Raw genomic sequence first — 121,146 nt, 5'->3', positions numbered from 1 at the left:
CCCGAGTAGCTACCCGAGCTTACCCGAGTTACTACCAGAGCTTACCCGAGTAGCTACCCGAGCTTACCCGAGTAGCTACCCGAGCTTACCCCGAGTAGCTACCCGAGCTTACCCGAGTTACTAGCTATATACACTCAAATCAAACAGAATGCATCATCGTTCACTGAGAAATATCTTCATAAAGAACACATGTACAATCTCCGGCATACCATTTATAACAGAGACAGGATTCGTACAAACTACGGAACACAAAAGTTAACATATCAGATTCCTGACTTCTTGAATAAGCACGCCATGGTTATGAATATCATTACTGACAGTTCTTCAGCTCTAGCCTTTAAAAGAAACATTAACACATTTTTTTTAGCACACAATTTTGACTATTTCCTTTTTTTTCTGGGTTCCAAGTAGACACCAGATGGTTTTTGTTGTGAATGTTTTATTGTTCCCGCTTGTTTATTTTCTCTGCCTATTACTGCATGCGATTTATTTTGGCTGTTTGTTTCCTCGCAGTATGACTTAGCCCTGTATGCTATGCTGTATTAATGTGTTCCTTTTATGTTATTTGAAACTTTGTTTAACGATCTGATTGTACCTGCTGTTGAGTGATGTGTTTGGGAAGGGGGGAAGGGGGCCGACACTGAGTCAGGCATTAATTTGCCTTTATGTCTGCCTCCTAGGCACCTATTACTGCTGCCTGAATAAAATGACTTTGACTTTGACTTTGACTACCAGATCTTACCCGAGTAGCTACCCGGGTTGCTAGGCAACCCCGGGGACAGCAGGCGGTCCACGGACCACGCGACGAGCGGTTAGACCTGGCGTAGTATTGTTTTCGCAATAAAATTACGGAGTTCCACTTGCGGTTACTTATGCGCGTTGAAGGCGAAATCGTTAATATTTTAATTTATATTTTTCCCTTTCCAATGGCTCACCTACTCAATATCATATACAGCCGTTCCTCTACCCGCCGAGAAGCAACTCTGTATTGCGACCTGTGGGTGAAGTGCTCGGCTCGCAATCTGTGGGTCCTCGGTTCAGTACCGTGGGAGGAAACTTTGTTCCTCTCACGATGCCACCATTCAAGGTTTTCTGGACCACTTTTCCTGGACGCCGGATTTCGTTACTGTTGGGCGATAAAGACTGTCGCAACGCTAAACGCACACTATGCGAAAGCTTTTCGTTAAGGGGGTCGCCAGCACTTCAGACGACGCGGATATGTAATTAATTCTGCTCAAATCTGATAAGTACATCTCGCAAACATGATGTTGAAAAAGCAAGACCGTCGTGTGCCATCTCTGCGTCAAATTGCAGCCGCAGTAAGCGAGCGGTTTAACCGATTTTTTTTTTTTGATGGGTGGCGCTAACATTGACGACACGACTGAGGGCAGGGACAGAGAGACGACGAACAGAATGAGCGCTAATCTTTCAACTGTTTTATTACTGAGGAGCGGATGCATGGCTCTGACGTCATGCCACGTGACTCGTCCCGCCTCGCCACAGCTGCGCGCGTTGAGCCGACGGAGCTCGCTGCCTCGCCGCAGCTGCGTATTGTAGTGCCGGCGCCCACATTTCGCTGGTTGGCCTCTCTGGAAACAAGCGCTGCGCGCCCGCCGTCGCACAAAGCAGGCCCAGACTCTCTCGGACATGTCGCGGCTTGCAGCGTGAGTCATCCGCCTCGCTGGCGCCGACGCGGACCCTTCCTCCTCCCCTACTCTCCGTCGGTGCGAACTCCTCCGACGCTCGCCGGCTCTCGAACATTGGTCTAATTTGAACGGTGGCCAGTGCCGTGACCTGATTGGAGGATTTGAACTGCTGGCGGCCGCAACCGACACCGGTGGCTTTAAAAACGGAGCCGCGCTCAACCCGCGCAGCAGACGGGCAGCAGAAGAGCCATCACGCCGGGGCCGCACTTCTTTGTGCTCGCCCGTGGTGCTCTTGGCCCTTGTATCATGTAATAGCCCTTGTACATACTGTACATAAACGTCCTTTTACTCACCGTCGCCTCGACCGTTTCCTGGCTTGGATGCCCCAGACCCAACAGTGGTGGCAGCGGTGGGGTGCCAAAGTCGCAACAGTATCCAGAACCGGCGGCACTCTCGCAACTGCCAAACAATCACGTCACGTGCCGTTCGCTGTATGCATGTGGCGTATGCTTAGTTTCGCACAAAGCCATGAATGGGTCGCGTGCCAGGACTATTAGGGCGAAAGCCTTTAATGCCTCATCCTTGTCGACAGAAGGTCATCAACAGAGGTGTCGCGCTTTTTCAGGAAAAAAATCTTTGTGCACGATGGGATGCTAACCACCCTTTCCGCAGCCGAGCGTGCTAATGGCTACGCTACTTCGTGCCAACGCATATGTAGTTCTCCTTGTCCAGGACGCTGGAGAGTGTTTGCAGAAAGGCGTCGAATGAGAGGGATGCCTCCCAAACGCCCTCCAGTGTCTCCAGCATTTAAGATTCACAAACAGTTGTGCACTTAATTAACATCTTAACCACACATCAGTGACACAAGCAGCAACACTGCGCTTAAGGCTTTCACCTCACCGCACTTTAGGTCAACAAAGTGCCATGTCTAACCATGCTTAACAGAGCTTCCGCTTGTCCTACTAGGTTCAGCCGGGTTGCTTTCGCTCGCTCGGGGTAAGTCGAGGCAGGCACTGGTGAAGGAAGGCGTCATTGTACCCGCTGGACAACTGAAAGCAGGTTCCCTTTTTCTCAGGAAGGGCACTGGCGCATCTCTCCTGGGACCCGCCGCGGTGGCTGACTGGTTAGAGCGCTCGCCTACTGAGCCGGAGTTCCCGGATTCGAACCCGGCCTCCTGATTAATTTCGACCACGTGGGTATCTTTAACGTGCACTGACATCGCACAGCACACGGGCGCCTCTTGCGTTTCGGCTCCATCGAAACACGCCGGTCACGTTTGGCCGCGTTTCGATGGAGGCGAAACGCAAGAGGCGCCCGTGTGCTGTGCGATGTCAGTGCACGTTAAAGAACCCCAGGTGGTCGAAATTAATCCGGCAGAACCCTGCTACGGCACCTCTTTCTCTCTTTCTTCTTTCGCTCCTACCTTCCTCCCTTCCCTTACGGCGCAGTTCAGGTGTCCGCCGATATATGCGAGACAGATACTGCGCCATTTCCTCTACTCAAAAACCAACTTTAATTTCAGTATTTCGTGCATAGCAAAGCTAAACCGCCAGCCGTTTAATGGCTGAGTGGAACCGTCGTTTGGCGTCAGGTCCGCCAGTGTTAGCAGTCGGTATGTCACGAATTCTGTACAGGATAGGCAAAAGTGCCGTGTTGCAGCCGCGATGCCTTCTGCGCAGTGAAGCTCAACGAGAGTATATGCTTCAGCTGTACGCTTGAGCTTGCCGTCTTTTGTTTTCTTTATTTTTGCCATGGTGGTCCGGAAGGGAGCATGGGCCATCGCGTTGCCTCGCTGCTGTGTGAAATGGTTCCGAGCTGTGCAAAAAACGTGCTGCGTTCCGGTGTACAATGCGCGCGCACAGACGCAGCTCAGCGCGTGCTCAGCAAGGGACAACGGACGCAAAAGTGCTGCCGAAGAGACGGCCTGCATCAAAGGCGACTGTTGCAGGAAAGCGCGCCGCCCTCGAAAGCGAACTGGGGATGTCCGCGCCCTTGGGTTCGGCGGGGCACGCATCTGCGGGAGCGGCGAGGAGGATAGGGCCACGAAGAGACCGCCGGGCTGCACGATGGAGGAGGCTTCGCAGAGGAGATGCAAAGAGGATGGGTTCTGTGAAGGGAGGCCACCGCAGAGCGGGGACCGTGCTGTAGTGAATTGTGTAAAATATATTGTTGTGTTTTCTATAAACGGTCCTTCTTGATCGCGGAGAACTTGATTTGGCTGGCGTGAAAACTGGAATGGACATCATGAGATCGTGGCAAATCTTTCGGTCTCTAGGCGCGTGTGCGCAAAGAGTCAGTGTGGATTGTAGCTGTCTTATCCTTTCTCCGTTGTTGCGTGCCTCACAATATTGGCGTGTCCCGCTGGCGAACGCACCACGTTAGAGAACAAAGTGCGCGGCAGCCGGAGTGGGCAGCGATGGTGGCGCCGACTGCGTTTCTTAGCCGAGTCCCTACGCCGTGAGAGGCGCCCGAATCGGCAGCTGCGACGCCCTCTCTCTCTCGCCTGCAGCGATAACAGCGCCGAGCGTCTCTCATTTGGACGGTGCCGGGTGTCTCGCGTTGGCTGCCCAAACAGCGCTGCCCGACGTTGTCGCCGTGTCCACTGGTTGCAAAACGCACCGCGCCCGTTTCCCGCACTGCTCTCCGATGTGCGACGCCTCGAAGCGCGCCGGGGGCGCCCGCGGGGACGTTCCTCCGGCCGAGCGCAGCGCCGCCACGTGTAAGCGGCGATTGGCCGCCGCGGGAAGAGGCAACCTGTGGCCGATACTGGCCCTAATGGGTGCACCGCTGCACGGTAAGGAGGGGCTGTATCGGCGTGTTTTGTCTGAGCACCCCTGGCACCACGTGTCCTCCACGGCGCCGCAGAGACAATGCGTCGTCGATAGTGGCGCTTGGCCGATAGCTCCCTGTGGCCGATAGCCGCCGCCGGCGGCGGCGACTGTTGCCAACGGCTTCCGTATGCCCTCCTCCCGGCGCTCAGACCCCGCCGCGCGACGATGGGCGCCTGAAGGATTCGCAACTGGCTGCGCCCGGATTACCATGCACGTGTACTACAAGACCGGCGTCTGCGTGGATGCGTTTCTGGTCGTCGCCAATGGGGTGAGTGGAGCAGGGACGCCGCCTCGGTGACTCCTCGCCTACGGTGTGGCCGCCGCTGCCCGTAAGGTGGCGCCCGGCGCGGCTGTGGGACGCGGCGGTCCAGGCATGCACGGCTGTCAGTGCCGTGCACGGAATGATCTTGCGGAAAACCATTTCGTTGCATGAGTGCCGAAATCCCCCCAGCCTTGCCCGGCAACGCGGGGGTGCGGTGCAGATCTTGGTCCTTGCTAAGTCAGCAAACGGGTGCCACAATGCTGGTCGGCTCTGCTGCACCTTGCGCGCTATGCTGCGCCGTGGCGGCCCTTGGGCTGCAACATGAGAAGATGATGATGATTAAAAATTTATTCGGAACCAGGGATTTTTGGACACGTCGGTCCTTCCCCGCACGGCCCCACTGCACTCAAACGTTCATGTCCCGGAGGCTCATGACGCTGGCAGCCCGGCATGCGTCCGTTGGAGGACGTCAGCGAAACTAGTTTCGTTTGTTGTTTTGTGTGCGTGTGCGCCGTCCTTCGTTTATGCAGCGGTCTCCTTCTCAGTGTCGTTCGGTGCGCGATAGGTGGAAGACAAGTGTCCCGAACTGCAACGCAGGCAGAGAAAGCGCAAATCGGCCTAGAGTTGTCCTGCAGACGAAAGGGCGTGGCAGCGGGCATCCTCGCGGTGTTTCAGCGGCCACCTCCGTCGCGTCAGTCACTTGTACCGTGTCCTCGGTAGATGTTCCGCGCGTCCGTCCGAACTCGCTGCTTCCTCTCGGCAGTGGCGCCTGGGAAGGGCATGCTGAAAGGAAAGACACGGTTGTTTCTTTCTCGCATCCTGGCGACGTTTCCCCACCTGGGCAGTGCTCTCAGGGAGAAGTATGCTTTCGGTGATCTTCGCTTACAACTGGGCACATTCGAATTCGACGAGTAGCAGTGCGTTATTCTGGGTCCCACTGCAAATGAGTCGCACAGAGGAGAGCTTCGAAGCACTGCTGTGCCGTTAGCCGGCCAATCAGAATTCCGTGTGCATCACAGCAGCTTTTTAGCTTGCGCCGAGAGCGACATTTGCGTGCCGTCGCTGTAGTTCACGCGAGCCCTACGGGGTGGGGTGGGGGCTGGGGATGTATGCGCCAGCGAGCTCGACAGGTGTAGGAAACAGGTTTCTCTTTGATGGCCCGCACTACAAGTGTACCGGTAAAATGATCTAGAATATTTTAGTCCAGTTTAGTATCGACGCACGTTGAATGAAGGCGTGATGTAGTCTGTTTATTGCTCGCATGCGCACTAGGCTGCGACTGCTGTCCTTTCGGAGCTTATGCAGTGAGATTCTATATCTTGTGGGGACTGCGGTTGTCGTCGTAATCCTCAGCAGGAACGTAACCTGAGCTTTCATTTTTTGTTGCCATGCAAGGTGCCGTATAGATGGGCGGGTACCGCTGGCTCCTCAGCTTCATCTTCTTTGTACCTGGCGATGGCGTGATGCCCACGAATGGTTCGTTTTCTTACGAATCGGCCGTGGGCGAAAGCAAACTAGGTGATTCCTGTCTGGGTCTGTGACGCGAGTGACCTCTTGTCGGTGCGTGCCGCGGCAGGCATAATTCGGTTCTGTCCAGTGTGCAGTTCCCCAAAATGGTAGGACGGGAGGTAGGACGTCTCCTTCGGAACGTGCTTGGGACAGGCGCCACAGCTTGCTTGTGTTGCTACATGTGGAGCATGTATAGGAACACTACCGAACACTGCAGCTGGATGGATGCAAGTTTTCCTTTGAAACATGGTCGTGGAAGTTGCCACCATGATCGTTTTTTTTCCCTTTATTTTCTTTAAGCATTCCGTCAAACTCGGCGGTTGCAACTTCAGTCCAACCAGCGCCAACTAGCGGCACATAGGAGGAAATTTACGGAAACGAATAAGAACAGGGACTCCTTCCAAGCTCTTTTTTTGACGCACTTTCGTAAAATACCTGAATTTGAAAACAAAGAATTAATTCGGGGGATACGCAACAGCTTTCCTTGGTGGCGTACAGGTTGCATGCCCGGCTCGCTAGGCAAAGGACAGAGGTTCAGTTTTCTGCACAATTAACTAACCGGTTTTTCATTTAAGCGAAATTGTTTGGCTCTGACGTCATGACGCTCTCGACCAATCGGGATTTTGGTGTGGCATCCTTACTCCCCCTGCTGAAAAAGTTGTATGATGCAATAAATGCATACAGTTTACATACAAAATCATAGAATTATCAAACAAATCATAGAAAATTATCATTCAAATGTCATACATTTCTGCAAAATCATCAAGTCATCATAGAGATATCATAGAATATCATATAATCAGTATGATATTCTATTATGAAGTGTCTATGAGGTTATTGCATCATATGACTTTTTTCAGCAGGGCCTCTCTGTGTTTCCTGTCTTAATGATGTCCCATTGAAAGCAGCTTTGTGCCGCATTTGGTTACCGAGCCGTGTTTGGACGCGTGTGCGGGAGCAGTTCAGCTTACTTTGCTGGCTTACTCTTTAAAGCACCAAGAAGTCACAGGCACCGCATAATTTCACCATTTTCTCATCATGTGTGGCCGTGTCGGTCGAAGTGAGACGAGCCGCGGGGTGAAGAGGGCCCTCTCCGTATAAAAATGGTCTATAGACAATCTATACACTTCTTATTGACTCTATTAACTTCCTATAGAGATTACTTTTTGTCTATTCATAGTTTATAGACCGTTTGTAGACAAAAGTTACTAAAAGTGTATGGCCATAAATCTATAGATTGTCTATAGACTGTCTATGACATTTCTATTGCCCATAGACTTTTGTCTATAGACACTCTGTAGACTTTATAGACAGAAGTCTATAGACACTCTATAGACTTACTAAAACTTTTTTTGTAAGGGTCGAGGCATTGTATACGCGGAATTCCTGGCGGGAAGAGACGAGGGAGCGATACTTCCGCGCACTTTTCGGCGGGGCGAGCGATACGGTGCAGATAAGTCGATAAATCGCGAGCAAAAGACGCTGCAAGAACGTTTGCGCAATCGCAGTGCTAATGCGACGGCGTAGATAACGCCGCCGGGTTGTTCCCGGAGATCCTGCTTGGAAGCTGATTCATTGAATATATCACGAACAGAACACGTGGTTGTAGGTTTCACTCCACGATGTGGCCTCAATCTGCGCGCTTTTTCGGCCCGAGCTCTGTCGCTGATTATGAATGAAACAGCCGCAGTCGCCTCGGCGCATATCGTCGAGGTAGTCTCGGTGCTATATAAGAAGCGGAAAGGGAAAACTCGCAGCGCCACGCCCTTATAAAAATAGTCTATGGGCAGTCTATAGCCTTCTTATTGACTCTATTGACTTTCTATAGATATTACCCTGTGTCAATTCATAGTCCATAGACTGTCTATAGACAAAAGTCTGCTAAAAGTGTATGGCCATAAATCTATAGATTGTCTATAGACTGTCTATGGAATTTGTATTCCCTGTAGACTGTTCTCTAGGATTTGTCTATAGACATTATAGACAAAAGTCTATATACACTCTATAGACTGTCTAAAACTTTTTTGTAAGGGCGTGGCGATGTCCGAATGCGCGAATCCTCTTCGACTAATCAGGGCCGAAGATGACGGTGCTGTCTTCGTCCCCATACATCCGGCGGTGTTTGCCGATCGCGCCTGGGGCGCCAGCGAGCTGTACGCAGCGGGGTTCGACCTCCCGGAGCTATGCGTGTCCCAGTTTGGACCATGCGGGACCCGCACTCGCATCGCGCAGTACTTGGCCTCCATCGAACTGCAGCCGAGGTTCGATCCGACAGCACCCGGCTGCCGTGGCGGTTTCGGGAGACCGCGTTTCTCGCCATTTGATCCTCGCCCACACGCCTGCCGCTGACACCGCTTTGTGCAGTTGCGCGTATCCTCGCTTACGTGCTTTAAAGGTGCAGTGAACAGGAATCTGAACTCGCATTTTTACCGCTGGAACTCGATCTACACGTTCCAAGCGTTCTCGGAAACTTCGAATTATTGCCCCGTGCTGCCGATTTCTTAAATCTAAATCAGATTGACGTCGGCCTCCTGCCTTTTTTTTTTTTTAATTGCCCGCAGACGATGGCAGGAGTTGACCAACCTTTCACCCAGTCGCGTGGGGGCTTTCTGCTCTGCCATTGGCGGAGTGATACGTAGTGATCGGCGAAAGCAAAGAGTCCAGGCGTAATTTTATTTCCGTGGGCCTGATTTGCAGCTATGTAGTCTCTGACTAGACCTATTTATTCGCGGAAACCTCAAAGAAACAATATAAAAGCGAATTCAGCAAAGTCGCCACGCGACTGCCTGAAAGGGACCCTATGCGTTGGTCGACTCCTCCCACTGTATGCGGGGAATTAAACAAAAAGGCTGTAGCCGGACGTTAATCCGATTTACATTAGGGAAATCGGCCGCACAGAGCAATAAATCGAAGTTCCTAAGAATGCTCGGAACGTGCAGATCGAGTTCCCACGGCAAAAAGACGAGTTCAGATTCCTCTTCAGTGCACCTTTAAGGACATTCATTTTGCGCTCCGTGGCAAGCTCCATTATCATGAACCCGTGTCAAGAACAGACCTCAACCGTAATTGAACAAATTCGCCAGCAGTGCATAACTTATACCTGGAGCTCTTTAGCAACAAATGCCTTTGCACCATAAAGAGGCCCGTGTACTGTGTGATGTCCGTGCACGTTAAAGAACCCCAGGTGGTCGAAATTTCCGGAGACCTCCACTACGCCGTCCCTCATAGCCTGAGTCGCTTTGGGACGTTAAACCCCTATAAACCATAAAAAACCATAAGATGCACAACTTTCGCCGAATTCATTTTCTCCTTAAATTAAAAAAAAAGAAGAAAAAGGAAGAGGCAATTAAGCTCCGCCTTGAGGGTAAGACGCGATAGCGTAAGGTGTCAGGACGCATACATGCGGAAATGGTAATTCTCGACTTTACATTCGTAGATCGATGGAGGCCTCATGCCTCTCTTGGAGCTGTGATGCAGCGATGCGCCACTGCCCTGCAATGGCTGGTGCTGCCACCGGTGGTGCTTGCGCGACGCAGGTTGCGCACCGCGAGCAACCTCTCGCAGTCAGTCATTAAACTTCCGCCACCCGCGACGGTGGTAAGGTTGCTTAGAATCCAGTGGGCAGGTTGTGTTGACGGCACAAAGCCACATGACCTACGTGGGCCGCCTAGGTTTCCGGAGTTGTCGTTTGCTCCGGCCCCTCCGTCGTCGGGCTACAAGACGCAGAGAAGTTTGTTTCACCGCGAAGCACCAAGATTTTGCACTGTTAGTCACTCTGTGTGTCTCTCTCCAAGCCCACAGTGACTGGATTTGAAGGCGCAGGCTCCTTTCCCAAGCAATGCAACCCTAGGAACCCGAACATTAGGCCGGGGCATAGGTTGTAACCATTTTGAGAAAACCGGTGGGTGGCTGAGGCCGGCGGTGGGAATCAACCCACCACCTACCGAAGCTGAGGTGCCGGGTGCTCTACCACCAGGCCAGAGGTGCGGTTTGATCCAAGACCCTTTTCCCAAGCATTTCATCCCAGAAACGCTGAGCAGCTGGCCCGGGAGGAGTCTTGTACCCATTGAAGAAACCGCTGGGTGCCCGACGGGGCACCGGGGATCGAACCCAGCACCTCCCGAATGCGAGGCCGATGCTCTACCACAAGGCCACGCTTCTTCTTTTTCTTTATTGCATGGAAGTAGTCCGAAAAGAAAAATCTAAGCATGTTTACGCCTCAAAACACCAGGCCACCATACCCTTGCATGACCCCACCTTCGAAAACATCAAAAGTCTGGGAGGCACACACATGCATCCAGATAGGGGAGCCAGCTAGGCGGCTCTTCCAGGGAAGCACATACTCCCCGCACCAAAGCGCATTGTTCACGAAACAAAGATTTCGACGACCGTGGGGATTCGGCGTGGCGGTCCATCATGCGGCTCTTCCAAATAGTCCCAGCAACATAAATAGATCATACCGCACAAAGTTTTTCTCCACAAGCAAAAAACGGATACCGTAGGGCGTGATGTCAATGTCCTTCTTAGTTGTTCATTGTAATATGTCCCAGAATAACACAGCATCGTTGCACAGAATAAAACAATGGTCAATTGTCTCTGGTGTACTGCACAGGCGGCAATTCACCGTCCATGGCGCAAGCATCTCCTCAGCATGAAGTCATGCCTTCACAGAGAGCGTAGATGTGTGCAGTTTAAAGAAGATTGTTCTTGCAACAGAAGAAATGCACATTCGCCTAACACGATGTAAAAGACTGCCGTCAATGAACTCTGGAAAAGGCTGCGGATACGACGGTACAGGAAAGAAATACTCTTTAAGTGCCTGAGTCATCTGCCTTCTGGACAGGCTGTACACACACACACACGCACAAGCACGCAGTGCGGAAATTGAACGTGTCAGCAACTTCCTTAAGGAATCCCCAGAAAGGCCCCTCACGTGTGTGTCCAGTCGGCGCGAACAGGAGCAAATGAGCACTGAGTCGCCTAATAAGCATAGCTATACTAAACGATGGTAGTTTGCCGAGGGCCACGCTTCGGTCATTTCGGTGTACGCACAAAATCATCTGCGTTCCCTCCATCCTGTCAATTGCTGTCGGGGACTCCTATTGCCCTAGGCATACATGTGGCGGTGTTGACAAGGCAAGTTGTATGAGGGACTCGTTGCAACATAGTTTACTGGGGTTTAACGTCCCAAAGCGACTCGGGCTACGAAGGATGCCGTAGCGAAGGGCTCCGGAAATTTCAACAACCAGGGGTTCTTTAACGTGCACTGACATCGCACAGTACACGGGCTTCTAGAATTTCGCCTCCATCGAAATTCGACCGCCGCGGCCGGGATCGAACCCGCGTATTTCGGGCCAGCAGCCGAGCGCCGTAACCACTGAGCCACAGCGGCGGCCACTCGTTGCGACATACGAAGGACGCTAACAGCGAGTGAAATCAAGAAAAGCATTCGGGAATTTTTTTTTACCTTTAATCTGTGGTGTTCATGAGTGTATAGTTAGCAGTGTAATCATTTTCTGCCAGAAAGGTAATTGATTGGAAAGAAGGCAGCACAACCTCATGCAGCCGGTGGGATCCGAACCGGCGACCTCCCTAGGTCGCGTACAGTGCTTTACTAACTGAGCTACGACGGCGGCTGTCCAGCCTTCTACTTTCCAGTGTATTCGTGTTGCACTATTATTTTCCATTCCTTTTAATCGCCCACTCTAACTTTTGTATGTAACCTCACCTTGGGAGTGTTCACCAGCGCCACCCTCGTCCACAGCGGGGGACGTAGTACGTCCTGTACTATAGTACAGGACACTCTATAGACTGTCGAAAACTATAGACTCGTCCACAGCGGGAGACGTAGTACGTCCTGTACTATACTACGTCTCCCGCTGTGGACGTGTTTTGGACAGTCTATAGAGTGTCTATAGACTTCTGTCTATAAAGTCTATAGACTGTCTGTAGACAAACGTCTATAGGCAATACAAATGCCATAGACGTCTATAGACAATCTATAGATTTATGGCCATACACTTTTAGTAGACTTTTGTCTATAGACAGTCTGTAGAATATGAATAGACAAAAAGGAAGTCAACAGAGTCAATAATAAGTCTATAGACTGTCTATAGAATATTTTTATAAGGGTACCGCTAGTGTCATGTGGGATGTGATCGAGTGGTGAGGGCGCCGGTTGTGCGACAACCTTCTTGTGCCACCTGGGGCATCAAGACTGCCAGAACCGAGACCCTCGTGGGCTGTCGAGCGGACAAAGGGTCGTGGTGTGAGAGGCTGATTACGGCATGCAGATTAGGGAAGCCGACGATCTCTGAAAGCAAAAAAAAAAAAGAATAGCACGGGGCAGTGGCTTTTTTTTAGCTTCTTGGGTATAACGGGGCGAACCGATAAGCGGAGCCGGTCTGGAAGCAGTTGGTCCTAAGGGGAGGAAAACGCGTTCGCGGGCCGAGATTCGGTCAGAGCGGAAATTTGCTGGGGTAAAGAACTAGTGAGCCGTGAGGCAGCCCTCGGTGTGTTTGGCGACCCCCCTTCTGGCGCCAGGTGTCTGCGCTCGGCAGCAGCAGCCTCCCCTTATCTGGCATTGTTGGCCGCGGGGGCATCGTTGCTGCTGCGCTCCCAGGTGCGCCGTCTCTGGAGCCCTTTGTTTACCGGCGCCGTTTCCAAAGTCCAGGAAACACCCCTTCCGGCGCAGCTCTTCGCCCCGCTGGCGACAAAAGTCTGGTGCAAGGAAGGAAGCCTTTGCCCTGCAGTGGGTGTAGTCAGGCTGATGATGATGATGCGTGCCTAAGTAGAACCTGTTGCCAGGCTAGTTGGTTCAATACTTCAGACATGGTAGTAGCGCGAAACACGCACACACAAGACAGGGTACGGGACAAGTGCTCGTCCCGTACCCTGTCTTGTGTGTGGGTGTGTTTCGCGCAACTACCATGTCTGAAGTATTCGTGCAGCTTCCTTTCGACGCCGTAAGGGCGGCGATCCGAGGCCGACGAACCCTTACAGCGCTCCAGCAAGTCTTTTTCTCGCGTGAAAAGTGTTTCCACCGTGTTTAGCGCCTTTCATTCTTCAGTAGACCCTGCAATCTCTACACTGCGAAAAATGAGCCGCGCCAGGCCACTCTGTCCCAGCCTCTCGCTGCCTCGCTTTCCTGCCGCTCTGGGCTGCTTTCTCCTTCACACAGAATTCCCACCGCTGCTCGTGTGCGGTCGTTTCTAATGCGGTAGCATTATAGCCCCAGTCTCGGGGAAAAATCTGTCCGTCCCTCCTTGGAAGAAGTTTTAAACAGTCTATAGAGTGTCTATAGACTTCTGTCTATAAAGTCTATAGACTGTCTGTAGACAAAAGTCTATAGGCAATACAAATGCCATAGACAGTCTTAGACAACCTATAGATTTATGGCTATACACTTTTAGTAGACTTTTGTCTATAGACAGCCTATAGACTATGAATAGACATAAGCAATATCCATAGGAAGTCAGTAGGGTCAATAAGAAGTCTATAGACCATTTTTATAAGGGAGGAAGACAAAGGAAGGGTGTGAAGGGGAATTAAGCGTTGAGGAGCGTGTCTTACTGTGACTGCTGATTTGCTTCGGGAGAGGAACGGCGTGCCGCACGGTGACTGACGCACTGTCTCAACCATCAGTCGTATTGATCGTATATAATTCTTTTTTTTTTTTCCAGTTCCCGCAGCTCTGTTTTGTTCCGTTTGTTATTCTCCAGCTTCCCGTCAGCCTATATCTGGCGTGACGGAACTGTTGAAGGATACTGGGCTGTTCATGACTGACGAGAGAGGGCCCCGCCGAGTGCACTCCACGTAGTTCATACTGTTCCGGTTATTCCTTGTGGTCCGAACCATGTGATGCGGACAACGTTGCGCCTCTGTGGATGTACCTAGTAGCTCGCTACCTTTCGTAAACTGCGGCTCCCTGCCCAGAGCACAAGGGGCCATTGTCATTCTTGTTAACTTTGAAGCATCTGATTGCTATCTGTCTGTTTAGGCCTGCAACCGTACGTTGCAGTTCATTGTCATTTACTTTTAAAGGCTAAATTATCATAAAATAAGCAATTTATTTTATAATCATCATCATCAGCCTGACTATGCCCACTGCAGGGCAAAGGCCTCTCCCATGTCTCTCCAATTAACCCTGCCCTTCGCCAGCTGCGGCCACCGTATCCCCGCAAATTTCTTAATCTCCCCCGCCCACCTAACTTTCTGCCGCCCCCTGCTACGTTTGCATTCTCTTGGAATCCTCTCCGTTACCCTTAAGGACCAGCGGTTATCTTGCCTTCGCATTACATGCCCTGCCCAAGCCCACTTCTTTCCTTGATTTCGACTAGGATGTCATTAACCCGCGTTTGTTCCCTCACCCACTCCGCCCTCATCCGATCTCTTAATGTTACAGCTATCATTTTTTCTTTCCATAGCTCGCTGCGTTGTTCTTTACTTAAGCGGAACCCTCTTTGTTAGCCTCCACGTTTCTGCCCCCTAGGTGAGTACCGGTAGGATACAGGGGTTGTATACTTTTCTCTTGATGGATATTCTCTCGCAAACTCATAGGAAATACGGACGAAGAGGTTTGTGTCCCTTCGCCATTTCTGATAGGTATTCTCTCGTGGACGTAAATGGTCTGTACACCGTCCCTGCTCAGATAGGGCTAACTCAGGACCTCACCCTCCCGAAAGTCTCTGTTCCTGAGCCGCTAACATGGCGTCCCTCATAACGCATGGGTCGCTCTGAGACACGTGTCACGCCTTATGATTTTCACGAGTCCCGGTACGCGAACATTACGAAGTACTTACAGCTTGCACGTAATATTCCGCTGTCATTTACTTTGCAGGAGTGGAAGCACTTTCAGTAAAAACTGAAAGTATCGCAAACGAATCCACGTTTTGCATGTTCGTTAATAAATGAATCAGGAGGCCGTAGACTGATGTAATTTATATAAATTAGGGGCAGATTTGAGGGGTGGGGGGAGACGGAAAGAAGAGGCCGTCACCCGCCCTTCCGGAGATAAGTTTTGCGTTCGAAAACAGTGCAAACCTCATTGTCGATAGCCTTGACCTTAGAAAAACGGGCTCACACAGTTTCTTGAAACTCCCAACGTATTGTTTCGCAATAAATCGGCTTTATCCGCGGCACACGCACTCTTGATGGGATATGTGCTTATATAGATAGGGCTATTGAATAGCACGAATACTCATGCGCGTACCTCCAAGGCGTATTTGGATAAGTACTGCACCGCGCAAGGCGGTACCGTTTGGCGAGGTTCAGCGCGACGCAGTTCTAATTATATGTATATCCTCATCAGACCCCGCGTGCGTTATAATGCACATTTGTCTTTTAAGGCTTTTTTTTAAAAAAAAAAAAACGTGTGACTCCTGCAGCCTACGTGCCATTGAAAGTCAGAGAGCAGCAACTGTGCTCCCACGTAGTCAGCTTTTCAAAGGGTGTGACACGATAGGGGCGCTCTGAGCTACCTCCCAAGTTTGTGGATCTGTCCAAACAAGTGGAACGTGTTGCCGGGCTAGTTGGTTCAATACTTCAGACATGGCTGTTGCGCGAAACACACACACACACAAGACAGGTTACGGGACGAGCGCAAACTTACAACTGATTTTATTCGAAGGACACAGCACATTTTTGGAGGAAAAAAGAATGCGCTTTGAGCATGCGCAGCGAAAGGATACATCATGTGGCAATCAGTAGCACACCAAGGCCTGAACTCACATCGTCTTATCGAGAAAGGCTACCTCACTATTAAATAGTACAACCGAAGAATCACTGATACATGCATCTCCTCTTTTCTTTATGGAATAGGCTTCCATCTGTAGTTATGGAAGCCTGCGCAGAGATGTGCCCAGCATGCATTGGCATTGACCAGAAACGTGGCGCTGAAGCCATAGGCCATCGGCGTTCATTGTGTTCATTGGCGTTGGCTTTGACAAAGTTTTAGACTCGGATGACTTTAAGGAAAGAAGTGCACATAAACTGGCTCCATGGGTCAGCGAACGCCTGAATGGCGCGTTGGGTGATGAGAGAGAGAGTTGTGGGCTGCATGCGTTAGCGCTGACAACGGTGAGCGAACTCTTGCGATCAACCGTTCACTGCCACCTGCCACGTTGGCAGTGCGGGTGTGCTGCCTATCCAGTGTCCGGGACGCACTGAACGTAACAGACAAGCCGCTTATATTTGCCCGATACGCCATATCTTTCGCTCGCTAACTAGGTTTGGCAGAAGTTGAACCACGCCATTTTTTTTTTCTAGAATGTGGCGCGATAAAATTGATGCTCTATACTTAATACAATGCATGGTATGCATATCGATTGCGTGTTTTTTTTTCTCCCGTTGAAAGACGTGATTTTGTTCAGTTTAGAAGACCCGGTGTTGCAACGAAATATATTTGGACGCAAAACTTGTGCCCCTTGTACGAACCTACGCGCGATCTTTGTCCGCGTGTCCGTTCTGTGTTGCCTCGTGTCCGCGCCTATACCACGGAGGATGTGCGCGATGTTTTTACGCGACAGCGATACTCGGTGCAGACTCTAAGCATAGCGTAGACGTAAGCCGGTGTACGTCTCCGCGTGTGCCTATCCGCTATGCGTAGAAGATTTTAGCATATTGGAGACGTGCTTACCTGACACGCATACAGGTTTACCGTTCGCCGGCTGCGCAGTGAGGCCCCCTCGCCGCGCCCTCACTACTGCGCGTGTGCAGGAGGCGTCCGGTGTCCTAAAAGCCTGCAATATATGTATCAGGCACTCTTAGAACAGGGTGACCCTATGCTAAAAGTCTCTATGAAGGTGACAGCCTGTAATACCTCATACTGTCGTGACCAAGACCTGTTAGCAAATGTGTCCGCGTTTAGGATGCATGCCTTATGTGTGCATATGCCAATCAATAATAGCCAATCGATACTTAACCGGGTGCAATCGAAAGACATCCTAACATGGTATAAATGGATTTCACGATTATATCATTGTACTTAATGACTAATATGTAATTAGTAGTAGTTAAGAAGTGACATGTGGAACTGTGCACTGCGCCTGTACCTTAACTAACAGTAATTAATCAGTGTACTAGTTAAGGCCACGTTAACTATCGCTAACCATACATTGACTAGTATCACGAAACGTGCAAGTCATGCTTAACTATCATTAACCATCATTAATGGTTAGACATTTCTAGACATTTCATACACATTGGGTCGAACATTCTAGAGAGTTCCATCGCTTGACAGGTGAGTGACAGGACATGATGGATGGCATTAGAAAAATATTAAAGACCAATTAGCCTAAATAACCTTTCTAGTCAGACCACATAAATAAATAAAACCGAGTAGGAAATTGGTCGAGTTGGGGAATCGAACCAAGGTCTCCGGAGTCACGCCAACCACTCCGCCATGCCAGCTCGATTCTTTGGAATGTACAGAGGCGTGTCTAGCTAATGCGGCGTCTTCGTTCACTCCCATCTTGCTCCCTTCCCTTACGGCGAGGTTTAGGTGTCCACGGAGATATGCGAGACAGATACATTTCCTTTCCTCAAAAACCAGTTTACCGACGAGCAAAGATAGATGGCATTAGAACAATATTAAAGACCAATTAGCCTAAATAACCTTTCTAGTCAGACCACATAAATAAATAAAACCGAGTAGGAAATTGGTCGAGTTGGGGAATCGAACCAATGTCTCCGGAGTCACGCCAACCACTCCGCCATGCCAGCTCGATTCTTTGGAATGTACAGAGGCGTGTCTAGCTAATGCGGCGTCTTCGTTCACTCCCATCTTGCTCCCTTCCCTTACGGCGAGGTTTAGGTGTCCACGGAGATATGCGAGACAGATACATTTCCTTTCCTCAAAAACCAGTTTACCGACGAGCAAAGATAGATGGCATTAGAACAATATTAAAGACCAATTAGCCTAAATAACCTTTCTAGTCAGACCACATAAATAAATAAAACCGAGTAGGAAATTGGTCGAGTTGGGGAATCGAACCAATGTCTCCGGAGTCACGCCAACCACTCCGCCATGCCAGCTCGATTCTTTAGAATGTACAGAGGCGTGTCTAGCTAATGCGGCGTCTTCGTTCACTCCCATCTTGCTCCCTTCCCTTACGGCGAGGTTTAGGTGTCCACGGAGATATGCGAGACAGATACATTTCCTTTCCTCAAAAACCAGTTTACCGACGAGCAAAGATAGATGGCATTAGAACAATATTAAAGACCAATTAGCCTAAATAACCTTTCTAGTCAGACCACATAAATAAATAAAACCGAGTAGGAAATTGGTCGAGTTGGGGAATCGAACCAATGTCTCCGGAGTCACGCCAACCACTCCGCCATGCCAGCTCGATTCTTTAGAATGTACAGAGGCGTGTCTAGCTAATGCGGCGTCTTCGTTCACTCCCATCTTGCTCCCTTCCCTTACGGCGAGGTTTAGATGTCCACGGAGATATGCGAGACAGATACATTTGCTTTCCTCAAAAACCAGTTTACCGACGAGCAAGGCGTAGAGCCGAACGGGTGATGACGTTCTATGGACTCCCTGGCAGCGTTGCAAGACGCTGTGGCGTTCCACTCCTACAGGCGAAGCTTAACATCTTAACCACACAGCAGTGACACTAACAGCAACACCGAGCTTAAGTTTCTAACCCCAGGTGGTCGAAATTTCCGGAGCCCTCCATTAAGGCGTCTCTCATAGCCTCATAGTCGCTTTGGGACGTTAAACCCCATAAACCATAAACCAACCGTTTCCGACTCACCGCACTTTAGGTCAACAAAGCGCCTCCCTGAATTTTTTCTGTATGTTCTCAATAGTGAACTACTGTATGGATGGTGTAGAATTATCGTGCTCTCCTGTACCTGACTGATGGACGCTGCCAGTCAAGCCCTCGCTTGGCTTTGTTAGGCTTGCATGTGTACTGTGTTAGTTTTGTTTCTGCCGTCGGTTCTGCCGAGGAGATATTCACGGGTCTTTGGTGGCAACACGTGACTTATTCACAAAATACAACGTTGTTCCAGGCACACAAGGCACACTGCCGCCTTTCCAAGTTGTTCAAGGAAGAAACTAAAGGTACATATGCGTTAATTCAGAAAATAGCTAAAGCAGAAAATAATGTGGAATCGCATTACACGCGTCGTTTTGAAGCATGGAAGATTAGAACAAGCGAAACAACATGCAGTCTACAAATGCTGCAAAATAAAATGCCTAGGATACTGAACAGTGTACACGCTAGTAGTTATCGCGCGTACAAGCTAGCTTTCGTTTTCTGCGTTAGGTGTTATTCGGCGATCTCAAGCCAAAAAAAAATCGAAGCCAAAAAAAAATTGGAGGCTTATCAAGGAGGCTTATCAAGGATGCCCAGTGGATGCGAAGCATGTCCTTAGCGTTTGGAGGGATCTTGACCGCATACACGCCCGGCGCAAAGAGGCTGGCGCGGTTGCGGGCTCAGACTGACGCGACGGCAGGCGCGTGCCGCCTCATCCCTGGCGTGACGTCACATATCACGTGATGCAGCGATGGTGGCGCCGCCGCCGCGTCGCGCGCGACGGCGCGAACCGAAGCGTGGAGGCCTCCGCCGGGCGACGTCCGACGGCGCGATATGAGGCCCCATCTGCAGCCGGTGTGACGTCATCACGTGACGTCACATCATGTGATCTCACTTCAAGGTCAATGGTGGCCACCGCCGGGAGGCGACCGACGGCGAGATATGAGGCCCCATCTGCAGCCGGTGTGACGTCATCACGTGACGTCATGTCACGTGACCTATTTGAAGGTCACTTGAAGGTCAATGGTGGCCACCGCCGGGCGTCGCGCGAAGGCCCGAAACCTACGTTAATATGCTTCGCATAAAAATCGCGAGCTTTTTAAGAGACCGCTGTGTCAGCACCCCATCCGTGGCCCTTGTGGATAAGGAATTTCGTTTCCTTTCGACAGCTCGGCAGTCATGATTTCCTGCTCGTTTCCTGCTGCGATTGTGTATGATTCATGTCTTATCCTTCTTGTTGTTTTTGATACCTTGTGTATATTAACCGATGTGTCAGAGCAATAAAATTTCAGTTGTTAGTCAGCGCCTGCGTCTCGATCTCCCCTCTCTGCCTCCTTCGTGAAGTTTGCGCTGTTTTCGTTGTGATGGAAAACCAACTAGCTTGTGATGTGTTCTTCACGACCCCACACTCAGGTTCAGCCGTCTAACATTTGCCTTTGTGCAGCGCGGCTGTTAGAAAGTCATTCCTCTCCGTAGCCGTCCGAACGCACTTACCGGTCGCACATCGCCCGACGTTTTTGATGGGTTTAACTTGGAGTGCCCAACTAGTTGTCAGCGCTGACGAAAGAACAAGAGAGCAGAGCTGCCGATAAGAGGTTCGCGGTGCGCAATCGACGCCAGGATGACGCAACGCACAACAGCAGTTTCGCTGGGTCAAACGCATTGACGAGAAGCCATGGACGCGTAGCCCTTGTTTCGTACTGCCGACAAAGTTAAAAATTACTGGGCAGGAACCCTGTTATGTACAAACCCTGAACGCTCTCTTCGGTCGAGTTAGCTTTTAATGGCGGGAAGCTTTAATCGTTGGATAATAGATTGTACTACGCATTCAGCCCTTATAAAAATGGTGTATAGAGAGTCTATAGACTTCTTGTTGACTTCATTGACTTCTTATAGATATTGCTTTTATTCTATTCATAGTGTAAGACTGTCTATAGACAAAAGTCTACTAAAAGTGTATGGCCATAAATCTATAGATTGTCTATAGACTGCCTATGGCATTTGTAATGCCTATAGACTTTTCTCTAGGATTTGTCTATAGACAGTCTATAGACTTTATAGGCAGAATTCTATAGACATTCTATAGACTGTCTAAAAATTTTTTTTGTAAGGGAGCAGTAGCAGCGAACCCGACCTCGTATCGCTTGCTTCATGCGTGCCTTGATCCGCTTAATGCAGCCGCCCAGCGTACGCAGGCAGTTTTAATCACAGCACTGGCCGGGGAGCCTGGCTTCCTGGTCATGCTGCGGAAACCAGTCGTTGTTTGCGAGGAGAACGAGGGCAGTACTGCCGCGCGATGTTTCCTTCGGTTATAAGAAACACGACGAAAGTAATGGACGAGAAGGACGGAAAGCAGGAGGTCTCCGTACCGCACGCCCCGTCAGATGTTCGGCGCCAACCAGGAAATCGGTCGTCAGGAAATAACAAGCTGCCTCGCTCCTTGGTGGACACTTCAACCGCGCCGTAAGGCAAGGGAGGGAAGTGGATAGGATAGGATAACTTTATTTGGCTCTAGCACAAGTGCTTTTTTTTTATGTGGTCAGATGAGTCCATCCGCAACGGTCGGTTGCCCCTATTCCAGGGCTCCGCTGGATGCTGCCGTCAGCTGAGCTCGCCGTATCAAACCGATCTGGTCATCGCGGCAGTCGCTGGAGAGCAGACCCTCCCATTGCTCCACACTTGGGTTTTGTATAACTGGGACGATGTCGACTTTTTGACATGCCCATGTGATGTGATACAGTGTAGGTTTTTCATGGCACCACGGACAATTGTGTGCGTAAAGTGTGGGGTGAATTTTACTTAGTGTGTTTAGATTTGGATATGACCCCGTTTGAAGTTGTCTCCATGTGACATCCTCTTCTTTGTTTAAAGATTTGTGCGGTGGTGGGTACCGCATCCTGCTGCCTTTGTAGTTGTTGAGTATGGCCGAGTATTCCTGAGGTACTGGCAGGGATTCCTCGAGGTCGTTGACGTTGGATGCTCGGTAGTTAGTATATCCTCGAGCTATCCTGTCTGCCTCTTGGTTTCCTGCCACCCCCGTGTGCCCCGGTACCCAGATGATCTTATATTTGGTCGGCTTGTGTGGTTTTGCATGTGTTTGTTGCGTCTTGCAGTCTACAGAGCGGAGTATGCGGAGCGCTCTGTGACCGACTCTGCCGCAAAGACAGTTGCGGCAGGCTGCTTGTGAATCAGTAAGAATTGTCAGTGACCGCCCAGTCCGATAGCCCTCCGCTGCCGCTAGAGCGACGGCCGCTTCTTCAGCCTCAGCTATCGTGCAGTCTTCCAGGGAGGCGCTGGTAATCTCGTGTAATTCCGAGTTGACTACAGTTGCCACTGCGTTGTTGGTGCCTTGTCCCCTAGTCATGGCATATGTGGCAGCGTCGACATACACTGTTGTATCCTGGGATGCGTGTGTTTTCTGTAAGCGGTCGGCCCTTGCCTCTCTTCGGTCTTTGTGGAGGTTCGGGTCCATGTTTCTTGGTATTGGTGCCACCCTGAGCGTGCTGCGGTACTCATCGGGGATCGTTTTAGTTCTCAATATTTCTCGAATTTGTTCGGTGTAGCCCAGTTTCTTTAAAAGAACTCTGCCTGTGGGGGTCTGCTGTAGTCTGCGCATTTGGGCAACGGCGCGAAGTTTCTCTGGACTCCTGGTGTCAGGGGTCTGGGAACGCCGCAAGTGACTTTCCAAACTGAGTGCGCATCTGAGGCACAGCCATCCAAATTTTTAGTGTTATCACGCTCGTCTGTGACCTCGTCTGTGACTACTGCCGTCCTTCACGGGACGCTGGACGACCCACTGGTCGACGATGATGCTGCTAAAAAAAATTCGGGGGGAACTTTGGCTCCCTAAAGGGCTGCAAGGCGAAAGCGTTTCCTGGCGCACTGTTTGTTTGTTCACTTATTTTCCATATTTTATTTTTATGTTTGTTTCTTTTCTTATTTTTATTCTTTTATTCCTTTTATTTTATTTATTAAACCCATGCATTCGCTAGATGCGCCTTTATTCATACCCCCGTATCCCATTCATATACCCATTCATATCTCAGCCTCGACGCAGTTTCTTTTTAAGTACTGACGCCGAAACGCGGACAAATCTGCTGACACGGCTGCTAACGGCAGTATGAGGCATTAAATGCTTTCGTCTTAAAATCGGAGCGGTTCGCACACTTCTAGACGCTATTCAGAACGTGCTTATGAAAAACTTTCGTTGGACTTCACCGAGGCAGATGGGTGGATTCATACCAAGCCTGGCGGCTCACGTCCCGGAATTGAGTTGGAAGAATTCTACGGTCCTGGAGAAATACGCTTCGCCGTGCGTCTATAGGGCCGGGCTCCGTGCAACAGCGGGGCTCCATGTAGCGTATTGTGCTGGTGGCGCATGCTCTGCGTATGCTGCCGTTAGTGAATGCGCCCAGATGTTGTAAACACCGCGAGAGAACGGAGCGAAACGCGGGATGGGAGAAGATGGAAGTCGGGCGCGCGCTGCGCGCTATGCATCTTATTCATATCGTCGTGTTCCTCATTCATAACAGCACCACTGGGGCAATACAGCGGTGGCCACGAAACTTCACAAAACATCTCCACAGTGTTGCGGCGAAGCTCATCTTCTGGCAATACGTTCCAGTCGTTAATAGCAAGCGGCAAAAAAAAATTGTTGAAATAAACCTTTGCGGCATTAGTACGGACGAACCTTCACTTTGCGGTCATTTCAAGGAACGTAATATGGTTGTTGTAAGAAACTGGGGCACTAAGTGGCTGGCTTGTTGGTTACACATCTTGACAACAACAGCGCGGTCGGAACACGGACAAGACAGATTGACACAAACACAGGCGCCTGTGTTTGTGTCAGGCTTTCTCGTCCGTGTTCCGACCGCGCTGTTGTTGTCACTGATTCTTGTTCCTGACAAATGCTGACAGACAATTTAAGTCTTACATTTTTCCTGTGTTGATTTAAAGGTTACCGGCGAAGCTCTCTTTTCTGATTGGTGTTGCTGAGAAACCTGTCGAACTTCGTCGGGACGACTCGTGCAGCAACGGACTGTGTGCGCTCAAATGCGTCAAAGTGCGCATGGTGGAACGCGCCCCACGGAAAGCAGGCTTGCTCTGATATCTGCCGCACATACGCCTGATTTGCAGCCTGTTTTCCTTCCTCAGACGCATTCTTTAAATTCCTCTGCGGAAAGCTTACTCCTCTTCTCGCCTTAATAACTGTACTTTGTACATGCCGAAAATATTACGTCCGTACATATTGTCACGCGCTACGCATGGGCCCTGAGGAACAAAGAAGAAGTGCGCACTATTAGGATCGAGTGAGCGTGGTCGGGCCGGAGAAGGGACGAGGAAGGCGGGTGGCGGGGTTACGAAGAGAAAAACAAGGAAGGAGAACTTTATACAGGAATATTTACATTATTTACAACAAAGGGCTACTGAGAATGAATCTCAGTGGATGAGGACTTCTTCGTTAACGGGAGTGCACTCGAGTCTCAAAACAACTTCCCGTTAAATAGTCTTCGTATTCCCCAGATCCCTGACTGGGGAATAAACTTCGAACAATGACGTCCAATAAGATGGACAGTTGTGGACACTGCTGATACCGCCCACGGCAGGGGCGGCGCTGGGCTGTGGGGCTCTCTCGCAGCTCGGTCGATGGGAGAGGGTAGAGGCTCAGTAATTAAACACTGCTGTCTTTCACTCAGCACATCACCACTCTGTCCGTTGACCCGAGGGTCGACTCGGCCACAGGACGCCGCCATCGTCGCCCCATCTCCGGCCTTCGGCGGTCTTTGACCTTCGCCGCTGCCACCGTAGTCCTCCGGTCCTGGAAGTTCGCTGCCTTAATCCACTTAGGCAGGAGAGGGGGGGGGCATCCCAAACACAACAGCACGCAGGAAGAAAAGGAGGAAGTTCGGTATCTTGCCGCTGGCGCGCCGGGCTCGGGTCGACCTGCCTATGTAAGCAACCTTTGTAAATAGAACCTGTAACAATATTTGTAACTCCATCCATTTCTGGTAATTTCACTATCCAAGCTATACCTTTTAGGAAGTTTGTTGAGGTTGTAATAAGGACGTTACTTCCATCGAGAGTCCAATGTGTATCTGCTGTATTTATAAATCATACTTTACGCCAGCAGGTATACTGTCGCAATAAAAAAAAAAAGAAAAATTCGTCTTGTCCGGGGTTCGAAACCGGGACCACCGCTTCACCGGAGTGGTCTCTCTACCAACGGCGCTAACCGGAAAGGCTAGCAGGTTATTAGTAACGTGAACGCACTTGTTGCTGCTCAGAAACAAATTTCTCCCAATGCCGCTCTTCTAAACGGTAGCGGTGTACAACTTGTCTCATTTGTTACAACAGAGTGTAAAACACAATTGTCGGCATGAAATCGCTTTTTACAAGTATTGATAGTTGAAATGTTATGAATGCAAAAAAAAAAACTGCGACGTCTGAGACGTGTTATCATCCTTGTACTGAATACCAACTGGTTTTCGCCGAGCTATATGTGACATCACCTCGCGTGTACCAGGATACATCTTTCCGTTTAATTCCGAGTCGCCACCGCCGCAGTTATATTACTTTTTTCGCCCTGTGGTGTGGACATTAGGATATGTCTTGTTTTGGAAGTTTGTTTCATTCTTTTTTATTGGCGTTCTTCAGTATGCTCTTTAGTGGCCCCTCTTCTGCTGCAATGCTTCGGTGCTCGAGCGTATCCCATCGACACACAAAAATTGCCGCGCAAAATTGGCTTCGGCAGCCGCAGCTGCGTGAACACCCGAAGCCGGTATACCGACAGGTCTGCAGAGATGACTCTTGCAGGGGACAAATAGAAGCTTAGGGAAATCGTTTTCACGCGACGGCGTTGAAGGCCCCGTTACCCAGTAGATCGTGCGCCGGCGTGGCGAGCGAAAAATCGCGAGCTTGGATCTGGCAGGTGGTCCCCAGAGGCAGGTGGGACACCTAGGTCACGTCACGTTGTGGCGTGACCACCGCCTGCCCAGTGTATGGCGAGCGGACTGCCCACCGTGGAAGATAGCAGCCAAATTAATGATTGGTCGCTCGGCAAGGGCAACCTGGGCCGCACAAGGCCCATCGCTGGGAGCACCTGCCATCGCAGTGCAGTGGCGCATTCCTCAACTGCTACACTGCTGTGGATTTTCGTATGATTCCGCATATCGTATACGCTCGCATAATTCTTCACGCGGTTTCCATATGGAACTTTTTCAGTGGTGGCTGTCGCAGTGGCCGTCTTCTCAACCACCGTTTCGGGCTTTTCCGGCCAGACCCCGTTTGTGCACGCCATTCATGACTCCACATAGGTAGCAGCGTAGACTAGTCCTTCCAGCTCCACATTTCCTTATAAAAATGGTCTATAGACAGTCTATAGACTTCTTATTGACTCTATTGACATCCTATAGATATTGATTGTTGTCTATTCATTGTCTATAGACTATCTATAGACAAAAGTCTACTAAAAGTGTATGTCCATAAATCTATAGATTGTCTATAGACTGTCTATGGCATTTGTATTGCCTATAGACTGCTCTCTAGGATTTGTCTATAGACAGTTTATAGACTTTATAGACAGAAGTCTATAGACACTCTATACACAAACTTTTTCTGTAAGGGATTCGCGGCCATGAATATGCGTAAGATGACGCAACACGGTGCAAGCGGTCTCCCGGACCCGTACGAGGAGTTCTCTCGATTGGCAACCCTTATAAAAATGGTCTATAGACAGTCTATAGACTTATTGACTCTGTTGACTTCCTATAGATATTGCGTTTTGTCTATTCATGGTCGATTGACAGAAGTCTGCTAAAAGTGTATGGCCATAAATCTATAGATTATCTATAGACTGTGTATGGCATTTGTATTGCCTATAGACTTCTGTCTATAGATAGTCTATAGACTTTATAGACAGAAGTCTATAGACTGTCTAAAACTTTTTTTTTATAAGGGAAGCGGGCACCTCTGCCTTGCGACAGGCTCGCCACTCTGGGCTGTCCGAGTGCACAGCTGGAAACAAGCGAGGGCCCTGTTTGCGCAGATATAGGTGCAGGCACAAAAGACACGCGCGAGCCAGAAACGGCGACGGGCGTGCGCGCACACCTGAAGCCGCCCCAGCAGCGTAGACGATAAAGGACCGAAGCGGTAACAGGCGGCGGCGGCCGAGGAGATAGCGACACTGGGCTGGCACACGGGCAACGGCCGCCGGAGGCTGTTTTCGTCGCGCACTGGAGGAGAAACAAAGGAGAGACGTCGCCATCTGATGGCGCGGCCTGCGCTGCTGCTGTGCTTCGGTGCGAGACGACGAAAGATGTCTCAAGGCCGCTGTGAGGACCCCGAGATACTCGCTGCCACCCGCTGTGCGCTCTAAAAATGGTCTATTGACTTCTTATTGATATTGCTTTTTGTCTATTCATTGTCTATAGACTATCTATAGACAAAAGTCTACGAAGTGTTTGTCGGGGTTTAACGTCCCAAAGCAGCTCAGGCTATGAGGGACGCCGTAGTGAAGGGCTCCGGAGATTTCGACCACCTGGGGTTTCTTAACGTGCACTGACATCGCACAGCACACCGGCCTCCAGAATTTCGCCTTCATCGAAATTCAGCCGCCGCGGTCGAGATCGAACCCGCGTCTCTCGGGTCAGCAGCTGAGCGCCGTAACCACTGAGCCACCGCGGAGGGGGTCTACTAAAAGTGTATGGCCATAAATCTTTAGATTGTCTATAGACTATGTATGGTATTTGTATTGCCTATAGAATGTTCTCTAGGATTTCTCTATAGACACTCTATAGATGATGATGATGATGAAAACTTTATTTGTAACAAGGGAGTTTTGCACACGTCGGTCCTTGGGCCCCCGCACGGCCCCACTGCACTCAAACGTTCATGTCCCGGAGGCTCATGACGCTGGCAGCCCGGCCGGTGGCGATGGCTTGCTTGGCCGGGTCCTCGGAGCGCAGTATAGGTCTCCCAAGCCTCCCAAGTGGTAAGGTGCTCCAGGCCCCGCGGGGGAGGATCCACCCGGCAGAGGAAAAGAATATGGTCGAGAGTGGCTTTGGGGTGGTGGCAGAGGGTACAGGAAGGGTTCGTGTGGACTGGGTGATATCACTCTATAGACTGTCTAAAACTTTTTTACGCTCTTCAACAAGGAGGGACTGAAACGGCCGCAGGGTAGTTAGTCCTTTGGGAATAACTGCTTTGCCACAGCCGTTAGTCCGTATGGGGACGAACCTTTACTCCTACCGGGACCAGTTAGAATGGGACGGCAGCCACGATTTGTCTCCGCATGGTCTGACCATCCCTCCTGAGGGCTGGTTGGTTCAGTTACTCCCATTTTGCCCGGTTTCGGCTGAGAGTGCATCCTCTGACGCCCTTGGGCGTGTATCTCAGATTCGGCTGAAGTGCTGCCGCGATCAGTTTTTGCAGGCCTGCCATAAGGTGGCTTGCACCCAGGGGGCTCTTACTCCCAAGGTGCTTACAATACAAGGCCATGAAATACCCAGAGTGGCCGAATAGAAATATCTTGGTATACGGTTAGACGAAAGGCATATATGCACGGTAAGCCTGGAGGACCATGCACATGCACGCACAGTCACTCTTCCTGAGGGCCTAGGGTTTGGAGATAACAATGGTCATGTAAATAAATCTGTGGTGGAAGTTAGCAAAAAGCGATAGGAAGATGGGTGTCTCGAAAGCAGGGAGGGGACATCAGGTTAGAAGTGTAGGAAACCGTATGGAAAGAAAATGGCGAATTTTAATAACAGTTTACGACACAGTTAAACAAAACTAAAGAAACGCCGATCATGGTAACAACTGCCACCACCCCGTTTTAAAGGGGACGCTCCTATCTTCCATCCATTCATCCATCTAGTAACGGCAGGAGTGCGCGCCTTCGTAGTGCGCGGGAGGGCAGACGGATGCGTACCGGAAGAGGGCGCTGAGCATGGTGGCAATTGCCACCACCCCGTTTCAAAGGGGGCGCTCCTATTTATCTCTCTATCTAGCTATCTATCGAATGACCGCCTTCCGCGGTGGCAAGCAGGCTTTGCATGAGGCTGAGCCAAGGGAGTTGTGAAAGCGCACGAGTTTGGGACCTCGAATCTCGTTGGTGATAAAGGATCTCCGCGGCTTTCCTCTGCCCTCGACGAAGTCCATTTCGGACAGGCCGAGACCGGTCTCTAAAATTGTAACCCAAAGGAGGAACTGCTAAGCAACCGCGCGGTAAGCCGAAAGGAACGCTAACCTACACTGTCTGTCACGTAGGGACGAAAGGCCTGCGTGTTTCGAGCTAATAGAGGCCACGCTTGTGTTCGACCATAAACAGCGTCACGTAGTACCCTTTAGATGGTGTGTGAAGCCTGCGCTACGGAACAGGCCTGCTGAAGCGAGTGCTACTGGTGGCTGTACAAGGAGAATGGTGTGATGATGAATTCCGGCAACTTAATCGAAACGCTCGTACACTGGCTAAGGATAGTAACCACGACTGAAACCAGGTTGTACGTTGACATTCCTTGTTCTGAACGATGCTGGCTAGCTTTCAGCGCGGCCAGGAACGACCGATACGCACTACCTTGATGCGAACCTCACGACGAAGTGTTAGTGCTCGTGGAGACTAACTGTGGCTACCGTTCCATAGTATAATTAGTCTCTGAGGAGTCCTATTTTGTGGGGCTTATATAGAGTGGAAGCCAAGTTAACAGCAGCGGCGCAGATCTTGCTCTAATGTCGACTGCCGCAGCAGCACACGGGGGGGGATCAGTCGTCGGGTGTAGATTGCCTTCTGGGCAGTAGTGGGAGTGCGTGAAATTACAACCAAGGGCACCTGCGTATACGTGCAAGTTCTGTCAAGGGATGATTTTATACCGGGAGGTGTCTCTTGCCATCCGCGGAAGACATGCGAATCTGAGGAGGGAGTGCGGCGGCTAGCCTTCGCAAGCCAAGTGCTCGTGAAGCCTCTCCCTCCCCCGCTTTTCGCTCTCCCCAGTCATTCCGTAATGGTTTTGGTTCGGTATGTTTTAGTGTGCGCGTCTGCACGGCCCGTCCATGGCGCGGCCGTCTACAGCAAGGTGGTTTATCTACAGTCAGCTTACCGCGCTGGTCCGCGCATGCGCGGCTTGATATCACCGTACGCTATCACGTGGCGTGATCACCTTTTCCTTTCTCCGTGTCACCGGGGGAACCGACTCTCCCCTCTTTCATTTTTGTGGTTAGCCTTCAAGGCTATCGCCGGACGCTTCCTCCTGAGTTTTTTTTTTTTTTCACCATGTAATTAAGGTGTTGTAAAAATTCAGGGGGCACTTTGGCTCTCTAAAGTGCTGCAAGGCGAAAGCCTTTCCTGGCGCACTGTTTGGCAATGACTGCGAGACTGTGCTGTACTAGTGCATTATTTGACTACAGACTTTGACTACACATTACAACTATACACTTTGACTGCCGACTTTGACTGCTTCTTTAGCACGACTCTGTGTGTGCCTCGATGAGTTCGGTTGTATCCATGGTTCTGTTCGCAGTAATGAGGTATGTAATGTGGTCACCCACGGACGCCTTGCGCCCCCTGTCGGAGCGGAAGACAGCTATTTTATTAGTTGTCGTCTGCTCCAAAAGGCGGCGTCAGGCATCCGTGGGTGACCTCATTACTTCGAATCCGCGCACTCTTATGTCATAACCATTTCCACCAACCGAAAAGCGTGACACCTCTGCTGACAACCTTCTGTCGACAACGATGAGGCATTAAAGGCTTATCCTCGGCGGCCGTAGTTGGTGCGGTGCTTGCGACACGGGTTCGCGGCGCGCCTGAGGGATGGCGCTCGCGTCGGCGCATGGTTTACGTAATGACCTCCCGCGCTCGGAACCTGGCGCAGGTGAGCAGCTGGCGATGCAACTTCTACGCGAGAGAGAGGGTATGGCGTTGTGGAAGATAGGGCTTTTACCTCGCGGCGTCCCAGCGCTCTTTGACCTGGGAGGTCGTGCGAAAGGCTTGCGGCGCTGAGGTCTGCGGAGCGGAAGTATAATTGGTATTAACACGTGCACTATCGCTCTAAGTATTTATTTATTTATTTGAAATACCTTACAGGCCCATTGGGCATGGTGTAAGGGGGGCGTATAAATACTGTACAGTGCATTAATAACCAAAGGAAACCAAAGGGAAACACGATTACGATAAAAATAAGTCAATACAGTGCATTAATAACCAAAGGAAACAAAAGAGAAACATAAAGTCATGATAAACAATATATCAACAAACTAGTAGAGAAGAAATGATGCGAAAATAACAGGGAAAAAAAGAACACGCAACACAAATTAAAACACAACAATAAAGGACAATGTGCTCGCGGAACGTTGTAACAATGAGTAACATAGCGCGATGAAGGCAAACACGGAAACATAACAGGCAAACATGAGTAAGGAAACATCAAAAAGGCCAAAAAGGCACGCCAGTAGCCGCAAAGTAAAGAACAAAAAATAAGAAATAAAATATTTTAACGGAGGTGTGCTAAACGACGCTTTCAGTGAAATGTGTGATGAGTTGAGTATGGAAAGAATCTAGATTAGACGCGGAAGCGATGTTTCCTGGTAAATCATTCCATAATCTGATGGCTCGTGGTAGTGCAGTTGAATTGAAAGCGTATGTTTTCCGTGCGAAACTGAGCTGCGCAGCACACAAGCTGGGGTGGGATAGATCAGTTCTGAGAGCACTGGTGATGGAAACTGCGTTCAGCTGTCTTTACAAACAACAAAATATCTCTGCGTCGCTCTCCCCTCTGACGGCGCATTCATTTACTAATTTACTACAAGGCGTGAACCTCCGTTGGTTCACTCCGGATGCGTTGCGGGTCGTATTGAGCGCGATAGTAGTACGTGTACGTGTGCACTGCGCAGCAGCGAGAACGTCTCGAGTGAAAGCGTCAGGAAATAAATGGCTGCTGCTGCCGCCGAATTTCGTGATTTACGCAGGATGTAAGCATTGCGCAGTTACTGGTTTGGCGATCTTGCCGGACCGGGACGGGTGAAGGACCGTCGTCTTATTTTTGTGTATTTGTTTAACCTTGGGCATGCGAGTGTGCTACTATTCACTGTGCTATTCACTCTTCAATTGTGCTCACTATTTACGCGAACGCGTAACAAAGCTAATATCATCTGCGAATAAAAAACCAGGCTTTCTTAAACGTCATCTTCACGACGCCCCTCAAAATGTAAAGCTACTTGCTTATAAATCATTGATCAGACCGAAGCTTGAGTACGCATCCGCCATTTGGAATCCACAGCAAGCATACCTCATTGATTCATTATACTTCGCCTCACAAGATGTTTGCAGCACTATGGAAGGCAGAGCCCTCTCGTCCAATCAGGGCTGCAGGAAAACAGAAAATAGTCCCTGCAATATTTGAGCAGTTGAGGACTAACAATAAGCACAGCAATTGAAAACATAGTTTGGACTGGTATACTGAGATGGCAGAGAGTGCTTCAATCACTGGTGAAATTAACTGACAAAGCCCGTAGACAAAGCCCGTAGACAAAGCCCGTACGAACACAGCTCTGCGGAGGCTTGCTGCGAGGTAGTGATGCGTCGCCATTTTCCAACATGGCGCCGGCCGAGTCGGTTGTGTCGCCAGTGTGCCCTACACCGACAGTGCGCTGTTTTTCCAAGCAGGCCATCGCAGTTGGCTTCTTGAAATGCTTCGCGTCGAGAACGGGGGCAGTGCAAGTACGAATGCGCTCATCAAGAGGACGGCAAAACTCACCCAGGTGAGCGAGCGGCAGCTTTATCAGTGGACAACGCACGTTGAAGGCGGGCCGAATGTGGCCCCGAAGAAGCCGGCAGCGTTACAGTGATGGACAACGCACCATATCATTCTGTGAAGCAGGATAACGTGCGGCGGATGACTAGCCTCAAAAAAGGACATACAGACTTGGCTGCCCGGAAAACGTGTCGCGTGGAGTAGCGACATGGTGAAGGCTGAGCTCATGAAGCTTGTTAACAACGTGAACACAGGTGGGGACCGATACCGTGTGGACTGCATCGCCGAAGCTGCTGGTCGTCTCGTTGTGCGCCTGCCACCCTACCACTGCCAACGGAACCCGATAGATCTTGTTTGGCGCGATGTCAATGGCTTCGTCGCCAGTCAAAACAAGACGTGTAAGCTCTGAGACGTGGAGCCTCTGGTTTGGCAAGGCATCATGCAAGTGAATGCTGAGAAATGGAAGAATTACATGCAGCATGTTATTAGTGAGGAAGATGGGATGAGGAAACTGGACCATGTCATCGACGATGTTGTTGACCAGGGACCGGCCATTGTTGTCAACCTGGAGGACGACACAACCAGCAGAGCTGAATGGGGTTGTGATGAGGACGATGAGATGAGCGCCATTAACGTGCTAAGGTACGCGCGAAAGTCGGAGTACTGTCGCAGCGTCTCTCACGAGATAAGGCAGACGCCGTAGCCGATGGCTCCGGATTAATTTTGACCGCTTGTGCTTTTACTTTCACGCAGCGCAGGGGGTTGTTTTGCATTTCGCCAACATCGACATTCGGCTGCCCCGGCCTGCATTCGACCCAGCTTAATAGTGTAGTGACCATACTGGAATAAATAAATTCATATACACATGACAGGAACATTGAAAATAACTGTGACGTCACAACAGAGGAACTGATACAAACAGGTGGCGACAAAAAGAAAAGAAGAAGTGGGGCCAGTGCGTCTGGAATGGGCGTCTGCCTGTACAAAGGCAAAATGATGAAAGAATAAAAATACATCAAGCGCCGCCTGCTAGAGGTAGAAAGGAGCTAACTACTAGTACGCCTTCTTTCATATGGATCGAGCGACCCGGACATCAGGTGGATCGAGCCACAGGCGCTTAGGAACACACTAATGTAGTGCGCGCCATCCTGATTGGACGAGAGAGCTCTACCTTTCGTAGCGCTGCAAACATCTTGTGAGACGGAGTATAGAAGCCGTGCAAAACAGAGCCGCCCGTTTCATTCACCGCTCGTATTCATCCTATATGAGTGTTTCTTCTCTCAAACTACAGTCCCAATTGCACAGTCTTTCCCTCCGTCGCCGTATTTCTAGCCTGTGCCTATTTCACAAATTTTATTACTCCCAGCTCAAACAGCAGCCGTGCATCTGCGCATCGCCACCACGCACGTCTCACCGCATTCGTCATCCGCTGAAAATTTCACGCCAACGTGCTTTTCCAAGTCATTTTTCCTCCCAACAGCAAGCGACTGGAATGACCTTCCCCATGAAATTGCAGCCACCACGTGCCCATCAACCTTCCTAGAAAATGTTACATCCCACTTGTCATCATGGGAATAATGTTTTGCTCTGTCATGTTAACCCCACCCCTTATGTAAAACCCCCAACAAGGGGTCTTTAAGGAAATAAAAATGAAATGAAAAAGCACAATTAGTAATCACAAAGTGAACAAGGCAGGGGAAGACCTCGGGGTGCTTGCCGACGTTTCCACAAGAGGGTTTGTCTTCGTCTGTGGTCGAAGCGTGGACAAGCAACCCGAGGTTTTCCCCTCCCTTGTTCACTTTGTGATTGTCAAGAACCATCTGACCAGCCCCTCTCCCTACCATAAGCACATTTAGGGCATGCGACCCGCTCGGCAGCGAGACAGTTCCGACAGCTGGCAGATTTGTTCTTCGGCCCCAGTATACGCGAGGCTCTTAATTGCGCTGCGTACGAGTGGGCGCTGCACTTAGGCGGTGCCTCTCGGACTGCGGGCTGTGATTTGGGGCAGCTGCCGGGTTGTCGTCGCTGGAGTGCATTGACCTGCTGGCCAGAGGCTTCGCCCGCGTCACTTCCGGTTTCACAAGTGTTGTGAATCGGGCCTGTTAGTTACCTACCGGTCACGTTTGCAACAGCGCAAGGACGGGACACCACGAGCGCTTGTTCTTTTTTTTTAAGGCGAAAGCCTTTAATGTCTCATCGCTGTCGACAGAAGGTTGTCGACACAGGTGTCACGCTTTTTCTAGTCAGACCAGAAAAAAACAAAATCTTCGCGCACGATGGAATTCGAACCATCATCCTTCCGTTCCGCAGCCGAGCGTGCTAATGGCTGCGCTACTTCCTGCCAACGCAAACGTAGCTCTCCTTGTCTGGGACGCTGGAGAGTGTTTGCAGAAAGGCGTCGAATCAGACGGATGCCTCCCAAACGCCCTCCGGGGTCTCCAGCATGTAAGATTCACAAACAATTCTGTACTTAAATCTTAACCACCCATCAGTGACACAAGCAGCAACACCGCGCTAAAGGCTTCGCCTCACCGCACTTTAGGTCAACAAAGTGCCCCCCTGAATTTTTTTTTCCTGGTTCCAGCCGCCCCATCCACATTAAGCAAAATTCATGCGCACTCCGAGTCCCCTGTGTGTTTCCAATGCTCAGAGTGCAGCGATGCATATCGCTGCAGGAAGCATTCCAATGATATGCATGCATATGCATAGCACCCATTTTTGTTCCATGACGCATAGTAGCCTTGTACCTTTACCAATTTTTGTGAACTGCCATAGTTATCTAAACTCACTTTTTTGTGTTTTTTGCTGCACTTTTACTAGGCTTCTTAGTTTTAACCTATTTTACAAAAACCGCTGTATTTGGCCCACTTACACAATCTCTCTCGGAAGGCCTGTAATGAATGTGTAAATAAATAAATAAATAAATAAATGAATGAATTACATGGTGCTGCGGAATGGAACAGCCTGCTTCAACTGGGACCCTGCTTAGGCAAAGCTGTGTCCGCTTCGACACCTATAGAGATCTGATGATGATGATGACGACGACCGAAGGGCAATGACGCCGACTGGCGCCAGCTCCCCGCTGCTCTCTTATTCGTGGAGGCAGGCTGCTACGGACGCCGCCACGCTCCGAGAAGACGCGAAAACACGAATGCAGATATATCTGTTCGCTGTTTTCCAGATATGACGCCACCTCATCAGCGTGCCGCTGACACCAGACATTCCTTGCGCGATAGTAATATAACGGAAAGCTGGCAGAAACAATTCGCGCAATCCCAGCTCGGCCCCTGTTTTCCCGATGAACCCGTCACTGCGCCTGGGAAAAATGGCCGCCGGATTAAAATCTGACTCTCGCAGTTGTCGCGGTGCTTGCAAGGTCACCCGATTGTTCGCGCACGCTGTTGTTGCGTTCCCATCTCTGAGGCATCTGCGAGTTTGGCCCGAGTAATGCTTTGCGGAGGTACTTTGTGAACGACGCATCCACGGCAACTTATGTGGCCCATATCAGTTATATGTGACTTGACTCTTTTGTTCAACAAGATAGCAGGTTTGTTTTGAAACCACATGGACATCTTCCCAGTGGCTTGGAAAACTGTGCGCCGATCATCGTTGGATGATGTGAAGGTTTCCGTATGTGAGGTATTAAAGGTGCAGTGAAGAGGAATCTGAACTCGTCTTTCTGCCGTGGGAACTCAATCTACACGTTCCGAGCATTCTTAGAAACTTCGACTTCTTGCCCTGTGCGGCCGATTTCCCTAATTAAATCGGATTAACGTCCGGCTCCCGTCTTTTTTTTTTTAATTCTCCCCGTACAGTGGGCGGAGTCGACCAACTTGTGGAGTGCCTTTCTGCCAGCTCCGTGGAGGCTTGCCGCTCTGCCATCGGCGGAGTAATACGTAGTAATCCGTAGTAGCAAATAGCCCGTGCGTATTTTTATTTCTGCGGGCTTATTTTGCGGTTGTATTATCTGCGATGAAACTATTTATTCACGGAAACCTAAAAAACAAGACAAAGCGAAAGCAAAACCCGCACGGAGCTGAATGAGAGGCATTCCACGCGTTGGTCGACTCCGCCCACCATACGAGGAGAATTAAAAAAAAAAAACGGGAGCCGGACGTTAATCCGATTTAATTATGGAAATCGGCCACACAAGGCAATAAGTCGAAGTTTCTAAGAATGCTGGGAACGTGTAGATCGAGTTCCCGCCGCAAAAAGACGAGTTAGATTCCTCATCACTGCACCTTTAACTGACCTTCTCCCGTTTACGTAACACAGCTCTTAGCTTACCTTTGAACTACCCGCTAACCAGTCGATTCGTTTTTTAGAACTTCAACTAACTTTTCGTGACGATGGCCATGTATGCTGGTGTTTTTTACCTAGGAGTAAGAAGGCTTTATTACCGTACTCGTCTGCACACTCAAAAGTCGTCAAGAGAGGGATTGCCATGAGCTGTTTTCGCAATGCTCTGCAGAAGAGTTGCCACCATAGCATGAAGTCAAGTTTCGACAACCAGGTTAAGCGTTTGCAAGAGGCCGGTTTCCCAAAACCGCTTTTGAATGCTGTGGCAGAGTCGTTGCTGCAAAGAATTAAGAGCCGTGACGAAAAGGTGGCTGACCCTACTAGGGCTGAAAGAAGAAAATTTGAGGTGATGCCTTATGTGCATGGGGCTTCCCACAATATCAAAAAAGTTGCTGCAAGACAAGGTGTCAATGTTGTCTTTTCTGCTCCTTGCAAACTTTCAAGCCTTTGTTCACGTGTCGCGCGTGGCAGAACTAGACCACCTGTTTGTTCGACGCGGCATCAAAACTGCTATGTTCCTTGTGCGACACGGGTGGTTTATAAGATACCGCTGACATGCGAAAAAGTTTACATCGGTCAAACTGGCCGGTGTATAAATGAAAGGCTACGAGAGCACCATAACTCTCTGACTCCGGCTGACGGAGCAAACTTGCCTCGCCATTGCCGCGATTGCGGGTGCTACCCGTTGTTTTCCAATGTTACCTTTCTCGGTAGAGGCAAGGATAAGGTTGAGCGGGAAATCCTCGAAGCATTTCACATTAGCAATCATGGAGATAACTGTGTTAGCACGGCTTCTATCACGTTGATGCAGAAAGAATTAGGTTACTTGTCCCGTTGACACCGCAGTTTGACTATCTTAGAAGATCGCGTTTCTTGATTATTTGGGCTGGTTTTGCGGTGCCGTTGAGTTGCGCATGCTCTGTTGGGTTTTCTTGGAGACTGGCTGTTTTTTCAATAAAGCACAGTTGATAGTCCAGTCGTTGTGTGTGCCTCGTCTCTCCTTTGTCCCTGTCTTTTTGGCTGGTTTTTCTTAAGTATAATGTACCAACTAACCCAGATTTCAACTCTTCTTCAAAGCTCTTAGCTCTTTTCCTGTTTTCTGGCGTCCCTCGAACGCGCGTCACATTCATGTCTCCGATGGCAGCGTCTTCCCTCGGCCGCCGTGACTCGCTCGAGGAGGCTCTCACAGACAAAGTGTATACGCACGGCTTCCCAAGAGCGTTTTCAAAACATGACCCAGCTGTTTGGCGAATTTGGATTGTGCGCAGCTCTAGGGCGTCGCCTTACAGCGAGCCGTCCTGCCTTGGCTGCAATAGCCGACAGGCGCGTGTTCTCGCACGAAGCGGAGCCGCAAGTCTGTGGATCCAATACTGTTCTCTTCGCTAAGCTGACATGTATCAAGGAGACACGCATTAAAACTGCAATCGAAGCACTTGAGGCTTCATCACAATACTTCCTACAACTGCGTCAGGGTTTTATGCGGTTCCTCCCGAAAAGGAGTTAAAAAAGTCATGGCTGAAGCGAAAAATTCTTAAATGGTGGGCCGTCCCATAACAGGGCCTTGTCACATTAGGATAAGCCACATGAATTTATTGAATGAATTTATTGGAATTTGAATGTGTTTATTTTGAATTTCGTGCCTGTATAGGGTAGACGAAAAAATTAAGAGGACGCTTTAGCTTCGCCTTAAGAAGAGACGCGATAGCACCTTTTCCTCCTTTTTCTTCTTCTCATTCCTTTTCTTTATCACTCCTCACCTAAGCTCAAATTGCAGTCGTAGTTCGTCGGCACATCGCTCTCGACAAACGCGATGCCACGAACGGCAACATAGCTTCCGCGCCGAACGAAGGGGCAGCAAGCCGCAAGCTTCGTGGTGAACGCGCATTGGATGTGCGCTGCGTTGTTCGCCGCTCACCGCGTGAGATTCCTGCGTCCCCGCCCGGCCCCACTGTGCCCGAACGAGACGAGCGGGAGGCGCGGCCGTCGCGCGCTATCGGTTGGGGCAGTGGCGTACACTGGGAGGAGGAGGAGGGAGTGGTTTTAGTGGGCGCCGCCTGATGGCAGTACGTGCGCGCCAAGCGAAGAGGAAAAGTGGCGGAAACGTAATTTGCTACTCACTCAATTGCGACTTCTGTAATTTCCATGCTCGTAATTACTAATATGCACCACTGTACATGTCTCTAAAGCACTCTTCTAGGACAGCACCGTATTTACTAGACGCGCCTTTGTTCCTTCCAAACCATCGAGCTGGTGCTGCTGTGAGTGGTTAGCGTGCTCGTCTCGCACTCCGGAGGCCCTGGTTCGATTCCCCATCTCAACCAATTTCCTACTCGGTTTTATTTATCAATTCTTCTGGGATTTTTCGCTCAGGGCCAACGCCCCCGACGCCGACACCGGCTGTTCTGCGACACGGGGCCCGTAACGCTGTCGCGTTAAAACGGGCCAATGCTGAGGCAGCGATCGAATATCGAGCGTTAGCAAACCTAACTTAGGTCGCCAGTTCGAATTCCTGCCGTGAGCTAGGCTCTAACTTAACTAGTAATTTTATGTTGCTCGAAACGCTGAACCATATGACACCATCGAGAACATTCTGCGGCGAACGGTTGATCCACAAATTTTACAGGAATGCCGGGACTCAGTGGCCCGATCTTGACGCCTGCCAGACAGGGTTATATATATACCGGATCGACGTAGTTTAGATTAAATCTCGTTAAGAGTATCTGATCTCGCTTCGGCGAGCGCGGCTTCGGCCGCTTATCTGATTTTTTCAGCAGCGTCCGCTCCGGCGGACGCAGTTGTTGCTGCGACGCGCGTCTTTTCTTGCCTTTTTCTCTTTCCTCTGATCTCTTACCTCTTCTCTATCTGCACGTTGGCAGCGGTGGTGGCTTGGCTAGAGCCAGTAGCAGGCCCGTGCAATTTCCTTTTCATCCTTCTCTCAGTCACAACAACAACAACAACAGTTTAGATTCGTGTTGTGGTGCTCCGGCGTCACGCTGCCGCGTGCTATTATTTTATTCCTTTGTGTAACCGCCTTGGTTACCACGGCAACCACTGGGTTACGATTTGCCTTATAACGCTGAGAACCGAAATGCGAGAAGTAGAGCTTAACTCGGAGAAAAAGCAAATCGCAAACAGAAACAAGCGGCAGTAGCTAGTAAGTGTAAGGCAGGACATCGCCGACCAGGTTTGCTCCGAGCCCGCTGCCAGGGGCGTGCCCCGAGCGAACAGCCCAAACGATGACGATGAGTATACACAGGTGAGAAGGACGAAGTGGCATACAGATAGGTGAACAGGATGAAGCCGTGTAACGTGATGAACGTGAGTATAAGTAAGCAAAAATCTGCGCCGTCAGGATTTGCAACGGCGAGCTTCAGACCTCTAGCTTGTCAGTCTTGACACTAAAACACCACGCCACGCCTGACGACACCACGCCACGCCATACACCACGCCACGCCTGACGACATCACGCCACGCCTGACGACACCACGCCACGCCATACACCACGCCACGCCTGAAGACACCACGCCACGCCATACACCACGCCACGCCATACACCACGCCACGCCTGAAGACACCACGCCACGCCATACACCACGCCACGCCTGACGACACCACGCCTCAGTATTTCGCCAAAAGAGGACTTTCTTTGAGGTACAGTCGGGGACAAAAGTCTCCGGACCACGTGTTCCTCTAACGAAGCCGGTAGCTCTGCTATCGGACAGCGGCTGGAGACCGCACTTGTGGGGATGAAAGAACAAAAATTTAAGTTTTACCTACACAAGTGTGGTCTCCAGCCGCTGTCCGATAGCAGAGCTATAAGCTTCGTTTGAGGAGCACGTGGTCCGGAGACTTTTGTCCCCGACTGTACGCTATGAAATGCCTTAGAGTAAAACACCGTCCCAGGAATGTCTCAGCACATTTTCATCGGTGTCTGGCTTTCTGCACTGGAGACAGTTAACACCACATGGTACAAAGGTTTACTTCTCCGGTGTCGATGTCTCTACTGGCGGAAGCCCCACATGGAATTTAACGATGGTTTTCGCGGTAAGCTGCGCAGTCTTCATTTTTTTTTACGCTTCAACACTTTTCACGCTGATGCAAAAGGTTTGGTTTATGGGGTTTAACGTCCCAAAGCGACTCGGGCTATGAGGGACGCCGTGGTGAAGGGCTCCGGAAATTTCGACCTCCTGGGGTTCTTGTGGTGTACACTAACATGGTATATAATATACGGGCGTCTAGAATTTCGCCTTCATCGAAATTCGACCGCCGCGGCCGGGATCGAACACGCGTCTTTTGGGTCAGCAGCCGAGTACCATAAACACTGAGCCACCGCTTGACGCAGAAAGTATTATGAACTGTACACAGGAACAGGCAAGACTACGTCAATGAGTTCTCTGCGCAGTCGTTTTGTGGCCAAAATAGTTGAACATTTCCTGTGAGAACCGGGAGTGTAAATAGCGGTTTTTACGAACACTTTCTCGAAAACAGCCGAACATTCCACCAGCGACATGACACGCACTTCATACGACAAACATCGGCAGAGCTCTTCCCAAGTACAGGTGGCACGCAGAGAAGGATCCTCCTCATGTCGTAAGGTGATGAAAGGTTGACAGTTTGACGCAAGCATAAATGCTGCACGAAAGGGCCTTAAACAGGGTCTTTGCAGTTCGCGGGCGAAATCGTCTGCTGTCGCGTTGTCTGTTCGCCTAGCGTCCCGCGGCATTGCCCGCTCATCGTAGCAGAAATCCGTGCTTGCGCACTGATTCGAATGTACAGGTGCCGCCAAAAGTAAACGGAAGGCAATATTCACGAAAAAATTTAAAAAATTTAATCATTGGCCCTCCAATTGATGCATCCTTGAATACATATGTGCAGCCTAATTGTGATTTTGCGAATTGCACTGTGCACCAACAAGCATGGACCATTATGCTTCAGATTTAAAGAAATAGAATTTTTTTGACAAAGTCGCCTTCCATTTACTTTTGACGGCGAGTGTGCATACTCAACATTTTGTGTAGCTTTTGAGCACGGCTCGCATTGTCTGCTGCTGTGATCTGTCCAGTTTCCGGTGGCAGATATAGGCAGACTAAAAAAGAGAATTTTTTTTTCGCTGTTGTCAGCCTTCGCTCATCACGTCCGCAAGCGAGTGAAAGGGGGACAGTGGAGAGAAGGAGAACCTAGGGGAGAGGACGATAGCGCCGATGGCTGAGGCGAGCGTGATCACGGCTGGGGTGAGCCGTCGCTGAGCTGGCTACAAGACGAAAGGCGAAAAGTACCCGATGAAACGGTGGCACAGACGAAGCGCGATTCTCTGAATAGTGAACTAACCAACTCACTCCTATTGTGGGCTTTTGGTGATGTGGGGAGAATGCGGTGTGAGTGGCATCGCGTAACGGATCGAAGCGAGTTGGTTGGTTTTCAGTGCATCGTTCGATGTGGTGACGTTAACACCCCATAGAAATAAATACTTCACTAACCACTGTGTAACGCGAACTTGAACGACAGCTCAAGATCGGGAGTCAGCCGGCTGATTCATGGTGACACATAGCGCAAAAGACGAGGAACCAGAGTAAGAAATACACGGGACAATCGCTGTGTCTTTCTTATTATGTTTCCTCGTCGTTTGCGCTGTGTGTCACCATGAATCCTTACCAACTAGCCCCAGTTGAACGTCTTGCTCAGCCGGCTGACATCGTCATGATCTATAGAAGAACTTCAGATTGGGCTAGTTGGTGTAGATTCATAATGGTGGTTCAACAGCGCAAACACACACAGACCAAGAAGGTGTGTGTGTGTCTCTTGTCTCCTTGGTCTGTGTGTGTTCGCGCTGTTGAACCACCATTATGAATCGTCGTGATGTTGGCACCAGCACACAACAGTCGGGTTGGGGGGAGAGGGTGGCGACATTCGCCGCCGCGGTGACATCCAGTGGACTTCCGATTTCGAGCTAAGTTCGCGTAACGGAGGGGTAAGCGCTCTGCCAAGCTTCTATTTTTTTATTTTTTTTATACGCCTGCAGTGCGGGGTGGATGTCGGTCACGGACCAGCGTCAGTGCGGACAGCTGTCGTCATGCGGTAGGAATGTGTGCCGGCACGCATTCCTCTGTCGCAGTGAGGAGGACGGAAACCGTCCGCCGTGGCCCGGTTGTCGGGGGCAGATAAGGTTATAGCATTGTTTTAGGTGCGATAGCGACTCGTCGGGCGACTGCACGAGAAGTCGCGCGAGTCGCCGGGGCCACTGCGGTAGGAGAAGGTGGAGTGAAAATCAATCACCGTCCCCCCCCCCCCCCCCCCCCCCCCCTCCCTGGTTCCTCTACCGCTGGCGCTGAATGGTGGAGGAAGCCTGTAAACACACCGAGTAGTAGCGCCTTTGCCCGCACAGCCGAAAATGCTGTGTACCGGCGTTTGTGCACGGGAATAGTGCCCCCAGCCTCAACGGCGTTGGCGGTGACACGCTGCAAGGGTATATATGTATTGGTTTATTGAGGTTTAACGTCCCAAAGCGACTCAAGCTATGAGGGACGCCGTAGTGAAGGGCTCCGGAAATTTCGACCACCCGGGGTTCTTCAACGTGCACTGACATCGCACAGCACACGGGCCTCTAGAATTTCGCCTCCATCGAAATTCAGCTGCTGCGGCCGGAATCGAACCCGACTATATCGAATATATATATATATATATATATATATATATATATATATATATATATATATATATATATATATATATATATAAGAGCAAACAAGGGAACGGGAATGAGGGGCTCGTATGCCAACAGCCACGGAAACCAAGGGACACAGGGGATATTTAATTTATTTTTTTATATGGTGGTGTTGATCAATTTAGAATATTACGAATAGGTTATTGCTGTGGTTGTTTTTTCTTCTGCTTTTCTAATCAATTAGCTTTAAGCTATAACATATTCAGTAATATTCTAACTTGATCAACACCACGATATAAATAAATAAATTGGTTTATGAGGCTTAACGTCCCAAAGCGACTCAGACTATGAGAGACGCCGTAGTGGAGGGCTCCGGAAATTTCGACCACCTGGGGTTCTTTAACGTGCACTGACATCGCACAGTACACGGGCCTCTAGAATTTCTCCTCCAAAGAAATTCAACTGCCGCGGCCGGGATCGAACCCGCGACTTTCAGGTCAGCAGCCGAGGACCATAACCACTGAGCCACCGCGGCGGCTAAATAAATAAACAAATTAAAAAAATTAACTAATTTATTTATTTTTTAAAAAATAAATTAAATATCCCCTGTGTCCCTTGGTTTCTGTGGCTGTTGGCTTCTCTCATATATATAGCGGCCTTGCTGTCAACGAGAGCGCGTCCCATTATTCTCGTAGTTTGGGCGCCCCGAGGGCTGCTTTATTAACAGTGCTGGTCCGCGGGCATTTAAGCAGTGACCGCATAAGACAAAAGGGTCACGGCCCTTCACCGCGCAGGGCTATGTGTCGATGACGTAGGCTCTGAATTTATTGTGGAACCCAACTTTTTTCGGCGTGACGGAAACCCCTTCGCCGACCGCTGCAGCGTGTGGTGACGGCATCAACGCGACCGGGGACGGGCACCCATAGAGATTGTGCACGGGATCGCGCTAAGCTGGTTGCAAGACGAAAAACACGCGGAGAAGCGATTGTATACAGACGAAGCGTGCGTTCCCTCGTTTCGACTTGGCCGCCCCGCTTGTGAGCTGGCGGCCTTCTTGAAAAGAGAGCCATTTACTTTGATCAGCGCGCGGACTCAGTTCGGGCGCGTTGGGGACGGGGGAGGGAGGTCGTTTGCCGAAGGTTCAGTGAAAGCTAGGGATGTATTGCATCAGCCGGCCGTATCTGTGCACCTGCAGCGAGATAAACGCGGTGTATCGCCCGGCTGAGGTTCCCTGTACGCTTTTAATGTCGCCCATTCGAGTACCTGCGACTTCTTTGTGCGTTCCTTTCTGTGCTATGTGTAGTGGGTCAGGTTATCACCCCAGATCCGGGCCACGGCAGAAGAATTACGAGGTTATAAGAATGGGCTACTGAATGGAAGCCACCACCGGAAGGGAAAGAGTTGCCCGAGCACTCGTCTGTTGAAGCTGAGGCCTAGTTAAAAGGCCCCCTTTGGCGAAGCCGCGGCGAGCGAAACCAAACAAAAGATGACAGCAACACTAAGGGAAAACTGTAGGCTGGGACGAGCAAAACAATTGAAAAATGAACACTCCTGCCATCGTAAAGCGGGCTTAACTTTAAGGGACAGAAAGAGTGCAACGCTGACTGGCGAACACACCAGCGCTATTAGGTATTTCAGGTGAGCGAGAAAAAAAAATTTAGTTTAGTTTATTGTGGTTTAAACGTCCCAAAACAACTAAGGCTACGAGGGACGCCGTAGTGGAGGGCTCCGGAAATTTCTACCACCTGGGGTTCTTTAACGTGCACTGCATCGCACAGTACACGGGACTCTGGAATTTCGCCTCCATCGAAATTCGAACTGCAGACAATGTTTGCTACATTCGAATCTGTGCCACGTAGAAGACGACGATGAGCGGGCAGTGCCGCCAGACGGAGCTCTCCCGTCTGGCCGCCTGCGAACAACGGCATCTGGCGGCAGCGGGTCTCTCGCCGGACAACCCTGATTCATGTACCGCTTGTACGCTGGGACGACATTATCGTTCACTCACAGACTTCATTCCATCAGCGAACCTTTTTATTGCGAAAGCAATAAAAATAAAATAGCTCACAAGCAATAAAAGGGCTCACAGTTTGAGCCCTTCAGCGTAGCGCGGCGGTGGACACGGTTGACCTTTAGCGTGACCTTAGACCTGACGTCATACTAGCTGCGAAAAACCAGGGCCCCGGCTCGGCTCGTGAGTGTAGAGCGGCGGTAGACATGGCGGGCGGTGAGCTTCTCGCTTCTCCCACTAGAGGCGCTGCGGTAGGAGTGACAGAGAAGGGCCCCGGCTCGGCTCGTCAGCGTAGTGGCGGTAGACACGGCGGGCGGTGAGCCTCTCGCTTCTCTCGCTTCCCTCGCTAGGAGCGCTGCGGTCGGAGTGACGTCATACCAGTTGTATAAACAGAGCTCCAGCTCGTGCTGATCTTTTAAATCTCCTCTATCTGCACGTGGCAGCGGTGGTGGCTCGGCTTGAGCCAGTTGGCAGGCCCGTGCAATTTCCTTTTCATCCTTCTCCCAGTCACAACAACAACCGTCAGCGCGTAGCGGCGGTAGACACGGCGGATGCGGGCTGAAGAAACGGATGAAGTTGCTTTCGCAATTTCCGGGCTTAACCAAGCTGAGCCTCTGCCAATTTTTTCATTTATTTGAACTTCGTCGTCATCCATTATTACATACCCTTTTTTACTGCCCTGAGGCAATAAACACCGCTTAAAAAAACAACTAGAAAACGGAACATCAACGATCTTGGTCAGGGTTGGCACCCATCGGATTAGTGCTAGAAAGAGGAATGGGCCCGCAAGTGGTAGCCGGTGTTCTCACTTGCGGCACGGATGCTAAGGGACAGAAGCGTCCGGTTCAGGCGTGGTGAGGTGCGGACGCAGTTTGCTGCAATAGGGTGGATGCCGCAAAACTGAAGGTCGCCGGAGTGGACGCAGTCTTGTCAGCTCCTGCGCTATCTCGTCTGCTTTCTGCCGCGTCAGAGCTTTGAAAGGGGCTCTGGGCCCGTATTACGGAACTGTCAAATCAAAAACTTGTCAAAAAGCCCCGCCGTAGCCGCGCTCCTATTGGTTGGGCCGTGGCCGGCGGCCATGTTGCTTTCTTGCGTCATGGGTGGCTGTCGTTTACGTCACGGACATGACAGAAGTGGTGACGTAGCGCACCTAATTATATAGGCGCAATTTGACGTTTCTTTTTTGACCGCTTCAAGGCGGTCAAAATTCGACCGTTGCGTTTTTGACAGAAAATGGCTGCGGCGGCAGCGGTGTATGTGGCGATGGCGGCTGCGCCGGCGCGATCAAACGGCGAAGGAGGGCGCACGAAGACGCGTTTGACTTGCCGGACGAGCTGCTCCGACGCCTTTTTCGACTGGAGAAGCAGACTGCGAAGTGGCTGTGCGACGAACTCGGCGATGAACTGGGAGGTGTGCGCGGTGTGCGTGCGAGTGCGCTGTCGGTGCAGCGGCGGGTGCTGTGTGCACTGCGGTTATTTACGACCGGCGGCTTTCATGCAAGCTTCGGCAGCCGACATCACCTCTGTCTGTGCCACAGCTACATACAAATAAAACATGCTTATGCTGGCAAAGCACTTTATTTTCCTCTGCAAATCGCACTTCGTAGTCATCTTCTGTTTCCCAGTCGAGGAAAAAGAAAGAGACGACCACACATCACATACTGCAACGCTTCACGCTTTGACACTTTTCATCGATCGTAAGAGCCGAACAACACAGACCTTAACAAGTTGGCTTCGTCGATTTTTCCGCACTTAGATCAAGCGCACAGTACCTTGATTTTCGACGCCGCGTACGAAAACAGTATCAAGGCGTGGAACAGCTGCTTTCGTGCAAAATGGCTTGTTGACGTTTTAGTGCCGTCCGCGCATCCCCGCGGCAGCAAAAGTTACCCACTAGCAATATTAATAGCCTAACTTCTTGCGCTTCTTGTTTTTCTTGTTATTTTTCAGCTTTAAACATAATTTTTTGGCAAAATAAAATAATAATTATTTTTATCGCGGTGCATTTATTTCTTTACTCTTTCAGCAAAAATTTAGCAGACGCTCCCTCGTCGTGCAGACAAATGCTTCGGGGCGCCGCTCTGCTGTAATTGGCTGATTCCTCGTTGCGTCAATTTTGCGTCAAGCGTCGACGTCACATCGTTTCGTCATTTTGACGTCACTGTCAATACCTTTTGACAACGTTTTTGACAGTTCCGTAATACGGCCCCTGGTAACGTTCCTGGTGCGTCTGTAATGTTAAATGACGCCTCTTAGGAGTATCCTCCAGCAAGAATTTTTTTGACGCGCTTTGTACAAACTGAATTATCTGTAGTCACAATTTTAATTTCACCGTGTTCGCGCCTTTCCCTCTTTTTGCACGCTGGAAGGTCGGCGCGACACTCCGCTGGCCTCACCGCCGGGGGCGGAGCTTCCGACCCGCCGGAGCTACGCCGCGTATTGGCCGCGGCCCTGACGTCGCAAATAACCTAACGAATAGCCAGCTCTGAACTGGTATACGTAGGAGCGGTGCGACGGAGGAGGGTGCGAGCACGAACAAGTAGCTAGAAAGGATTCGCCTACCCGCGCGTGATTGTTGGTTGTGTATTTGGCTCAGGTCCCCTTGACAACACAATACAGTGATTGAGCGAGTTGATGTGCTCTCCTCAGAAGATGTTTCAGAGCCCCCTTAAGTGCCCCTTCCAAGTGATGATTGAACGCCTGCTGTCGCACATCTACTCGGTTTGACTACGTTAAACCGCTAGCAATTTTTCGTCAACAAATATTCCTCAAGAGAAAAGTGTACAACAGCTGTATCTTACCGGCACTCACCTACGAGGCAGAAACGTGGAGGCTAACAAAGAGGGTTCCGCTTAAGTTGAGGACAACGCAGTGAGCTATGGAAAGGAAAATCTAAAAGAGTGCGGTGAGGGGCTAGTTGGTACGACATTGGTACGAGATGGTGCAGTCCGGAACTGTATCGAACGTTCTGGTGCTGTGTCTTTCCAGAATGCGTGCGGTATTTCTGTTGAAGGTTTTTTAGAATTGCTTAAGGTTTATCTTACTTCAACGATTGTGAGTTTTCAGGAAAAATTTTACGTGCAGAAACGCGGAATTTGCATCGGGTCATGTGTAGCCCCAGTTTTATCGGAAATCCTTTTAGCTGAAATTGACCGCTCGCTATCGCGGGTACTATCTGACGACCGTATAGTTCGAGTGTTCCGATACGTGGACGACTTTTTAATCCTTTTAAATATTGACCACAACGACGACTTGGCCCAGGTGGCAATGGAGGTTTTAGCATCTTTTAAGTCAGCCTTTCCGAGTTTTAATTTTACCATTGAACTTCCTGAAAACTCTTGTTTGCAATTCTTAGATTTAAAATTATTTTTTAACGATCCTGACCACCTCTGCTGGGCGTACATGCCTAGGTCGAAAAAAGGCACTCCTACCCTTTAACTCGTGCCATTCGAAGCTGGTCAAGAGGGGTATTGTATCAACTTGCCTCAGGGCTTCATTAGCCAAGTCCTGTCCACATAAAGTTCAGGTTAGCTTTGAGGCTCAGGTTGATCGCCTTAGGTCTGCTGGTTTTCCGCTGGCCCCTCTTCAGGCTGTCGCTGAGTCCCTCTTGAAGTCCTTCCGCCCAAACTCAAAACCTCCGGGGGCGGATGCACAGGAGAGGCGGAAGTATGAAGTTATGCCCTATGTTCACAGGGTCTCGCACGGCCTCAAGAGGGTCGCCGGAAAATTCGGCGTTGACGTCATTTTTTCTGCACCTTGCAAGTTGTCTCGTTTGTGCCATTTGCCGAGAAAAGATAAGCAAAAGAAGGTTGAGTGTGGCATTAACCACAGGAATAAGTTCGTACAGTGTACATGCAATGTAATTTATCAGATTCCACTGAGTTGTGGTAGGTTCTACATACGGCAAACTGGCCGCTGCGTCAACATTAGATTATTAGAGCACGCAAATTCCTTAGAAGATTCAAGGGGGCAGCATCTGCCTAAGCATTGTCACACTTGCAAGCATGATGACAGAGATTGTAATCCGCTTTTCGATAGGACTAAGATTATCGGACGCTCGAGGGATAAAAAAGAACGAGAAATTATCGAGGCCTTGGAAATCGTGAGGTTAGGGCCTGATAAGTGTATTAGCGATGCTTCAGTACACCTGTACCGCAAGGAGTTCGAGTTCCTTGATTCCACGAGATGAGTGTCGCTTCTGTTTTTTGTTTTTGTGGTTGGTGCGCATGCGCTTTGCTGCTGAAGGAAAGAGGAGTTGGTGGAATAAATCAGTTGTTAGTCTGCGTTTGTCCCGTGTGGTTCTCTTTCTCTTGTCCCGTCCTTTTGCGCAGTTACTTTTGTTCTCATAATGAAAGGAAAATGGTAGGTGTAACGTTAAGAGATCGGAAGAGGGTGGAGTGGGTGAGAGAACAAACGCGGGTTAATGACATCCTAGTCGAAATCAAGAGGAAGAAGTGGGCTTGGGCAGGGCATGTAATGCGAAAGAAGGATAACCGCTGGTCCTCGAGGGTAACGGAGTGGTTCTTAAATGTAACGGAGTGGAAGAGAAGGCAAGCGTAGCTGTTGCGCAGAAAGTTAGATGGGCGGATGTAAGAAGTTTGCGAGGATACGGTGGCCGCAGCTGACAAAGGACAGGTTTAATGGAGAGACATGGCAGAGGCCTTTGCCATGCAGTGGGTGTAGTTAGGCTGATGATGATTGCGGGGATACGGTGGCCGCAGCTGGCAAAGGACAAGGTTAATGGAGAGACATGTGAGAGGCCTTTGCCATGCAGTGGGCGTAGTCAGGCTGATGATGATGATTGCGGGGATACGGGGCCGCAGCTGGCAAAGGACAGGGTTAATGGAGAGACATGGAAGAGGCCTTTGCCCTGCAGTGGGCGTAGTAAGGCCGGTGGTGATGATGGTTTTGTTAGCAGATGGGGTTATTTTAGAAAAACGCCTTAAAAAAAACTAGTAATGACAGTATGTTATGCTTTAAGAGAATGCTAATTACGTGAAACGGGGACTATAGAGGGTGCTCATAATTAAGCTTTACAGATTTATTTCAAATATACACTGGCTGTTGCTTGAAAACTACCTCTGTATTTAAGTTATGCGGCCAGAGGGACAACGCAAGATGGTAATTGTCACCGTTTGGCACCTAACTGTCTAAAATATTGCCGCTAATGTTTGTATTGTTTGTTCATTCTTCTAAGCTGCCGGCACGCCGCTTTATCGCTTTGTTTGTGATGCAAGACGCGCCAAGATTTATCTCGATTGATGGCATCCAGGCGGAGCCGACTTTACGTTGTTCCAGAGTGTTCTAGTAACTTTTAAAGCTTTATCTCGACCGTTCGCTATCACCTTTAAAAAGCTCGGCCGAGAGCGGCGGGGATTTTGTTCGACGACCGCCGAGCACGCTTGTTGCTACGCCGACGCCGAGTGATTCAGTTCGAAGGAATCATATTCTTAGCGGTAAAAACAGACACAACACCAAGACACACACACACACACACACACACACACACACACACACACACACACACACACACACACACACACACACACACACACACTCACACTCACACTCACACTCACACTCACACTCACACACACACACACACACACACACACACACACACAGAGGACAGCCGCTAGCGGGTGTCCTGTGTGTGTGTGTCTTGGTGTTGTGTCTGTTTTTACCGCTAAGAATAGGATTCCTTCAAGCCGTTACCAACTAGCCCAACTTAATGTTTTAACGATGATTCAGTTCGTTGCGGGCGCAATTCAGCCCAAATAAAGAGTTTCGTTTCGAAGACATCCTCTCTGTTTTTCCTGTTCGGCGGACTGCAGTCACAACTACGTGACAATATACTGCTGAACCTTTTAGCCAGTTCTGCTAACATACGTGTCAACATAGTAGTGCTCACATTTCTGGACTACTCCATTTGGTAGAATTCTTCTAGGGTACGCATGTTGGGAGATATTCACCTCCAAAGTTTCCGCTGATTTCACTTTTTACGCATGTGAAGCGGTGGCGAAACTCCTCCCCAATGTGACGCACTCTTGCTTCGGGCTCTTCTTCCGTTTCGAAAGTGAAAGGGAAGCAGTTGTCGGCTTTGCCGGTCGCTCTACGCCGTTGGGAAACGAAATGCCGCGTCACGTCGACTGGAGTCTCTCGCCGATGTTCATCACCTTGCGCATCTGAAAACGTTGAACATCTGAACGCGGATGTCTTGTGCAAAACACGCGCGCTATAGTTCTACAAAATGGAATTGTGTATGAATACGAGTGCCTTTTAGTCTGCAGTATAAAGATGACCGCTTACTGGAGGCACTAATAAGTTCATTACTCTGTTTTAGTTAATTAGATGTCTTATGGCGACAATTATTATCTCATTTTCTGTCCCCGTGGCCGCATACCTTATGTGCAGGGGTGGATTTCACGCACCACTCAATGAATGTCTTTAAAAAATTTATAAAGCCCAGTATTGCACACACTGGGTGTTCCGCTGCGTTAGAAGAGAGGGCTTGTAGCTTCCGCTGCGTTGCCAGAAAAAGTTGTCGCGGAGTGTGGTCACACTGCAGAAAGAAGTAACAGCTTGCCGCAAGGCTCCCACCCTTACAAAAAAGTTTTAGACACTCTATAGAGTGTCTATAGACTTCGGTCGATAAAGGCTATACATTGTCTATAGACAAATCCTAGAGAACAGCCTATAGACAAAACAAATGCCATAGACAGTCCATAGACAATCTATAGATTTATGGTCATACACTTTTAGTAGACTTTTGTCTATAGACAAAAAGCATTATCTATAGGAAGTCAGTAAGAAGTCTGTAGACACTCCATAGACCATTTTTATAAGGGCAGGACTGTTGGCGCTACCGGGCTTTGACCAGGCGGGCTCTTTCCCTCTCGCGTGGAATCCCGTCCCACGTAGTCATTTGGATCAGATGAGTGCCGAGGAGTGGAGCTTTTTTTATTTATTTATTTTTATTTGTAACATACTGCTAGTCTCTTTCGAGGCTGTTGCAGGAATGGGTACGTGTTGGTTTTCTTCTTTTAGTTACGTCACAAAAAAATTTACGAAGAAGGTTCACACGACTGAAATAACATTGTAAAAAGGATAATCATGGGAGACAGTTTCAAAATGCAAGGCGCAGTATTAAACAACACAAAATAAAACAGTGTGAAAAAATATTTATTCGAAAAAGTACGAGCAATGCCTTACTAAAAAGTTCAAATAAACAATTACGACAGGTGACAAAGAAAACTACCCAGAGAATCAGAGCTAACAACATTCGCAGGTAACATATTCCATTCCGTAATCACTTGCGGAAAAAATGAATAACGAAAGGTGTCAGTATTGAATCTATACTCTCGATAACTGTACACAGTCACACTCGTTGGTGTTGGTGCGGGTGGAGGCCTTTGCGTTCGACGCACATTTGGCAGCTGCGGCGCGTGGTCGTAACTCGTCCCTTGTGTCGTTCCAGAAGTGCGAGGGCAGCCACGGCCCCACGGAGCACCGCAAGTTCAGCCTGGACCCGCAGATCACATCGTTCGAAGTGCTCCAGAACCTGCTGGCCAGGGCGTTCGACATACGAGGGTGCGTAGCCCCCTTCTTCTTGTTCAGCTCATCTCGCTTGCTTTAGTCTGCCACTCCGCGCGGTCAGGTAATACGTGGACGCAGCCGCCATCCCTGTTCGAGACATTTTAGTGCCCGACGTACGGTTGTCCAAGTTTTTAAAGCGAAAGCCTTTAATGCCTCATAATGTCGTTAGCAGCCGTGTCGGCAGATGTGTCCGCGTTTCGGCGTCACTACTTAAAAAGAACCTGCGTCCAGGCTGGGAATCGAACCAGCGCCTGTGGCGCTTGAAGTGGAGACGCTACCACTCCGCGACGAACACTCAGGGTTTGGGCATGAATAGAGGCGCGTCTAGTGAGGGTTTCATAAATGAAATAAAAGAAATAAAAAATAACAATATGAAAATAAAAACAATAAAAATAAGTAAAGGAACAAAAATAAAAAGAAAAGAAAAATAACTACGTAGTATAAAAAATAAAAAGCAATAAAATAAAAAGGAAACAAAAATAAAGAAACGATGAAATGAAATATAGAAAATAAAACAATAAATAAAAAACAAACAGTGCGCCAGGAAACGCTTTCGCCTTGCAGCACTTTAGAGAGCCAAAGTGCCCCCTGAATTTTTTTTCCTCTCGCCAAAGATCGATCGGTCAAAGTGGCCATTTAGAAAGCGTCACCTAGCGCTGTTTCTAGCTTGGCGGCATTTCTTATTGGTTGTTATAATGTGGGTGCAGCGTGAATTAACTGCATGGGCACAAATCTCAAATCGGATAGTAAAAATCCCAGAGGCTAGGCTTGTGTATAGTTTATACGCGAGTTCGTTGCGCCGCCGGAGCTCAGAGGAGAGTGCTTTCGACGCTCCTGTCGGAACACTTGGGGACACGCTTCTGCCTATCCTGACAGACGCGAGCGCCAGTCCTTCGACCAACCTAGGAATAAGCCATAGACAGAAGCTCGGCTCAAATCAGTGGACAGGCAGGTTTCCCCCTGTTGGGATTTCGGCATCCCACCGCTGCCACCACTGTTGGGTCTGGGCCTCCGAGCCAAGAAACGGTCGAGGCGACGTTGAGTCAAAGGACTTTATGTACACTATGTACAAGGGCTTTTACATGATACAAGGGCCAAGAGCACCACGGGCTGGCACAAAGAAGAAGGGCGGCCCTGGCGAGCGTAGCTCCGGCTCCTCTGCTGCCCGTCTTACCCGCGGGTTCAGCGCGGCTCCGTTTTTATAGCCGCCCGTGTCCGTTGCGGCAGCCAGCCGTTCAAATCCTCCAATCAGGTCACGGCACTGGCCACCGTTCAAATTAGACGAATGGTTGAGAGGCGCCTGGCCGTTGAAGGCTCGACCCGCGACAGTGCACCGGTGTAGCGATGTGACGCGTCGACTGGACGTGGTGTAAACCTGCGAATTTATTAGGTAAACCAGGCAGATGCTTGAAGCACGCAGGAGACTGCTTTCATTGTATTGAACGCAATATTTGAGCAGAGACCCGTAATTAGTTCAGTGTATTTCTTCGTCTCCTGAAGGATCCTGTTCAGTAAAGTTTTTATTTATTCGTTCGTGTGAAGCGACGGTTTTTGACACGGTGTTTTTAATGATCTGCTGCCACGTGCACCGAATGCATGATGGGTTTCCAGCGAGAAACTGGTCGTTGTCGAAAGTGTGGCAACAGCACGATTATTTTATTCTCCTCGTCGGTGCTTCTTCGCACTCTCACCGGTGGAAACTGAGAAGCGCTGGACGCTAAAACTGTGCGCGGTGGGCAGTTAGGCTGCGCGGAAAAGACGCTGAGAGTGAATGCCAGCAGTTCTAGGTACAGTCATGAAATCTATGAGCGTGAACACGAGAGCGCGTGGCAGGTAGCCTCGAACCCGATACGCGGTGGCCACTTTCATAAACAAAGTGGAAAGGGAGGTGTGTTCTTCCGCTTGCCGAGAGCAGGCAAGGCGGCGTAACCCGTTTCACCGCGTTGCGGAAAACATCCGCCGCGTATCGCCACAAGTAGGGCTCGAGGCTGTGTGCCACGCGCGCTGCCGTGTTCACGCTCATAAATTTCATGACCGTACGTTCCTTTCGGCAGTGCAAGTTTCTCAGATTTGTGTAGCCTCGATCTGGGCAGACGACGAAAACGTGTCACGGTCCTGAGACTTCGAAGGCCAGGATTGACTCAAGTGGTCCTTAAAGGTGGACTGAAGAGGAATCTGAACTCGTCTTCTTACCGCGGGAACTCGATCTACGCGTTCCGAGCATTCTTAGAAACTTCGAATTATTGTCCTGTGCTGCCAATTTCCATAATTTAAATGAGATATTAGTAGTCCCGGCTCCCGCCTTTTTTTTGAACTCACTGCAGACGGTGGGAGGAGTCAACTAACCTCTCAACCAGTCCCGTGGGGGCCTGCTGCTCTGCCATCGGCGGAGTGATACGTAGTGATTGGCGAAAGCAAAGAGTCCACGCGTATTTTCATTTCCGTGGGCCTAATGTGCGGCTATGTAGTCTGCTACTGGGCCTATTTATTCACGGAAACTTGGTATATTTATTCACGGGAACCTAAAAAACAAAATGAAAGCGAAAGCGAAGCCGTTACGCGACTGCCTGAAAGGCACTCCACGCGTTAGTTGACTCCTCCTACCGTCTGCGGCGAAAGAAAGCGGGAGCCGGGACGTTTAATCCGATTTAAATTGTGTAAATCGGCCCCACGGGACAACAATTAGAGGTTTCTTAGAATGATCGGAACGTGTAGATCGAGTTCCAGCGGTAAAAAGACGAGTTCAGATTCCACTTCAGTTCACCTTTAATGCTTTGGGCACGAAAGCCGTTGTTGTGTTGAGCGTTGGCGAGTGTGGTGTGTGTGTGCGCAGGGAGTTCACGGTCAGCTACCTGGCTCGCGATGACGAAGGCGGCGATGCCTACATCGGTCTGCTCTCCGACTGGGACCTGGACGCGGCCTTCCTCAGCTCCTCGGAGCCCTGCCTCAAGCTGCGCGTCGAGCCCAAGCCGTACGACAAGAGTGCGTGAATCTCTGAGGCTGTGCGCATTCCCCAGTGTGTGTGACGACGCGTTTTCATGGCTGCTTCTGGGACGCGGTAAAGTCTCGAGAGGGGTCACTTGGCCCCTTCATAGAAGGCTCCTGAAGGAGCGCGACGCAAAAGGCGGCTACGGTGATGGCCGCCGCTCACGCACGCAGCGACAAAACTAAAACGAGTAGCGCGTGATTACGCATGCGGAGCGAACGAACAAAGCGTGGCGGCCCGCCGGCACGCCAGCTGTGCGTAGTGACGTCACTTGCTCCTCGCGCATGCGCAGTGTGGTCGTGCAAGAGCACGCGAAACGGCGAGACTGGCCCCGGCACGCTAGCTATGCGCCGCTACTGCGCAACTGGCGAGCGCGGCGGCGGCACCTCTGAGTCACCCGCGCAGCGACGGCGCCAGCTGTGCGCCGTGTGACGTCACTGCTCCTCGCGCATGCGCAGTATGCTCGGCGACTAGCGTAGTGTTGATTTCGCAACAAGAAAACAGTTTACGTGGTTTTATGAACATATCCTATTCCCCTGTGAGGGTCATGATTTGTTCGCGTGCTTTTGCAGCAAGCCGGTTTCTAAACAAGCTGTAGCGTTTTAAAAGTGTTTCAGCTCTTTAACTAGAGAGAGACAGACAGAGATAAAACTTTATTGGTTTTAAAATGTTGGACGAGTCAGGTGGACGGACTCGATCCTTACATTATGCGCAGCCGCGGTGGATCAGTTGTTACGGCGCTGTATTACTGAGGTGGGGAACCCGGGTTCGATCCCGCCGGCGGCGGCCGCGTTTCGATGGAGGCGAAACGCAAGGCGCCCGTGTAGTGTGCGATGTCAGTGTGCACGTTAAAGAACGCCATGTGGTCGGAATTATCTGGAGTTCCTTCACTACGGTGGCCCTCATAGCCTGAGTCGCTTTGGGACGTTAAACCCCCCATAAACCAAACGAGACACTTAACCCTGCGTTTGGCGCATGATGGTCTTAGTTGCGTATGCGTCGTCAAACCCAACACGTGCGCACACGCATTCTCAGGAACACACAACTTCAAGGAAGCCACCGCATTTTCGGCACGTTTCTCTGCTACCTTTCAAGTGTTGCTCTTTGCCGCCTTGTGCTCATTTGAGTTTTGTTGCAAAAGCCATTTCGCGGAGCTGAGGCAAGGCCATACTGCGCATACGCGAGGAGCAGTGACGTCACACGGCGCACAGCTGGCGTGCCGCCGCCGTCGCTGCGCGGGTGACTCAGAGGTGCCGCCGCCGCGCTCGCCAGTTGCGCATGCGCAGTAGCGGCGCATAGCTAGCGTGCCGGGGCCGCCACCGCTGCCGCGCGCTCTCCATCGCCTCTCTTTCTCCTCATTGCTTTCGCAATCCTCCAGGTTTAACCACAGTTAAACCACTGCCAATTTTTTAACTATCGAGCCGAGGGAGTAGCCGGCAATAACTTGGTAGCCGGTGACGCAACCGTCTCCTCGCGATCCACATCGGCGGAGGCAGGCACGGGAACACCTGACCGCTGAAAGGAGACCACTGCCATAACATACGAATGGTATGCTTTATAAAGTGCATGCGTTAATAACACAGCTTGAGCCTCTCGATTTCTGTTCCCGCTGCGAAAAATGCATTTATCCGCCGGGCTGCAGCGACCGAGGTCAGCGGTTTGGCGTGTAGCATCTTTGAAAGTGGTCTGCATCCGTTTACAGCAGCTGCCCGTGTCGCGTGCGATGTGCAGGCCTGGCAGAATGGGACGTGGTCACTCCGGGAGACATGGCCAAGGCGGAAGCCACGCCCAAGACGTCCCTCACGGGGAGCTTCTTCAGCCAGGTGCGTGTCCCCTTCCTCGCTGCTGCGGTCGATTGCGCGCGCACGTATATGCTCTAACCGCGGTCGTGGCACGCGTCTCCGCTACGCCTTTTGGCGTACTGCGCCTGCGTGTAGATCTGGAGAGAGTTCAGGTATGAATCTCCCGCCAGTTCCTATCTTCATCATCATCATCAGCCGGACTACGCCCACTGCAGGCCTTTCCCATGTCTCTCCAATTAACCCTGTCCTTCGCCAGCTGTGGTTACCGTATCCCCGCAAACCTCTTAATCGCATCTGCCCACGTAACTTTCTGCCGCCCCCTGCTACGCTTGTCTTCTCTTGGAATCCACTCCATTACCCTTAAAGGTGCAGTGAAGAGGAATCTGAAGTCGTCTTTTTGCCGCGGGAACTCGATCTACACGTTCCCAGCATTCTTAGAAACCTTGATTTATTGCCCTGCGTGGCCGATTTCCTTAATTAAATCGAATTAACGTCCGGCTCCCGCCTTTTTTTTTAATTCTCCGCAGACGATGGCAGGAGCTCGACCAAAGCGTGGAGTGCCTTTCACCCAGTCCCGTGGCGGCTTGCCGCTCTGCCATCAGCGGAGTAATGCGTAGTAATCCGTAGAAGCAAATAGTCCGCGCGTATTTTTATTCTGCGGGCTTATTTTGGGGCTATATTATCTGCGAATGAAAGTATTTATTCATGGAAGCCTAAAAAAACAAAATAAAGCAGAAGCAAAGCCTCCACGGAGTTGGCTGAAAGGCACTCTACGCGTTGGTCGACTCCGCCCACCGTACGGGGAGAATTCAAAAAATAAAGGCGGGAACCGGACGTTAATTCGATTTAATTAGGGAAATCAGCCACACAGGGCAATAAGTCGAAGCTTCTAAGAATGCTCGGAACGTGTAGATCGAGTTCCCGCGGCAAAAAGACGAGTTCAGATTCCTCTTCAGTGCACCCTTACGGACCAGCGGTTATCTTGCATTCGCATTACATGCCCTGCCAAAGCCAATTTCTTCCTCTTGATCTCGACTAGAATGTCAGTATGAAGCCGCATTTGCTTCCTCACCCATTCCGCCCTCTTCCGATCTCTTAAGGTTACACCTATCCTTTGTCTTTCCATAGCTCACTGTGTTGTCCTAAAGCTGAACCCTCTTTGTTAGCCTCTACGTTTCTGCCCCATAGGTGAGTGCCGGTAAGATACAGCTGTTGTACACCTTTCTCCTGAGGGATATTGGCAAAATGCCATTCATGATATGAGGGAACCTGCCATATGCGCCCCACCCCTTTCTTATTCTTCTAGTGATTTCCCTCTCATGATCCGGATCAGGGGTCACTCTCTACCTGTCCTAAGTAGACATATTCTCTTACTTCTTCCAGCACCTCGCTACCATTTGCCGCCGCTCTTATAGAAGCGGCTTCACAGTGCGTCAGCACTTTCCACAGCGGCGCGGCGGCCATTCACTTTGCTACGGTCAGCGGGCACGCTCCGTTTGCTCGAAGCGCCGTTGAGAGCGCTGCAATTTGGTAGCGCACGAACATAGTCACGTGGTATTTTTCATATTTCGCGGGCTTTCTTTAGATGCCGAAAAAAAGGACCCCGTAGGAGATACGGTGCTGCAATAAACGGGGTCGGTTGTTTATAAACCTGCTCTTCAACCTAACGGTCTTGGCACTAAAATGAATATTTGAAAATTTGCATAACTCATCTTTGTTAATTGACTAATAAATATATTCTGAGAAGCGCCACATGATAGCAAACAATGTAGCTGGCTGCGGTGTACCGCTTTTTTTAAATCCTTGGTTCAACTTACGTGAAACACCCTGTATGCATTTCATATGTTCACCATGGGGCAGTCAGGAGCGGTAAACACTGTTCAGATTTTTAAAGTTTAGTCGACGCGAGGCACCTTCTGCGACGAGTAGGCCAGCGGTGAGTTCGCGGGATTCGTGTGTGCAATGTCGGCGATTGTGCAAGGAACATTCGCAAGTTTTAGCCAATGAGTTTTGACCACGATGACCTGAAATCGACAGTTACTTACATCTCAGAGTGTACATACGTACAATGAGAGAAGGGCCCGGTCTCTGCGCCCGGCAGCTGTCGTCGCCGTACGTCTCGTGTACTGGGCAGCAAATTAGGCCCTTTTAATTATTCGAAATGGGCGCCGAACATGTTCCTGGATAATTAAAGCAATTTAAAATTAAGCATTGGTCACATCTGAGAAAGCACAACAACCCGCGGCTGATTCCCACTCTGGCGCTCGCATTCATCGATCGGCGTTTCTTGCGTAGTTGTCGCACTGCGTGAACAAGTAGACGTACAACCAGCACAAAGGAGAATGCATTATCTAGCATGAGTAGCACGCCCCTTGCATTTCATGCCGGGCGAATGCGCAGTTGCTGCCTGTATACACTTGCAACTGTAAACAAAATAGCTCTGCGGTCGTCGTCATCGGCACTTTACTGTGGGAATTTGTCGCTCGCGCGGTGACTGCTGGATCCTGTAGTATTATCACCAAGCATTCATTTACATGGACTTTTTACTAAACAAGCAGCAGATATCGAAATCAGTGGGGCGAAGTGAAGCCGGCGACGACTATTGGTCGGTACGGACAGTGAAGCGTCATGTCGTTCCAATGTGACCGGGGTATCTGCCGAGTGCCGCGCTGCCGGCTAAAGGCCGATTCACACGACGGTCCGTTCGCCCGCGGCCCGCGCACTACGTGTTCATGCGTCACCGCACTGAGAGGCGCGCTGTCGGCCCGCGGACTGGTCAAGCTAGGAAGCTCAGGTAGTCTTCGTCAAAAGTATCCAGGCTGCACGTTTTTCTTTTCAGTCGTATATTTGCTATTATGCCAGCTCTCGAGCTTTAAATCTCTGTATGGTGAGGAGAGCCCCTGTTCTCACCTCCATGGAACTTTTAGATCTTTAGGGAAGCCGTGAGGGTTCTGTTATATCAAACATAACTTCACCAGCGAAAGGACGAGACGCGAGGGGAAGAAGAACACAGGACAACGCTGGACTAACAACTGAAGTTTACTCGAGAAGCGGCCAACCTAGGTCACCAGAAGACGCATGCGTATCAGACACACCAAACAAAACAAACAGATACTTAAGTGGCAGATCACCGAGGAGTAGATACACGCTCCAACACTGGCAAACAACAAAATACAGATAATATGTTATACGAATGAGAAGCAAAGCATAGAGCCTAGTTACTTTCGACAAAAACTGTACCTCTCCCCTCACGGGTACTAGCGGCGGCCCGCGAAGGTGCGTGCACTAGTTCTGGCAACTGGGCTAGCAAGATAGCTCAGGCCATTGAGGAATTGGACAAAGAGCCACACCCACTCTGCAGGTCTCCCTCTGCAGTTAATAAGTTTTTGCTTCGTTCAATCGCACAGTCATGGGTCGGGAGGAAAAACCGGTTTGACCAGCCTTGCCAAACACTTTAAAGTAATCTGGCAACTGTGGTACACCCAGCGCGTCGTCTGCTCCTTTGGCCCGTCGCGTCCGCTTGACGTCTTGGGATCGCAAGCCAGTTTTTAGTAGCGTATGAACACGTGATGCGCGGGCCGCGGGTGAACGGACCGTCGTGTGAACCGGCCTGCCTTAAGGGCCACCGATACAGATGCCCGCCGAGCATCGGCGTTGCAGCTAAAGACAACGCAGCAACCGTGTTCTGCCGACTGCCCAAGCGAGCCGCTTGATTTGAGTCCCTCTTGGCTTTTCTCAGAATATAGGCGCAGCGGACATTTGAAAGGCGCTGGTGACCCGCCGCGGTGGCTCAGTGGTTACGGCGCTCGTCTACCGAGCCGGAGTACCCGGATTCGAACCCGACCGCGACGGCCGCGTTTCGATGGAGGCGAAACGCAAGAGGCGCCCGTGTGCTGTGCGATGTCAGCGCATGCTAAAAAATCCCCAGGTGGTCGAAATTATTCCGGAGGCCTCCATTACGGCACCTCTTTCTCTCTCTCTCCTTTCACTCCCACCTTGCTCCGTTCCCTTACGGCGCAGTTCAGGTGTCCGCCGAGATACGCGAGGCAGATATACTGCTCCGTTTCCTTTCCTCAAAAACCAATTTACCAAAGGCGCTGGTGTTTACGTACGAGAGCAGACAACGCTGCTCTCGTGGCCAGGATTGGGGTTCTGACGTCATAGCGCAGCGCGGCGCACAGAAACCGAATTAACCGCTCAGTGTCAGTGATAAATTAATTCCGGAGCGTGTATCATGCGTTCTGGAGCAATACGCGAAGCTTGAAACACGGAACGCGCGCTCGGGGGGGAAGACGAAAAGGGCGCGTGCCGGCGGCGGCGGCGGAGCAAGAAGGCGCCATTATGCTGAGCCTGTTCAAGAGCCGCGGCGGCAGGGGGGCCAGCGGGGGCTCGTTCCTGCGGCTGCCGCTGGTCCCCGAGCGGCGCGTGAGGCCCGCGGCGAAGCCCCCCCGCTACAAGGTGGCCGCGTGGCTGTTCTTCCTGCAGATGGAGAAGACGCTGACACGCTTCCAGAAGGTGCTCACCCTGGCCGGCCTGCAGGACTCGGCGGAGCAGAGCACGGCCATCATCAGCCTGCCCTGGTCGTCGTCCGCCACCGCGCCCTCCAGCCAGCAGCAGGAGGCCGCGCGAAGCCCGCTCGGGGACCGCGAGTTCCGGGCCTGCCTGGACGGCGAGGGACGCCTGCTCAAGCCCCGGGAGCTCCGGCTCGCCGTCTACCAGGGAGGGGTCGAGCCCTCGCTCAGGAAGGTGCGCCACATGGGATCGAGAAGGAAATTGCGCAATGCCCAAGCATGAATTCGCAGTTTTACCTCTGAATTTCTTAATTTTCTGCTCGATTCACCCGAATGCCCTCCTCCTGTTGAGGCTTGTGAAAAATCGCCTGCTTATCAAGTGAGGGTTAATTAAGAATAACTCGAAGGGATTTGAACATTTGTATGTCGTAAAGAAGTACCCCTAAAGAAGACATCTGATCATCCTAGGTGTCCATATGTATGTTACATGAAAACAAGGAATAAAATGACCCCACAGAGAGAGTATAATTGGGAATAGGTGCACTATGCATGATGTGAGCTAAGACCAAGAGCATGAAACAAGTTCTCGTTATCCTGCTTGAAAATGGCGTTGGCATGGTTGTCAAATGGCATTGGCATGATTTTCTTTGTTCACGGTCTCTTTCTTTTTGAAGCGAAATAGGTAAAAGAAGTTTCCCGTAGCCGCAAGTTTGACCTTCAAATGACCTTCATAACCAAAGCCCATGCCAGGTTGCCAACAGATAAAGCAAAGGAAAGAAAAGGCAATAACGCCCCCCCCCCCCCCCCCCCCCCCCCCCCGGGACAGTGGACACCTTTGTTGCCCTTTGCAAAGGAAAGGTGCATAACTGGCCCCATAGGATAGTGGACACCTTAGTCATGCTTTAAGCTAAGAAATGGATGAGGCTTCGAAAGCAAAGGAAAGGCATAACTGGCTCCCTGGGACACTGGCTGAGAGGTGCTTTAAGCTATGTGGTGTTGCAGTCCCAAGGTTGCAGCAGAAATGGGGCACGGAAGCCATAGGCCATTCACAGGGAAGCAAGTGTGCATAACTGTCTCTCTGGTGAATCGCACTTTGAGGTATGTGGATTGGTGCGAGAGAGATGTAGGCTGCATGCCTTAGTGCTGACAATGTTGTGGTAGGCACACAGCACTGCAGCAATAGGCCCCAGCATTCATTGGGTGAGCAAACTCTCGCGATCAACCATTATACCCGCCACCTGCCTGGGTGGCAGGGTGGGTGGGTGTCCGGAACCCACACAACGTTAGACGCCAAGCTATGTGTGTCGTATTTGCCAGTGTATAAGACGCGGCTTTTTTTCACAAATCTTGCTGGTGCGTCCTATACAAGGGTGCGTCTTATACGTGAATTTTTCGGTTTTTTTTTTGCGAGTTCAGAAATTACTCAGGTTCATGTTCAAGCTTTTTTAACTGAAAAAATATCACTACCAATAACGTGGTTGTAACACAGTTAATACTTCAATACGGGGACTGCTGTGCGCAACTTTTTTAGGTGAACTTTATTGTGAAACGGCAGGGATGACGACTTCCGGGACCACAAACACGCTACCGTTTCGGAGGCCCCAAGCAAAAGTAATATGAAATGCCAAAAGATGGTGACAATCGCGCTTCTCGTCATTGTCAAGACAAGCCGGCGTTTTCTTAGTCACCCTTTGCAACTTTGTTTGCTCCGTGTATGTAGTACATGCGTAGTGCGAAGAGAATGTTTCAGCCACGTTGCCTCCAGAAATGGGCAAACTTTTTGATAGCGCATCTGAAGGCTTTGAAGGTTTTAAGTTAAAATAAAATGTTGTTATGGACATAAGGAGAGTTCTTTAGTTTTTTTTTTGTTTGCTAAAGCATGGGCGGGTATGGTGTGATTGTTGCCTTTTTCGATCACCTAGCGTTGCTTAAGAACTTCTCACAGGTGCGGTGCATTTTGCGATGGTAACACAAGCATGTTTAATTAAGCCTTACTAGCCTAAGTGGGTAAATTGGGGTGCGTCTTATATACCAAGTTTTTCAATGACAGCCTGCATATATGGCGCGTGCGTCTTATACAAGGATGCGTCTTATACACCGGAAAATATAGTAGTTGCCCGATACGCTATAGCTTTCGCTCTCTAACCAGGTTCAGCAGTTGTTGAACCGCAGCTAATCTTTTTTCTCACTGTATCCCAGTGCGGCTGCTATTTGTGCGCATGCATGCACGTTTTGCTTTCCCTCGTGCTCCGAGCACTTCGAAGGTGCTGAGCGGGTTAGCCAGGCACTCTCTCTCTTATCTCGCTCCTACTGCAGCATAGTTGTTACCTACTGCACGAGCAGGCACATCACAAGTCTTTCCGTCTGCCACAGGCAGTGAACGTGGCGTTGATATCTGGCCACCTCTTTGCCATGACAACGTGTTGCAACGTCGCATCAGCTGTAAATGTGGTTCCAGAGTTTTTTATTCCAACTTTAATGAGTGGCCTCACTTTGTGCGTACACGCCTTTTTATCTTTTTTTTGGCAACGCGTGGCATGTGACGTGCGCAGTGCCGAGATCTGACCATGTCCGCTATCTGTGTCAGTGCCAGCATGAATGTTCCCTGTCTTTCTGCATCGGCAAGCAAGCTCCCCCCCTCCACCCAAGAATGCGGGCTTTTGCAAGACGGCTTGTGGGGGCATGTTGTTTTTGCATAGATGCATTATATATTTTTTTTTTGCTCCCCGTGAGTGCTGTTGCAGGGTCGCTACTAAGGTTCGTCTTAACCGACACGCGAAGCAGTTCGTCTTGAGTGGATATTTCTTTACATTGAGTCTGTAGAGTAAGCTCTTGGGCTAGTTGGTATTGTAGATTTAAGTTGATTGTTTTCCAGTGCATGGCACAAGGCCAAAGAAGGGAAGAAGAAGGACAAGAAAAAGAAGAACGAACCCAGTGCTGACTGACAACTGTTTATTTAGCGACACAGACACTGGTATAAGCTGTGTCTTTTTGGTCGATACTGATGGCCTTTTCTATTCTGTTGTACATCAAGAACTGTTTCCTGCTGTCAAAGAATGTATCGATGATAACGTTCTGGTATCCTTCCAGAATGCTTGAGGGATGAAGGGCAAGAATTTTTCAATGCTTTTAGAATTTTGTCTCTGCAGTACTTTTATTGCCTTTGATGAAGAGTTTTATCATCAAAAGAAGGGCTTTTGCATTAGCTGTTATATTGCCCTCGTTTTATGACATATCTTTTTAGCTAAAATTGATGCCATTCACACGGATGTTTTTAAGCAGTCTAAGATTGATGTATTTGAAAAGTGTTTTGTTACATGGATGTCCTTTTAATTGTTTGAAACAAAATAGTGCCATTCCCAATGAGGATACACTGAGCAGTGTATTGAATGACTTTTGAAAGCATGGTAAAGCGCCTCACCTTCGCCTACGAACTCCCGGTTGAAGACAGCATGCAGCCCTTGGATACAAGAATCAGGTTCATGAATATGCACATAAGCTTGGCTGTACTCACCCAGATTGCAAAAAGAACTTCTGCCGTATAATTCATAATATTCAAAAATAGTGAAGAGGGGGATCATTAAAGTCTGCTTGGAATCTGCACTCAGAAAATCGTGTGTACATGTGTGTACAAGATAGTTTCAAGAATCAATTGGCTAGGCTTGAGGCTGCCGGCTTCCCTGGGTCGGTTGTTGTGGCTGTTACAGAAACACTCCTGACAAGGAGATTGCAAGGAGGCAGTATGCTTTCCGCAGGATGAAGGCAGGCCTGAAATGATGCCATACATTCACAGGATCTTTCATGGCCTCAGAAAGGTGGCAAACTGGCAGAACATGCGGTTGGTTTTTTCAGCCCTTCGAAAGCTTGGCCAGTTAGGCCGATGCATCACCGCTGGGAACAAAAAATCGGGCTGTAAAAAGAGGCACAGGAACCGTTTTGTGGAATGTGCCACTGACGTGGTGTGCGAAACCTTCTTGATGTGTGGCAGGTTGTACATCAGGAAGAGCACGGAAGCGATTTGAAGAATGGGGAGGATGCCAGACTTGTCAAGCACTGCAACACTTACGAGGATTTTGCAGCGGGAAATAAGTGTGTGGATTCTTAGCAGGAGGAGATTTAAAACCGCACCTGAAACGATAGAGGCATATTATATAAAAAAGCTGGCCCACTGTGCACACACTGGGATACAGTGAGAAAAAAGATTAGCTGTGGTTCAACTACTGCTGAACCTGGTTAGAGAGCAAAAGCTATAGCGTATCGGGCAACTACCATATTTTCCGGTGTATAAGACGCATCCTTATATAGACGCACCCGCCATATATGCAGGCTGCCATTGAAAATCTTAATTGGTATATAAGACGCACCCACGTATAAGACACACCCCAATTTACCCGCTTAGCCTAGTAAGGCTTAATTAAACATGCTTGTGCAACCATCGCGAAACGCACCGCACCTGCGAGAAGTTCGTAAGTAATGCTAGGTGATCGAAAAAGGCAACAATCACACTATACCTGGCGGGAAATAAGTGTGTGGATTCTTAGCAGGAGGAGATTTAAAACCGCACCTGAAACGATAGAGGCATATTATATAAAAAAGCTGGCCCACTGTGCATTAGCGATACTTCGGTTGTGTTGTATAATGCAGAAAACACGTTTATTTCATGGTTTTTGTGATAAAGGTGTGATGTTTTCTTTTTCTCCGGCATGGTGTGCTCTGGTGCTGGTCTGAGAGTATTTGAGCTGTGTCTGTGTCGCTAAATAAACAGTTGTCAGTCAGCGCTGTGTTCGTCCTGCTTCTTACCTTCTTTGGCCTCATGGCGTTGTGCTGTAAAACTATGCACTTAAACCTATATTGACTCCTGTTGGAAACCAATCAAATGGCATCACACTGTTAACCATATCCAAGGATTCGTCTTAAGGGGAGCCCAGTGCATCTGTTTCACTCTGCCACCAGAGTGCATGGTCACGCTGTGAGCATGTCTAGCTTCATTTAAACGCGACAGCATTAAAGGCCCCATGTCACAGAAAAGCCGGTGTCGTGGTCGGTGTCATTGGCTTTGAGCGAGAAATCCCGGAAGCATTAATAAATAAAACCGAGAAGGAAATTGTTCGAGTTGGGGAATCGAACAAAGGCCTCCGGAGTGCAAGACAAGCCATGGTTAATAAAGAAAGGCGTGTCTAGTGAGTAGGGTGTCTTGTTCATTGGTTACAGCAAGGTTCAGGTGTCTACTGAGAGGTTCAGGTGCCTGTGGAGACAGATACATTACCTTTCCTCAAAAACCAATTTACCCATGTGCAAGGGCGTTCCACTCTTAAAAGCGAAGCTTAAGTGTTCTCCAAATTTTTAGTCTTGAGATCCCAGCCCTGTCCCCGTTTCCCCTTTGGGGATGTCACATGCAGGTGGTGTGGAAGCACATCCTCAACGTCTACCCGGAGGGGTTGACGGGCCGCCAGCGGCTGGCCTACATGCGCCGTAAGAGCGACCAGTATCTCCAGCTGCGTTCCGCCTGGAAGAACCTCCTGGACAAGCCAGGCTACAGCAGTGACATCCAGCTGGTCACCAACATGGTGCGCAAGGACGTGCTGCGCACTGACCGCACGCACCCCTTCTACGCTGGCGGCGACGACAATGCCAACGTGGTCGCACTCTTCAACCTGCTCACCACCTTTGCGCTCAACCACCCGGGGCTCTCTTACTGCCAGGTACTGCTGCCACTTTTGCAGAGCCGAAAGCTGGGCGAGTCGGATAACGTTCATGATGTAACAATAGCGCACAAGGAACACGAGGGACGGAAAGGAAACGATGCAGGAAATGACGCAGACGTGTTCCTTGTGCGCTATTGTTGCATCATGGACATCTGCTTCACACTGCAAGCAAGGACTGGCCGGAGTCCCATTCCTTCTAGCCTAGCGTTCTGTGTAGCACATAGAGCACCTGTCTTCGGTTAATCCCGTGTAGGAGTGTCGTCATTGCGTGTGTGTATCTTTTGCAGGGCATGAGTGATTTGGCCTCCCCGCTGTTGGTGGTGATGCGCGACGAGCCGCACGCGTACGTGTGCTTCTGCGCACTCATGCGTCGTCTGGCGCCTAACTTCAACCTGGATGGCGAAGCTATGACGCTCAAGTTCCAGCACTTGTCGGACCTGGTGGAGCACTTCGATCCGGTCTTCTTCCGCTACCTGGAGGAGCGCGGTGCCCAGGACCTGCTTTTCTGCTACCGTTGGCTGCTGCTGGAGCTCAAGCGCGAGTTTGCCTTCGACGACGCCCTGCGGATGCTCGAGGTGCTCTGGAGCTCGCTGCCGCCGGCACCACCCGAGGGCGAGCTCGAGCTTTGCGAGCGGCCCTACGCGGGGGAGCCCCGGCTGCCGGCAGGGGCGGCACGCGGCGGCAACCCCTACAGCAAGGTGCGCGCCATCCGGCGCCAGAGCTCGGGGTCGGCACACGCATCACCGGCCTCCTCTTCCGCGTCCACTGTGCGCGGGGAGGAACAACAGGGGAGCAGCGAGGACGAGGACACCTCGCAGGCCTACGAGCCCATCAGCACCACCATGACACGCGAGCTGAGTATGGAGCTGGACAGCCTGAACCGGAGGCTGCGCGGCGACTCCGCCACCACCTGGTGCAACGGAGCCGGGGGCGACGCGCAGCAGCAGCAGCTCAGCGGCGCCAAGTCGCGGCGCTCCTCCGATTCGGAGGACTCGGATGAGTCGCGTCGTGCGGCCTCCAACCACGCGAGCGAGGGCTACGTCTCTGAGGAGGGCGGAGCCTCATCGCGTGAGGCTTCTACTGAGGATTCGGGCGTTGTCAGCAACCCGCGGCCATGGGCGGATGATGCCGCTGCCGTGCCAGCGCCCAAGCAGCGGAGCGGCGTCCGGCCACGGCTGCCCCGGCCCCAGGAGCTGGGCGGTGGCAACCCGTTCATGATGTTCCTGTGCCTGACGCTCCTGCTGCAGCACCGTGACGTGATCATACGCAACGGGATGGACTACAACGAGCTGGCCATGCACTTCGACAAGATGGTGCGCCGCCACCACCTGCACCGGGTGCTGCACCAGACCCGGGCGCTGTTCGCTGAATACCTGAGGCTGGGCTGGGACACCGAACCGTGGGAAGAAGAGCACCCGCATGTGTGAATGCTGTGCAGTGTGCCGGCAAAAAAACCCGTGTGTGCAGCTCTGGCTGAGTGATGTGGTGGGAATGCGTGGGCTGCCATGCCACATCGCCAGATTCGTGACTAGTCGTCTGAACTGCTTTTCTAATTATGCAGGCGTGCGGTGCGTTCAGCGGGCCCACTTTCTTTTATATTAGCCCGTGACCCGGTGACCAACAGGCATGTGAAACCGTGCTGGTGATGGCTGCTCGCGTGACGGTCTGGCCAGGGCAGTTGCCACGCGTGCTCATGTTGGGTAGGGGAATGACGACCATTGAGGGTTGTGACATCTGTGATATGGGGCCTCAGTCTTTCTTGCTATTAACTTTCTCCGTGCATATATTGACAATGGCACTTAAGCTGGCCATTAAATGACGTAGCTGATTGCGAAGTCCCGTACCACTTCTCCTGTTTCAACGCCAACCGTATCTTATAGCTGAGTGTAGTTGGCAGCGAGGCTTAAGTTCTCGTCACATTCAAGCAATCATGCCTGGTATGAGGGTGCCAACTAATGAGGCATGCATACTGTGAAATAATGTGAACAGTCGGCGACAGAAATTTAAATTTTTCTATGCAGTGGCTTTTGGTTGTCTGTGTAGTGTTCTTCTCGAACACACCGTACATTACTGTGCTGATCTGGGAAGTATGGTACAGTTGAACGGGGGCAAAGGGGTTAAGGCAAGGCACCAGCCATATATGCTGCTATCCTATACATACCATTCATAGGATTGAGAGAAGATATTACGATAATTGGTTTGAAAAGAAGTTGTATACGGGAAATTGTTGGCAGCCGATAACAGGCAGTTGAGCGTGGACCAATTAACAGAGGTGTGCATCCGGTGACTCCTCAGTAGCTAGCCTTAGTGATATGCAGCAGCTGTGTTTGAAGCATGCCACCAAAGCTGAGAAGGCAGTGACTTTGGATTGTTGTCCAGACTTAATTAAAATTATGCCCGCTGTAGTGGCCAGCTATGATGCTGCAGTATTTAGTTTCGGACGGCCCAATGTAACGGTAGAAGTGTGCCTATAGCTGTCCTGCCCCCTGTTTGTTGATGGCCACAATTCACTGCTTTACGCTGTTGCTTCGTGAATCTCCAGCAGTGAGCAACATTTGGCAATGCCTTGCTTGCAGAGTATTTCGTGGCCATTGCGCAGGGGTAATGCTTGTTCAACCTGTTTGAAATGTAAGGCCCCATGTTTTCCAGCAGGCCAGTTTTCGTCTCGAGGAAAGGAAGAATAACTTTGGCTCTTGTTTTGAGTAGCTTGGCTGTGTCTATAAATGACTTAGTCTTCCAGGAAGGCCTGCGGGCAGGCCATTCTCGGAAGACATGATGCAGACATCTAAGACTACATTTAAGTGTTTTGTGTAATATAAAGCTAGCCATGTTAAGTCTGCGTGTTTTTGGCGGCTGTGTGGCACGAGTATTAGCATTTCCTGTTTTAAGTCCGTGCGTATCTGTCACTAAGAATGGAGATAGGGGTAAGTAACATTGAGAGAAAGCAGTGTAGGCTTTTGGGCCTAGGTTAGCTGAAAATCTGCACAGCCAGTAGAGTCTCCTGACAAAGTGGGTACCTAGAGGAAGGCGATCATAGGCACGTGTGACCGAGTCTGACAGAGAATGAGCATGGAAATTTCATGGGTGATATGGCCCAGCAGACTAGATCGAGGCACGGGTAACTGTTGAAGCTGGGAGAGGCTTTTGTGCTGCATTTGACTGAACTCTGGCAGGGTTACGGAAATATCCGTATATTCCTCGAAGTGAGTATCCTGAAAAGTGATTACACACCCGATCCATTTGTTTTTGGTGGTTCATCTGTGGTGAAGTGCTTATATATTAAAGCGGGTAGACGACAATATCAAAGCAGCATAAATGAATAATGAGCCTTACTATGACATAATGCCTGAAGAGACTAGGAAGAAACTAAGCAGTCTTGAAGATACTTCCATGCCAATGTTATGCAACTATCTTTGTATTGGAGCAACCTTGGCGCTTAAGGATGGGAACAGCTGCGTGACTATATTGGATGCTGTCGTGTGCAATGTCTGGGGACAAAGCTTGTGTCAGCTGCGCCTTTCATCCGTGCAGTTAGCGCATGGTTTTCGTTGAGCCCTCGTGGAAAGTTCTGTTAGCGTGGTTAACCAGCATGCTTTGTTGACAGCAAACCCCTCCGACTACTACTGGTCCTTCATTATTCAGTTCATATTCCACAGTTCACTGGGTCCTGCCAGTAACCCACGACAGCATGGCCGTCGTTCTGCTCTGGGCAAAGCTCGAGGAATTTTTGCCACAAGGCCCTAGCACTAAGCTTTACAGCAGTGTGAGACGACTGAATCAGCACCCGCCTCAGCCGCCGTGACAACTATGGGACCACATGCTCCCATAGATGTCTCGAGCAGTGTGCACGTGAGAGCCTTTAATAAAGGCCGTGTTTCTATCAGTTCACTCACGCGGCTAACGTGCAACGGACACTAGTGTTGAAGGAAGACATTTAGCTCTTATCTTCCATTCAGAGCATTGTGTTGGCTGCTGGCTCAACAATGTCCCATACTCTGTCCACTGCATCCTTCCTCTGCTATCACTGAGTGCTAGCTGCCAGGAGTTGAGTGGTAACCACATTTCAAAGCACATTTGCGGAGTGCTTTTAGCCAACACCCATGGCGAGGCATCCTTTAGAAGCATCACATAGTATCAGGATTGCATTGCTGTCTGGCATTTGGTGTGTTGTCGTGAGAGCCATCAGACATCCAGCATGTTGTCCTAAAGCCCCTACTGGCATTGGGAGCCCTGACAGTTGGCACGAGCTTGAAATGCCATGCCTCTGTGCAAAAGATGTATATGTCTGGCTTTTGATTGTCTTGCAAAGAGCCAGTAAGTTCCACTTCATGAGAACAGCTATATTGAGGTGGCCATTCGAGAGGTCTACCTGAGTAAAATTCTCATCCATAGCCATGGGAGGAAGTGGTTGTCAGATTCGGGTACTAGCACTCTAGTAGTTCATGCAGTATGGCAATGCGGGGCCAGTTTTGTATCTCGTGCAGTTAGCAATTGAAGATAAACTTCAAGTCAGCTTCAGGAATGGAGCTTTCTCTTTGTTCAAACTTTAGAAAAAGTCTCCTCCAAAAACTCAGCAACCGGCGCTGATATCTTCGAGGCTTTGAGACTCTGGGTGTGCTACATTTTGTGTCTTGATCACACTGAAGATGTGTGCAGCAGGCTGAATCACTGTGGGGCTGTGAGTCTGCAGATGAATGCACGTTTTTGGCTTAGCCAAATGCAAACTGGACACTTTCAGCATTCCTCCTTTACTGGAAAATAACTTAGGGAAACTTCTCATTAGCCAACAGGTTTTTGGCCAAAGTGGTTTCCCCGGAGGAAAGCTCTGCTGTCGCTGTAGAAAACAAGGAAGTGTTTTGCCTTCTCTTGGAATCCACTTCATTACTCCAAGGTATCATCGGTTAACTTGCCCATTCCTCCTTCTTGATCTGAACTTAGATATTAACTCGCTTTTGTTCCCTGACTTACTCTGCTTTCTTCCCATCTCTTAACAAAGACCATTCCTTTTGGTTCTGTCTTGTTGCAACAGATAAATTATCTGCTGCTGTATCAGTGAGCCAGCAAGTGGGGTCACGTGACCTATGTGGAGCTTGGCTGGATTTCATCAGTTAGTTGCTTGGTTCTGGGGTTGCCGTACTTTGTCAGTCCTTTGCCCTGAGGCACCTTCAGCATCTTCAAAGCAAGCAACAAATTCGGTTGCCGTGAGTTACAGTCAGGCCAGATGTTCTCCATAAAACGGGCCTGCATTTGCTTGCATGGTGATTGGGTTCCTTGTTCTCGTCCACATTCGAAGCTCATAGGCCACCACTGCGTCAACCAGTGTGAGCTGGCCAACCACAAAGTGTGTGAGCTCTCTTGTCATTGGCTGACCGCGCTTCATGTGCTTTTGGCATGCCCCTGTTCATAAATTTTTGGTGCAGGTCAGTGACAAATTTTTTGATGTCGTGGGAAGGGCGCGTTCGTTGGTTCGTTATTTGATCCCACATACTCCATGAGGGCAGCAGTGCTCCAGCCGTCGCTGTCGATCGGTTCATTGTTCACTCTTCCCGCATAGCCATGCGTGCTCTCGTGTGCTCTTTGCTCTTTTCCATCTTTCCCTCTACAGGGGGGGGATCTTAATAGCCGGAGAAGAAGTAATAAAAACAGCTGAGAAAATGAAAGTTCGAACTTTCAGCTAGAAAGTGAATAGGGCACTTCTGAACCGGCTGCACAATTCAAATGGCAGTTGTGGGACCGCTGAATAGTGTGCATTGGTCTCCAGTCATTAGCTAGCAAGGCACGGTCGGCTGTCCTCGCTCGCCCAGCGTGACGACGATGTGGTCTCCACAAATTATATTTTAGTGGACGGCCTCTGGGCTGCGGACGTAGTGACTTGACTACGGGGTGGGATTTTGCGTGGCTTCTCTGCAGCCGTGTGCTTTGCCGCTTATTTGTATTGTTTGACTCATGCGTGTTGTGTCGGGCAACCGTAGACGAAGGGATGGTTGGCGGGCCGAGAAGGGCATGTCTTCCCGAGAGGCAGACAATGCACTTGCGAAACTGCCCTGCGCATAAGGTGCTGCTTCAGTAATACTCGAACAGGCAAGTTTTTTTTCGAAGTGGAGCGCGATGACATAGGAGGGAATCTTCTGGCATTGCGTACCGTAGCTGACGCAACAAATCACTAGTGCGCAGTGTTTTGTCAGCGCCCCCTCCGCTGTGTTCTGTGGCTTGAATCATGTGAACTGTGCCGGCTTTGTTCCCGAAGGAAAGCGGTTCCCTGTGCTTGTTCCCAGCTGGTCTGTGGAACTCGGACATTGCAGCGCAAGGGCGATCCTCAGGAGCCGTGCATGAGGGGAACAACGAAAGACGCAAATAAAAGTGGATGTCAAATCTCTGGTGCGCACTGTTTGCTGGCATGCCGTGATGGCGAGTTTCGGCGCATCGGTGCGCCGATGTCATTTGTTGGCGGCTATTCCAGCTGCTGCAACAAGCTCTGCTCTGTCTGTGTGCTGACACACTCTCTTCTGGAGCGGGCATACCTTACCATATTATTGAAGCGAAATCTTCACTATGCTTGGATCGCTGTGAGCCTAGTTTTCACCTTAAATGACCTTGAGATTGGAAAGCAAAGGTGCTTAAGTGGCCCCCCAGGGACAGTGGACACCTTAGTCGCCCTTTGAACTATGAAACCAATGGAGCTGCTTGGAAAGCAAAGGTAAGGCCCATAACTTCCCTCTTGGAACAGTGGACACCTCAGTCGTGCATAAAGCTAGGTAGACTTTAAGCTATGTAGCAGTAGTGATAGATATAGCAGATGTGTGCTGCATGCGTTGGCATTAGTAATGTGCAAGAAAAGCCATGGGCCGTCAGCGTTCGTTGTGTTCATTGGTGGTGGCGTTCAAAACGTTTTACACTCCTATGATTTTAAGGGAAGGAAGTGCGCATAACTGGCTCCCTGGGTCAGTGGATGCCTGAATCGCGCTTTGTGGTACGTGGGGTGATGAGAGAGCGATGTGAGCTGCATGCGTTGGGGCTGACAGCGTTGAGGCAGACATGCGGCACTGCAGCAGTAGGTCGCAACGTTCATTGGGTGAGCGAACTCTCGCGATCAACCATTAGCTGCCAAGTTGGCAGGGTGGTTGCGCTGCCTATCCAGTGTCCAGGACACACACAATGTTAAAGATGCCAAGCTGCTTATAGTTGCGCAATACGCGATAGCTTTCGCTCTCTAACCAGGTTCAGCAGCTGAATGAAGTCCGGCATTCAGAGTTGAAGCAAATTGTAAACGAATTTCAAGTGGCAGCATCAATATTTTGTTATGTTTCGCTCCACTCTGAAATTCGTGATTCACAAAGACGAGGTCTGGGCAAGTATTTCAGGACGTCACAGCCATGGGGCGCATTACAGAACAGATGTTCTCCTGCATAAGTGGCAAAAAATTACTGTTTGTCTTTATATCTACATTAAAGTCCCCTGCCACCCTGGCAGGTGGCAGTTAATGGTTGATCGCGAGAGTTCGCTCATCGTTGTCAGCGCTAACGCATGCAGCCCACATCCCTCTCTAATCACCCCTCGTACGTATAAGCGTCCGCTGACCCAGGGAGCCAGTTATGCAGACATCCTTACAATGATCGAGTGTAAAACGTCAACTCCAATGAACAGAATGGAAGGAAACGGCCTATGGCTTCAGCGCCGCGTTTCTGGCACAACGTTGTCAGTGCCTGCAGCCCACATCTGTCTCTCATCCGGACCGTCCCAACAAACGAGGACCTAAAACTCAATGTCTACCTAGAAGGGACGCCAATACCCGAAAAGACATTGCAACAATAAGAATTTTGGGCATGTGGGTTCAATCCAACCAGCGCAGTACTCACACTTTTACATTACTGAAAGCAGCAACGCTACAAGTCGCACGCATGATCACCCGCATCACCAACAGGCGACATGGCATGCGTGAAGAGGACACACTAAAACTAGTAAGAAGCCTAGTAGTTAGTCGAATCACGTACAGCCTACCCTACCAGTGCCTCAACAAAAACGAAATACAACAAGCGGATGCCCTGCTACGCGCTCCGACTACCACGCTACACGTCTACAGAAAAACTCATGGCCTTGGGATTACATAACACCTTTGAGGAGCTACGAGAGGCGCAGCTTGAGTCGCAGAAACTCAGGCTGTTGCAAACAACGACTGGAAGAGCGCTCCTGCAGGCTCGGATACCGTCGGATGCGAGAAATGTCGAGGACGGCAACGATCCCCGACGAGCTTCGCAAGACCCTCAAGGCAGCTCCAATACCAAAAAACATGGATCCTAACCTCCATCGAGGCAGAAGAGAAGCGAGGGCCGAATTCATTGAGAAAACATATACGCTCCTCAAGCCACGACCGTGTATACAGACGCGTCTTGGAGAGGAGGAGATACCAAAATCGCTGTAGTGGCGGTGGTCGATTCGTCTTTACGCGAAATGACCAGCGCGTCTCTCCGAGGCTGCACAGCTGCAGAGTCCGAGGAAGTAGCCGTTGCTCTAGCGGTGGCGGAGGGCTATAGAACCGGCCGGTCACTAACAACCCAATCAACCACTGTACGTCCAGCGGACGTACGATGTACGTCCCTCAACGGATGTACGGATATCCGTGGGAGATCCGCCGACCTCCGACGGATCTCCGAGGGACGTCCGACGAAGGTACATTTATAACTAAAAAGATCTCCCACGGACATCCGATACGGATATCCGCGGATATCCGCCGCGGATCTAAAGAGGACATTGGCATATAGCAGGTTTTGGTGACTGCAGTCACTAATATAACTGTCATATACTAAATGAGTTTATATACAAGCCCACAAAGTGTTCTATATCAGGTACAGGCCTCATCGTACGTCAAATGCATATATTTATAGGAAGCAACCAAACACAAAGCAAGTTGTCGTAAAATCAAACAATTTTATTAAAGGCTTTAATGCATGCTTTCAACCTTCAAGAGGTATTCTTCATGCTTGACGCTGGAAGAGGTCCCATGCAATAGGACGGGTTACTGTATGCAGGTTGTATTCTCATGTTGAATCTGTTGTAAAAAAGTTTTTCCCAAGAAAACAAACACAAATGCAAAAACACTGTCACTGGAAGGGGTACATGATTTTTGCAATTCAAGATACTGCCACTGAAGATCATAATAAAAAATACTATAGCTATAACATACCTGCTGACTATGTCACACATTCGCAACCATGAATTGCATGAACCGTCCACACATGTGCTGCAAAGGAAAAGATGAAGAGTGCATGAGGAGAGCTGATAATTTCAACACACTTCGAACTTACATGTAGACCAATGCTCTGTAGCGCAAGCTACAACACGGTTGCTCTGAATGGGCTGGTGACATCCGTGCAGCAACCCTGAGGGAACAAGTGGACAGGTTGTGAGTGGGCAACATGCACTTACACTGCAACTAATACATACCTGTTGACACTACGATGTGGCACATTTGCAACAATCAATTGCACGAGCTGTCCACATACATGCTGCAAAGAAAAAGATGAAAAATTAATTTCAACATACTTCGAACTTACATGTAGACTGCTGCTTTGTAGTGCAAACTATTACATAGTTGCTCTGAATGGGCTGGCCACGTCCGTGCAGCAATACTGAGGGAACAAGTGGACAGGCTGTGAGAGTGAGCAACATGCACTTACACTGCAACTAATACATACCTGTTCACACTACGATGTGGCACATTTGCAACAATCAATTTCACGAGCCATCCACAGACACACTGCAAAGGAAAAAGTGAAAAATGCATTTGTGGAGTTGGAAATTTTAACACTACGAACTTACATGTAGACTGCTGCTCCGTATTGCAACCTGCTATAGCAGAACAGTAGCACAACAGGTTATGTGTCATACCGGCAGAAGTTTCATGCAACAGGAAAGGTTACTGCGTGCAGGCAGTACTCTCATGGTTGAACTTGGTATTCCAATAAGGGATGCTCTGAAAGACAAACCAAAACACAAATAGAATACTTTTACTGAAAGGTTAAGCAAATATTTAAGTGCGAGATACAGTAAGTAAAAACATTAATGAAAGACAATATCAAGATAATTGCATAATTTTGACCCATAGTTTCTCCAGCCTTGCTGCCACATAGTAATGCAACTCTATGATGAGATAAGAGGTGCACAAGAGTTTACAATGCATATAGCACACACAACAAAATCAAGCTAATAATCTACAATGTCACCGTGCCAACCACGGCTTGCAGAGGTATGTTACCTTCGGGTTGCAAAGGTCTGAAAAAAAAGACACAAAACACGAGTGCATGCAATTTTTTTCCCACCGGTTGCATGAGAAACGATAACACTACATTTATGTTTCCCTGCATATTACTGAAATAGTAATAATGAAGATAAATTTTCAAACAGGCATCGAAGTTAAAAAAAAAAGACTTGTAAAGGCACGAAGAAAATCGGCATGGGACAATTTGAAGTCAGGAGTGTTAGGGCTGGAAGAATTTGAAAATACAGTTTAACAGCTTTGCACGCATTAAGCAAGAACATTTCATTAAGAAGCTTGTGAAGAAGTAGTGGAACATAACAGAGGCTGGTATGTTCCCTTCATCTAATATGAACTTTTGGCACTGCAGTAGGATGCAATTCAAGAATGCAGCAGCGAATGCCCTCAACAAAAGCCCTCCAGCCAATGCCATCGACTGGTTTTCATTATGTGGCGGTTAATTACATTTCACGGAGATACATGCGAGCCACCTGGGATTTCACGTTAAGGAAATAACTACGACGTCTGAGAACTACCTGATGACTTAGTGGTTAACACAAGGCTCAGTAGAGAAAAGTTTGTGGGACGTGGATTTTCAGAAATATATTTATTTTACATTGCCTCACTAGGCAGTCAGCTGAAACTTGTTGAATAAGTTCGAACATCTATCTCCCCTCATTAAACTGCTCTGGCTAACAGCACAGTACAGAATTTTTTTCCAAGAACTCGCATCCCGAAAACTTTTATCCACCACTGTACAAGTACACTGCACTATAGCCAGATGCCCTCTACTGCACAGAGCAAAGAAAAAGAAAGTATCAATCATATGAAAGGAAGAAATTTGCACCGTAGTTCAAACTTACCTGTAAGCTGCTGCTGTACTCTCAGGTAACATAGGTCATAGGTCAGTCACATCCATACTGCATGGCCAAGGAAACAAAATATGAGAGAGCAACCTGTAGTGCACTTTGTCAACATAACGTAGACGTCATGATGCAGCAAAACATGGCCTTTGTTGAAACAAGCCCGCTCACAAGGTTCGCTGATGAAGCACCCAGCCGGCACTAACAACAAATCTGATGATCTACAGCTCCACAGGAGTAAGGAAGAGAGGTGTGCTCACAATCCAGGGATATGTATCTCTAGGTGTGCCATATATGGACCTGCTACCTTGCTCAGCACTGAGCCTTATGAGCATGAACATGTTTGACAAAGCTACACCAATGCACTGCATAGCCTCATTGCAGTTAGTACGCCGCGATAATAGGTGAATAACATGTGACTGAAGTTCGGAAATTTAACAGAACACTTCAGTTTTCAAAACAATGCTACTGCACAGCACAAATTACTGTGCTGTAGATGGCTGGAAACATCCATTTGACAAGCCTAATGTTGAAACAAGTCGATAAGCTGTGAAGGTAGACGAATTTTACATTATTTTCAACCTACCTGCACTTTTCATGGCATGGCATAACTTAGCCACCAATACATTCCGCACGCGGGCCACATACACACCACAAAGACAGTAAGAAAATAAGAAATCAGTCGCGAATCACTGCAAAACACACACAGCCCCGACATTATCCTTTTCGTGCGTTCTATTTTATTGCTATTAAGAACTTACGTAAAACTGCCTCAAGATTCACACCATGCACGTGTACACCTCATCTCAATTTTTTTCGTAGTGTAGAACGAGAGAGGCGCGATGCACTGGCTTACGGAGCTTCGCGACAGGCTCGCGAACGCGGGCAAACACGTTTGCGGCAGCTATCGCATCGTACTTGCAACTTCCACAGCACTTTGCTCATCCCACGGCAACATCATCAAAGTAATCTTCAAGCACAGTTACTTACTTGCAAGTTATAACACGCCGCTTCTTTCACCCGAGGCAACAAAGAGTCGGGTGCAGTACGACGTCGGGGCTATTTCACGACAGCTTCGGGTCCAGAAGAAGGTCTTGACGAGCGCATAGGTGATTGATCGCATTTATAGCACAGCCAAGCAACCGCATACTGCAGCAAAAATAAAGGTCGGAAGAAGCACGATGCCACGAAAAACTACGCAAAGATCGTGCTGTTGGGCACCGCGCCGCCCGCGACGGAACTGGTGGCTGACGGATTGGATTGGATCGACTTTAAGGCCTGTCGTTCTGCCGCGGCTTCTGGTAGGAGTTTAGTTTTCATGGAAGGCAGCATGCCTCGGTTACCTCGGCGGAATGCTGGAAGAGAAAAGGGCATTGATCGCAGAAAGTCACGCAGTTAGTTTAATTCAGGTTCTTTCATATCAGCACCATATTCGAGTGATGTTAATTGATTAATCCGAATATGCAACTAATTGGCGGTATAAAAATTTGATCGGCTGAATTTGTCGTTTGCAAATAGAATTTCTTTTAATTTTTTTGAGGAAAAACAAAATATGTATGTGATGTAAGTTCAGATCCCTTCAGGCATATTCACGGATACCCGTCGGACATCCGTCCGCGGATATCCGCCAGATATCCGATAACGAACGTCCTTCGGACATACTCCGAATCTCCGATGCGTATGTCCGGATATGGACGTCCGTAGGCATGCCCTACGGACATCCCCACCTGGCACTGGAGATTCGGATCTTAATCGTACGTACTACGGATATCCGTGGTTGACTGGGAATACTCACGGACTCTCAAACAGCCTGCCGAAATTACATGAATGGCAGGATAGGTCGTCACGCGCTCCGTATACTCCTCGCAGCGAGCGACAGAATTAAAAACCAGGAAAAACAAAACGACAAGATCCCACACAAAATTGTGTGGGTACCGGGGCACACGGGGGTGGCAGGGAACGAAGAGGCCGACAGGATAGCTCGAGGATACATTATACTTTCCGAGCATCCGACGAGACCGCCGAACTCGCGCCAGCACCCAGGGAATATTCGGCCATACTACAAAACTATAGAGGCAGAAGAATGCGATATACCCCACCGCACAAATCTCTCAGCAGAGAGGAAGCTGTCACTTGGAGACAATTACAAACAGGCTCTTTCCCAAACCTACATATACTAAACAAAATGCACCCTACGATATACACGGACAAATGTCCCTGGTGCGACGAAAAACCTACTCTATACCACATCACATGGGCCTATCAAAACACAGACGTGGTCCCCAAAATACAAAACCCGAGTGCGGAGCAGTGGGAGACTCTGCTGTCCAGCGACCGCTGCGAAGACCAACAAGGTCTGGTACAGCGAGCTCAACGGGCGGCAGTGGGCAGCGGAGCCCTGGACTGAGGGCAACCGACCACTGATTAGAGGCGGACGACTTCGACAGAGAAGGCTCCTGGGGGTAGAACCAAGACGTCTCTGAAGATGCCTCCAAACCGCAGGAAAAACCATTAGTGTAAATAAAGTTTTCCCTTCCTTCCTTCCTTCTCATCCCATGTACCTATGATTCAAACGTCCACTGATCCAGGGATCCAGTACGTCATGCGCACTTCCTTCCCTTAAAATGATGGGAGTGTAAAAAGTTAACGCCAATGAACAACGACGGCCTATGGCTTCAGCTCCGCGTTTCTGGCACAACGTTGTCAGTGCCAACCCGTGCAGCGCACATCAGTCACTACCGCCATTGAGGTGTCCACTGTTCCAAGAGGGCAGTTATGCGCCTTCGCCCTGCTTTCCAAGCTCCCGCTCCATTGGTTTCGCTGAGCGCGTCTATAAGGTGTCCACTGCTGGTTATGAGGGACAGCGCCGACGCTGCAAGGACCGCTCCACTCGCTCCCTGTACATATTTTGAACAGAGTTTTATTGCGAAAGCAATACTACGCTCACTAACGGCCTTTCGCGTAGCGGCGGCCGGTAACCACGTTTGACCGTTAGAGTGACCTCTGACGTAGCAACCGTCGCGGTGGACACCTGCAGAACCGCACCGTACTAGAAGGGAGGCAGTGGGAGTGAAGGAAGAAAGACGAAGAGGAGCAGTCAAGAAAATAAAAATTCTATTTGAGGAAAGGAAATTAGGCAGTAACTGTCTCGCATCTCTCGGTGGACACCCGTCATCCGTTCGCAGAGGAAGTGGGAGTGAAAGAAGGAACACAAAGAGGGCCCGTAGTAAAGAAAATGAATTAGAGGAACGGAAATTACGCAGGAGGTTGCGCCGCTGGGCGGAGGCGATGCCCGGTGGTTAAGCGCGCGGGCGGTAGTGTCCGCTACCTTATTTCCCTATATCCCCGCATGTGTTGGGACCCAGATGATGGTGCGCCGGGTTGGGAAATCCCGGTACTCACATCTGTGTAAAATTTGGAAGGCACGATCTGGAATTTGGCCCTGTTCAAAATTGCGGCAAGCTTCCCTTGAGTCGGTGATAATGACTCGGGACGCTGGATCCGCAGCTGCAAGTGCGATAGCAACTTCCTCCGCGAATGTAATGTTGGGGGCACGGAAGGTGAGGCCCTGAACTGGGTTGTTTTGGTGGGCATGCAACGGCAGCCGTGTACCAACCCCCATGGTGTGGACCGGCCGCGTCCGTGTAAAATACCCCTGGTCGAGCATCATATTGCTCGGAAATGGCCTCCGCTCGCTCGAGGCGGCGGCCATCATGGGCATCTTTTGTCATGTTATTTCTTTTCGGGAGATCTCTCTCCTGTATCAAAGCGCTCACGGCGGTATACCCACCCCGCTGTAAAGGCCTCAAGAAGGCAAAGGAGCGTTGGCTTCTTCGCCTCTACACCAACACGGTACTGTGCCCGGCAGTGCTCAAAACATTTCAATTGGGCCTTTTCGGACGAGTGTCCACACTGTAGGGAAGTGTTTGCGGACACGTATCACATAGTGTGGGCGTGCCCTGCCAATCCTGCTTTCCCACCCCACCCCCACCCCACCCGAGAGGACTGGGAGGCTGCCCTGCTCGGCTGCTCAACTCTCCAGGACTAACGAGCCCTGGTGACAAGAGCCCGGGCCGCCACGGAGGCCACATGGGGTCCCGGCCCAACAAACACAAAACCTCCTCGAAATCTCCCAAAAATAACCCATCGGGACATTTGGAATCTCCCCAGGAGGTGCTCATTTTTCCCGAACACATCCAAAAAACGTCCCCATGACTAGCGATGTCTAAAAAGTTGTGCGTCCCATGGAAAGCCCCAAAAGGTTAATGCTCCATTTCTCGGCTCTGGTTCAATAAAATTATTCCTCCTTTTTCATGCAGCCTGCAGGCATCCATGCGCACATATGTGATATTTCAGGCGCATAGTTACTTTACAGCTGATGTAATTCACCTGTCCACTTGTGTGAATGCGTGCTGGTTCGGCCGTTCCGCTCTTATCCGTTTACGTGAAATGTCCTAGCATTTTGAACACAAAGGAAATATGAATTCAAAAAGTCGCCCCAACTTGCCCATACAAGAACAAATAGCAGCGCCTTACAGAAGCCATTTCAGTTTACTAGCTGTACTCTTAGCACGACTTGTAGCCTGTCGTCCATACCGGCGACAGCACCATACACCACCACAATCAAAATCCAAGTCAAAGAAAAACAATACAGACGAATTGAAAGTCTGTGCCGAACAAAACTTCCGTTCAACGGCGCAAATCTGAATGAATACAAACAGCAGACGGAAACGCATGCACCTTTTAATACACAATATGTACATAGCACTACGGCGCCATGCATATAATGATGGCCACTTTTTTTTCTAGCTCTGAGAAATCTGCAAAATGAAGCAAGTAAAACAGAACACGGGCTGGAAGTTGATGCACCTTAAACAAGTATTCTAAGGGCTACAAAAGCAGATATGCACACGCAAAAGCAAACGTATATAAAGAGCAACTTGGATGACAAAACAAAAGGCGAGATGGGCGTACGCTGCAGACACGCAGTTTCAGGTCATGAATTTTCTTCAAGTTGAAACCCCCCTCTCGCTTAGAGACTCGGAACAAGCTTCAGCGACATGTTATCAAAAAAAAAAAAAATAGTACTTGGCGAAAATAAAAAAAAAGTGCGAAAAGGGCCTGCAGCATGTTTAAATAAATAAATAAAATAAACCAACATACCTTGACAACTTTGCCTACGGAAACCCAGTGATGAAATAGAAGGCTGCAACAGCTGAAACCATAAATTAAACGCAGACTTCTGTTCTACGCCTTCTCACAGCACAGCGAACGCTCAAACATACGCGTTACACCCTCGTAACGATCCTGGGAGTTTTATTTGCTTGTGACTAAGTGTGGGGATAAGACTGCTTGAAGCTAGGCGGGAGGGGGTACGTATACGTCCTGAGGCAGGTGCGGTGGCGCGCTGCATCCATGGCGCGGCAGACGTACAGCGCATGCGGCACAGTCCGGCGTGGGAGTCGAGATCAAGGCACGATTAATCCGGTGCGGGAGAGTCAATATAGCCACGCGAACACTGCACAAACTACACCGCTGCGACAGGATGGCTGGGCGGTGGCGAAGTAGGTAGAGCAGGCTAATCCATGGGCACTCGCAGAAAGAGAGTGGTGCGTCTCCGAAGGTCCTTCCCGCCTATGACCGTAGTAGTGGGCCACGCTTCCACCACCAACGCGCTGCAGTCGTCGGAGGCGCTGAGGAATGCAGGTGCGTATGAGGAGCCGCCAACGCCACCTCGAACAGGGGCCGTGAAGCTGCGCAAAGGACTTGCGATGCGCCGCCGCTGCATCAGTTCCAAAAGGAATTGTATGGGCACGCCGAGGTGCGCGGGAAAACTGCCGTGAATCCGTAGCTACGAAGTCCACGACAGCCCAGTTGGCGTAGTGATGAGAGCAAGAACTGCCGCGCGCTGGGGCTTGTGCTCGAACGGCTGAGGCAGCGCGAATAACAGCGCGCAAAATGGCTTCCGTCCAGCGAGGAAGCCGGGCGAGCGACGGGAGGCCATTACTGCACTTCTGCTAGACAGCGACGCAGCTAGGAGCGCCGATAGCCGGAGATGCCTGGAGGGGCCACCACACAATGTTGCAGTTGGACGGCAGCAGGGGAAACGCTAGAAGACGGGAAAGTTGGCGACCGCGCCGCTTACGGCGGCGCGATGAAAATGGAGACCGCCGTCACCTGCTTGCAGCATGGAGCCGACGGCCCACGTGCAAGAAACGCATGCGCCGAGAGAGATGCGGGGCTAACCGCTTCCTTCGGCTGTTCGAATGAAACTGCCGTTTCATCTCTCAGAACGACGCGTGCAAGAGCAAAACCACCTCTCGCCGCAGCTTGTGGCGAGAGGGAGAGAGAAAAGAGCGTGAGCAGTCGATTTTTATTTCTTGTTGAAAATCATTGGTCCCGAAAACGTTGTGCCCAGTTACCTTTCTGGGACCAAAATCTATTAACTCGCTTTTGTTGCTGCTTAAAACTCCAGTAAAAACGTTTCTAGAACTTTAGTGGGAGCACTGCCTTTTTGCTTGTGTTTCTATGTCTTGCCTCTATGGTCTGGAAACGTTTGAGGAACGTTGTACTGGGACTGGGACATTCCATCCTTTCTAGGCGCACATGGGGACGTCTTGCTTGTTGGGGGAATAGGGATTCCTCCTAGTGATTGTGAGGGCCGGGCCCTTCAGGCACGGTCGAAGCAATACCTCTCTTGTATATAGTATAAAAAAATTCAGGGGGCACTTTGTCTAAAGTGCGTAGAGGCGAAAGCGTTTTCCGCACCACTTTGACTGCTTCTGTGGCACTGGTGGCGTCACATGTGATTGAGTATTAATTACTAAGTGATGACAAATCACTAATTAATGTTTAATTACTGATTAATGCCCGGATACTAATTAACTGCTAATTAATGACGCTTAAGCTTCGCTTTTAGGAGTGGAACGCGACAGCGTGTTGCAGCGCTGCCAGGGAGTCCACGGAACGCCACCACCCGTTCGGCGCGATGCGTTGCCGTTTGAACGCAACGGTTCTTGAGGAAAGGAAATTACGCTGTAACTGTCTCGTCTCGGTGGACACCCGTCACAATTCAGGGGGCGGGGGTGCACTTTTAAGGCGAAAGCCTTTAATGTCTCATCGTTGTAAGCAGCAGTTGTCGACAGAAATGTCACGCTTTTCAATTGGTCGAAACGGCCGTGACGTCCCAGTGCGCGAATTTCAAACGATGCCAATTGTACTTTGGCTAGTCACCATTCAACCAATTGAAGGGATCGTATAGTGATGCTCTAAGTAAACGGGACTGAGGTTAGTTAATTGCTTAATTACCCAATCAGCCTAATTAACTTTTCTACTCAGGCCATATAAATAAATAAAACCGAGTAGGAAATTGGTCGAGCTCGGGAATCGAACCCCGGTCTTCGGCGTGCGAGACGAGCATCCTATCCACTCCGCTATTCCAGCTTGATGGTTTGGAATGAACAAAGGCGCGTCTAGTGAATACGGTGTCTTCGTTCACTGCCATCCTCCTCCCTTCCCTTCCGGCGAGGTTTAGGTGTCCACCGAGATATGAGAGACAGATACATTTACTTTTCTCAAAAACCCATTTACCGACGAGCGAGGCGTAGAACCGAATGGGCAGTGGCGTTCTATGGCAGCGTTTCAAGATGCTGTCACGTTCCACTCTTAGAGGCGAAGCTTAACATCTTAACCACACATCAGTAACCACACTTTAGGTAAAAAAAAGTGCCCCCCCCCCCCCCCCTGAATTTTGACGGGTGTCCACCGAGATATGTGAGACAGTTACTGCGTAATTTCCTTTCCTCAAATACAATTTTCATTTTCTTCATTACAGGCCCTCTTTGTCTTCTTTCACTCCCACTTCCTCCCTTCCTCTACGGTGCGGTTCAGGTGTACACCGAGATGGCAGAGAATTACTGCGCCATTTCCTTTCCTCAAAAAGCGTTGCGTTCAAAGGGCAAGGCATCGCGCCGAACGGGTGGTGGCGTTCCGTGGACTCCCTGGCAGCGCTACAACTCGCTGTCGCGTTGCACTCCTAAAGGCTAAGCTTAAGCGGCATTAATTAGTAGTTAATTAGTGCTCAGGCATTAATCAGTAATTAACCATTAATTCGTGATTTGTAATCACTTAGTAATTAGTACTCAATTATATGTGACGCCATCAGTGCCACAGAAGCACCAAAAGTGGTTCGGAAAACGCTTTCGCCTCTACGCACTTTAGACAGTCAAAGTGCCCCCTGAATTTTTTTTACCTAAAGTGCGGTCACTGATGTGTGGTTAAGATGTTAAGCTTCGCATCTAAGAGTGGAACGCGACAGCGTCTTGCAACGCTGCCAGGGAGCCCACAGAACGCCATCGCCCATTCGGTGCTACGCCTCGCTCGTTGGTAAATTGTTTTTTGAGGAAAGGAAATGTGTCTCTCATACCTCGGTGGACACCTACAACTCGCCGGAAAGGAAGGTAGGAGGATGGCAGTGAGCGAAGACACCGTATTCACTAGACGCGCCTTTGTTCATCCCAAACCATCGAGCTGCTTCCGGCAGCCGAGCTGAACGGATCGCAGGGTCATGGGCTCCAGCGGAGCAGCGATAGCGGCCTTCGACGGCCGCGGAAACAGGATCGATGACTGCGGTGATAAGGATTACCAGATTATTTTGCCGACACTGCCAACAGGACGTGTTGTTTTCAACACCGTTTTTCTTCACGGCGACGTGCGAGCGAGGCCGTTCCGGGTCGAGGATTTCCGAGACGCCCTGGCCGAGACCGGTACGCTCCCCGACGTGGTCGCGTTGGGGGCGTACCAAATCAACCACGTGTGGGCGGTTACCCTGCGGAACACGGAGACAGCAAAGAAGTTGCTCGCCTTCAACGAGCTGCAAGTTAAGAAACGCCGCTGCCTCATTATCGACCCGGAAGACCAGCAGGTAAAGCTGCGGCTACACTGGATGCTTCACGGTGTGGCCGACGACGACATTCGGACGGCATTCGCGGCGTTTGGCAAAGTGACCGACGTTACGCGTGAGCGGTGGCGGATACAAGGCGTCAATGACAAGAGCTCAACGACAAGAACGGTCCTACTGAAGTTGAAGCCCGGCTTGAAAGTGGATGACCTGCCACACCAGGTACGTGTCGCCGGAGAGTTGGCTCTTGTCGTAGCGCCTGGGCGTCCAATGCAGTGCTTGCGCTGCCATGGTACAGGCCACGTGCGGCGTGAATGCAAGGTTCCCCGCTGTACGAAATGCCGGCGGTACGGCCACGCGGATAATGAGTGTGTCCGCACTTACGCGGTGGCTACGGGCGGGGCGTCGAAAGACGACTCTGCGGAACTCCTGATGGATGTAGTCGAGGCTGAAGAATTTGCGAAAGGCATAGAGGAACCGGAAACGCAAGCAGGATCGACGGGCTCTTCGATGCCGGACGCAAGCCGATGCCGGACGCAGCAAGCCGATGCCGGACGCAGCGATGCCGGACGCAAGCCTGAGGGGGCAGAACCTACTAGAAAGGAGACGGAGGCGTCGAGCGGTGAAGTAAGCGTGCCAGCGCTCCAAGAAACCGAGCCAGCGACTCTGACCGAGGAGAACCTTGACCAGAGCGGCGCCCGCACGACCGGCGTCCCTGCCCCAGCGAAGCGGCCACACGCCCAGACCGGAACCGAAGACGACAAGGCGGAAGCCCCCAGCGTCGAAGAGCCGCCGGCAAAAACGACCCAAGGACGGCGGTCGTCCATCCGGACACGATCAAATGTGTCGACGGAGAGGAGAGCCCTTGACAAGCCGCCCCCGCTGCCAGGCCTGGCACCAGCACCGGATGGCTCCGGTGTCAACGATGTCGTCTAGCCAAGCGCTAGACGTGAAGGGTAAGCACCATGTTCCCGGCCTCTTTCTTCTGCATTAAAATGGCTCATGCGTTCCCCATGAAAGTCGGTACACTTAATGTCAGGGGACTGGCAAGTAAGAAGAAGCAGAGCCAGGTGTACCGCCTTTTAACTGAGCACGACATTGACGTCCTGGCAGTGCAGGAAACGAAAATTGACGGGGAAGAGGAGACCGGGAGCATGGTGAGACGTTTCACGTCTAGGTTTTTTGCAGTTGTCGCCCACGCTGTAGGAACGTCTGCGGGTTGTGTCATCTTTGTAAAGAATGTACCGGGACTTGAGGTTCAGGCATATACGGCGAGTCCTTCGGGTCGATTTGTTTTGGTTGACCTCCTGTACGACAAAACATATTGGCGCATCATTTGTGTGTACGCCCCAAATGCGGTGGATGAGAGGACAGCGTTTTTTCAACGCGTACAAAAGCACTTCAGTTGTGAGAAATGCCTGATCGTAATGGGTGACTTCAATTGCGTCCTGAGGGGCTGTGACAAAACCAGTGCAAGGGCATTTAGGGACAGAAGCACTGAAGTACTCTCAGCAATTATAGACACGTGCAACCTCGATGATGTGGCCGAATGTTTAGAAGGCGAGCGTTGTGTGAGACTCACCCATTTTCAACGGTCAAGCCATGCACGGCTAGATCGCATTTATGTGTCACCGAACGTTATTTCAAAATGCAGTAGCTACAATGTAGTACCGGTATCATTTTCGGATCATTGTTTAGTGAAGTGTGGGATAGGGACAAAGAAACGAGGAAATCAGTTTTCTTGGGAGATGTGGAAATTAAATAATAAGCTCATTACAGACGACATCTTTAGCAGGAAAGTAAACGAAGAAATCAGTAAATTAAAGCCGAGCGGGGAACTGAAAGTATGGCAGCAGTGGGAACTTTGCAAACAACAAATAAAAATAGCAGCAATCGAAAGGTCAAGTTGCATACGACAAGAGGAGAAGCGTGAGGAGGACAATTTAAGATCTTTACTAGCTAGACTTCTCGAAAGAGAAAGCGAAGAGCCTGGCAAATGGATGGATGACATTAGGAAAATAAAAAATAAGATTGAACTCTTTGACGAAGAACGCTATCGTGGCGCACTGGTGCGGGCTAGGGCGCAAGATATAGCTGATGGGGAGACACCTTCAAAACGAGCACTAGGAATGGAAAAAACGCATGCTCAACGAAACCACATTGAACAGATTGAATGGGGCGGGGCGTTATCTGGAGAAAGCGGGCATATCCAGCAGGCATTTCTTGAATATTATCAGGCGCTGTTTGCAAAGCAAGAAGTGGATGTGAGCGCATTCAAGGAAAAGTTTCTTGGCGCTTTGCCGCGATTAGATGACGAACAGAAAGAAAGGCTGCAGCTGTCGATAACTGCGTCGGAGGTCGAGCAAGCGATAGAAAATTTGAACCTGGGAAAATCTCCTGGACCTGATGGGTTAAGCGCCGCTTTTTACAAAGCATATAAACGCGAAATAGTGCCAGTACTGACAGCAGTTTTTAACGAAGCCTACAAAGAAAATGAATTGCCCCCGTCTTATGGTAAATCCCATACAGTGCTAATCCCTAAATCCGATGACGCAGAAAAGTTAAAGCAGGTCACAGCATATCGTCCTATCGCCCTCACAAACGTGGATTATAAAGTTTTCATGAAGATTTTAGCCTGTAGACTACAGTCAGTAATTCAGGATATAGTCGGTCCCCACCAGACGTGTGGGATCAAGGGACGCTCTATTGTTTCCAATATTCATAAAGCGAGGTGTGTGCTGGAATGTTGTGATTACACAAATAGCTGTGCAGCCATCCTTCAGCTAGATCTTGAGAAGGCATTCGATTGTGTTTCGCACGATATCCTGTTCTGCATACTCGACCATGTGAATTTAGGGTCCATTATTTGTGAGGGAGTGGCCTTGGCGTACCGGAGCTGCACGACAAGATTAATTGTAAATAAGAGTTTGGGGGCCCCCATTAGCCTGCAGCGTTCGGTGCGCCAGGGTTGTCCCCTCAGCCCTCTTCTATTCTGCATTTACATTGAAGCGTTGTGTTTGAATATCATGGAAAGTGAAAAAATTCGAGGATTCCAGCTACAGGCAGCAGAAGTTAAGCTGCTGGCTTATGCGGATGATGTCGCGGTGTTCACAGTGAACCGGGAAGGTATAACCGAGGCCGTGGCATGCGTAAAAGCATTCACCAAGATCACCGGTAGTAAAGTGAATTGGTCAAAGTCCCTGGGGCTTTGGCACGGAGAATGGCCAACGAAGCCCGGCAATTTTGCAAACATGTCCTGGGTGACGACCCCAGTAAAGTACTTAGGCGTTCCACTGGACGGTTATCGCGATAGCGATTCGTACTGGAAAGCACAGACGCAAGCCACGCGTGAAAAGGTGGAAAGGTGGAAAGGGCGACACCTTTCAATTTTCGCAAGGGCCACAGTGTGCAATCTGTTTTTTATGTCTAGGCTGTGGTACGTGATGCAAGTGTTGCATTGTGCAAGGATGAACGTACAGAGACTGCACCGGATCTTTGCCGTTTTTGTGTGGGCTGCGGACTGGGAACGCTGTAGCCGGACCAATTTGTTTAGGCGGGTGAAGGATGGCGGCCTGAGTCTGGGACACTTATTTCTGCGGCAGATTGTAAGCAGATTTTGTTTTGTGCGCGATGTAAGCGATCCGTTTTTGCGCACTGTGTGCCAATTAAGGCTCGGAAATGCACTGCCGGACTTTGTTGTCACAACCGAAAGTTTCTCGGGACGTATTTTTGGTTACTTTAGAGAGGTTGTCGCGAGTGTTCGATTCCTGTCTGTTCGATTTTCGTATGAATATTTATCTTCTGTTAGCAGGAAGAAGTTGTATAAAGATTTGTGCGATGTAGTTCTTCCACAACCTATGTACAGGGCCTTATACAATGGAGGCCAGGGACGCGACGTACTTAAGCGTGTGAAGGCGATGCAGGTGCCGCCAAGTGCAAAAACTTTTTTCTTTAAATTACATACCGGAACACTACCAGTAAAGGAATTCTTGGAAAGGAAGCAGTTATTTCTACCTTGGGGATCACATTGTTTAATTTGTAAACAACCAGAAACAATAGACCACGTTTTTTGCACTGTTGGGAGGGGGTATACTTTTGGGACATCTTGCAACGGACTTTAAAAAAGGAATTTCCGCTCGACGCTCATGGTATTCGGTACTTGCCTGTAGAGAGTGAGGATGGGACACCATTCGACCTCATTATGCTAATGGGCCTCCATTGTATTTGGCGCTCCAGAATGGCAGGATATCATTGCGATCCTGATGCACGGCCAGCACGGATCTATTTTCGGGAGTGCATGCATAAGTATATTGAAGTTCAGAAACTTGCTCCTGAAGCTCCCGAGTGGCTCGAAAGAGTCGAGCCTTTGGTGACGCTTAAGGAGTTTTAATATGATGAAGCCACGCACCCCGGGCGGATAGTGTTGTTAATTATTGCTCATTGCGCTCTGTAAGTGTATTTGTGTACTGTGGTTCTTGCCGAAGTCAGGCAATAAATAAATAAATAAAAAAAAAGCTGGCATGGCGGAGTGGATAGCATGCTCGTCTCGCACTCCGAAGACCGGGGTTCGATTCCCGAGCTCGACCAATTTCTTACTCGGTTTTATTTATTTACATGGCTTGACTAGAGAAGTTAATTAGGCTAATTGGGTAATTAAGCAATTAACTAAGCTCATTCCCACTTACTTGGAGCATCACTGTATGATCCCTTCAATTGGTTGCATGGTTACTAGCCAAAGTACAATTGGCCCCGTTTGAAATTGGCGCACTGTGACGTCACGACCGTTTCGACCAATTGAAAAGCGTGACATTTCTGTCGATAACTGCTGCTTACAACGATGAGACATTAAAGGCTTTCGCCTTAATAAATGTTTTACATTTAGTTTACAGTTGGCACAATTCCAGCGCAAGGACGGACACCGCGAGTATGGACGGACGCCGCGAGCATGAGCCATTAAAGGCTTTCACCTTAAAATGAATGAGAGGAAGTGAAATTACGTACAGGCGCTAGTGACGTTATAGCGTGACGTCATACCAGGAGCGAGAGACGGGCTACCAACTCGGCTCGTCGGGTAACGGCGGCCGCTTGCGACGGCGCGCCGCGCTTTTCCCACTAGAGGCGCTGCATATGCAGTATAAAACACCTGCTTTCGCAAAAAGGAGTGTCTGTTCTCGCTTCGGCGAGGGCGGCTTCGGCCGCTTTGTTTTTTGGAGCAGCGTCCGCTCCGGCGGACGCAGTTGTTGCTGCGACGCGCGTCTTTTCTTTCCTTTTTCTCTTTCCTATGATCTCTTACCTCTCCTCTATCTGCACGTGGCAGCGGTGGTGGCTTGGCTAGAGCCAGTAGCAGGCCCGTGCAATTTCCTTTTCATCCTTCTCTCAGTCACAACAACAACAACAACCTACCAGGCTTAACCAAAGCTAAGCCCCCGTCAATTTTTTTTTTCGGAGGCCGTGTCAGCGGACGCGCTTCAAATGCGCTCTGCAAAGTTTATCCTTTACGTCCGGATTACCTCATCCCAGCCGTATGAAGCTAGTATTATCAGCCTCCGCTTCTCGTTCATATCTTTTCCCGACAGCGCTGCGCTCAGAGGCTAAGCCCCGCGACGCAGCAGCCACCGATACCGAACGCTTTATAAAGACGCAGCTTCGCGCGCGGACCACCGGCGCGCCGGCGCCTCGATGGCGGTATGGTACCCTCGGAACTGACCTCTTCCAACGCGGCGCGGCGCGCACACTAGCTGCGTGCTCTCTGACGTCACTCTGCGCATACGCACAGCTGACGGAGCGTGGTACCACTGCTGAGCACGCAGGCACGCTGACCTCGCGAAGCAGCTGGCATAGTGCTCTCGCTACAAAAATTCGCGCATGATTACGATACTTGGTAATGCGAAATTTGAGCGCAGCTGTTGAGGTATTTGAACCACAGGCGATCGTAGACTAAAATTGCAGTTCCGAAAAGAGGTGGCGCCTGGCCTCGGCTTCGGCTAGGGTGCCTGGATGCCCGCTCGCCTCCGCTTTCAGAGTGAGGACACCTTTTGTGCCACCCCGTGCTGCCATTTCCCCCTCGAAGCGGCATGTTGGATCACACGCGTCCGTCGCGCACCGCGCGTGGCACGCTGCAGCATGGTTTCACTCGCGGCAGTAATGTTCTGGCTGTTTTCAGTGTATTTTATGCATGCTGGAATCGCTCAGACTACACGACAGTGGACAACGGTTATTTCATTGTCCTTGGTAGTGGTAACAAATAATTAAGGTCGCCGAATTCCATTGAATTATGCTCATTTTGTGTTTCGAACGCAAGGACTATTCACAAGGTCCCAAGTTTCTCGTGTAAGCGCGGAGGAAACGACCTGCCAAGTGTAATAATTTTTTATAGATAACACCCACTCCTCCAGCGTTCTCTGGGGTGCCTTTGTCTTAGTACTGCACCATATGCGAAAAAAAATTAGGCGTACGCCCAAGATTACACGCGATAGCGCCTTCTCCTCCTTTTATGCGAAGCATATTGCTAGAGCTACCACTCACGCCGTCGCCCAACGTTACTAGAACAAACTCGTAGGTTCTAGTAACGTTGCCGTCGCTGTGGGACCCCCACGTGACACCGTGACGTCACGCCACGTGACATCGGATGAGAGCCGGCCTCCACCTCGCGCCGTCGCCGTGGGACCCCTAGCCGTCACGCCACGTGACACCGTGACGTCACACCACGTGACATCGGATGAGAGAGCCGGCCTCCACCTCGCGCCGTCGCCGTGGGACCCCTAGCCGTCACACCCGCGCATTCCAGCGCATTTCGAACGCGCGTTCACACTCGGTGTAGGTGAAACGCTCGCTCCACCGGGCAGGCAGACGCGGGTTCCGTGGCAATCCAGGCGCTCACCCAACGCGCGTCTCGGGGTTAGTCGGCGTTCCGCTGTAGCCATGCCGTTGTCTTCCCCCACGACGAAGCCTTCTAGTGGTTGTATTAAAATGACCAAGTATTCAACCAAGGAAAGCCATGTATTACCAAGCCTAGCCACTAATATGCTTCGCATTCCCCAGGCTTAGCCAAGCTGAGCCTCAGCAATTTTTTTCCTCTTTTCATTCCTTCTCTTTCTCACTCCTCACCTGAACTCAAACTGCAGTCGTAGTTCGTCGGCACACGCGTTACGTCCACTATAACGCAGAACTGACTCCCGTCAAGGAGTACAAAAAAACAGTGCCAGCGTGCTACCGTTGCGGCACACGGGGGCACCGGGTGGACAACTGTCCCACCCCGGTCAAGGAAAGATGCGGCCTTTGTGGCCAAAACGTGGGGCTTGGTACTGAGGGGATGGCCCCCCACGTGTGCAATCCTATCTGTTTAATCTGCGGGGGCCCGCACCTCACCAGCTCCCGCGAATGCACCGCGAAATTCATCAAGTTGCCGCAGCCAGGGCCCAGGACGCCACCCAAGGGAGCCAATGCCGGCGCTACACGGGAGGGCGGCAGCGAAACAACCAGAAGACGCCACGGCGTGGCGTGATGCCTCCCCCTGGCAAGACAGCAACAGTAACGCCACCACCCGGAGCAGCGGAGTTCCCAGCTCTAAGCGCTTCATCTGGCGGCGCCGCCTGCAACCAACCCAAGGTAGGCAGCTGGGCGAGGGTCGCCTCCTCTCCTTCCCCTCCTCCCTCCTCCCCCACCAGCACCGCCGAGACACAGGAACTCAAGCGCGAGCTCGCCCTCTTGCGAGCTCAAAACGAAAAACTAGCCAGCGAGCTTAACTCGCTAAAATCCCAATTCCATACTCCGCCCGCGTCGAGCGACGAGGCAGAAAACATAACAGACAGGGAGATCCCTCCTCCTGTGGAGAGTCGCGCCGCGGCCCTGGAGACCCGGGTGACCGCAATTGAAACACAATTGGCTGACCTCCCCAAAATTATCCATGACACCATCGCGCGTCAGGTGGAGAGTGTCATCGCACAGGTGACACAAGCCGTAACGCACATTATCCAAAAATGGATAAAAGATAATCCGCGCGTCCTTAAACGCGTAGGACCCATCAGGGACGCTAACCGTCCCTCAAAATTCAATAGAGCTATTCCCGATGAGTTTGACTTTTCGGAAGACTCCTGCACGTCTGCGCCGGGCACTAGCGGACTGGGGAGTCTTAACAACGTGACCCCACCCTCCGCCTCCGACCATGGCCCCCAACCCTAAGTCGCGAGCAAGAACAACTCAGCCGCTTACACTAACACAGTGGAACTGCCGAGGTCTCAAGGACCACAAGAAGCGGACTCATCTCCGCCTCTATCTTGAGAACCTTGAGTTCCTCGTCGCCGTGGTTGCCCTTCAGGAACCCGGCGCCGGTGCCAAACTAACAAACTACACTACATTTCAACACAACCCGCAGACATGTATACTTGTTCACAAGCGATACACTGCGCAGGAGGTCACACTTCCCACAACACCGTCTTTCCCATACACGATGGTTTCAGTGCTGCCCCTAAAGCGGTCTGACCCACCTGTACACATTCTAAATATTTACTGCCCACCGAAACTTAAGAACGTCACGTTCAATGAAATTTTCACTCAAGCTATGCAGATGGCGGGTAGGGATCCCCTCCTAATCGTCGGCGATTTCAACGCCCCGAGCAGGCTATGGGGATACCCCCGGGAGGACAGGCGTGGGAGGAAGCTTGCGGAACTTCTTTCCACACTTGGACTCACCCTGCACACTGACCCCGCCAAACCAACACGTGTCGGCAATTCCATTCAACGAGATACTTGCCCGGACCTCACATTTACACGCAACATACGACATGCCGACTGGCTGAATACAGAGGACACTCTAGGTAGTGATCACTGTATAATCAACACAACCATTTACATGCGTCCCCTGAAACGCCCACTAAAACAAGCTCGTATCCCTGACTGGACGACTTTCCGCACCTCTCTACCTATTTTAGACCCCCTCCAGTCGGGATACGACGCCTGGTCCAGATCGCTCACGTCTACACTCACACAACATGAACAGCAGATACAGCTCACAGAAACACAAACAGACGTGGACAACCACCTTCTCCACCTTTGGGAGGCCCGTCGCAGCCTCACGAAGCGATGGAAGAAACAGAAACATAACAGACGCCTAAAGAACCGCATCCTCGAACTCACACAACAGGCAGCGGAATATGCTACTCAGCTAGCCGACACTAACTGGGTGGACCGGTGCAACGCGGCTGCTCGCCAGATGTCTGGCCGCAACACGTGGCGCCTGTTCCGCGCTCTCATCGATCCAATACAAACACGCACAGAAACCCAACGCCAATTACATAGGGCCTTGCACAACTTTACAGGAACGACAAAACAACTAGCGCACACGCTCAGGGATCGCTACCTGTGCACCACTAAGGACCCCCGGCAGGCGGCGTACTCGTATGCAGGCGAAGAGAACACGAAGCTGGACAAGCCGTTCCAGCTCCACGACCTCCGGGCGGCCTTGAGCAAAATGAAGCGGGGCACTGCACCCGGGCGCGACAAGGTTACGGTCAAGCTCTTGGCCAACCTTCCCGACGCAGCCTACGCCGCGCTCCTCAAATACATCAATAGCATTTGGGACGGAGAGACTCCTCTCCCTCTCGATTGGAAATCGGCTCTCGTGACCTTTATTCCGAAGGCCGGCAAACCTATTGATGTGGAGAACCTTCGCCCCATCTCCCTCACGTCTTGTGTCGGCAAGCTGATGGAGACGATGGTGCGCGACAGACTCTCCGATTTTCTCGAAACACAGCACACTTTCGCGGACATGATGTTCGGTTTTCGCCCTCACAAGTCTGCACAGGATATACTTCTGCAGCTTCACCACGACATCTTAGATCCTGTCGAATGTCCCCACAACGACAAGGTGGTCCTGGCCTTGGATCTTAAAGGCGCATTCGACAACGTCAAACACGAAGTAATCATGGACCACCTCAGTAACACCAACTGTGGCCACAAAACATTCAACTACATAAAACAATTTCTTACAGACCGTCAAGCCTACATACGCATACAAGATGCGGAACACGGGCCATACACCATCGGCTCGAGGGGAACACCTCAAGGCGCGGTCCTGTCTCCCCTCCTCTTCAATTTGGCAATGCTTCATCTTCCCTCCAAATTGTCCTCTTTGCCCGGGGTACATCACGCTCTTTATGCGGATGACATTACAATCTGGGCCACGCAAGGTAACCTGGGCCACATGGAATCCTGCCTGCAAGCAGCGGCGACCCTAGTCGACGACTACGCGGCCTACTGCGGACTCCAGTGCGCCCCGTCTAAATCAGAATTTGTGCACATACGTCCCTCCCCTCGGGACACAACTCCGCTTTGCATCAGTCTCCCCTCGGGACCGATCCGGGAGTCCAAGGAGATCCGCGTCCTTGGTCTCTTCATACACCACCAACGCAGAGTCGACACCACCCTAGCCAAACTTCGCACGGTGGAAGACCAGGTGGGCCGCATGGTCCGCCGGGTCTCCAACAAGCGGGGCGGATTACGAAGCAAGGATGCACTGCGGCTTGCCCATGCTTTCGTAACGAGTAGAATCCTCTACTCAACCCCCTACTTGCACCTGCGCAAACATGATGATGACCAACTGGAGGTCATCCACCGGAAAGCCATCAAGCGGGCTCTCGACCTCCCGGTCACCACGTCCAACCAGCGACTTCTGGCCTTGGGCGTGGTGAACACATTTCGGGAGCTTCGAGAGGCCCACTTAGTCAACCAATACACGCGTCTTGCACAGACCACGTCCGGTCGCCGCCTCTTGGACCGGCTACACATCAAACATGACTACCATATTGAGGAAAGGGAGAGAGTGCCAGAACCCTGGAGACGCGCCCTCCGGGTCCGACCCCTTCCCCGCAACATGTCCAGAGAAGACCATAGCGGTCGTCGCCAGGCGCGCGCGGAAGCGTTGGCGCGATACTATGGTAACCAAGAACATGTGTATTACGTAGACGTTGCCGGCCCACACCACGGGGTGTGGTACACGGCCGCAGTCGTACACAACACAAACACAGTCAACGGGCTCACTTTCAAAGCCTACAGCGCAACACACGCGGAGGAGATTGCCATTGCTCTTGCTCTCACTACTCCCAAGTCGAAACACATCATCACCGACTCGCGAGGGGCCTGTCGGAACTACGAGTTGGGCTGGGCTCCCCCGCTTGCCTGGCGCATACTGGAATACAGCTGTCGATCTGAAGATCCAACTCCACGCAACCTGATTTGGGCCCCCGGTCACCAGGGACTCCAGGGAAACGAACAGGCCGATCAGGCCGCCCGCGCACTCTCTCCCCGGGATTTCTCCCTGTCCTTGGAAGGGTACTCCCAATCAGACAATCTGGCCATTACATTCAAACAAATCACCGATTACTACAAGGAGGAGCACCGGCGCTACCCGGCCCCTTGTAAGGGTCTGGATCGCGCTGACGAGCGCCTCCTCATCAAAATTCTTACTAACACTGTACTGTGCCCGGCGGTGCTTAAACATTTCAATACATCCTTTGATGGCGCGTGCCAGTTCTGTGGGGAGGTGGCTGACACCTTCCACATGGTTTGGGCGTGTCAGTCAAACCCAGCTATCCCCCCCAACCCCAACCCCAGCAGAGAGGACTGGGAGGCGGCCCTGCTCGGCTGTCAGGACCTAAAGACCCAAAAGGCCTTGGTTCACCGGACGCGGGCGGCGTTGCTTGCCAATGGGGCCCCGGAATAGGGGCTCCACCTAGTATTGTTAGGGGAAAGGGCCAATAGGGCCTACCCCAATCACCTCTCTGTAAATATTTATTGTATTATAAATGTTTTTCACCACCACCTCGACAAACCCGATGCCACGAACGCCAGCATAGCTTCCGCGCCGAACGAATTTGCAGCAAGCCGCAGTCTTCGTGGTGAACGCGCCTTGGATGTACGCTACGTTCTTCGCCGCTCATCACGTGATTACTGCGTCCCCGCACGGCCCCCCACCGCGCCTGAACGAGACTTGCGGAGGCGCTAGTGTCCCCGTATATGCTTATACAGGAACACTAGGAGGCGCTGCCGTCGCGCGCTGTCTGTTGGGTGGTGGTGGTGGTGGTGTAAAACATTTATTTATACTATATACAAGAGAGGTATTGCTTGGACCGTGCCTGAAGGGCACGGCCCTCACAATCACTAGGAGGGATCCCTAGTCCGGGACCCCTAGCTATGGCCTCCGCGGCGGCCCGGGCTCTTGTCACCAGGGCTCGTTGGTCCTGGAGAGTTGAGCAGCCGAGCAGGGCAGCCTCCCAGTCCTCTCCGGTGGGGTGGGGGTGGGGTGGGAAAGCAGGATTGGCAGGGCATGCCCACACCATGTGATACGTGTCCGCAAACACTTCCCCACAGTGTGGACACTCGCCCGAAAAGGCCGAATTGAAATGTTTGAGCACTGCCGGGCACATACCGTGTTGGTGTAGAGGCGAAGTAGCCAACGCTCATCTGCCTTATTGAGGCCTTTACAGGGGGGTGGGTATCGGCCGTGAGCGTTTTGATACAGGAGAGAGATCTCCCGAAAAGTAATAGCCGGATTAAAATCAGTAGCCGGATCAGGCGGCGAGAGAGGCGATGCCCGGTGGTTAAGCGCGCGGGCGGTAGTGTCCGCTACCTTATTATGCGAAGCATATTACTAGAGCTACACTACAGCCCGTCGGGCGCGGCGGTGGAGCTACCATTGACCTTTAGCGTGACCACATGACACCACTTGACAACATGACGTCACAGCAGAGGAGAGATGGGCTGCCGGCTCGCGCGGTCGGCCGCGGCGGTGGAGGCTCCACATCAGAGGCGCGGCGGCTGACCACGTGACAACATGACGTCACAGCAGAGGAGAGATGGGCTGCCGGCTCGCGCGGTCGGCCGCGGCGGTGGAGGCTCCACATCAGAGGCGCTGCAGCTGACCACGTGACGCTACAGCAGCGGTATAAAGCTGAGCTTGCCTCGCTCTCCGGGCCTCGCTTCGGCGAGCGCGGCTTCGGCCGCTTATCTGATTTTTTCAGCAGCGTCCGCTCCGGCGGACGCAGTTGTTGCTGCGACGCGCGTCTTTTCTTGCCTTTTTCTCTTTCCTCTGATCTCTTACCTCTCCTCTATCTGCACGTTGGCAGCGGTGGTGGCTTGGCTAGAGCCAGTAGCAGGCCCGTGCAATTTCCTTTTCATCCTTCTCTCAGTCACAACAACAACAACAACAACAACTCCGGGCACTTACGAGGCGGCCAGGTGTTGGGATGCCGCCTAGAAGCAGGGCTGATTTGAACGAGAAGCGAAAGCTTCAGCGTGCCACAGAGACCGATGAAGAGCGGGATGAACGTCAACCAAGGAAAGCCATGTATTACCAAGCCTAGCCATCAATATGCTTCGCATCTGACTAGGCTTAACCTTAGCTAAGCCTCAGCCATTTTTTTCCCTCTATCCCCGCATGTGCTGGGGCCCAGATGATGGTGCGCCGGGTTGGGAAATCCCGGTACTCACATCTGTGTAAAATTTGGAAGGCACGATCTGGAATTTGGCCCTGTTCAAAATTGCGGCAAGCTTCCCTTGAGTCGGTGATAATGACTCGGGACGCTGGATCCGCAGCTGCAAGTGCGATAGCAACTTCCTCCGCGATGTTATGTTGGGGGCACGGAAGGTGAGACCCTGAACTGGGTTGTTTTGGTGGACAACGGCAGCCGTGTACCAACCCCCATGGTGTGGACCGGCCGCGTCCGTGTAAAATACCCCTGGTCGAGCGCCATACTGCTTGGAAATGGCCTCCGCTCGCGCGAGGCGGCGACCATCATGGGCATCTTTTGTCATGTTATTGCGAGAGAGAGAGAGAGAGAAAACTTTATTTACAGAGGAATTCGGGGCACGCCCCAGGGTCCCCGCACGACCCCACTGCACTCAAGTGTTTATGTTCCGAAGGTCCATAACACTGGCAGCACGGCCGGTGGCGATGGTCTGCACGGCCGGGTCCTCCGAGCGCAGCAGGGTCTCCCAGTCCTCCCAGGTCTTGAGGTTCTCTAGGTCCCGCGGGTGAGGGTCCGCCGGGCAGAGGGAAATGATGTGGAGGGAAGAGGCGACGGGTTGTGGGCATAGAGTGCATGCCGGAGTGGGGAAGGAGGGATGATAATGGGCTAGGGTAAGGGGTGAAGGAAGTGTGTGTGTGTGTAGTCTGCGCCAGAGTGTTGCGTGTTTGTTATCTAGGGAGGGGTGGGGCGGGGGGTAGAGCTGGCGTAAGGCTCTGTGCGCCTGGGTCAGCTCACTGAATGAGTGCATGCGCTCCTTCGTGAATCCCCGATCAGAGGCCACCTGAGCCCGGTTTAAAGAACCTCGTGCTAAAAGGTTGGCGGCCTCGTTTCCGGGATTCCCGGAGTGCGCGGGCACCCATATCAGCTCCACTTGGCGGGGCGGGGGGGCATCGGGCGAGTCCAGTATGCCAAAAACAGGGACATGGACTCGGCCTCGAGCAAAATTTAGAATCGCAGTTTTAGAATCGCTTAAAATGTACCGGGCTTCCGTGCGGGTTATAGCAAGGGCAATGGCGGCTTCCTCTGCAGCCTCTGGGGACGTGTCTGGAGGGAGAGGTAGTGTGAGGAGGGCGGATAAAGAGGAGTCCACCACAGCTGCTGTCGCTTCATCACCCGTGCAGGCAGCGTCCACCCACACGGCGTCCGGCTGGGGGCCGTACGCTCGATGAAGTGCCTTCGCACGGGCTCTGCGGCGCTGCTCATTGTGGGACGGGTGCATATTCCTCGGGAGCGGCCTGGTGAGGAGCTCTCGGTGAAGGGATCGTGGGATGGCGAGGAGGGTTGGGTCGTTGGCCGGTATTTTGATTCCGAGGGTGTCCAGGATATACCGACCTGTGGAGGTTTGTGTGAGCCTGATGTATTGGGCCTGTCGGTGGGCCTCCACCAGTTCCCCGATCGTATTGTGGAGGCCCAGGCCTAGTAATCTGTCTGTGGGTGTGTTGAGGGGAAGGTGAAGTGCTACCTTGAATGCCTTGCGAATCAAAGCATCCAAAGCGTTTATGTCATGTTTGGATAGGTGTAAATATGGGGTAGTGTACAGCACACGGCTCAGGACAAAGGCATGAATGAGGCGACATAGGTCGCGCTCCTTCATGCCTCTATGACGTCCCGAAACCCTGCGGATGAGGTGCGATATCGCACCTACAACCTGCTTGAGTTTCTTGAGGGTGGTGGTGTTTTTGCCATCGTTCTGGATGTGCAGGGCCAATACACGGAGGGTTCCAACCTCAGGTACCGGGTCACCATTCAGTTCAATGGCAATGGGGGAGCGGGGGCAGCGGTGGTTCTTAGGCCGGATGAGGAAGAGTTCGGACTTCTCTGGGGAGCAAGACAGTCCGATGGTCCGTGCGTAATTTTGGGTGAGGGTGGCTGCTTCCTGTAAGGTGTTCTCTATGTCTCCGTCACTGCCGTGAGTGGTCCACAGGGTGATATCGTCGGCATAAAGAGTGTGCTTCAGGTGGGGAATAGTGGCCAATTTTCGGGCGAGGGGGCAGTGTCGCATCCCATGAAGTCTGTTGGGGCAGTGGCGTACATTGCGAGGAGGAGGGAGTGGTTTTAGTGGGCGCCGCCTGATGGCGCTACATACTTTGCTAGTCCCTTAACTGCGACTTCTGCAATTTCTATGCTTATAATTACTAATATTCGCCACAGTACATGTCTCTAAAGCACCCTTCTAAGACAACACCGTATTCTCTAGACGCGCCTTTGTTCATTCCAAACCATCGAGCTATAATCGGGAGAAGAAATTCGCTACGAGGAGCGACTATGAGGTGGCTATAATCGGGAGAAGAAAGCTCGCGACGAGTAGCGACTACAAGGCGGCTGTTATCGGGAGAAGAAAGGCAGTGGGGAACGCACGAAACATGTAAAACCGTGGCGAAAGCAGGCAATTATCCCATCGGGCCACGCCCCTTTGCTTGAAATGAGCTCATGTTGTGTGTGCGATGCAGTAGTCAGAGATCAAGCTAAGAGGGACTATTTTGTTCCAAGGTGTTTTGCCGACACTATTAAAGGGCACTGGCAATTTCGCTTCGCTCGTGACAGAGTGGTCAGAAAAAAGGTTTAATCGAAGGTGAAAGGAAACGGCTGGATCTAAAATTAAGTCTAAAGTATGCGAGTTAAGGCATGCGAAATGCTTTCTTTCCCGAACAATTTCTTCTGCAGACGGAGGTAAAATGCACAACTTAGCTTTGTATTCTCATAATTACTCAATTGGCAGCAATAAAAGGCACCTTCTCGTACTGATTTCATGGCGAACGAAAAGGCGTTTAATGGTTGGCTTTGGCGAATATGCAACGGCAGCTCCAAATAAGTAATCCTGACTGTTGGAAAAACAATCAAAGTCTAGAGCATCCGGGTCAAGAGATTGTATTGGAATATACGATGCACTTCGTAAGAAAGCTATTATAAAGGAACACACCGCAATAGGAACACAAGAGAAGAGAGCCTACAAAGGAGGGTACTGACTGTCCTGAAGGCGCCCACTTTCTCGTCAGATTAGGTGCGAAAGATGGCATACTTCACCTCCGATTCACCGTTTAGACAGTCTCTGGTAACACTGTGTCGTGGCCGAATACCAAAGTTCCTGAATTCCACGCGGCAGCTGCAGTTTTCTCCTCAATACGGCCCGCCGCCCCGTTGCGTTCAATGCAGCCGAACGGGAGAGTGGGACCAAACATGCCTTCGCCGAGAGCGGTGTCCTCGCCCTGAAAGCGGCGCTGGCCATCGAGGCCCCCGAGTTTCGACGCACAGCGACAGGAATCTCCACTTGGCGGCGCTTTTTTTGCAGCAGCCCCTGCATATCAGTAAGTATACGCAGGACACGAGGACGGAGAAAGAAAGAGCATTAAACGGCAGGTGCAAAACGCAGACGGTAAAATAAAGCATAGCGTAGAACTATACCGGTACTGAAAAGGCAGATCAGCAAGGAATAGTTCTATGTTAACTCAAGAGGCAGTGCCCTACTCTTTGAAGCTAGGTCACGGCGTCTTAGAGCTCTTAGCTACAAAAAGTCGTGTAAAGAAGAAGACACATGTGCTGTGTGTGGTAAATCTGTGGAAACAATTGAACACCTCATAATCAAATGTGATGGTATCCATCCGGATGTCGATGCAGGCACAGTCACTCTTCCGGAGGCCCAAGGGTTTAGAGGTAACAATGGTCGTGCAAATAAATATGCGGTGGAAGTTAGCAGAAAGCGATTGCAAGATTGGTGGCTCAAAAGCAGAGAGCTCATATAAGGTTAGAATGTAGGAAAACGCCTTAAAGGAAAATAGCAAATTTTAAGACCAATCAATCAATCAATCAATCAATCAATCAATCAATCAATCAATCAATCAATCAATCAATCAATCAATCAATCAATCAATCAATCAATCAATCAATCAATCAATCAATCAATCAATCAATCAATCAATCAATCAATCAATCAATCACTTTATTTCAGCTTTTTTTTACAAAAACTGAGGGCGGCAAGAAAAAAGCAGTCATTACGACCGCTTGACAAGCCTCGCCACCCCTACAAAGAGGCAGTTTGGTAGCGACTATGATGGTTACTTCATACACTGGTAACAACGCAAGGTACACGGAAAGACAAGGCATGTAGATATATGCATAAAAGGAAACATTTTTTTTTAAATACGTGCATAAAAAGAAACTTTTTTTTTTTAAATACATGCATGAAAGGAAACTGTTTTCATTTTGCATGGACAAGTAGTAATTCCGCACAACAGAATAAAGGTTTTACACAACATTTACGGTTCAATGCAATAGAATTCTATACATGGGTACGCATACTGTGGGACCTAGCTTGCAAACACATTTCGAATAGCCGAGACAGACATGCTGAGCAACATGTCATAAAAGGGCGTGTTCAAGTATTTGGGAAGAATGCATTTTAGTGTGGAAAAACCATAGTTTGTTCTGCATCGTGGTAATGAATAGATGATACGCTGTCGTGTCATATACGGTGTCTGATGTGGTGTAAGTGTCACAATGCTAGAAAGAAATGTGTCGTCTTCGGCTATTATTTTTTTATAGAATGATGCAAACCTGTAATCCAACATTCTTGTTACGTGTATCATTCTGTATTGCTGGTAGATAGGACGTGTCGGAGCATCATACGGTACATTAGCAATTACGCGAAGTATTCTTTTTTGCAGTACTAGAAGCTTCTGGATGTTAGATGCTGTGGTTTGTCCCCATACAAGGAAGCAATACGATACATAAGAATAAAAGAACGCATAGTACAGATTCAGCTTAGTTTTGGCGGGTAAAATATGTTTATTCCGCGAAATTATCCCAATATATCTGGAAAGGGATAGGCACACTTTGCTTACATGAGCGTCCCACGACATAGTAGCAGTAAATACCACTCCGAGTAATGTGAAGGTTTCCACGTACTCAATGGGGGCGTTGTCGAAATAGAGTGGTGGCACGCTGCCTATGTGATGCCCCTTCGGATGGAACAATAAAGCTTTAGTTTTTAGTTTGTTTATTTTTAATGAGTTCAAAGATGACCACTCAGATAATGATGACAAAACTGTATTTGCGGTGCTAGTTAGTTCTTTGATGTCAGGTGAAGACAAAAATAGACTGGTGTCGTCAGCATATATGATGTATTTAACTAAGTTACTGATGTTGCATACGTCATTAATATATATGTTGAATAGGAGCGGCCCCAGAAGGCTGCCCTGGGGCACGCCGTTTGTGATTGCTAACAAGTCCGAAGAGCAGTGATTTAAAGCAACATACTGGCGACGAGCACTGAAATACGATTGAATGAGACAGAGGGCGTGGCCACGTATACCGTAGTGGTCGAGTTTTTTAAACAGAGTTTCGTGATTCATTGTATCGAATGCTTTGCTAAAGTCTACAAAGACGCCTAAGGTGAGGTGTTGAGCTTCGAAGTTATTTAATATGTATTTAATATGTAATATGTATGTAACCAATTCAGGACAGTTGAACAAAAATAAAGAAAAAAGTTTAGCACGCTGGCAACTGCCACCACCCCTTTTCAAAGAGAACGCTCCTATCTTCCTCCATCTTTCACAGATAGAACGCTACACTATCTTCGTACTCCGCCGTACTCTTCTCTGCTTTCCTCTTCACACTCCCGCCGTAGCTCGTTTGCTTTCCTCCTCGCACTCTCATCGCTGTCGCACTACTTTCATCCTTCGCTGTCCTCTTCGTTCACTCTGCCGGTAATTTTGACGGCGACGCTCAAACCGAGAACGGACGCTTAAGAGCTACGCTCTAAAATAAACTTCCATCACTTAATAGGTTTACGGTGCGTCGCCAAGGGTTTAAAGCGCGGGACGGACGCAAGTCTCGTTCAATCTAGTAACTGACTGCGAGGCGCGAAACACGCAGGAAGACATGGACAAGGGGCCCGTCCCTGTCGTTCTATGTGTCTCGTTCTTTTGTATATCGCGTCGCGCAATCAACTGGTCATGTTTACTATAAGTGGGCTCAAGTGGGGATCTGGGTTTCAGTGAATGTTAGTTTCCGGAGGTAACACCGGAAGACAGAAATATGGGGAAAAATTTGTTTACAGAGCCCTGCCAAATCAGAACTTGTCCTAATCGGACCCAGATATTCGGATTCTAATCGCCCGTCCGTTACCATCAAACTTGAAGGCATTACAATCCCAATAAAATCGGTTATTAGGGTATTGAGTATGCTCATTTAGAACGATCGCTCCAACACAGCCACCATTAAATCTCTCCGCAGCACTGTCTAGAATACGACTGTGATCATTCGTAGAATTTCCGACAAACACAGGGGCATGGGGGGAGGCAGACGCACGACGTCTCGTTCAGGCCTTCTGCATCAGCAAACTCATTTATCTGTATCTCACTCGAAGAGAGCAGGAACAGATGGGTAGAATTGTCAGGGGCACATAGAAGGCGGCCCTTCACCTCCCGAATTCAACATCCCCCCCCCCCCCCCCCCCCCCCCCCACACCCTCCCCAGCAAATTTCTTTAAGTGTACATAGCACCTCAGCCGAAATGACTGAATTAACGAATTAGGGGGAACAGCGCAACAAAGGCGGGACACGCAGAAGACATGCGCTGACTAGCAACTGATTTTATTGAAATGCGGAGCGTGGAATATATGCAGGAAGAACACCAACAAAACCCAGTCAAAAGAAACTATGTCATCTGGGAGGCAAGATAGCCTATTTCTTTGTTAATCAATGTCACGGAAGGGTGGCTGACGCACTTACATCACTGCCGTCCACTGTGCCAAATGCAAGTGCAAGCATGAAACGGAGCACGAAAGAAGGCTTGAAGAAGGGCTGGTTCCTGACACAAAATCTCGTTGCCAAAAATGCAAGTGCGCCCCTATCTACAAAAAGACAGCAGTGCTTTTCTGCCACAAAGACATGGGGACGCGCGAAGTCATGGAAGCGTATTTTATCCAGAATCAGGGAGCAAAGTTCGTCAGTCAGCCTTCCGTGACATTGATTAACAAAGAAATAGAGTATCTTGCGTCACACATGACATATTTTCATTTGACTAGGTTTTTTGTTGTTTTTCTTCCTGCAAATATTCCACGTTCCGTCTTTAAATAAAATCAGTTGCTATTCAGCACTTGTCTTCTGTGTGTCCGGCCTTTGTTGCGCTGGTCCCCTAAGATGAATACTTACCAACTCGCTCAAATTTCAGCTTTACTCAATGACAACGATCGTCGAACAGCTCGAGCAGCAGACCTTCATGAGCACTACCCGAAAGATCGAACGCTGGCATACGTAAACGCTGCGGAATACTCTACCACCTCAGCCTATGCCATCACAGTACTTGATCGAGATTATATTCCTTGCTTGCTTAGCTCTCAATCGAGTTTAATTTCAACAGAGCTAAGCTTTAACATTCACCATACGGTCGAGGCTGAAGAAGCAGCTATATCTCTGGCCATTGCTCAGACGAGTGCTCAATACGTATTCTCAGATTCTAAATCAACGATAAAAATTTTTGAAGAACAACGGGTTCTCACACCAGTACATGGAGCCCTGAACAGTGCTGTAGCACCTAGTCGTTACACTCATCTCGTTCCTGCGCACTGCACATATGCGGTTGGTTGGTTTATGGTGTTTAACGTCCCAAAGCGACTAAGGCTATGAGAGACGCCGTAGTGGAGGGCTCCGGGAATTTCGACCACCTGGGGTTCTTTAACGTGCACTGACATCGCACAGTACACGGGCCTGGAATTTCTCCTCCAAAGAAATTCAACCGCCGCGGCCGGGATCGAACCCGCGTCTTTCGGGCCAGCAGCCGAGCACCATAGCCACTGAGCCACCGCGGCGCCGCACATATGCGGGTAACACATGAAGACATACCACGAAATTACGCTCCACTACTGGGGTTCCCGACAAGTTTACTCCTCTCCTCATGAATAACTCAGTAAGGCCGAACATATCGTTTGGCGATGGATTCGGACCGACACTTTTCCGAACACCTTCCTGTATTCCCGTATGCACCTAGGAGACTATCATCTGGCCTGCAAATTATGTCAGTACCATGAGGCAGGTGTCTATCACATACTCAGACCATACCTTAATTGTAGAACTCCCCCTTTTCTTACACTCGATGACCAGGAGAGATGGGAGGCCGTGCTGCACAGCTCACAGCCGGAGGCTCAGCTCCGGATGGTGACCTGGGCCAGTGAGGTCGCCAGGCTCACGGGCTCCTGGCCACCTAGCGCGACCATGACGGCCCACCTGTCTCCTGCAACCCCTCTTTGCCCTACCCCCACCCTCACCGGCTTCCTGCTAAGGGTTGCTGAAAATGGAAGTTTTTCTGCCACCACCACCCAGTACGGCGTTCTTCTCATCCTTCAGTCACTCGTATCCTATACGCGGATGCCAAGCAAGAACGAAGCTGTGAATTCCCTTCAAACGAATCCCTGCGGCCAGTGGCATCCACTGATTTTGATGATGTCGCGGTTAATCCGTGGTTAACCCTTATACCCCTGTATTGCTCCTCTTAGAAAAGGTGAGAAAAAAACAAAAGAAAGAGAGAGGGTGCCCAGACCAGCAACGCTTTGCCAGGCTAGCGTGGCAAGGTATTAACCCAAAGGTACTTGAAATAAACCACAATTAAACCACGACATACGACAGACAGTGGACGCTATTGCTTGGAGGGCCTCTTTTGAGGGACACTTGGAGCTTCTTTCTTGAGCTTAATATTACTAACGCGCCATCTCGGGCTGGGCTAATTTTTTTCCTTTGTTTTCTTGCCCATTCTAACATATGCAACATGCCATTCGGTGCAGGCTTGGACATTTATTTTAAATTTTTAGTGCAAACCCAAACTAACGAATGTGACACAACATTAACTTGCTGGATTAGGAGCTGACGTGATATTTGTCGCAGCTGGCATAACGACGAAAATACAAAAGAGCTCCAACCTACGGCACTTGCTCCTTCCAAAGGCGGAAGTCACGAATGCGAAACGAAGTTGGTTATCGACAAAGTAAGCTCTTATTTTGGCTCTTGCTTTTTTGCAACGCCCGTGTGCTGTGCGATGTCAGTGCACATTAACGAACCCCAGATAGTGTAAAGTAATTCCGCGGTCCTCTCCCGCAATGTCCCTCATAGGCCATGTCGCTTTAAGACGTGAAACCCCAACTACAACATACGGCGGTAGCTGTTGGAACTCCTCGGCGAAACATAGTTTCAAACATTCTGTGCGTTCTGAAGAACTGCCCATGCGCGCAAACAAAAGAGAAAAGGAAATCAGGAAAGAGAGTGCCTGCTAGGAAAAGCATCTAGCAGCATCTCTTTGCATCTTTCCCGCCACCGAAGCCACAGGAACGCCGGAAAACTGCGCATGCACGGGGAAACAAAAAAAAAAGGACAATTAACATACTATCTATCCGGCTGATAGGAGGGGAATGCAGACTTCGCGAGCGCACTGACTGGTGGAGCCCTTTTTACGATCCCGCAGCACTATGGAACGTAGACACCCTTTCAGCCAATCAGGAGAGCGCCTTAAACGTGTTCTTCTGCGCCTCGCGGTTTGCATGTCGTCTGCTCGGAGCTTACATCATCATCATCATCATCATCAGCCTGACTATGCCCACTGCAGGGCAAAGGCCTCTCCTATGTCCCTCCAATTAACCCTGTCCTTCGCCAGTTGCGGCACACTTCTTAATCTCATCCCCCCACCTAACTTTCTGCCGCCCCCTGCTGCGCTTACCTTCTCTTGGAATCCAATCCGTTACCCTTAAGGACCAGTTGTTATCCTGCCTTCGCATTACACGCCCTTCGCAAGCCCACTTCTTCCTCTTGATTTCGACTAGGATGTCAGTAACCCGCGTTTGTTCTCGCATCCACTCCGCCACATGGTTAGAAAAGAGTATAAAGCAACGCTGTCCACGTACCATAAGCGTATGCACGCTTACGTACGCTAAACGCAAGCATTTTGCCGTAGTTACACCATCTGTCACATCACCGTTTGTCACAAAGGATGGATGGATGGATGGATAGATGAATAGACGGACGGACGGACGGACGGATGGGTGGGTGGGTGGGTGGGTAGGTGGATGGTTGGATGGAAGATAGGAGCGTCCCCTCTGAAACGGGGTGGTGTCAATTGCCATTACGCTCAGCTTTTTTCTTGTTTTTGTTTAACTGTGCTGTAAATTGTCATCAAAATTCGCCTATGTCTTTCACTACGGTTTCCTACATTTCTAACCTTATGTCACCTCTCTGCTTTTAAGCCACCAATCTTGCAATCGCTTTTTGCTAGCTTCCACCGCAGATTTATTTACGCGACCATTGTTATCTCTAAACACTGGGGCCTCAGGGAGAGTGACTGTGCCTGCATCGACATCCAGATGTATACCATCACATTTCAGTGCAAGGTGTTGAATTGTTTCTGCAGATCTACCACACACAGCACATGTGTCATCATCATCGTTAATTTTTTTTTGTAGCTGCGCGCTCTAAGACACCGTGACCTAGCTTCAAAGAGTAGAGCACTGAATCTTGAGTTATCATAGAACAATTCCTTCCTCATCTACATTTTCCAGTATCAGTATAGTTGTAAACTGTGCTTCTTTTCCGTTGAATTAATCCAATTTTTAACTTCCTCGGTTTTCTCCTGCCACTTAATGCTCTTTCTTTCTCCATCCTCGGGTCCGGCATACTTACTGGTTAGTTTCCTAGTTCTCTTCCGCCCCTCTGAGTCATTGGTATTTAAATACCTTAGCTGTCCACCTGTTATCGCCCAAATTCCTCAGGCGTTCTTCATATAGTATTTTACTCTGAGCTTCCAGTGCTTCGAACGATGCCCAGCCCGTATCCCCCTGTACTGCTTCTTTTGTGGTTTTGCTGTGGACACCTAGTGCTAATCTTCCAACAGCTATCTGATTTAAGTCTAATCTCGACTGCCGCATCTGACCATCACCAGTAGGCACGGCGAAAGCGATGGGCGCAGTTCACAGATTAATGCGGCGAGTTGGCGTGTTGGTACATATCCTTCAGAAAAGATTGCCGACGATTACGCTACTTCCTAATGCGAAAGTTGAGCGAAGCTCATCAGCTGTTCCAGCCTTCCGATACATTGTGGCAAAGAATTCGAGCACAACATGTATGTACAATTACAGACAACTTGTTACTTTTCACACATATTTCTTGTTCAACAAAGACTCCACTGATTGTCCTGATTGTCATGAAGGAAGTTTTGTGCACGGAGAAATAGATGGATATATGCTCGACTTGCTGCACCAATGCCTGGTTCTCAAAAACGAGGTCTGCGCAAGTATTTCGCGAGGTTGTCACAGCTGTGGGAGCTGTTACGAGCGAGAGGAACGGAATGTTCTCCCACATAAGTGGTAAGAAATTCACGCTTGTCTTTATATCTACATTAAAGTCCCCACCCACCCTGCCACCCTGGCAGGTGGCAGCATTTCTGGCACAGCGTTGTCAATACCAAAGCATGCAGCGCCACTGCCACTGCTGCCACGTAGCTTAAAGCACGATTAAGGAGTCCACTGTTCCAAGAGGGCAGTTATGCCCCTTCCCTCTGGTTCAGGTGTCTACCGAGATATGCGAGACAGATACTGCGATTTCCTTTCCTCAAAAACCAATTTACAAATTTTATCCTCTGCTTTCCAAGCCCCCGCTCTATTGCTTTCGCAGCTGTTGGAGAGAGATAATGCGCATTTCCTTTCGTCAAAAAAATACAGAAGACACTTTGGAAATTCTAAAGTGTGCTCGGCGAAAGCCTTGTGGTCAACCCATTGCCGCTTCCCCGAACCGCTTGGCGTGGAATCACATGAGCCGCATCGGAGCCATGCGTCTCACTCACTCGTCTGCAACGAGATGTCTGGCGAAGGAGCGCACACAAGTTGGGTCCTTGATTCGTCACTCTATCTATTCCCACAGTCTGCAAGGAGCACTCGACGTTACCACACCGGTGGTTTAGTATCACCGTACTTCGCACGCACCATTTTGTATAAGCATTCCTTTCACCATCACGGGTTGGAACTATCTGCTGAGCTGAACCCCCCCCCCCACACGCACGCACGCACACGCACACGCACACGCACGCACGCACGCACGCTCGCACACACACACACACACACACACACACACACACACACACACACACACACACACACACACACACACACACACACACACACACACACACACACACGCGCGCGCGCGCGCGCGCGCACACGCACACGCACACGCACGCACGCACGCACGCACGCACACACACACACACACGAACACACAAACACACACACACACAAACACACAATGGTAGTCCTACCTATTGGAGGAGGCAGGACCAGAAATCTTCTTACCTTCAGGAAATTTGGAGCGCTGGAGATGCATTAGGAGCAAGACAGTGGGCTTCAGAAGCAAACCCCCTGGGCTCCAAACATTTGACGAAGGCTGTACCTGGGCTAACATGACTTTTTTGACATGGGCCTCACCTTGTAGCTCACTGTACGACATGTCATAATTATGCCGCGTAAATTAAAAGTTTTCAGGCATTTTTGTTCTTTTTTCACTCTGTAAAGTTTCCTTCCAGCTTGGACCTAACGACGATCTCCGGTATGCACAAGATAAATAAATAAATAAATCTGTAGGACAGGAAACCGGTACGCATGCGGGCGAAGAAGGAGGCACGACAGTATCTAGGGTAACACAGAACACACTCTCTCCACTGCAAGAGCCTTCCACAAGGCCAGTGGTAAAACATCTGCCGACGCTGAGCTTTCCGGTGTGACAGTCGACGCTGGCGCCACACACCTGCAAAAAGTCGAGCCAAAGAACGACGTCGTGCATCGATCTGGCGAGCATCGCCATTTCCGTGCTGCACACTTCACCACTCAAGGAAACCTTAACACTACACACTCCAATTGTAGGGAACGGTTCGCCACTCACACCACAAAACTGGACATTTGGTCCCACCGAAACAAAACTTTGCGTCCTAGGAGACACTTAAACGCAGCGCTCATAACGGAAAAAGTAGCACCGATATCCACTGAAGCCATAACAGGTACACCATACACTAGCTCTTGCACTTTGTACTGCAACATAACTACAGGCTGGAGTATATCTTCAAGGCGGACTTCCAGCGACCTCACCCCCATCGGTCGCACCGACTAGTTTTCCGGCGGAGGCGAGGAGGAGCGGCGTCGGTGTGATGGAGATCGACGGGTGTGGGAAGCTGGAGGCGGAGTCACGCTTCTATCCGGTTCTCTATTCTCTATTCTCTTTCAAGTGCGAACGATTCCGCATTTGTGCAGGCCATGGGTTATTGAAATCAGGCGGGTAGGATGGGCACCGAGAAGGAACAAGTTGGTAATCCGGCCGCGGAGGATAGCTTGAGGAGCCGTAACGGGATGGTTGGAGGCGGGGACAAAATCGCGAGACGTGACCGGGCTGGCCGCAGTGGTAACATACAAGAGAGGGACCAGGAGCAGGCTTAGCCAGCAAGTAGTCTTCGTGCCTAGTATTGGGCCAAAAACGTTCTTGTCGTATGTGGCCGGCGGATGCTGGTAAAAGTGGGGCTGGTGCTCCGGGTGTGATCGCGGTATGTTTCTCGGCCGCAGCCCTCGGGGTACCGGTTGCTCCTCAAAGTCCGCTGTGTTAATGGCGGCTGGCGGAGGAGGGTGCGTGGGACACACAGGAGGGAACGCTGAGGAATTCCGACTGAGTTCCAGCGACCTGGTCAACTCTTCGCGAACGGTCTGGCGCATCGTGGAAGCCAGATCAAATGATGATGTTGGCTCTACGGCTGCCATCGTCGCCACACCGGCCAGACGTCTGAATTTCTGTGCGACGCATTTTCAATGTCTCAAACTTACGGGAGTGCTGCACGACGTCAGAGACGGACTCGAGACTTGCTTTGCCGATAAGAGAATGGTAAATGTCTTCGGTAAATCCTTTAAGTATGTTGCCAACTTTGTCCTCTTCTGTCATGCCAGGAGAGACCACCTTGCCTTACTTGACGATTTCCTGAATGTACTTGTACAGGCCTCTCCAGGAAGTTGAGCGCTTTTCGCAAGCGGTTGTTCATCCCGCTTCTTCTTCGTTTAAGGCAGAAAGCTGGGCTAGTTGGTGTTTGGATTGAGAGGACATAGCAGTAGCGCTAAAAAAAACAAGGATGACAGGGTAGCGCCTGTGTTGTCTTTCTCTAGCCTGTCGTCCTTGTTTTTTTAGCGCTACTGCTATATCCTCTCAATTCTTCTTCGTGACACTTCTTGATCTTCTTTGCAAAGCGGTCCCATGTCGTGAAAGAATCCTCGTGGTTGTCATACCATGTTAGGGCCGTGTCGGTTAGGGAAAAGACGACGTTGGCAAGTCGGGCGGAACAGTTCCACTTATTGTAGCGACTCACCCATTGGTAGTGGATAAGCCATTCATCCACTTCCTTGCTGGTTGAGCCTCCGAACTACCGTTGCTGCCGGAAATGCTGCCACGAACTGCTAGGAATAGACGTCGGAGCGTCGCCCTCGTCTCTCCTGGCATGACAGAAGAGGACAAAGCTGGCCACTTACTTATAGGATTTGCGGGAGACGTTTATAATTTGAGGGCACAGAAGGTGGCAGACCAAAAAGGTGACGACTCCGGCGAGGTTGAAACTGGGAATCCGTCTTCGGGAACCGTATACCCGACACCTTCCACCAAGATGTTACGACCAGGGGTTTATTAAGACCGGGACGGGTTATTGAAAGCCGCTGGGTCTGCTTGTTGTTGTCCTCTAAATAATGGCGCGTACCCACTGCGGGGGATTGGCCAAAACACAGGCGGCAACTTATAGGTACTCAGAATGTAAACAAGTAAATAAATGAGGGGGAAAAGAAAAGTGGTAATAATGATAATAATAGGAATAAGGAAATAAATTAAAGAAATTCAGATGTGTAACCGAAATAAGCTGAACAAATACTGTGAGATAGGTGACTGAAGTAGAGAACGGGGCTAAATATTCTATGTTTCGGAAAGATTTCGTTGCAAAGAAATATTGATCATGAGAAATAGAAGAGCTTAAGGCGGCAGCCGTTTAGTGTCTGTAAGGAAGTTTTGAATGGCGGAGAGCACATTCCAGTTAATGTGCCCAAGGGAGGAAGCACCAAGAGAGAGGACAACCCCAGCTGACAGACTTAGACCTAGCTGTAGTAACGGATGCTCCAGCAGGCGGCTCCGTAAAGAGGAGAAACGGCGGCAGGTCAACAAGAAATGATCTATCGTTTGGGGTTCTCCGCAGAACGGGCACAATGGGGAGACCGCCAGACAAGATTTATAAAGGCAGAAGTTTAAGTGAGGCACGCGACAACGTAGACGCGTAAAGGAAACCTCAAGCTTGCGTGATCGCCATCCTTTACTGCACCACGGGTAAAGGAGATGCCGGAATTCGGGAGAGGAGGTCAGAGCTGATGCTGCGAATTCTTTCAAGAGCAGAGATACCTGCGAAACCTGGCCGCCGTAATATATGCGCTGGGTGGAAGCACAGATACGACTGGGCCTTGAAGAGATGCCTTCGCCAGGGTATCATCAAACTCATTCAAATGGATTCCTCTGTGCCCAGGCACCTAGGCCAACCGTAACGAATGTGGTGTCCGGCTATCGCCGCCGTCGCTAATGCGCAGGCGTGCCAAAAACGAATAAAAGGCGTGCGCCGCAACCTACGGGCAGGCTATTCTCGGCCAGCCACGCACCGACGAACATGCGGGAATAAACGCCGCTTCGCCCCTGGAAACTTGCCTGCTCCTTCGCAGGAACGCGCGCTCATGAACGCGCACCGCATGAACGGGTACCGCAAGCGTAGCGTATTCTGACGTCACAACCGGTGATATAATTCCCAGTGGTTCCATTTTGGCCAATTCAGCGTCAAAAGCTTTTTGTAACGCGAACGGAAAATTCCTGGCTTTTAGGAATCTCGGCTTCATACCAGGTTTAAGAAAAAGTTCGGCGCGCTCTTCCGTTATCGTGCCTAACTCGTCTTTGAAAAGGGGTTGGTACTTCGCCAGCAATGCGTCAAGCCTCTTTTTTACGCTGATATGAGTAGGAGTGTCTGACCTTGTAATGTTGTTCAGGTTCCAGATTTTCGCCCACTCCAGCCGGACGGCGCGGAGCCACTCTACGACGTAGAGTGGAAGAATTGCAGTATTGTTGCCGCGCTGTACGTTGACCGAAGAGACCCCTTGGGGTCGTACCAGTGCTCCTGTGTAGGTACGAAGTTTAACTGTACTAGGCTCCAGTAGAGCTGAAGGAAAAAGATGACGGAACTGCGTCTTTGACATGACGGAAACAGCCGCTCCCGTGTTAAACTCCATGTTCACCAAGACGCCGTTGATGGTCATCAGTACGGTGATAGAGTCGCACTGAGCTGCCGACACGCTTTTAAGACTGAGGGTCGAAGCTTTCCGAGACACAACTGTCAGCATCTTCACATTCTTTTTCATTTGCTTTTTCTTGGAAAAAGTCTTCCACTGCTTCTGCAGGATCTCTGGATATGCCCTTTTTTGTTGCGACTGAAACAGGTGGCGTCCACGTGAGGGCATGCTTCACTCGTGTGTTTTGGCGAACCACAGCGAAGACAGCTTTTGCGTGTTTTCTGCGCTTCAGCCTGCACCTTGTGCACATCGCTGACTGCGGCGTCGGTGCCGCGTGCCTCAGCAGCACTCTTCTTAGCCGCTTCCATTGCAAGAGCCTTCTCCACCGCTTTCTGGAACGTAAGCTTGCTATCTTCCGTGAAAAGCACTCGCTGAATGTCTTCTCGTAGCAGGCCGCACACGAAGCGGTACCGAAGGGACTCGTCAAGAGCGCTTCCAAACTGGCACGTTTGCGACAGTTTACGAAGCTCGGCAACATAATTAGATATGGACTCGACTTCTCGTTGACACCTCCGGTGAAACTTGGCCCGTTTTCCAATGACGGACGGCTTCTGGGACAGGTGGTCGCTCAAAACTTTCTTGAGGACATCGAAACTTTTCTAAGAAAGCAGGTCTGTAGCAGTTAATGACTTCAACAACCCTTAGGTCTTTGGACCGATAATGCTCAAGAAGGCGTGTACCTTGTCGCCGTCGGGTACTCCGTTGACAGTCAGGAACGACGTAAGCCGTTCTTCGTACGAAGCCCAATCGCTGGCGGACTCGTCGAAGGGTTCCAGCTGGCCCAGTCGCCCAGCGAAGTGCGTCACTGCTGCCTCGGCCCCAGTCATGACGACAATCACCGGCTCCGCACACTGCAAAAACGGCAGTCTTCTTCACCGAGTGAGATTCGGAAACACTTGCCTTCCAAACTGAAGAACGCCGTCTTCTATCCCGTCCTCGTCGCCAGTAGTTGTGGTGCGTGGTTCATCAGACGTGCGCGTTCATGAGCGCGCGTTCCTGCGAAGGAGCAGGCAAGTTGCGCGCGCGTTCCTGCGAAGGAGCAGGCATTTCCAGGGGCGAAGCGGCGTTTATTCCCGCATGTTCGTCGGTGCGTGGCTGGCCGAGAATAGCCCGCCCGTAGGTTGCGGCGCACGCCTTTTATTCGTTTTTGGCGCGCCTGCGCATTAGCGACGGCGGCGATAGCCGGACACCACAACGAACACACGTGGGGTGGAATCAAGCGTTTGAGTAAGCGGAGGGCCTGAGATGTTGTAGGCGTGGTGAGAGATGAACACAACGATAATGAATCCGTCATAATTATGACAGAAGACAAAGTGCTGTTTAATTTGCGCAACGCCAAGACTACTGCTAGAAATTCGAACAAATAAATAGGGGTGTAATCGGGAAGGCGGAGTGAAAATGACCAGTCAAGGGAGATGAAGAAAATGCCAACACCGGCCTTTTCTTCACACTGTGAGGCGCCTGTCACAATGAGCACATGAGATTTAAAGCGCAGCAAGCAATCCTGTAATAAACCGGTGAGCAAATGAAAATGCATTAACTTTGCATGCTTTGGAAAGATGTCATCGAAGACAGTCTGAATAGATGAAGAATTGGCGCATACCGGAAGGATGTCCGAAATGCCGCCGTTGAAGGGGTCAAGGAGGGACTGCACAAAACAAATCTGAGGGGTACAGAAACGAGACCAGGTTTCGTTGAAAAAAATTCGCTGTGGCTTAGCTTGGTTAAGCCACAGCGAAAGCAATATCCGTACCTACGCCATGGTTCAGCTGGTAGTGTAGCTGGTGGTGGTGCCTGTGGTTAGACTTGTGGTGGTGCATCGGTTTTGCAATCCAATTTAATCCAATCCAATCCACTCCACTCCAATGCAATCCAATCCAATCCAACGTAATCTAATCTAATCTGATGTAATCTAATCTAATCTAATCTAATTTAATCTAATCCAATCCAATCCAATCCAATCCAGTTCAGTCCAGTCCAATCCAGTCCAATCCAGTCCAATCCAATCTAATGCAATCAAGGTCAAATGAAGGTCAATGGTGGTCACCGCCGTGGCACGGCAAAGGCCTGAAAGTGCAAGTAGTATTGCTTTCGCAATAAATGGCCGAGGCTGACGAAGGAAGATCAAATTGGAGGCATGAAGTGACGAATCGCACGAGACGCCACCACCTCGTTCTCCTCATCTTTGGCTTAGTCAACGACGCCGACCACGCAGAATAGGTATCGCCTTTTCATGGGCGTCACAATATCGAGGGCTCCTGACAGCTATCACAAGACACTGTATGGCTCACCATCCTCGTTCTGAGTCGGGATGTACTTGATGCCATGGGGCACAAATGGAAAATCTTTCTAAAGGCTCCTTTGGAGGATGTCTGAAAAAAAAAATGCCTGCCAGCAGTCGAAAAAACCTGTTCGAGCGAGAGCATATGAGAATGACAGCTTTAAATTGCGTCGTGAACCGCTTTCAAAACTCTCGGCTATTTTCCTCTAGTTGGCGGTGCTAGATGGAAGCTTCTAAACAAGCTACAACTAAGCTGTAAATCCTCATGTCAGGAAACGGTTGGCTTTCTGCTTGGCTTTATAGAAGCTCTTCGTTTTAAGGCGAGTGAAAGTAAAAAATTAATACATCGGCAATAGAGACGCGCAAGAGAACAGTGCTAGTGAGATGAAACCATAATGAAAAAATCTGCCAACTGTCCCAGAAATAAAAATGGTATAGCTTAGACCTTCGAAAATAACAAAAAGAGCCAGAATAGGATCAAAAGCAAAAATGAAGAAGCGGGAAATAAAACTAGAAGGAGAGAGAGAGAGACAAGTGAATACAGGAGAGGTCTGCCTGGATGTTAGCCTAGCATGCTACTCCAGGGAAATAAATAGAAGAGCCACTTTAACTTATTAGGAAACGTGACGGGCGCCATTGAA

At 50.3% G+C, this 121,146-nt stretch overlaps 2 protein-coding genes and 1 long non-coding RNA gene across 5 annotated transcripts; 2 read left to right on the top strand and 1 right to left on the bottom strand.

Moving 5' to 3' along the window:
* Nucleotides 1-3,534: 3,534 nt before the first annotated feature.
* LOC149337742 (TBC1 domain family member 25) lies at nt 3,535-74,699 on the top strand. Its single transcript, XM_089553496.1, is given in 8 exon segments — nt 3,535-4,745; nt 53,202-53,314; nt 56,154-56,302; nt 58,012-58,031; nt 58,034-58,129; nt 62,594-62,854; nt 68,019-68,321; nt 68,612-74,699. Coding segments are annotated over 8 exon segments (2,223 nt in total). The 5' UTR covers nt 3,535-4,604; the 3' UTR covers nt 69,752-74,699.
* A 2,530-nt stretch (nt 74,700-77,229) lies between these two features.
* LOC149337741 (uncharacterized) lies at nt 77,230-81,196 on the bottom strand. 3 transcript variants are annotated; one of them, XR_016284425.1, is made up of 7 exons: nt 80,430-81,196; nt 79,440-79,496; nt 78,577-78,593; nt 78,141-78,294; nt 77,627-78,078; nt 77,506-77,562; nt 77,230-77,370 (listed from the first exon to the last, which is right to left on the bottom strand). It is a non-coding gene; the product is annotated as an uncharacterized LOC149337741 (long non-coding RNA). The 3 variants fall into 3 exon arrangements; XR_016284426.1 differs by lacking the exon at nt 78,577-78,593 and having other exon boundaries at nt 77,627-77,701; nt 77,766-78,078; XR_016284424.1 differs by lacking the exon at nt 78,577-78,593 and having other exon boundaries at nt 80,430-81,194.
* A 6,796-nt stretch (nt 81,197-87,992) lies between these two features.
* LOC149337740 (uncharacterized) lies at nt 87,993-90,377 on the top strand. Its single transcript, XM_089553495.1, has 2 exons — nt 87,993-89,294; nt 89,378-90,377. The coding sequence occupies exon 1, from the start codon at nt 88,006-88,008 to the stop codon at nt 89,272-89,274; it is 1,269 nt and encodes a 422-aa protein (XP_089409621.1). The 5' UTR covers nt 87,993-88,005; the 3' UTR covers nt 89,275-89,294; nt 89,378-90,377.
* The last annotated feature ends 30,769 nt before the right edge of the window (nt 90,378-121,146 follow it).

The sequence above is a fragment of the Amblyomma mixtum genome, chromosome 7 (assembly GCF_055824585.1).
Source record: "Amblyomma mixtum isolate Tamu chromosome 7, ASM5582458v1, whole genome shotgun sequence".
NCBI lineage: Eukaryota > Metazoa > Arthropoda > Arachnida > Ixodida > Ixodidae > Amblyomma > Amblyomma mixtum.
Note: the sequence above shows the minus strand (reverse complement) of the source record. Positions and strands in the feature narration are given on the sequence as shown.

Bases quoted from the DNA above. Each gene is read 5' to 3' on its own strand.
- LOC149337740 (XM_089553495.1), top strand. From the start codon at position 88,006: ATGGGCTCCAGCGGAGCAGCGATAGCGGCCTTCGACGGCCGCGGAAAC.